The sequence below is a fragment of the Lytechinus pictus genome, chromosome 4, assembly GCF_037042905.1.
Source record: "Lytechinus pictus isolate F3 Inbred chromosome 4, Lp3.0, whole genome shotgun sequence".
NCBI classification, from domain to species: Eukaryota; Metazoa; Echinodermata; class Echinoidea; order Temnopleuroida; family Toxopneustidae; genus Lytechinus; species Lytechinus pictus.
This window is the reverse complement of record NC_087248.1, coordinates 13917021-14061199: the sequence shown is the minus strand read 5'-3', so window position 1 is coordinate 14061199 and position 144179 is coordinate 13917021. Positions and strand designations below refer to the sequence as shown.

Below are 144179 nucleotides of genomic sequence, written 5' to 3'. Positions count from 1 at the left end.
ATAAACAAAAAGTTTTTACGGTGAACCAAATCTCATGTAACACTAAAAGGGATAATTCCTTTGCAAATTCATCAATTTTGAATAGTTCATTAGTTTTGAATAACATTCCATTAAATTGGTAACTATAAGAATCTACATAAAATGTTAAAATTTATGGAAATTATATCAAAATTACATGTTCATGTATATGCAAGAAACACAGAAAATTGGTTTAGGACTGATCAAAAAGCCATTTTGGGTTTTGCCAATGCTTCCTTTTCCAATGAAGCATTAATCCTACATAGGGGAGGGTGCCATAAGCGATAAAATGGCCCTTATTTAAAAAAGCTAATACATAATGAAAGAACAATTTCTGCATGTACGTAATTTCTAGTTAAATCATCAATGGCAAATAGGATTCCATGAAAATAAAAAAGTAACTTGGAAGTAAACTTTTTTCAACACATATTCATGGGATAGCATTTAAAAAAAGACAAGGTCTTCGTCTATCAATCACTTTTGATTAGAACATTACCTTTGGATAGGATTCGATGAAAATGGTGACTGGGACCCAACTTTGAGTTTAAATTTATGCAAATTTCATCAAACTTACATGCACATGTATATTGCAATCATGGAGTATATGAGAATAATGTCACATGTTTCGGCAGCCCACATTGAACCAGTATTTAATGTAACCATTATCTAGGACATCATCATCAAAGTGAGCAAGTGTTCTGGTGTCTGCTTCTATATGACCATGACCAGTTCCCATTTGAAAAAAAAATTTTGGTCGCAGAAATTGTTAATACACTGCAAAAACCCCGGTGTTGATTTAACACCAACCCGGAATCTATATATGTCCACACCAGAGAAGTATTGAAACAACACCAGTTTGGAATCAAACCGATGCTGTTTTAATACTAATTGGTGTTGTATAAACACCTATCTGGTGTTAGACCAAAACAAAACTGGTGTTGTTAAACACTTCTCTGGTGTGGACATATAAAGATTCCGGGCTCGTGTTAAATCAACACCAGAGTTTTTGCAGTGTACATCTTTAACAGGGATGAAATAATTGACAGTTATACTCTATCCTAGCAAGATCCAAAGAGATCTTCAACTCATCCTGCTTATGGGGTAACTTAGAAGTCTTTGTCTCGTTCTACAAAGCTTAACTTGTTATTTCATTCCATTGGAATGCAGGGTAATACAATCATATCCTATTTTTCTGGTCATTTGAATAAATTAAAATAAATTAGCATACCTTTTTTCCGAAAATGTGAGTTTCATTAGTGTGGTCTGTGAAGAAAATGCCGTTCTTGATATTACAAAGATATTGAAAAAGTTTCGCCCTTCTTTAGGCATTGTGATATTTGGTTATCCTATATTGCTTTGTGCATGAATAATAAATTTACAAACTTATTTGGGCATTGAGTTGTGATTTCGATTGTATTTTCTGTTGAGGGAATCAAAATATTTAATCAGATAAAGATATGGGTACTGTATACTTGACAATCCATTTAAATGCTGGTCATAGGCACACAAAACACAAATAAGTCATAACATGAGTAATGGAAAATCAAGGCAAGGCAAGGTGAAATAATAGAGAGGAGTTGTGGTATAATGGCTTGGACTCTCGCGTTGCAATCAGAGGATTGTGTGTTCGAATCCCACCGTGGTCTAGTGTCTTTTCACAAGGCGCCAATCCACACTTTGCATGTCTCTCCCTCTCTACCAAGGTGGAAATGGATACCCGGAAGGATTTGAGCGCCATTGTAGCTGCCCAGTATTTTACGCGCCGTAAATGGTATCTATGACGACTGGCCGGAGTAGTCATATACTCAGGGAGTGGAAGATGTGTATTCGGGAATGACCAATTGAATCTGACCGGGGTAATAATATATATGCAAACGCTTAGATATCTAATGTGCCTTAATATTATTATGAAACGAAGATATTTAACCCACTCTCTAATCCCTTTATACTTCAGAAATGTCCGGTGATATTTTGAATTTATTTTCCGAGGGGGCCACAGTGCCCCTCCTTAAATAATAATTGTTCAACACATCATTCATCAGAGTATACATTACACGTGTCTACGAGAACAAGTGTCCTGAGAAGCAACAGTTGTAGATCATTCTAGTGGGAGGTAACACATAACGATAGCCTGACTATAGCGGCGGAACACGTGGCTATCATGCATCCTATAAGTTCACATCACATGCAGAAAGTACATTCTAGAAGCTCTTCGGGTTTCCCTCAGGAATGTACTAAGTGCTGATGACAGGATCCACCCTGCCTACTAGCGTAGCTAGGAATGTTAAATGGGGGGGGGGGGTAGTCAAGGGAGCAAAGTTTCTGTTGAAGTACCTCCCGTAGAAACTCAGCAAAGCAGCTTTCCGCCGCATCAACGCCAAGCTGATACATTCAATTTCATAGAAAACCTTCATGGCTGATTGATTGATAGTTTTCTATGAAATTGATATATTTTCAACTTGACCTTATAGACCACAAGAATTACTCTCGAGCCATTTGGGTTAAAGTGGAGAAAATGCGGGAGAAAATGGCCGAGCAAGGATCGAACTCACAACCTCACAATCATGAGTCCAATGCTCTAAGAAACGAGACCACACGGCCCCTCAGTAATCGACCAAGGGAAGGGAGCGGAAAACGTACTTAATCCTGTGGTTTTTTCCATCGTACGTAAAGGATTTTTTTTATTTCGCCGTACTTGTTAGAGTTTGGGATATGGTTAATGTTTGGGGCACGACATTGGGAACCAGGATAGACAGCGTCTACTGTGACCCGCAAGACACCATGGCAACTGAGCAAGAGCAGTCTCGCCGGTCATGTCACTTAAAATCAGTAGGTCAATAATGAGATAACCATAAGGTATGCATTGAAATGAAAGGGTGGTATTGTAGTCTGAAAGGGATTGTTCGTGTTTTGGGGACCAAGTTTAAGTATTTTCCGTAGTTCCACCCCCCCCTTGGTTTCTTTTTCTTTTCTTTTTTGTATTTATATGTTTTATTGGGTCAACACAGACCAAATATAAACAAAAATAACAATTATCAAACATAATTAAACTATTTACAAGTTATCATAACAACATTATATTTTTTTCTTTTTTTAATTTATCTTTTTTTTTGTGTGTAAAAGGGGGTGTGGCTCATCTGTGAGCACTCGACCAATAGGCCCATGCAATTCCAATGTCATTAAGTCGTACAATCTAGAAGTGAGTCTATATCCAGAAAAAAAATGAAATTCGCGCTTTCTTCTGCCTCCCTGGTATAATGTATTAAGTTACAACTTCTGGAAGATAGTCAAGTAGAAACAATCTTGCCTAATAAAGTAGTATAGGTTGTGGGTGCAGGGCTGCACCTAAATGTCGATAACTTCATTTCCAATTGCACCAATCTTCATAAACAGATAAAATAATCAAACCTTTATACATTTGTATCCCATTTTGTGAAACCTCAGTCCCAAACTCTTGTCATACACTCCTCAAAATAATATGCATATGTGATATCAGTTACTAGTTTTGAGCGTTTAACAGTGAATACCACGGCTATAGCTCGAGCTGCCTTCCAGCGTTCAGTGCATTCAAAGAGTTTTGGATTCTACCTGTCACCCATTCACCTCACCTGGGTTGAGTACAACACACTGTATTTAAATTTCTTGCTGAACAAAAACATGTTATGCCTGGAATTCGAGCCCATGACCCTCCGATTTTAGAAAAAGAGTTAGAACCAATAGAAAACGACGCCTTCCAAAAAGAAATGGTCGGTACAACAATACCAGCTGTGTAACACTATGTATTGCTACTATAAATTGATATGATTAAGAAAAATGCTATTTATATATTTCTTATCTCCAATTCTCAACGAATGATTCTTAAATATGGAATGTTCTTTATGTGAGATCGGTTACAATGCCAAACCGGATTTGGTACGACTTTCATGATTTGAAACACCAACGTTAAACCCAACACAGTTAAATTTGGAATTGCACTACTCGCATGACTCTACTTCTCGTTTATTTACCTGCGGTGTTGGTTTCGGCTTGCAACAGTCTCTACGGATTAGTAAATACCACTTGGTATGTTTGAAGTGTTTCGTTACCAAAAGGTCGAATAAGTGCAGGAGACTGCAGTATTGCTGAAGAATCAGTATAGGAATTGTGAATATACTCCCAGACTCTCTTTGTTGGGAAAGGGGCTTGACAATTTTAAAGTATGAATGAAAATAAATGAAATGGCAGATAGTATACGAGAGATGCACATTTGAAATTTCAAGTATCACTATTTCCATAATTGAATTACAACATAAAAGCAATAGTTATGTAAATAATCGACCATTATGCCAATGAGGTAAAATCGACTATAGACTAAAACTATTAAATTATTTTCAGTATTGTCTTGTACGGTTTTCGAATCAGCTTTTTTGGTGTGAAGGCAGCATTATAAAGTATATTTATGGCTTAAGAAAATGCCAACATATTCCAATAACACAAATTGGAAATCTTCTGTATGAGTCGGTATAACAAACTCCGTGGGTAATTTGGATAAAGAATGAAGGCTTGGCATCTGGTTCTGAAAGTAAAGATTGCTCTGGCTAGGACCTATGTAGACTTATCCTTGACAGAGTTTAGGAAAGGTGTCAAGCATGTTAAAAGAAGTGGAAATATTTATGAATTAGTTGTCTCATTGACCTTGAAATGGAAGTTAAAAATAAATCTACCATCTAGGTTCGGATATTTGATATTTTCATAAGTTTTAACGTAATCTGATAATGGGTTGGTTGAAAATGGGACCAGCCGTGTCAAGGCGGGGAGGGCTGCATGGGCGTAAGTACAAAAAAGGGGGCATGTCATAAGTTTCTTAGCGGCTCTAGTTATATTTCAAAAACCTGATCCGGGCAAACCTTCTCAATGGCGCCAATTCGCTAGACCAGACTGACATTTGAGAATCCGTTGTGCCTTTGATACGCAAGTAGATATGCAAGAGGGGTAGAGGAAAGATGGTAGGCAAGGGAGGGGACACATAGACAAGAGGATAGAACTACGGCCTGGAAGAATTTCAGAAGAATTCGAATGGTGTGATGTATAGTGACATAAGAAAGAAGTTGCCATTGAATGAGCATCTTGTAGGCCTATCGCATCTCAGTGTGATTAAGCCCTTGCGTGTCCTAGCCATTGAATAGAACGCTGGATGAGATGCCTTTGGGATAAACATGTCTTGCAAATTTCACTTAAGAGTTAGGTCTAGAATCGTAATGTGTATGCACAGAATGTAACTGAAAGGTATAAGTCATGTCCGAGGAAAAGTGGTCAATGATATCAGTGATCATCCCATTGTAGCATCAAGATTAGACAATTCAGCCGGTGGTACTATGGCTACAGCACTAGAAAAAAAAGAGACCAGGAAAGCAATGGGTCTTTCTATATGTTGCAAACACTAGATATCAAGCGAGCCATTTTCATAAGAATTTCGATTAGTAGATTTGAATAATAAGCATTTCTCCGGTCTGCAATGCTGTTCAGAGAAAGGGCCTTGTCTTTAAAAAAAGCATTAGCATATGAAATATTTCAAACCATTGTTACTTCAGGGAAGCGTGCTTCATCAACCATGAGTCAGCATTTGTCGTCCATTTGACAAGTTATCAGAGATGACAACTTCCCAAGCCTGTCACTGGTTGAAAAAGCACAGGTGTTCGACTGTTACTATGATACTGTCGAATAAAACCGACTTTGTCGGATATCGGATGAAACATCCGATAGGTCCTTTCCTTGAATAGCCCCAAGAACAAATAAAATACGATAATGATCTTACTTTAGAAATATAGTACATTAATTAATCCATAATGTGATGAAATATCTAGATGTGAAAAGGCCATGTTCGCGATTGTCACTGTACAAACGGAAATGGGTGGTTAAAATCAATTGGGTGCGATGATCTGATATGAACGATGATGGTTTGGAATTACTCTGATTTTTATTATTTATGATCACTGGCTTACCTTCGCGTGAATCGCCCGCCACATTCCAAGTAGCGGAGCGCGGTTAGCTCTTTGTGTTTGATAAGACATGCTGATAGATAGATGACTAAGAAACGAGGAATGAACCAAATTACGATCTCCAATGTCAAACCTTCCCAGAAATCGCTGCACTTACTAGCCAAGATAAGTCACCACTCTCCCCTTAATACTCAGATGTATATCAAATAATAATGGGTGAATAATCCGTAAAACGTTCTCACCGAAACGTAAAATTCCGTTCGAAATGACAAAACCACGCACGGGATCGTCGAATTTTAACGACAGAAAAATGTTGAGAGATGATGAATATCAGCTGTGACCGATTCGAGGAAAGTTAAATGTGTAGGATCTCCGCTCCTACCCGTCCCCGCCTGGCCAAGACCCGCTACAAATATCACCAGAAGTGTTAATTACACCTCTTCAATTATTAAGTAAACGTCTTCATTACAATTATAATATGATAAGCTCGCACCGGGGAAATGGTGTCTAATATTGTCTCAATGAAATCAACATGTTGATGGTGTGAAATTTTAGTCGTAGGCAAGTTTCCCAAAAGAATTCCACCGGGTTGATTACGTGTTGAACGTGGCACATGCTAAATAGTACAGATAGACTTTAACTCAAAGATGGAATTTAAGTCTAATATCTTTCGAAGAGGACAGTCAGTTTTCAAACAAGATTTCACCTAATCCCTATGTTCACAATTTGGGAATCTTACACGCAAAGAGAAAAGAAACCTTTATCTTAGGAAGATGTTGAACTTCTCAGTGTTAGATATTTCGATAATCATCATAGCAGATTTTTGTATTGTTATTATTTCGTAATACGATGGTTGACGTTGGTGGTGGTGTTTTGTTATACCTTAGTGGTTTATTGCTAAACAAGCAAGAATGCATGTAAACAAACAATAGAAGGCTTAAGTTCCTACCAGAGGGGCCCAGTGACGAAGATAAATGCCTTACCAAAGGGCACTGGCGCACCGAGTGGGGCTCGAACCCGAGTCACCTTAATCGTAAAACCCTCGCTCTCTACCGGCTGAGCTAATGGTGCTGCCTAAAGTCCCGTGCACACTATACGATTCTTTGCGATCCTGATTTCAAAGAAATTGTAATAACATTTGATATGAATAATCCGACCAATGATATCTTAGCGATCAAAGTTCAGAATGGTGGTAGGACTACTGAAGTCGAACTTTAGTCTAGTTTGAGCCGCCCTGTAGGAATAAAAGCAAATTCAATTCCAAATCGTAATGACGTCATCATTGGCTGCGCCTTGAAGCCGATTTGGACTTAACTCCGCCCACAGGGGTTGATGCAAAGCCAAATTACGATTTTGTTATTCCTAATATATGCCGAACTTCAAATAAAATAATTTTACTTCTTAAAACTTTCACATTTAAAGCAAAATGCGATTTATCCAAAAATTGTGTGTAAAAGTTTAGGGCAGTGTGGCTTGGTAGGGATACTTTTCATCCAATTACATAAATTCTGTGTAAACGCGGTAAAACTGAATACAATCCCGCCATGCATGGGTAACAACATTTCTTCCGTCAAAGGTCAGAACAAATGTGGAAGTTGTCTACAGTTGCTTTCTGTTGAATGTAAAAATGGCGTGTTTGTTAATAATATAATGATACTAATATTTATCACTTGGCAGGATATTGAAGTGTCATGTTTTTTGCTCGATGATCTTATTTTGGTTGCAATTACAGTCGTTTCGCTTTCTTAAAGGACAAGTCCACCCCAACAAAAAGTTGATTTGAATAAAAAGAGAAAAATCCAACAAGCATAACACTAAAAATTCATCAAAATCCGATGTAAAATAAGAAAGATATGACATTTTAAAGATTTGCTTAATTTCACAAAACAGTTATATGCACATCCTAGTGGGTTTGCAAATGAGGAGACTGATGACGTCATCCACTCAATATTTATTTTGTATTTTGTTATATGAAATAGAGAATATTCTATTTTTCTCCTCATTGTCAAGTGAAACAACGATTAATTCATTCCTGAACATATGAAATGAGCATTGTTTTATACTACATGATTCATTCAAGTTGTTCCTTATTGTCAAATCTATAAAAAATGAAATATTGTATAATTCAAACAATAAAAAACAAAAGAAATAGTGAGTGAGGGACATCATCGACTTTCCCATTTGAGTTGTGCATATCACTGTTTTGTGAAAAATAAGCAAAATCTTAAAGTGTCATAACTTTTTTACTTTACATCCGATTTTGATGAAATTTTAAGCGTTTTGCTAGTTTGATTTGTCTCTATTTATTCAAATTAACATTTTTCTAGGTTGGACTTGACCTTTAAATTTGAAATTGATATTGCTCTATTATTGATAAATGGAAGTATATTCAGAATTTGCTACAAAGAGGCATTGTTAATTGTTTCCTGAAACACAAAATGATTTTTTATGACATTGTTGAATAAGCACAGATTGAGGTAAACGAAAAGATATGCTTTTTTTTACTGTTATGGTTAAACATATGTAAATTGTGAACTTTGAATAGTGAAAAGATTGGCTATGATGTTAAAACTTGCGGGATCAATTGTAATTTTTACAAAAAGGTCATATTATTTTATTCAAATATCTGTATTCATAATGTCACGCTCTTTTCATTTAAAGTAGAACATTCTTTAGGGGGTTAAATGTTTATATTTGAAATGAATACCTTTAGCTTCTTCGGAAAACATCCAAAAACCTACCTCCAATATGTGTCAGGAATGAATATAAGATCTAAGAATAAAATCTACTGAACGCAAATAATCATTGCGCCGTTGGACATATTGGATACACGTTGATTTTATGGCAACTTTGCAATCATTAGTTAAATATCATGGTAACTATACAAAAATCCCAACAAAAATATATTAACTATACTTACATTCCAACCTGACTGAAGAGTTTTTTTTTTAAAGTTACCATTGGATGGCAACGCTACTATTCATGGGCGGAAATCCCAGGGAGACAGGGGGGACGTGTCTAAGCGTATTTATTCGCTTTATAAATATGAGTATTCGTATTATTTCCAACTTTCTCACAAAGACCATGATAACGTGCTATGTTATTCGAAATGTACAAAGTGAATGCAATCGGATACTTTGATCAACTGCACAGAGCAAGATTATTACCTATTTATTATGTCGATTTATGATTAAGCCAATTAATATCATCACCATACACCGGCTTGATGAATTTGGATCAAAATTGTTTTCCAGCTCCTTATAATTAAATCAACCTGGTTACTCTATATTATTTTCAGTTTTGTATATTCATAACGGATGTACATTAACAGATGAATACAAAGCATGATATGTTGTTTCTGTAGTGTTCTCAGTGACTACTAGCAAACAAGCATCGTGAATTTAATGCAATTAAGAAAACAACAGGTGAACGATTTCGCCATTAATTTCCAACAGATAAAAAAAATCAGGGTTGGTTGAATGTTTTTACAAACTACAATAAAAGGGGGATGTCCTTATTAGCGAATATTCTATCATTTCAAATAGTGTAATCAATATCATTAATATATACCCCCGCACACTTGCGTGTGATCTTCCCATCTACACATGCCTTATTTTTGTTGTTGTTGCGTCCCTTGTCTTCATTTGTTCGCTGTGTTTTACCAATGGCTTTTGTTGTACGGTCATTAGGGGAACAGACCTCGATCGAGGGGTCAATGACCTGTTGTCTTTCCCAGACATCAACCATATGACTTGAAGACCATATTTTCAGTCTTGTTGGTCTTTGAATTAATCATATAAATCTTATATTTTGTTTGAACTTTTAAGATGTGAAATAAAGAAGTTAAGAAAAAAATTATTGGGTGGTACATAATGACATTTTAACTCGTAGGTCTCGTTATTTCGTAATAGGTACAGTTGCGTACAGATGAGGAGCTTAGGGGCGCCCCCCCCCCCCAGTTTTTCACGACCAAGAAAATAAGAGAAAAATAAGAAAGGAAAGAGATAGTTCTGAATAATATGTCGAAAGCTATCGCAAAATTGGAAATTTGAAATAAAAATGTCTAAATATTTGCTCACTCGCTTCGCTCGCTTGCAACTTTTAAATAAATTTTGCCCGATACGCCATATCTAGCCCCCTAAAATATTTTGGCCCATCACGCCTCTGAATAGGAAAGTTAATGGATTACATTGTATAACGTTTAGCCTGGTAAGCTGAGGAGATATTTGGGTCATCTACAATGGCTGCTTACCTCGTGCTTATGACATCATGCGTTAACAATGTGTAGAGTACGTGTGTCTAAACATTCAGTGTGTGGCCATTTCTGTTGCTTACTGAATTAGGGGTTGTAATATCATATTCCGGAAATGTTAAGTCGTTTAACAAACTACTTGTTGAGTACGCTCCTGTCGACAGTAGAATTTTGTCTCTTAGCACAGACTTGTATTTGACACTTTAATCAATTATACCATGTCTAGAGTGAAGACTAGACGCCAAACTCTCTGTCTGTTTCAGATAATAAATATGGTAGAACCAGCAACAGGACATAGTGAAGCTAGACTCACTGCTTCAGACTCTGCGTTATGTACATTGCGAATTGCAAAAACCAAGGTCTGTGTATGCAGACTAATTAGACATTGTAAAGTTGATGCTAAAGTGTGCGCGCAAGGATGTGCTCAGGAGCGGGCGTGAGGGTCTGAGAGTGTGCAATCAATAATCCTAAGCAGAACAACGCGAGATGGGAGAATACTTGTCTGTTGGATAACCTGACCTGGTGGGTGTTTCATAAAGCTGTTACAAGTTACAAGCGACATTAAGAACGACTGGTGACCCTTTTTTGTGGTAAATGGTATATTAATTGACGATGGTTAAGCGCGTAAGAAAGTTTCACCAGTTGTTCTTAACTTACGAACAGCTTTATGAAGTGGCCCCCTGGATATTAAATGTACCTAAGCTTTAATCTGGAGAATATTCCACTCTTAGTTTCAACAGAATAAATGTCATATTAAACCACTGATTCTGTCTCTCTTATTTAACATCAAAATTAATGTTGATTGATGTGTGAACCATCACCAAACATTACTGATATCAATATGCAAATCGTAATTTATAAATCAAAGTTTTATCGTGTGTATATGCGTTACTAGACATAAAGGTATAATGTTAACGTTCTTTGAAAGAATATCTTAATAACTCTTGTATAATTTATTCCGAGATGAATACTCTGGATCTCACAGTCACCGTGACGAGGCTCCTATTGGGATCCATTCTTTCACGTGGGAGGGGGGGGGGGCAAAAGGTTTTGTCTCATTTAATTGCAAAGTACTTTACGATTTTACGCTAGTCTGGGTGCTGAGGCCGCTACATATGTATGGATATCATTCAGTATAAGAAAGGGTCACCAGTCGTTCGTAAAATCGCTCGTAACCTACAAACAGCTTTATGAAACCCACCTGGTTGGTTAACAAGGACCCCACCCCCTTCCCAGGCTCCCTGATGAAGGGGATTGGGTCAAACCATTACATTAACCATATCAACCTTTCTTCCAGGGGGTACGGCCTATGATGTAACACCATTCGCAACACCCGGAGATAAGATCTTGGAGGTGTATCAGCAGAACCAGCACTCCTGCTTCCAAGGACCATGCTTAATTGCTGTACTTGTTTACACGCTTAAAAAAGCCCGACAACACCCGCTAATACCCCTCTCCCCCCCCCCCAAAAAAAAAATGAATAAATAAATAATGACAATAATAGTAATAAAAGGGGAATACGTTACTTCTTTCGGTTTAAAAAGGTGAGGGCGAAAGAGGGTGGACCTACTTATCACTACAAAGACTAATAAGGTAAAGCTTTGACCAGGGGTTGGGTAAAATGTCCCCCACCCTGTGTCCAACTCTCTCCAGTAGTGCCTGCTTCGTCAGACTATGAATTACAAACTCACACTCGAACATAATAATATCGAAAATTCTATCGTGAATATTGTGTGAAAATATCTATATATTTCTGTGAAAATTGAATTTTCATATAAGAGCTATTGTTATTTTTGTGATATAATATAATTAGACTTCGTGGATGTAGGTGTGTGTGGGTGTGTGCATTTTAACGAGTTTTTAATTTACAGATATTTGTTGCTTTCTCATGAAACAAATTACCAAAAACTGTTCTCTTTCATTCAGTAATGTTCCTATCATATATTTCTATCAATTTTATATTATAATTCTTTTCATCCTAATGTTTGATAAGGATTGTTCGCTTTAAACTAGATTGTACACTAAAGATGTTACTTTAATAGTTGGCTTACACGTATTAAAGAATATACATACATATATGTATATATATATATATATATATATATATATATATATATATATATATATATGGTATATTCTTGAAAAGAATGAAAAGAATATAACATAATTACTGTCGCCCCTTAAATATTAGATGATATATTTTACACTCTACTCTTTGTCCTTCTGGTAATTGATTTAACAAAGACTGGCGTGCACTGTGACATTTGCATTGCAGAACCAACAGTACAGGCTCAGTCTGCAAAGGCGTCCAAATATTATGAGGCCTTTTATTAGGATATCAATATTGTTTAAGTTTCGAGACAAATTCCAATCATCCATGTTAAACATTTGTATGAGGGGAAGAATACTAATTACATGATAAAATTCTTGTTTTGCCCAATTTAAAATATTAATATATCACACATAAAATTACAGGCCTATAGAAATATTGTCTGTGTAGTAGCATAATTATTATTTCTATTAGATTCCCTACTGAGATATAGCAAGTACGTGAAAGGTGATCATAAAATAAAGTGGAAGAGTTTTTTTTCCAACGATTTCTCCAAAATATAGTTTTGGTAGTTTCACATCTTCATTAGAAAGCAAAATGAACAGGGTTTGGGAATTCGGGATGCAATGTATGATTTTCAATTGCTGAGAATGCATGTGTGTATCTAATGGTGGGTATCGCTTTGAGGGATGTGTGGAGGTGTGTGCGTGCGTGTGTGTGTGTGTGCTGGTGTGGGGTTGAAACGACATTTGCTCCGTCGACAATTGCTCCGGGCTTCATTTCATCTAAGATATAGGGGTTTATGTTAGGTTTAGGTTTAGGATAGGGTATAGGTTTAAATCCAGGGTTGAAGTTGGTCATTCCATTTGTGTGTGGAATCTATAGCGGAGCAATTGTCGCCGGAGCAAATGTCTTGGAACCCATGTTTGTGCTGGCTGGTGTGAGTCCCGTTGTAGGGTGTTGTAATGCGCCCATCAAAGAAGTGAAATTCGGGGTTCACGCAAGGCATTAATGTTCAGCTTCATTGATCCTTTATCATACATCAGATAAATCATTGGGGCCTATATTATAGAAATCAGTCTGTGATAGTGATGTTCTCTTTGTCAGTGGTTGTATTATATCGCATCATAATTATAGAATGCATCCATAAGTTCTAGTCCATTTGTTTCCACATTTTCAAATTTCTGTGGGACTGACTAGTCTGATAGAAACAAATATTCCAATCCTCAATAAAATCAGGCAAGACTTTATCAACTAATAGAAGGATGGTACAAATTGCTTTGATACTGTATAAATATAATTATAATCATTTAAAGAAAGTCTTAAAAAGCTTCATAGAATAATAAAATAATGTTTATCTTATCGTTGGTATACAATAATGAAGGGTCTATCAGGCACAGTGGTCTTCTTATATCCAGGGTAGCCAATAGATATCGCATGATTGGTATCACATCAAGCATGTCGACCCTGCTCGAGTCGACGATACGTGGTGTGATAAATGAACGTGCCCCAGGCTCTACTGATGTGAATCGGAGCGTGTCCTTATCGGGGTCAAAGAATCATTTTCCAACCATCTTCCAGAAAAAACCTTCCAGATCATTCTAGTTCTCGAGCATTCCATAATTATGACAGCTCGGTGGTGAAAGGCGAGAACGTTTAACGCTGCTGCCCCATGATATAATGATAACTTCCTTTCGGAGCATGCACTTTAGAAAGTATCGTATTGCAAGGGTCTAAAAGAAGTTCTAGATCTTAACAAGACTATCGCTGTCACGGTACACCTCTAAGACGGGTCAAGGGTCAATTAAAAATCTAAAATTGGCACAAATTAAGAGATGATGAACCTACCTTGTATGCAATAGCACGTGAAAGTCCATAGGAGGGGCCCTTGTTTGCCATACACATCGCCATAACTCACTTGGAATGTCGTCTATTTTTGGTAGTGCCCCTCTTGTTCTCGCACTCCCTCCCACACACACCCTATGGAATGTGCTTTTAATTGTTTTCACAACAAAGATGAGATTTTTTTTGAGTGACCGCAATAACACGCACACTTGTGTCTCCTCTGTATACGCGTCCAAGGGTTCGTTGAGGCCCCCGATCAATAGCAAGCTGTGAGTTCTAATTACACCCTCGATGGAGGTCAATGAAAGGTGTTCTCTGATTGGCTAATTAACCCCCTGGGAATTAATATGCAAACAATTATGATTAATGTTGCGTTGTGATTGGCTTATAGAAGACAATCAAACTATTTCAACCACGCGGAACAGTCAACGTGTACTTTTTTGCGCTTGAGATGCAGCACGGCGTGTGTCATCGACCATTTAGGAGTCAGACAATCGCCTCGGTCGGTCAGGAACATTAATTTGCTCTGACTTTTATTGAGAACGATTTGCCAGTCGTCATCAGTGTCTATACCGTGCCCCTACAGTTATTCTAGCCCTGCTGTTGAGGTGAACAGACATGTAGAAGTGATGATTGAAAAGCATGTGTGGTAGTATTACCTAGCTTTTATCTCGGCTGTCCTTACAACGTCGATGTAAAATCTTTTGTTTGAGATGAATCTTCGAATCCTGATAAAAATGAGAGTATTTTGGTTGCAGCCATGCGGTTCCAAGGACTGGCAGACGAATTTGAAATAAAAGATGCGAACATGAACAGATACAGGATTCTTATGAAAATAATGACCTGCAGATTCAGATCGCCTTGGGAATTTGATCTAAACACTCTTGCCACTACAATGAACCAAAATATAGCATTGACATTTTCATCTATACAATTCGGCAGGATACGGCATTGGATTGATTGATTGATTGCATTTATTCTTTTCATTCCAAAATTTAACAAAAGTTACAATGTATAGCAAAACACAAAAAATATAATATACAGAAATGAAAAAGGTTAATTAATAGTTAATTAAAGTATATCTTTGATCAATGAAATTCAATTCGTAAATTAAAAAGGTTTGTACAATGAAAAAGAACACTAGTGGGGTCAAGCTTTTTATGCCTACTCACTGTGTTAAAAAAAAAAATTATATTATACCCCTGCTGTGTAAAAAAAACCCTGAGCAGCCTGTTGCATAAAACCCCCTACCCGAGAAAACTCCGGCAAAAACCGAAAACCAAGGCCAGTCTGACCTCTGCCACCGACTTCAACATAGGGCAAAAACTCAGGTAAAATACTCCTGAATCCTCCCAGGCAAAAAGCCCCATGCAACAGGCCCCAGGAGTGTGTGAACAGACAATCACTTGGACAAGACAGGACGAATACTAAAAACAAAACAAAGACAAAAACAGAAAAGGCACACACACACAAACAAAAACAAAACAGGACAGAACAGGACAAGACAGCAAAAAAAAAAAGGAAAAGAAACAAAACAAAACACACTACAAAACATAGACAAACAGGAAGATTCGAAAAGCAATAGAACTAGACATTAATATGATAGGAAGAGAGAGAGAGAAAAGAAATGTGAGAGGAGAGGGGGAAAGAGAAGAAGGAAGAAAATAAGAAGGGAAGAAAAACAAAAGAAGTGGTAGCTGCTTACACAGAAATGTTTGAGTTCTGGGGTTTATACCCAAGGATAAGAATTTTCTTTAACCCTCGACTGAAACTTAAATGTGTTGGTTTGTTACGTAATGATTCTATAAGGGAGTTCCAAAGTTTGATACCTGTAAAAATAATTGTTTTATTCAAAAGGATGGTTCTAGCTCTTGGTGGATGAAAGAGCCCGGCGGACCTAGTAGGATAATGATGAATATCGACATTTTTAGTAAACATGGAATAAAAAATATTTGGAAGTTCGTTTTTATCTAAACTATACATGAGTTTTCCGAGATTGTATCAAGTCACCAATCTTCAAAATATTATTATAGAAAAGTTCGTCAGTGTGTGAACGAAAATCTGCATGACAAATAATACGAATAGCCTTTTTCTGCAAAGGTAAAATTCTGTTCAGGAGGCAGTCAGCACAATTCCCCCATGCTGTTATACCGTAGTTTAAATGAGGCAGGATCAAAGTTGAATACAAATTAAATAGTATATGAGTGGGAAAGAAAATTTTTATTTTGTTTATGATACCAATATTTCTCGAAATAATTTTACAAATGTGATCTACGTGTTCTTTCCAGGAAAGATTATTATCAATAGTTATCCCAAGAAATTTAGAACTGCCAACTCTTTGTAAATTAGTATTTTCGAAAATTATATTACCTGGAAGTTCATCTATGATATTACTAAAGAGCATATAATTTATTTTTTGGAGATTAAGGGATAGTTTATTAGCTTTGATTCACTCAGATACATGTACTAGTTCGTGATTAATGGTGGCAAGCAAATGGCGTGGATCCTTATGGGAGAAAAAAAATATTGGTATCGTCAGCAAACAGAATAAAAGATAAATTATTGGAGGACTTACAAAAATCATTTATGTATATAAGAAAAAGTAGGGGACCCAAAATAGAGCCTTGCGGAACCCTACAAGTAACAAGTTATGTTTCGGAGTTAAAGTTTTCGACAGAGACAAATTGATGCTATAGATAACTAAAAATATGATATTTTATCACATAAGGATCATCTTTAAAGAGAGGAGAAAGATTTCACGCTTTCTGACTTTTTATAAGCATATCTCTCCAAAAAACAATTTCACTCGATATGATAACAAAATTCCAAATGGCCCCTCCATAAATTCCATCACCTATTTAGTTATGTTTTTTTTTAATATCTGAATTAACAGTAGGCCATAAGGGGGTATTTAATCAGATATTTGTTTCAATGATGTGAGGCACATCAACAAAATTCATAGAAACATGTGAATATAAATTATTTTTCGCTAATTGTTTTGATGCTATTAGGTGTGACATTTTCGTTAGGTCATGAAGAAAAAAAATCTGACTCGATGTCTCAAAATATCAATGAACCGTTTGTTTGGACACGGGTACAAGTTTCCTCATAAAAAAGTGTGAATTTATCAAAATTAAGCATGTGAGGCATTTCAGGGCTCCGTCGCACCAAACTACTCACTTATTTTTTCTTTATAATTGTTTAAAAGAAAAAAATGAGTGCATTTAGTTTTTCAATATCCCTTCCCCATCAAACGATACTGAAATTCACAAATATGGTGCACAGCAAAAACTGCGGTGTTAACCGGTGTACATAGAGGACAACACCAGTTAGTTTACACCGGTGTTAAATTGACAGTGTTAGTCTAGCACCTATAGGTGTTATTGCAACACCTTTGGTTGTTACATGTACACTCTTTGGTGTTATATTCAATCTCTAGGGTGTAATTTTAACACCAGAGGGTGTGGTCCTCTATTAACACCCACTGGTGTCCGTTTTAACATCACAGTTTTTACAGTGTATGTGGGCTATCAGATTAAAGTTTTGTCAATTGACACATTTCTGGATGACGCACATTTTATGTGAAAAGAACAACCCTAGAAAGGTATAACATAAAAATCATTTCGTAAAATTAGAATTTTCCAGAATGCAGTAAACGCAATGGAGTTTTCGTCATACATTGGCATGATCTGCGAGCGATGAAATGAGGCACAGACATTGAAAAAAGACGTGAACAGCCTTTGATTAGCATTGCTGGTATCTTCAGTTATTACTTCCTATTCTTCGCTTACCTTGTATTCTCCATCTCTCTCACACATACACGCAACACCCACACACACACACCCTAACGCAGTCTTGTAATTTGAAATCGCAGACTCGCTAATCATTAATACCCAAAGTGGGTAGGTGTGTCTACGACCTCATACAAATTAAAAGTTTGAATTTAATCCAGTAATCGTCTTCATGTTTGGGAAATGTGTGAGCATAGTTAATAGTTCGCTCACCCGGGAGACTTCCTACCGGCCTAAACACACACACATAAGTTGAGTTTATTTGACCAAAAAAGAACCTTTTTTTACAAATCATTAGCTGATTATATGAGACGATTTGAAATTACACGAGGGATTCATTGACATGGTTATCTTGGCCGGGGATGACTCCGGTTCTAGGACGTCCGCAGTAGATGGGTAGAGTATAAGGAAATGTCCCCAGAAGTAGGACATTATAACTTCACATATGCACATACTGTCTCTCTCACTCCCTTTCTCCCCTCAGTTTCCTATTCATCTCCCCTCTCCCCCCTTCCACTCCCTTCTCTCCCCCTCCATCTATTTCTCTCTTTTTATATCTCTTCATGCTTTTTTCTCTCCTCTTAAACACCCAACAACCATTCTTAATCACCCTCTGTATGATATACATATATTCTTTAATTTCTATCCTAAGACTAAGATTTTGGCTTGATAGCACAGATTTGACCATTTATTATATTTTGCATAAATAAGATTTATCAACATTATATTATGTTGGGTTCATATAGAATTAAATGCTTTACTACAGTAACAAATCAATACGTCACCCTTGTCTCCTTTATTGATGCAGAACTCCATAATCAAATTTACTCAGCGAATGAAGTGTCTGCGATTGAGTAAGACAATGAGGGGTGTGTATTATTAGATAAACTAATTAAGTCGCTCGATATCAATCGAATAACTCATTACGTAACATAACCCCAAATCATCTAGAAATCAAATATAAACTATGGATTTTTTTTCATGAATGGTTGAATCGCCCACTTGTATGGACCATCTGCGATACCATCCGATGATAGAAAACAAACTATAGTAAACATTGTCCCTTTATTGAATCAAAATATTTAAGATGCACTTTCTAAGATGAAATGTTCATCATCTGTCATGCCTGTATTCTTAAGAAAACGCCAATCATCTTAAATTCTCAACAAGAGACCATTCTCTCCATCGAATAGGCCAAAATAAAAGAACAAGAAAGAAATTAAATAACTCTTGGTTCCGACGATCATTTATCATGCTGATTTCAGGAATAGAGAAGAAAGGTTTTGACTTAGAAAGAGGCTATCATTTTCTTACTCAATTATTCACATATGATACACCTGATATCGGGCGAATAAGTGTTCTCGCTTTTTTCGTTCTCAAATCAGATCAGATTTGACCTTGAGTAATAGTCATCAGAAAGTCTATAAATAGTAGAAAACTCTAAAAAATTATCAGGCCTAAAGACTTTTAACAAGAAGCTTACTTCACAAACATGGCGGTACGCATCGGGGTGAATTGGAAGGGGCGAGGACAGCAAGGCAATTGCCCTAATTAATTTACAAACCTTATATTTAGGCTCGATCGCTTCACCTTTTCCCTTCATATTCTACCTAACGAATTATCTCCAATTCGTCTAATGCCAATTCATCCAATTGCCAACTCGTCTACTATAATTTGTTCTACCATCTGTTCTTCCACTATCCAAAAGGTATAACTGCCAACTCGTCCACTCAAATTTTCGTATAATAACCAGTTGGTCCGATAGCCATTTAGTCCATATACCATTTGGTCTAAATTGGACTAAGTGTTAATTGTGCAAAATGAATGAAAATGAATTGGATATCAGACCAACTGGTTATGAGACAAAATGGTCGCAGACGATATGGTGATTAGACGAAGTGATGATTGGACCAAATGGTTATTGGACCAAATGGTTGTTAGACGAAATGTTGATGGACAGAATGGCATAAGACTAAATGAAAGTTGACCATGTGGTGAGTGAACGAGTTGGCAGTAGACGAATTGTCAATTTACCTAATTAAGGACTATTTCCCAGATACGACACTGAACTACCCAGTGACTAAAAGGCTTCGAAGTTTTGTATAATCATTCGTTTGGGCTTTTTATTCTGTTCTCTCTTTTTGTGTGTGTGCGGTTCATTCATTATTATTGATTTACTCACCCTCATTTTTTCATTATGAATTTGGATATTACTTTGTATATTATTTCTTTTCTGTACTTTTCATTTTTGTTTACTTCAAATTTGCTTTTTGCTAATTGTTGCTTCATTTTCATGTTTTGTTGTATTATGTTTTCGTTGTTATTATTTTTGTAAACGCATATTCAGTTTTGTAATATATTGCATTATTCACGGTCTTGCTGAAAAGCAGGCTTTTTAAATGTGAATGAATAAAATACAATACAAATCAGTTCGTATGGGGTTTAGTCTTTTCTGAACTTAATGCGATAATCCTAAGAGTTTGCACTGCACACTCAACCAACACAATACGCAATAACAACATGGTGTATTAGAATGAATAGACATAAATGGCAAAAGTTATCCCGTGTTGGTATTTGGTCAGAGGACCCCCTTCCTTCCTCGGGTAACTAACCGTGTCATGACAGTTTGCCTTCTTTCCACAGAGTCGACAGGAGACAAATTACCACTCACTGTGACAGTAACTATATTATAGTACCACCGACGTTCGAGGTGGCTATTGGTCTATTAATTGTAGGCAGGGTATGGGTGTGTTGCCGATTTACAACCTGTCTTCTCTCCTAGGCTCGGTGGGAAGGAAATGATATGAATACATTTAGATTGATTAACAACAACCATATTAAATTAAAGGCTTTGAACGAATCCAAAAAGATGTCTTAATGCCATGTCTTCTCCACCTTTTGATTAATTTGTCTTTTCACTATTTTCTACAATTTCATTTTAATTTAAAATAATAGAAGTTCCTGCAGCAGAGTCTCGAGAACACCTGTAATCTTACCAGATTGCGTTATCTTACAGGAAATTGGTATTTGGTGTATGGAATCTTACAGATTTTCTTAAATAAAACAGCATTTTCCCCTTTTTAAACAGACCTGTTCTCTTAAATTGCAGAAAATTCCTGTTTTATGAATTTACAGAATGATTCTGTTATTGCTTTTTGCAAAATCTTCTGTTTTTTCTGTAAAATCGGGGTTTTTAACAGTGTATGCGGCATTATTAGGCTTGCTCTGGTAGCCTTGACTTTGGCTCTATGCATTTATTCCATCAACAACCTAATAGATGGCATATTATAGGTGACGAAAGGTATGTGACACTCTTTCAAGAAAACATACAATCGAATAAATGATGACTAAACTAATAACTTATGAGGTAAATGACCGGGTCGGGATGTATGATGTGGTTGGCTCGAGTACTATAGATGTGGGTGTTTCTCGATTGGGACATTTATCAACCCCAGATTTGATATATCACAGTCCCATCCCCTAAACCGATCCCGATACATCGAAATGATTGCGGGATTTTCTATTACTCAGTATCGATATGTCTGATCGGTGTTGCCAGTCTGACTGCGACATGAGGCTTAAGCAGGAATTTGATTCGACACTGATGGTGAAAGGATCATAAATCGATAGACCATAAGGAATGCGTACGGATGATATCGTTCGCTTAAACGACTCAGCAAGGCGGAATGAATCTGTAAAAACTGTGGTGTTAAAACTGACACCAGTGGGTGTTAATAGAGGACCACACCTTCTGGTGTTAAAATTACACCCTAGAGATTGAATATAACACCAAAGAGTGTACATGTAACAACTAAAGGTGTTGCAATAACACCTATAGGTGCTAAACTAACACTGTCTATTTAACACCGGTGTAAAATAACTGGTGTGGTCCTCTATGTACACCGGTTAACACCGCATTTTTTGCTGTGTATACAATGCAGCAAATGCATTGAAAATACAAGTCAAGTCACATGAAATCTTTGTCGAGGGTTGGTGAATCGGAACAGCAGTTTCGTCCGACGTTTCAGAGCTAACGAAAAATTGCAAATATACCGTGTGTCTAGAGTCACAGACGAAATTGCTTTTTCGATTCATCGATGCCCGACAAAGACTTCATTGTCATGAAGGGCATTTGACAATAGATTGTATACGCCCCAGAAAGCGTCTGCGTAGTTGTTGAGAAAACTCCCTATGGTTCAGTCAGGAACATTGATTAAAAGTTCGACATTCCTAAATGTACTTGGTGGAAAATCTAAAATCATTTTGACTATGATGTCCGAGGATAAGATTTTACTTTGGCCTGTATCTAAATCTGAGAGAATGAAAATGCACCATAGCCCGTTAAATTCCGAATATGATACGATCGATGATCAATATCTCAAATAAACCTGAAATCCTGCTGGTTCCTATAATTTTTCTGACTTATCAGATAGATCGATCAAAGCGATCTTATTTACTGGGTTGAAAGCCAAAAATTGTATAACAGTAATGAAACTTCCCCAGCAAGCCTTTAATATTCCAAACCTGAAATGCTTGAATATGCAAAGGGCAGGATGCAAGTTTTAGAAATTCATACAATAAAGATTGAATTATCAGTCTAATCGTTTAAATTAAAATGAATTCACTCTGAGGATTATACATTATACTTTGGAGCTTTCTAGGAATCGGATACTTCATTAGTGTCGTATCTAGCAACAGTCCCCGGTAATCATGGTAATGTCAGTGGAAGACATGGTAGGGCCTAAACGCCATAGTTGCGTTCCTTCCAATATGTCCAACATCTCCAACCGTTTGCTTCTTATAGACTATTTCTTTAAGTTTATTTAGGTTTTTATATATTTTGTACAACTTTCTCCTTTCCCGCTCCTCCCCAAAGTTGCACCCGTCACACAATACCATTGCCCTCAAAGATAAACACGCCTTATGCTTTCTTATTCCATAATTACGAAAATTTGAAGATACCATCTACTCGACGACATAGTGATATTTAAACGAGTCATAATACGCCATGGCGACACATAAAAATTTAGATTTGGCAATGTAAAGTAGGCCTATGTCGCTATGTCGATATAGATACGCTATTAAGTGAACAAAGCAATAATTTTTTCGCCATTTCGTCTAGTAGAAAACTCTTTGAAGGTCCCGTACATAGTAGGCCTATACTTCTAAGTTCATTCTTCTCATCAACATGACATCCTCTTGAATGCAGTCCGCATAACTTATTCCTCGGGGAGTGATCAAATAGAGGTCAAAGAGATAGATGGTGCTGGCAGGAGGGGACGCGATGGCCTTCACACAACATACAACATAGATGACTGGGACAAGATGAGGGGAACATGTGTTGTCCTTAGGAATGGGACGCGAATGGAAATATGGGAAGAATTCTGGAGCATACCACCAGAAGGGTTATATGTGTATAACAATATCACATTAAAGATAGATAGGATGGCCGTTTTGATGTATCCAACACAACATCCCTCGTTCAGCATGAAATGATGTATTGCATTAAAGGCCTGTTGTCATGCATGCTTTGTCAAGATTGTTTGGTTTTCAAAGGAAATTCGAGTATTAGCATGTTAATTTCGTTTTTCTATCGGTGCAAACCAAATATACGTGATCATATAACCAAACAGAACATTTTCCCCAAACTAAGTATTTCAGAGGAGATACTAAACTGGTGGAGCGTTGTGGCCCAGTGGATTAGTCTTCGGACTTTGAAACAGAGGGTCGTGGGTTCGAATCCCAGCCATGGCGTAATTTCCTTCAGCAAGAAACTGATCCGCAGTGTGCTGCACTCAACCCAGGTGAGGTAAATGGGTACCGGTAGGAAGTAATTCCTTAAAAAGCTGTGTGCGCTATGAACGCCTAGCTTAGCCGGGTAATATAGGAGCGCCTTAAGCACCTAACAAGGTGGATATGTGCGCAATATAAATACCCTATATTATTATATTATTATAAACTTATCATCGTGTTTTTTTAAAGGGGCTAGAATATGATCAGCGAGAATATGCTATTCAATTTTTTTTTCTCGATATTTTATTGCAAAATGATTGTGTTTCAAAATTTATATTCAAATTATCTGGTTTTGGTAAAAATTATCATGTATATGCCTACCTTTGGACTAGATATTTGATATAAATTTTATGTTTATGTGCATCAATGAGTTTTAACTGTAACTGAACTGAATTGTTCATTTATTTGGCTAACCATATTCAATGATCATAAGTTGATCTTAAGGTACGATCAGCCGTACGTAACGCCTCAGAGATTTTATTGACTGATATATACCATCACGTCTCTTAACCATGGAACCATGATACCAAAAGTATAAAAGAATAAAAAAGAAACATCTCCACTGGAAAGAACACAGTGTGTTCAGATAGTGGATTATGTGAAAATATTATTCACACTGTTAAAATGCTCAAATTCAACACTGTGAAGATATTTTCACACTGTGGACACCTCGACAGTGTGACTGTTCACAGCGTGTTCACATGGTCGACTATGTGAATGTGTGATTCACACTGTTGGAATGCTCAACTTAACAGTGTGAAGGTGATTTCATATTGTGTTCCACACTGTACACACTGTGGGACACTGTGTTCTTCCCAGTAGAGATATCAGCACGATAAACATACGCCACATTGGCGATAATTTTGGACTGTAGATTTTAACATGAATTTGAAGTAAATATGAATACGACCATTTTCGACAGACGATCGATTGATTCCTCTGATCAGGTACCAGTTGTAGAAAGAGTTGCAATCAAACACAACTCTAACAATCAAACGTAGTCTGATTCTGAGCCAATCTGATGCCCGTATTTAGGATGTCAGTTTAAACGGGCCCCTAGACAGAAGCATTCCTTGGATGTTGATCGTGACCTCTAAGGTCTGATAGATGCGCTCTTCAGCCGGGGGGAAATCCCGTATCATTTCATGAATTGGTATTGGGCGTTACTACTTAAAATTATATGTTAGATTTTTTTTTCAAGAAATAATAAAAATAATAAATGACAAGAAAACAAAATGTGAAAGTGATTTTGGTCGAATTTCTACATTTTAGTATACAAGTATAACCTGATTTCCAGGGGTGCTGCCTATGGTGTACAGCAGACGAAGCACTAGGGGTGTTTCACCTCCGCTTCCCAGGGCCAAGAATATGTGATATTGTAAACGGTATTAAAGATTCATGAAGACACAAAATATTCTTTAGGTCATGTTACAACTAACCTTACACTGTTAAAAATAATTTAAACAACGCTGTTTACTTTGAATCGCACAACAGTTGCTTAAACAGTTCAAATAAGTTTGTAAAAACTTAAGCAACCATGCTTAAATTATTGATAATTAAATATTTGAAATTAAATTGTTGTTTGAGATTTTAAACACTTGTTTAAAATGTTTAAACAACTACTGTGCGATTCACATAGTAAACAGCCTTATTTAAATTATTCTTAACTGTATACACAGGTTCACATTATCCAACGCTATTGCCCTGGACGAGTAATTTAGAAAGAAACATGTTATGCAACGCAATAACAGTATTTCTTAATATATTATCTTTTTTTGGAACAAATCAATTAAATCGATGTAGCTAATTTAGATATCAACGTCTAAAAATCCGATTTTTCTGTTGCTGTTTTGCTTGGAGACATATTTTGAAATGATATTGATGACAGAATAAAGTAAGGGAATGGCGTCAGTATACATTAATGAGACAAGAAGGCAATGTAAATTTATTGTTAATTTGTTCTGTTATTTGAATGAAAACGGGTTATCATATAATTAGTCTTATTTTTATCTTTTTTTCTCTCTTCAATTATTTTTTTCATTTGTTTGAATGGTCTTCACTTGATCAACAATAGGGGTCAGTAGCCCTAATTGCCAACTCCTGTAGCGTCATTCTTTAATAACTGTAAATACCAGATTCCTGCTTATATATTACTCGATGAGAGTGAGCAGACGATAAAAGTATGAAAAACTATGAAAAAAATAATTAAAAATAAAGTCCTTTTTTTAAACGTCAAAAGAAAATTAGAACAAAAATTGCAATTTTTAAACATTTCTGTCTACAGTAGATATGAAAGCATTTTATGTTATCCGACCAAGGACTGTGTATCAATACTAATGCGGTAAGAAGGATGGCTGAGTATAATAAAATATATCACGTGATCATAGTTTATGTGTTGGGCAAGGACATTGTCTAGACGTCTCCACAAAGGAAAGATACTTCCGTGGTTATTTGCCTACGTTGCAATTTATGTCTGTTATGATTAATGTGGAGATATGGATGAGGGCTATTTGGAAACTTAAGGAGGCAGGGGATTGGCTAAGAAGAGAGAGAGAGGGGGGGGGGTGAGAAATGTGTGTATGTGTGTGTGAGAGAGAGAGAGAGACAGAGACAGAGGGGGGGGGGAGATAGAGCTTGGTGATATGTTTGAATATAATTTATCATTGCATGTGACTCATCTAAACATAATTTTCTACCGGTATGCCAACTCTTTAATTACTTGAATGAAAAAAGTGGGTAAAACAATTACTTCATATATTTCTCAAAGGTTAGCGAACCGAAGTTTGCGACATTATATGACTTATTCTTACAAGCTGGCGTTACTTGTCTAGCATTCATTTTTTAAGTACTTCAAACTTTTTTAACTAATGAAATCTCATAAAGAGTTGGATAGGTCAACACTTTTTGATGGGCTCTTCATTTCTCTCCTCACTCTAGACTAAACATGTTTTGTTCCTCTTCATCATCATATCTCTCTTTGCAGCTATCTTGTTACCTCTATCTCTCCTCCACTGCAACCATATGTCTGCCCGAGACAACTATCTAGGTCTAAAGTCCTCCTGCATTTATTGATTGATTGATTGATTTATCTATTTATTCATTAATTAATTTGTTTATTTATTCACTTATTTATTTGTTTATTCACTTATTTTTTTTTTCATTTATTTATTTATTATCTATTTATTTATTTATTTATTTCCAGGCAAGAAAGCGTGACAGCAATAGATACATTACAAAAGAAATGTAAAACTTGAGTACCAGTCAATGCCTGGTGATCACCTAAACGAATTGAAAATCCTTTTAGGTGATCCCCAGGTATTGGCTGGCAGGTTCCCCAGGAATTCTGATTGCATGAGGCAATCAAAAAGCTGGCAGGTTATACACGATCCCTTGTAACCACTTTTTTTTAAATTATTATTAAAGATTTTCAATTTGAAATATTAATACAAAACCGAGGCACATGTGATGTAAAATCGCACAATTGGCGCTGTTGTGTCTATTTTGGTAATTATCAAAATTAATTAGCTATAAAGGAATTATGATAAAATATAGGTAGATTATGTATAGTTTTCCTCTGCCTCCTGGAACCGAGTGGCCCCTGTCCAAAACAAACGCACGATAGGAATTGCAGAGTGGTTGTGTTCAATTTATGAACGTGCCAAGGTGTCACCAAAGACACCATGCCTGCTATGACCCTAGCGAAGAAACAGTAACAGTTCTCTTTAAATGATAACAAGAATTATGAGGATCATTTATCTGAGTGAATCAAAATACTGCAACAAATGAGGGGTGAGGTTACAGGGGCCAGGGGAAGGCACCTCCATTTTCAAGAATAAAAGAAGAGGAGAAAAACGACGGAAAGAGGAAGAAAGGGAAATAATAAGAAAAAAAGAATATGGGCATCAAAAGGGTGGTATGTGTCTTGTAAATTTCATATTTGTATTACCTGTGTACCCCCCCCCTCCTATCAATTTTTTTTTGGAACCGTCATGGTTTGAGATTAAAAAAAAAAAAACTGTTTACCATCCACTCCAATATTCATCTTAAAAACTGTTTTTCTCTGCCTCCACCTGATCTTTCATTTCCCATTTTAATTGCAGTCTTGGTTACCGACCCCAAAACATGATTCTTATTTGGTTTCTTTTACATTTTTTAATTTCATGGATAGATGGGGGAGGGGCCTAGCTTGGGGGCCATGACCAAGAACAATGGAATGACATTAAGGACAGGAAATAGAAAGAGCGAAATAACATATCATCAATTTCTTTTTTTTTTCATTTAAAAGGTCAACATTTTTGCTGGCCTCATTTTTTTTTTATTATTATTTTTTTTTTTGGGGGGGGGGGGCTCTTTATGCCACTGGATTGGATGATGGTGGGGGACAAACTGAAAGAAAAAATTGTGCATGTACAGTAGGCTGTAAGACTGCCTGAAAATATCATTAAATCAAGATGATTTCGCACCAGCCTATTAGTTGGCTATTATACTCGCGCTTAACGTAAACATGATGTATGCTCGGTTCCTAAATTCCTCAGCTCACATTCTCTACGAGACTTTCACATGAGTCGTCCTTCCCTGGGGTAAGTAGCGAGCCAAATGTTTGGGATTCCGTTCATCTTTAAGCTGCACATCGTAATCACACTTCTCCCATGACACAAAAAAATTGAGGGGTCAGACATGGCTTACGGGCCAAATCCTCGACAAAGCTGTGAGCGAGCGATCGAAGCGAGCAAGAATTCGTTGACCTATATAATACAATAATCAAATTTTGTTATAAATTTCGAAATATTATTTCAAAATCAATATCATATTTCACTCTTCTTATTTTGTATTCCTTTTTTATTTCGGTGGGGGGGGGGCGGCTGCATGGTCGTGAATGTTTTGGGGTCATGGCTCTCAAAGTTAGCCCCCACTGCAAAGAAAGCACCCTCTCCCCCTGACATACTCCCGATGATCACCAAGCGATGTATGTGTAACATTCGGGTTTAAGACAAAGGGAACATTGCAAGCATATATTTCAAAAATCAAAGTCAGGATTAAATGCTGAGTGACCTATCTTACACGAGACCACTACAAAATTAACTTATGAGAAGGGATACATGATACGTATTCGAAAATCAGTCAACTTTGTAAAAACTTGCAACATAAACATTACTATTTGTCGTAAATCCTTCAAACTTTCCCTTTCCTTTCACACTAGAACACCCATCCGATGACCCCCCCCCCCTCTCCCTCTGGTTCAATAAATTTGTGCTGTATTACAGCCCCCTCTCTCATTTGTTCATCTTCCAGGGGAGCATTTCATGAAAGGACTTGTCGGACATTTCATCCGACAAGTCCCATTTTATCCGACAGTTACCATAGTAACAATCCCTCTCAGCCAATCAGAATCAAAGAAAAAATTGTCAGGTCTGACAAGATGTCGTACAAAAATGTTAAGGAAAAACGCTCCCCCGGTGACCACTTCCTCTGCCTCTCCAATTTCTCCCCGACCCCCTCTATCAAATACTTTATTTCCCCCCCCCCCTTGTGCACCTTCTGCATAACAACCCTTACGTTTTCCTTCCCATCTACATCTGCTGTTCCAATTACTCATCTCTCTCCCTCTTTAATGTCTTATTAGTTGATAAGCGTATGGCAAACGAGCTTTCAAGCTGAAGCTTTTCTCCCTAATAAAATATCAAGTTTGAGAATCGTATTGTCATCACTCTTTTAAATCTAGATTTTTAAATCTAAGATTTTCAAATCTAGAGGGAAGCACATGCATTATTATTATTGTTTTAATAAAAACCAAATTTCTTGGCACCATGACATTCATCAAAACTCTCTCATTCTTCCAATTCTTCTTGTTGATCCCAGTGACAGATCGAGCTATACAACTGCCGATCGCTATCATTTACTCATCCCCTATTAATAAAACATTGCCCACACTGATAAGCTTATCATAACCAAACGTGTTTGTTGCAGAGGAGGAACCAGGTGTAGCTATAGGGACAGCAACTGGATATTCCTGGGGAAAATGCGGTCAAGGTGGAAGGAAAGAATATCTATAAAGTCGGATGAAGTCATACAGAGGAATGCTAAGAATGATGCGGTGGAGGATGAGGTTGGGAGACGAGATACGAGGGAGTGGAAGGGATAGGGGTGGGAGGGGACAGAGATAGGAAGGAGGGCAGAGAGGAAGATGGAGGGGGAGGGGTCAAAGGAAGAGTAGGCAGGGATTGGGGAATGGGGCTTTAAAGGGGGACGAGAAACAAGGATAGGGATGGGAAGGGGCAAGTCTAGAGGACAGGGAGGAAGATGGAGGGGCAGAGTAAAGGAGGGGTAGGCATGGATTGGGGAAAGGGGTGGAGGAAAGAGAGATGGGGGCAAGATGGGGAATATATGAAATGAGAGGGTGCTTAGACTGATGTGAGGGCGGGGGAACTGGAGGGAAGGGAAATGGATGGAAGAACTGGAGGGAAGAGGATATAGGGAATGAAACAAGAGTTTACTCAAACTGAGATAATAATAATAATAATAATAGCTGGATTTATAAAGCACTTTTTTGCCAGAGGATACAAAGCGCTGCTATTATTATCCCGGCTTTAGCTCGAGCTACCATCCCAGGCACTCAGTGCATGCAAGGAATTACTCCTGCCGGGTACCCATTCACCTCACCTGGGTCTAGTGCAGCACAGTGTGGATAAATTTCTTGCTGAAGATGAGAACGGGGAACTGGAGGGAAGGGGACTGGAGGCAAGATGGGAAATGTATGAAATGAGATGTTGCCAGGTTGATGTAGTGGAAAGGTTAGGGTGGGTCAATGAGGGGAAGTGGAAGGACAGGGGTGAATAGGCAAGATGGGGACACCATAAGAGAAGAGGGGTGGGCTGGGCGGGGATGCTGGGCATTGAAATGTGAGGATGGGGGGAGGTGGTTATGAAAAGAGAGGGGGCTTGGATGCTGCTGTATGGAAAACCAGATGGAGGAGTTGGAACTGGGGTAATAATTAATGATGATTAATAAAAGAATCCATACAGTATGAACACTATACTATAATATAAATGGCTTACAAAGTTTATTGCAATATGCAATGTAAATACATCAAAATTAATATAATTATGTATATATATTACTTAGAAAACGTTGATGCAATAAAGACGCTGGACGGCAGATAATTGGAAGAATGGAATAGAGCTACTCATGACATATAAATGTTTACCAATCATCTTCAACATTTATCTCACTGCCAAAGGGTTCATATATTGGAGATGCTATTATTATACCCTTTAATATAGTGCTAATTTGGATTATTTCTGCAGCCTGGGAAAACATCTTTAGGATTGAGCATTATTTACATATCAATAAATTTCTCAAGATTCTAATAAAAAAGTATATTTGTCATAAATATAGTCTCTCCTGGATGCTTTAAACTTTGGCATGTTTAGATTGTGTATGTTCCTAAATCACTGCTTCCATTATAATTACTGATGTTCATGTAATTCAGAGTCCCTGTTTACAAAGAATTGTGATTGATCACATCTATCTCAGGTATGGAAATCTATCAATGTATCATCCAGGAGATTATGATCTGTTTCTTTGTAAATAAATGAGGAGCAAGGTGATTTGTCAAATGTTGATGCAGGAAAAGGTGTCCATCACTTCATGAAATTCTGAGTGCTTGGGTCAGCAGCAATGCTGTAAGCATTATATATAAAAGTGACTGATTCTTGATTGTATTATGTCAAAAGTAATGCCATTGACGTCATAAAGATAAAAGTTTGGACGGTTAAAGGACAAGTCTACCCCAACAAAAAATTTATTTGAATTTAAAGAGAAAAATCCAACAAGCAAAACACTAAAAATTTCATCAAAATCGAATGTAAAATAAGAAATTTATGGCATTCCAAAGTTTCAATTAATTTCACAAAACAGTTATATGCACATCCTTGTCGTTATGCCAATGAGGAGACTGATGATGTCATTCACTCACTATTTCTTTTACATTTTATTTTATGAAATTCAAAACATTCTAATTTTCTCATTGTCAAGTGAAACAAATTAATTCCCCCTGAACTGTGGAATGAGCATTGTTTGATACTATATGGTTCAGTCAAGTTGGTCCTTATTGTCAAATCTGTAAAAAATGAAATATTGTATAATTCAAACAATAAAAAAACAAAAGAAGTAGTGAGTTCTGGACATCATCAATCAACTGTCTCATTTTAATGTCACTGAGTTGTGAATATCATTGTTTTGTGGAAAAATAAGTGAAACATTAAAAATGTCATAACTCTCTTATTTTACATCCGATTTTGATGAAATTTTCAGTGTTGTGCTTGTTTGATTTTTCTCTATTTATTCAAATCAACACTTTTCTAGGGTGGGCTTGACCTTTAGTGTGTTTTCTCATGGTTCCCCAAGATCACCCTCAAAAGCATATTAGATCAGACAGTCCAGCACCAATGGCCTCTGCCATTGCAATGTCAGACATACTTATAGGTGAACGTTTGATGAAGACTTTTAGAATATACTTTGAATGGGTTTCACTGACTATTGCAGCTGACTGCTAGGTCATTTATTAGAAGGTGTGTTGATGCATTTAGACATAACTAAAGAGGTGAAGCTTGGTGGCTGAGACTGTACCTGTATCTCTGTGCTTACTCCTTCTGAACTGGACAGACTCAATAAGCAACATCCAAAGTGTCAAAAATTGACATTTCCAGGCCATTTTGGCTGTTTCCATGGACAGTAAATGCAAATTGTAGTTGTTTTGGTCTCTCTTCCCCTTTTTTGCAGCATGAAAGTCTTTTCTCTTTCAATCTCAATTAACAATTATGTCTTCCAATTGCAGCGTGAAAGTCTTTTCTCTTTCTATATCAGTTGACAGCTATGTCTTCTATCTGATGTTTTGTTGTTGCGCTTCTTGTCTTGGCCGTGGTGACTCTAGATGGTGAGGGTGGGGAAGGGAGAGATTCTCTCATGGTGAAAGTGAACTCATAAGGATCCTGCTTGCTCGTCTTGAACTGCAGCCTTTCATCTGAGTTGGAAAAAAAAGAGTAAGAAAGTGTCAAATTTAGAAGGTGCAATGACCTCAATATAACAGAACATGAAAAATGGTAATTTAGAAAATTACAATTTTTCATGTTCTTTTAAATCATAACACTAAACAGAAATACCTGTAATGCCCCCCCCCCCCCTCCTCTCTGAAATACTGGTGTCGTATACAGTGCTATGTTTTGATCTTTTGATATAAATGGACTAACGGAGATACGGTTCAATAAATACCTTTGTGTGGAATCTTATAAGTATCTGCTATTAAGATATTTCTCATCTGCAGTATGTATTTCAGATATAATAGTTGTCAACATCCCTTAACCCTAAAAAGACTGGGGGGCTGATTCAGCCCCCCCCCTCGACATTTTTCGCGATAAATCTGTAACGCGAAAAAGCTGGTGCTGCGCCGTTCCATGACTTTTTTCTTTCAAGTCTTGCGCAACTTTTGAGACCAAATTTGCGACGCCCGGGTACGTGGTTCCAAATTACGCAACATTTTGTAAGTGCATGTCGACCCGAAATTGCTCAAAAACATGAATTTGTGTACAAATCCAATGCAAATTGTGTTTTTAGCCAAACTTCATAAATGTATCATTATTTTAAATTTTACTAATCAAACTTAATTAATTTCATCTTGTTTATGGTCAGAATAAAGTAGCTGACGATTCCATTGAAAAAACAATAAAAAACAAAAAGTCAAAAAAACAAAGAAATACATAAGAAATTTAAAAAACAATAAAATACATTAGAAAAGAATTGTGATATTGATTTTTTTTTTAAAGTACATTTGATCAGAATCCTTCAAAGAGTCTGTGAATAGAAAATGAGCAGTTTAGAGGCCTTATTTAGTTAATTAGAGCAAATCTTTGATTTTACGCATAAATTAGCATAATTAATGAATTATGAGATTTTTCGGAAAATTTTATCCTACAGTCTTGGAGATTATGCCATGGGTAATGCACGTGCAAATTTTTGTCGCGATCGCACGGTCGACGGCCGAGATCATAGGGGGGGGGGCTGAATCAGCCCCCCCCCCCAGTCTTCGTAGGCATCAAAATAGCCCAGTCTATTTAGGGTTAAGGCCCTGTCACATCGTTCCGTTCAAGCCTTGCGGGTGAGTTGAGTTGCGGGCAATCAACCGCAACTCATTCGCAACAAAGTTTTGAGCATGTTCAAAACTTTTCTGCGTGCAAAATCAGCCTTGCATGCGCTCACGGGCAACTGCTCGAGAGATGTGTGAAAGATACTGTCAATGCAGGCGACTTGCGGGCGACCTGCGGGTAGCAAAATATAGACACCCGGAAGGCTTGCACAAAATGATGTGACAGGGCCTTTAAATAACAAATCTTATCTAACCAAGATCTTTGCTAACTAACTGTCCACTTTGAATTAAAATTGAAATTTTGTGAACAATGATAAATGTGAAATAAAACAATACAGATTGAATGTGGAGAAGCAAGTCCCTTCAATTTCCAGCCCCAGTTTTCTTCTTTTTTTCACTCTTAACCATACAACAAACATATATAAGACGATCCCTTGAAAGGTAACTGGTATCAGAGCAAGATTTGAAAATATCAACAAATTCTTAAAGAATCAAAGAGCAGAAGTCCATCTAGCTACAAAAATTGAATCACCTTTTTTTTTCTATTCATCGAAAATATGATGACACCATAATATCCTAGGACTCTAAAGTGTAACTTTTACTGAATAGATTATATCTTGAAAATAACTGCCTAGGATCCAGGTATAGAGGTCAAAGGTCAAGACTTACCTATATATGTCTCTGATCCTGCAGAAGTGGCTATCTCCTTCCATGATTTCTGGTAGCTGTAGGAAAGAGAAAAAGAAAAATGTTTCAATTTATAACAGCTTGTTCGTGTCCTTTTTGCACTTCTTCCTCTGTAACCTTTAGAAATCGGCATAAAGATCACATCAGAACCGTTTCGTAATAGGCAACAATGAAATAATGATAAACTATGAAAACTTTCAAAGAAAATCTTTAAGAATTCAAAAGATAAAGTCTAGAGCTACATTAGCCATTTTTCCCCTTAGAATACTGCTAATCCACAACAGTTGGATGGTACTAAATATGTTCTATCCGTTCATACGTGAAGGATCTTTAAAAGCTTCAATGCTTAAACATATGTATGAATGGTATCACTTACTCAAGTCAGAAATCATATGATGCCAACGTAAATGTATCACTAAAATGTAAAAACTTTGTACAGTCTCCCTCTATCACTTGATGATGATGGATGTATCCAATCAAAATGTAACTTGTGACATCAATTTTCATAGTACATTTGAACTTTTAATTCAGAAGTTATCATCATTTGAATTACCTCATGTAACTAAAGACATAATAATAACAATAACAATATGCAACATTATTACAGTATAGCCCTTATTACAAAGCTGATAATTTTGCATATTATTACCCCAGCTTTAGCACGGCGACCCTGATCAGGTGCTCAGGCATTCAATTAATTTCTTCCCACTGAGTACCAATTCATGACATCTCCGTGGAGAGTGGCAAATGTAGATAAATGCCTTACCAAAGGACATCATCACAGAAAATCCCTGGTGGGTGTTTCATAAAGCTGTTCGTAAGTTAAGAGCGACTGGTGATCCTTTCTTGTGGTAAATGGTACATTCATTGGCAATGGTTTAGCGCGTAAGAAAGAATCACCAGTTGTTCTTAAAGTCACTTTTAACTTACGAACAGCTTTATGAAACGGCCCCCGGGAGGGATTCTCATCTACTTACTCATCAAAGTTCAATCCGCTGGTCCACTGTAGGAGTTCATCGACCTCCCAGTCATCCACAGAATCTGGTCCTTTGTTCTCTATCTGAGCCATGAGACCGTCGGTAGCATCCTCAACTAGAGTGTTCAGACCCTCATCGTCGGCCTGGGCTTGGAGCATGCCTTCTTTGTACCTGCAGGTCAGAGGTCAAAGGTTAGAATTAACTTTATTTACACTCACAGTTTGTTTAATGGTTCAATCATATAGCTGTACATGAGCTTATCTTCCTTTGTATGCAGCATTTTGTATCTAACTAAATACCAAAATAACAGGTGTCCTTTGCGTCTTAGTACAGGGGCTTTTTTTAATATTGGGGCAATTAACCCTTGGCCCCATCCCCCCCCCCCCCACATACTACATGAAGTCACATGCAAAAGTGAATATATTGGGTAGATATGCAAATCCAAGATTCAAGAACACTCATATGGACGATTTGACAACATGAATCATGGCTATTACTTCATCGTTCCACCTGAGTTGTCCATTTAGAATTGAATCTAACTTACATCTCGAGTAAGAATACACACCCAAAACCAAACTCCTTTTATATGGATACCTAAATTTACATGCATGCAGGTCAAGTAAAAATTCAAGAATAGGGTACTTTGCAGGAAGTTGTATTTGATTATAAAATTATATACAGTAATTAAACTTTAATCCATTCTTTGGCTTATATTTTGGAGAAATAATATAAACTGCTAGAAAATTTCACAGAATGGTGTTCACCATCTATCACAAACTTACATTTTTTTCATCCATTCTAGTTTTGTCCTCTTCTTTTTCTTCTCAACGTCTTCCTTCCGAAGGAGCTTGGAATGTTGGAAATCTTTTTTGGTCCTGGAACTCTCCCATGTAATTGGGTCCTGGTCTGCTCTCAAGATCAACTACACCAAAAAAAAAAGTGAGTGGGCTTGTAAAGAGTAGAATCAATTCAATATACACCTGTAAAATGGATATCATCAACAATTGCACAAAGGCCAGGACAGATTTTGAAAATAATAAACGATGCATCCCAGAAAATGTCAAATAAAAAAAATGCAGATTTTTTTAAATCATAACTTAAAGATTCCCATGAGATTGTAGAGCCTGGTATTAAATATCACTGATAATACATTGAACGCATAGGTAAAATATTTTTCAATTTTGTTAGAAAAATATTTTTTATGAAATTCATATCACATATTACGTATATGACTGAGAGCTGCTTTCATGCGACGTCTAATAAAGAAAATAATAAATAAAACCTAAAAATTCTATATAGTCTCCTATTCTCTGATGGAACTACATGTATGCCCAACTTTTGATAGATTGTTCTTTCATTTTTCTGCTTGTGCCAAAACCAAAGATTTACGATTGATCCGATCAACCTCATTTCTATGGAAATCCATCATCGTCATAATATTTTCTACAAGTAATTTGAACACTGTCCTTTGTAAACAAAGAGTAGCACACTGAGTTTTCAAGAAAACAATGAATGTATGAATATACATTATAGAAAGTATTTTGAACAAACATGCATAATAAATATTGACATTGCTGGCTTTCCTTAGTTGTGGTCGATTGGAACAATCGCGACTCTTTGACAGACTGGGCCCAGGATTAGATTTGAGATCAGCGACAATGCAACTGAAAAGACAGAAGATCCCATCATTTACAATATATCAACTCACCCTATCAGAAACAAGCCTCCATCCATTATTCTCCTCTCTCTGATACCATCCTGTCTTTTCCACCTCACCACCACCTTGCCCAAGGTTTGGACTGCCCTGCTCTCTACGATTGTGGACATCCCTGGCAGCGAACCGTTTGGTACTGGCCTTGGTGTAGTCTTTAGGGCTGTTGGCACACATGTCGATGATGGTCCGATGGGTGAAGATCTTGTAGTAGATGTTCGGTGGAAACTTGGCCTGCAACATGGAAAAGGACATCAGTTTTATTACAGGTACAGAAATTGGGCAACGAGTATCGTGGATATAATATTTCTTTGATTTGCCGATCATAGGAATCTAATTCTTCCACAAAAGGGAAGTACATTGGCAAGACATTCATCTTTATTTTCCAAATTCAACCAAAATGTAATGTCTATGGATTGGCGGGTGGCAGCATTATTTGAATTAACCAAGTAAAGAAGTTGCCTCAGATGAATTCAGACAAATAAACACCTGAAAGAAATTTGCAAGCACATAGGGGTGACCCATTGAAACAGAATTCATGCATTACCAGAACAAAACATTAATCTCTATTTCCATAGTTTCAGTGCTTTGCCAATATTGTTCTAGTGAACTTCTGAAAATATCAATTAATTCCCTTTTTCAAGTACCCCTCTGCTACTGTGACAAGCAACATGACCACATCTCTGTTGGACAGGTAAAAAAAAAAGAGATAATTAATAAATGAAAACTTCTCTTTTTCATCAGGCAAAAATTGTTTTTTGTGCATAGCGAAAAACAAACACAACAGAGTATGTAATATGATTAAATATAGAAAATAAATCATTCATAAAATTTGAATAATCTAAAGTACCTCATGTAAAATGTTGCCATTACCAAAATAAATGAATATCTAATAATAGTTCAAAATTGGGGTGCTTTATGTAAAAAAAAAAGAGCAATATACAATACATTTTGAGCAAACTAAAAAGAGAAAATAATTTTCATAAAATCATTAGTAAATGTGCATATATTGCTATGTGTATTGATAACAAATGTCCAACAAAAATACAGCCAAGACAGAAAATGAATAAAATAAATAAAAACATCAAACAAACATCAACTTTGCTAATTTCAAACTCACCCCGGCAAGTCTAAACTTGATGTGGATCCCTGCAGCAGCATCCAGCAAACGAGCCTCCTTTGGATTGATGCAACGCAGCATCATCGCTGGGTTACCACGGCAACGGAAGTTGATGAGGTCTCTGTAGTAGCGGTACACCTGCACATCCTGTTAGAAGAGCAGAATGGGTCTGTGCAGTCATATACGCACAGATGATATCCCTTCATACATTTACTCCAAACCATGCAAAGACAATGTCACATAGCAATCAATTAATTGGTGTAATACTTAGCAAATTGCATCATTTCTTGCAGAAAAAGAGAGCAAAATCATTTCAACTCATAAAAAAGATATATAAATATATGTGCTGAACATGAAAACTGTTAATTGCTGTTAATTCCATTTTCATTAAATTCATAAAATGGTACAAATTATTAAAAGTATTCATTTTGTTCATGTTTTTCATTTATTTTAATTTTTGTTGGTTTCATTGAATCTGTACGTTAAAGATTGATGTTACATTTTGAACATCGCTTTCTTTAGAGATATGCTCTAACCAGTCAATAACTCAGTCATCTACTCTGACTCATGTACATAACCTGCTGTGCACAGTAAACTTACAATATGTCTCCTCCATGCTTGTTGAATGATAGCTGCTGCCTCGTTGGGCACCAATGGCTCTGTTCTCTTCTTCTTCTTCTTCTTGATCGGCACCGACTTCCTCGACCTCCTCGACTCTGCCTTGACTGATGGGGGTGGTGCCCCTGGTGTGTGGATCTCACCCCTGACCACACCTGTCTCTGGTGAGAGGACGATGGATACTGACTTGCCAACGGATGAGGCACTCTTCAGAGGTGTGACGGCAGCCATGATGCCTTGGAGCTGACGTCTGGTGTGGACCTTGTGCCACCAGCTCTGAATGAAGTGGGCACAGAAGTCTTCAAATCTGAAGCAAAAACAGAGAATACAGGGGAAAATTATGGTGAATGGACACACTCTTTTCAATCCTAAGTCAACCAGCAGAATCACAGTAACTGAGCTCTATGTGCCAGTAAATGACAATAAATTTAACACACAGTTAACAAAGAAGGTAGTATTTCCCATCTTTTAAGGTTGGACATACTGTACAAGTATGAATTTTACTAATTCCAAACTTTTACTTCTTTGATCTTGAGAAGGAAGGGTAAATGGGGGTGTGGGGAATCACTAGATACAGTAATTCAACAAGTGAGGTTCTCAAAAAATACTACTATCAAAATGAATGAAGCCGTTTTATCATTCCAATGGGAAGGCTTCCCACTGCATTCACAGTTCTGGCTGTCATTTTATTTTACTATCCTGAACATAAACAGCGTTGAGCATTTCTTATCTCTCAATTTTGTTTGTAGTTCCCTGTTTTCTAACCTTGTAATTTTTTAGAAACATACTCAAAACTTCTAGATGCTATTGAAACAAGCAGTCCTGATAATATTTGAGTTCAGACCAAGCTGATACTACGATACAACTCAAATTTCTTGCAATGACAGCATTCAGGCTACAACTATTTGTGTTGTATCAAGGAGAAACTAGGGAAGCGCTTGGAAATCTTGTCACTTCTTCATATGATGATGACAAAACTGTTCAAAAGGTGAGATATAAAGCACCTTGCTATGTCACAAAGTCAGAACCGCCTCTTTCACGCAGGAATCCCTCAAACGGCCAATTCTCACACTTCATCATCTAGACAGAACAATGATGGAGAATGCAGGAAAGCCACTATGGACAGACGCATTATGCCTTGATTGCAGAATTCCTGCTCAAAGACAAGGCAGAGACTTTGACAAGGTACCTAAGCCGAAGCCACTCTCACACAGAAAATCATCTTAATCAACTCCTTTAATACAAACATTTATTTGTGTGGTAAATAATGTGTGATATACTCACGTGATACACTCCTCCCCTCTGTCCTCTGCTTTCCGACAACAGTTCTGATAATATTCCTGCAACCTTGACTCTCGTACCCTGGACTCCTGCTCTTTAGACTAAAAGGAGTAACAATGTTCAAGAAAATTTTGATTAGAGAAGATCCCACAGTTATTCTATAGGGCTTTTCCAGATATTTTGGGGAAAAAAGGGGTGGTCATTTTACCCCATCTGTAACACGAAAATATCTTGCCGCAACGTTTCATGAATTCTGTCCTTAAAGTCTCGTGTAATATATCATTCTTTTTACTCATTCTGATTACAACCTATTGATTTCATATTACAGTGCATGTATTCATGAGTGAAACAGTGTCAATGACGATTTCCATCAGAGGAAACAATGAAAAATATAAAGTAAAACTAAATACATACGTAATTTAAAAAAACTATTAAAAAACATTAAAAAAAAGTTTAAGGAATCTTTTTTAATATACTTTTGATGACAATCCTAGAAAGAGTGTCCAGACCAAAATTTTGCAGTTTTTTTTAGCTATGTTTTTAGCCAAACAACCAATTTATTAGTTTATGCATGAATTAGATTAATTGACTAATCAAATATAAACTTCAATAATTTTGGTACAATGAACTATCCAATTTTGGAGATTACGTCATGGGCAAGGTGCGTGCTGATCTTTGTCGCAGTCGCTTGATCAACACAAATAACCAAGTTTACAAGCTTATAAATACCTCATGATATGACCCCCAGGTCCTAGTACAAAGCATAACATGGAAATTAGACCATCTGGTAGTTAACAGGGAAAGTTGATAATCATCGTTACCTGGTTGACAGCAGCGACTGAACGTTGATACGAGGAAGCCCTTGAGGCAAGAAACGTACTGTAAACACTTGATACAGGTCTGTTTTGCTCAACGCTGGCCCGAGCATTTAGGACATCAAATAAACGACACCTATAAGATTTAGACAGAATAGTAAAAATGATACAGTAGCTGAAATGAAGCTCTACTTAAGTGGCCAAATTAGTATTTTTTATATTGGCATTATTAAGATATTGTTAATGTAATGGTGAGTTATATTATGTGACAACAAGCAATACATACGAAATGAAGTAGTACAAAATTAGTTTTACAAAACATGATTTACTATGACCTGTACACAAATGGGAAAGTTGCAAAAGATTTGCAGTGTATAAAAAGCATGTCACGACATGGATAGCTACAGAACAAGACATAAGAAGATTAACTTAATGAATTAAGATAAGAACTTTTCACCGGTGATCACAAAAAGTTATAACTAGTGCAAATCGAGCAATGTGAAAGGTTTGAAAAGCTGTGCATGCAGTACAAAAATTTGTTCATCTTGCTTCTAAGGGGGCAAGCATCGACTGAGGGTAATTTTTATTCAGGCATCGAAAGTTTAGAAACCAATTTGGATTACATTCAAACAATCTGAAAAGGGGTGCTCAAATCTATTAGGTGATTTCCAGACTGGTGCTAGTGTTGGTTTCATATTCATGTTCAGAGCAAGAATAATGCTGCAGGACTGGGCTACAGTACTGATTGGGGAATAAAAATATAAGTATGAATCATGTTGCAGACAGTTTTAAAATGTTATCAATGACAACACGTGACTCATTTCAATTGGATATTGTGGCTGCCGAACTGTTTTTGTTTATCTTTCTTTCTTTTCTTTCAATCACAATAATCTAAATATTGGTAACAAGGCATTTAGTTCACCAGTCATGTTATTTTGTGCATTTTTTTAAAGGAATAGAGAGCGTCACGTCTGCCAGCTAAATCAGCTATCAATACTGAACTTGAAATCACCCTTAATAAAGATGGCTCTGGAAAGAATGGGTGATTTCAAGCTCCAAAACTTATTCAGAGTTTGTAAAACTGATCCAGATCACATTATTGACATCTCAACAACTAGTGAGTGACTTCTCAGGACCATCTTCATTTCATGTTTGGTCTTATAATCGTGTAAGAATTTACCTAACACCAACACCAAAAGGTCAACACTGAACTTGAAATCACCCAATGAGTGCTACCTGATGCAAAACCCTCTCCACATCCTCTGAAGTTCAATGGTTGCTGCACTCCGCCTGTCCCCGTCCTCTGCATCACCCCCATCATTGAGGATGAGGGCCCTCCGGACAGACTTGGGGGCAGCGGCCAGGTGACGGTCGGCCGGTGGTGGTGGGTCATCTGGACACGACCGGGGTTAGTCATGAAGTGGTATGAAAGGGGCAGGGATTGCGGTGAGGTGCAGGAATGATATAGGATAGTGAGACAAAAGACGAGAAAAGAAAGATGACAAGAGATGATAGCTCAATGCAAGAACATTAGAAAGTAGTGAGAGCAAGACAGTTTTGGCTTTAAAAAAGAGATTATTACAGAAACAAGATAATATTAACATTAATTGCATGAGCAGAAATGGTGTTGTTTAGGAAGGGAACACATTTGATACAAGCTAAAAAAAATTATACACAACAGAAGTGAATATTTTCACAGCACAAACAAGCACACAAATGCTGTACTAGTAGCCTAGTTACTTTTTACCCAAGGCATTGATGATAATGAACAAAGTCAAAGAAATTATATGCAACTACATGTACATGTATCAAAGCATAATCATCTCCCATCTTATAATCTTTATCTTTCATCAGTAAAAAACTAAAATGTGAGATTTCGATGTGAATCACTCTGAATATTAAGTTTTTTATGTGATGTTTTATTGCAGATGAATTAAAAGAACATTTCCACTTTTTTTACAATAGCATTATCTAAATTCATAAGGATGCAAGTAAATGTAAAAATCATATGATGGCACAATTAAGCTTAGTTATAAATGCACAAGCTTTAAATGAAGAACCAAGGCATATCAAAAGTGTAATTTATATTCTGTTCAAAGTCAAGAGGAAATCTTGTTTTATAATTCCTACCTTTAAACTTCACCAGTCTCAATAATTTTGTTGCTTCTTTGCAGGACAACATCATGGCATAAAATCATCAAACTGCAAAAGAACAGAAATGACACTAAATATTTGAGTTTGAACAGGACCATTTGTTTTTGGCAATGCAAACAATCATTTTCATTGTAAAAACAGAAAGAACACATGACCATGTACAGAATTGTACAAACAAAAAGACTGTCCTAACAGTAGGCTAACACTGCAGCAGAAAATACAGGTGGTGTCCTATTAAAGATGAAGATGTCATAACTTTCTTATTTCACATCCGATTTTGATGAAATTTTCAGTGTTATGCTTGTTGGATTTTTCTCTTTTTATCCAAATCAACTTTCGGTTGGGGTGGACTTGTCATTTAAAGGCAAGCATACTGTACTTGTAGATCTACTTAAAAGTTAAACTCCCTATACTAGAGAGCCACTGAGGGCCTAGATCCTCATGGCTTTGTGCCTTCGTCCCCAAAAGTCATTTCAGTTTCTGTCCAGTTTATAACACGGGTTGTATGGTAACTGAGGGGGATGCATCAATCATTGCACACCAATTATAATGGTAATATCACTAGGGAATGTGTTAACTGCAGAGTGACAAATGATTCCTATCAACATTCCCAGCATAGTCGTGAGGCTGCAATAAGAATTGCAAAATGAAGAAAAAAACCTGCAGTTCTCGTGTGTTTCTAATTCGAACTTTCATAAGTGCCAAGTTCTTTTTTTTGAATGGGCCATGGCTGCTTGCTGCAAAAAGAACTTGCCAACAATGACATTTTTTCATGGGCCATGGCTACTTGCTACAAGCAGCAGTGGCATATTCAAATTTACCCATTAAATATTACGTTGCCGTACCTTTCACGAAGTGTGCTGAATATTCATGACATCCTTACAATTTACATGTACTTAAAAATTCAGAAATTTCAGGCGAAAAGAGTTTTTCATATATTCAAATTTGTGGATTTTTTCATCTCATACAAAGACTTGGGTACTGGGAAATATTTTTATTTTGCAAAATTGAAAGTTGAGCTTGAAGTCGACATTGTTTGAAGACCGCCGATTATTGGCTATTGCTGAGCCTACAGAGTCGATGGCAAACAAGTTTGCAAGTTTGTGTATGATGGGGGGACCTAAAGCTACGCACGTTGATTACAAACAAATAAAAAACTATGCCAATTTTGATATTTCAACAAATTGTTTTTCACTAATAATAATATGTAGTAAATATTCTAAAGATCCTTAATACCCAGAAGAAAATATCACAAAACTCACTAGGGCCTAATACGAAAATCCCGACGTTTATTCCGAACCCCGGGGGGGCCACTTACATTGACGAATGGATACCATGCGCGACCAAGAAAACACGTAAAAAGGATGTCTTTTTCAAGATAGGGCACGTTACATACGTAACGTGAAAAGGGTGTCAAAAACACAAAAATAATGAAAAAAGGGTATCTATATTTCGCTAGGAAAGCTACGTGTTTAGGGTCACATTTGCGGGGATGATAAAACAAAATTAAAATGTTGTATAAAGGATGTCCTTTTTGCCCCAACACTACGTGTTTAGAGTCCCGATTTGCGCGAGGTGAGGAAGATGGGGCCGTAGGTACTAAACCAAATGGTGTGTAAATTAGGTAAAACCGACGACCGACGGACCCGTGACACAACAATAAAATATCGCTGTATACTTGTTTAGGGGTTCATTTCAGGGAATATTTGCCAAGATTATAGTTTTGTTTCCAATACTAGAGTTTGAGACGCCAATACTTGTTAAGGGGTGCATTTTCAGAACATGGAAAATACGTGTTTAGGGTGCTTTTCGAGACCCCGTGGTCGCGCATGGTATCCACTCGTCAATGGAAGTGGCCCCCCCCCCCCGGGTTCCGAACACCTCTTGGTTTTTCCGCCCAATGTAGAAGCCCAGGACCAAAATCCAATTGAAACCAGTTGGTTTTAACTGGAATATAACAATTTCCAGTTGAAACCAATTGAAACCAGTTGGGCAACTGGAAATCCTAACTGGAACCCGTTGGGCAACTGGAAATCCTAACTGGAACCAGTTGGGTAACTGGAAATGATTTCTAACTGGAACCAGTTGGGTAACTGGAAATCCTAACTGGAACCAGTTGGGTAACTGGAAATCCTAACTGGAACCAATTGGGTAACTGGAGATGACTTCTAACTGGAAAGGTGATTATAACTGGAAATTAATTCTAATGAACCCGTTGGGTAACTGGAAATCCTAACTGGATCCAGTTGGGTAACTGGAAATGACTTCCAATTGGTTTCCAATTGGAAATTTTCCAGTTACCCAACTGGTTCCAATTGAAACCAGTTGATTTGCATATATCTTGTGCACAGATTAATGTTTTATGTGATTCATCATCATTTAAAATGTATCTATTTAATTCTTTTCTATTTCAAGTACCATACTTGTTTCAGATAAGTGTTTAGAATGCTTAGCAGTGAGAACCATGTTCATAAATGTTATAGATTATAATTAAAACAGATTATAAGATAATTAGTACACCACTAACTGTTACCAAATTACATCAAATACAAATACATATATTTGAAAATCTTTCTTAGGAATATATATACATTATAAAAGTCTATTTTATCAATGCCCTTTACATTGGTATTATAGACATATAGCACTGCTTCTTTTTCGGCATGAGTAATAGTTAGTGCAAAATCTAATTAATTTGTAACTAATGAAGTCATTCCAACTGGAAGTTCCAATTGGATCCAGTTGGAAACCAATTAGTTTCAACTGGTTCCAGTTACCTCCAATTGGTTTCAACTGGAACCAATTGAAACCAGTTACCTCCAATTGGATTCAACTGGTTTTAATAGGGAAATTGGAACAACTGGAACCAATTGAAACCAGTTGCCAACTGGTTCCAGTTGCCCAATTGGTTTTAACTGGAACCAGTTGGCAACTGGTTTCAATTAGTTCCAGTTGTTCCAATTTCCATATTGAAACCAGTTGGCCAACTGGTTTCAATTGGTTTTGCTCTAATTGGTTTCAACTGGATTTTGGTCCTGGGAGGGGTCCTAAAGCTACGCACATGATTTATCATACAAATAAATAGTGTACAAATACACCAGGCTTTGAGTAAGTATAGCGGGAATTATTCATCCGAGATTGGATAGGCATGACTATTTAAAAATACATAGTAATTTTGCCAGTACAACCGAGGATGAATAATTCCCTCTATACTTTCGAAATAAAGGCCTGGTATATTCATTTTATATCCTACTTTAAAGGGATGGTCCGGGCTGAAAGTATTTATAGCTTAATAAATAGAGTAGAATTCACTGAGAAAAATGCCGAAAATCTCATCAAAATCGGATAACAAATAACAAAGTTATTGAATTTTAAGGTTTAGCAATATTTTGTGAAAACAGTCGTTATGAATATTCATTAGGTGGGCTAATGATGTCACATCCCCACTTGTTCTTTTGTATTTTATTATATGAAATTAGGTTTATTCAAATTTTTTCCTCCAAGAACTAGAAAAATTGGATTGATAACTGATTTAGTGTGCATTAGATATTTATTGCTGCAACTTATTTCATTATAAGGGAGACATATTTTTTACACAAGTATGAAATAATGAAAATATTGCTAAATTTTAAACTTCAATAACTTTATTATTTGTTATCCGATTTTGATGAAATTTTTGGCACTTTGCTCAGAGAATTCTACACTATGTATCAAGATATAAATATTTTCAGCCCGGACCATTCCTTTAATAAGTTAGAGCGATAGATCTTGACAATCTAGTTTTTACTCGTAGTTCATCCTTTTTAAATCTGAATCAAGATAACCCCGCTGCGCTGACTGACCTACTTTTCCTGAAACACGTTCATCAGTGCGCGGAACGCGTATTAGTGCTTGCGCCGTCATGATCTGTGACGTCAATGATGGAATAGTCGACTCTTCCATCATTGACGTCATGGAATAGCACATTTTCTTCGGTGGGCGTTTCATTTTCGACATCACCACAAAATAGTGAGAATATGTTTGGTCACATGATCCTATTTAAACCGATCAGCATAGGATTTAATTTATGTTGGATATATTCCTGTGCCTTAATAAGTTAATTTCTAACATATGTTAACATTATTATAGGTAAATATGAAATTAAAGTGAATATACTAATAATACTAGAGTCTAGATCTAGCTTCAAAATTCTGAATAATTGCGAGTTTTCTCTGCATTTAGTGATTTTTTGCAACCTCTCTGTAGAAAAATGCATGCGCAATGTCGATGATGAGGTGGATACTAAATTACTAACGTTAGGACCTGCGAGTTTAGCCTCTAGGACCAGGACCCTACCAAGTCCCACCCATGGGTGCATTACTGGCGCCATGTACAGGAAAATTGAAGGCACGGCGCATGCAAAATTGCAACAAACTCCCGCGAATTTCAGAAGAGGTTTTATGAAATCAGGTCCTTCTACGAAACTTACCGATCAATGTGAAGTCAATTCCCCCTAATAAAGTAATGTGATGAATATCCCTCAAATAGCATCATTTAAGGACGTTCCACAGTTAAAGTGAAATCCATGTCATTTTCACCAAACTTTGCACATAGATACTTTAGAACCTTAATATTCGAAATATGCCAAAATTAACATAGGTCCATGTGCTTGATTTTTTGCTATAGAGCTTCAAAGTTCACCCAAATTGATGTTCTTAAGAATTGCGCATTTAAAAGAATTTGGCATTTTTAGACCGCCCAAGATTACTACATTACAATTAGTTTAAACCTCTATTACTCAGTCAAAATACATGAAAAAGTTATCAAATTTCGCAAGAGAATTAATAATTGTATCGTTAGAATGGAGAATTTATTTAAAGTGCTATTTGTTTGCAATTTTAAGTTTAACAGCACTGTCAGTTCTTCAATATGACGTAAAAGATAACAAAATCCCATTCTAAAAAATGTAAAATTTCAGTAACAAACTACAAACGTACAATAAATGCTGCAGTTTATTCAAAATCCATGTCATTTTCACCAAAATATGCAGAGTTGTAGAGGAAGGTATAACTAAGAGGTACAAGCATTAAAAAATATGGTTTCATGAGCTTGTTTTTAAACTATCAGCATTTTTATTAGAGCCAATGTGCTTTTTAAAACACCAAAAATGCACCGAATGCTTTGTATCTATGTGAAGAAAAAATCAAAACCACTCTACCATTTATTCAAACTCGGGGTAATATTCGTGATTCTTGCCAGCACTGCAGAGTAAAGTATTTTGAAATTGTAGCAATTTTTTTTTAATGGTCCATGGAATAATTCCATTTTTTAGCTTCATGAAATAAAGTATCGAATCTGCAGTTAAAGTGCAGAAGATGACAAAAATCAGCTCATACCCGCAGCTAATTAATCACCTGTTCATCCATTGTGACGTCAGCGCGCAGAGTGTAAACTATGCGCAGATCATAATGCGCACAAACATAACTGTGGAACGTCCTTAAGCGTTGATTTTTCTTCTCGTTGACAAAATACAGAGCTTGCTTCTATTTCCCAAATTTTTCATCTAATTAGCTAAAGAGGGCGCACGATTTATCTTCATATCAAAGACACTACATTCTACAAGGGAAAGACTAGGCACAAAAACTATTTTACACGTAAATCGATGCAAAGCGTTACGCGAAGTCGGCAAAGTGTCCAATCTTTTTACTGTATAAGACTTTGGTGGAATGTTTATTGACAATTGCAAACGAACGGTAGCACTACGGGCTTCGTTCAAGGTACGTAGAATTTTCAATTTTTTTGTTTAATGTGTCATTGCTTTGAATTTTTTCCAATAAGTATTATTGTCAGCAAAAATAATATAAAAGTATGTTTTTTAAGTTATTGCATATATTGGTGTCTATGACTCTATATTTTATCAAACAATCATGGGAATTGCGCATACAATGAATCAAAATTCTAGATTCTAGTTTTTAAAAAATACCGACAAGCTGAATTAAGGTTGTGAATTGTATTAGCGCCACCAACGACCTTCCTTTTATTTCCATGGAAGAGACATGCGAAGCCACTTTCCAGGCCGAGGCTAAGCGATTTTGCTCTTTTTTATGTGCATTTTAATTTATATAAAAAATATTTTAAAATTAAAAATGGAATGCTTAAATTTCACCAGGAAAAGCCCTGGTGAGTAGCAGAATGAGTTCCAGCTAACATTATTCGCATTATGAAGCGATGTTAACCGACAACTGTAAAATCCTTTGCGTAAACACCTTCGTAGTGCGAGGTTAGTATTGCATTCAAATACTAAACTCGCAATTGGCAATGAATACGTGTCGTGTGAGTGACCAAGTCCAACTCCAAGTTCCAACCATGGGCGGAAATCCCAGGGGGGACAGGGGGGACGTGTCCCCCCTACTCAAAATAGTAGGGGGGACACAATATCAAATGTCCCCCCTACTATTTTTTGTCGTTTATGATGGTAAGAAATACATCATTCTAAATCGAAATAAAACATGTATTTTGGGACGAGTTGGGACGGGATGACCGTACTTTTGGGATGATAACCTTTTTTTTGCTTGTCAAATTTCCCCGCCCCTTGTCCCCATAGGCGGATCCAGAGGGCCGAGGCCCCCCCCCCCCCATTGGCGGAGCAAAAAAAGAAAAAAGGGAAAGAAAGAAGGAAGGAAAAAGGAGGGAAAAGAGAGGAGAAAAAGAAGAGAAGGACGACGAGTGCATAAAATAAGATGAGGGGAAGACTTGGAAGATAAAAAGAATCTTTCGTGCCACTATATAAAATTTTCGCTCGCGCTTCGCGCTCGCATTGCCTGTTAGGTGATTTACATATCTTGTTCAATATGGAGCTCAAATATCAAGTTTGGAAGTCAATATACAAAACATATTTCACCTCGGAAATCGAACTTTCATTATTTTGTGTGATTTACAAATTGATTTTTAAAAAGTGCTCTGTAAAAATATCAGTTTTATGGTCTGAATAATTTTATCAACATTTGCTGCTTGCGCTGCGTGCTCGCAAATTTTGATTTATCAGGTACCTATTATTTTTGTGTATTCCATAAAGTTTTCAAAATGTCCCTTTTCAGGTCTTATTTTCAAGAGGTATCAGCTAGCGCTGCGCGCTGGCATTTTGATTGGCGAGTTATGTATGTTTCAATATTGATTATACAACAAACTACTTAAAATCCCATTTCCATGACAGTTTATCAAAAATTTTAGCTCGCGATTTGCGCTCGCATTAATGGATAAATATATATTAACTGATGCATCCTATTCATAATTACAATTTTTAAGTGAAATGTCCAGTTTTTATGCCATATCATCAGATTTCGCGCCCTCATTAGGCATTAATAAATATGATATTAATTTAATACTTAAATTGTCCCTTTTGTTTCATCTCGCACTTAGCAAGAGGAATAGGAAGATAGTCATCATTTTCATGACATGTCGTAGGATGTCCCGGTCCGGTTTATGTCAAAACTCAAAGTAATAATAATGAAAATTTTAGCTCTTTTTTTTAAGTGCGATCCATATCCATCTTACAATTTTCCTACAAAGTGCTTGAAATATAAAGCTGTAATTGATTCTTTTTTCAGATCGGAATATCAAAGTTTCATGATTTTCATGATTAAAGATGTATTTAGAATGCCTAGATTCTTTAGGTTTATATAACTCTATGGTCTAAATATGAAACACGCGCGCACATGTTTATTCAAATACTCAATTTGTTCTCTATTTAAATCATTATCCAGTTTCAGATCACAATATCAAAATTTTTCTGCTCGCGCTTTGTGCTCGCATTATTAATGTAGGAAGACCCCTTATTACTCATCCTTTTCATGATTTACAAAACATTGATTTTGATTGATTTATTTTATCTAAACACGGTAAAAAGCCCTCGATCAGCCTATGGCTGTTTACAAAACATGAACAGAGTGGCCCATTTTTAGGTCTAAATCTCGATTTTTTTTTCTGCTCGCGCTTCGCGCTCGCATCAATTGTTGAATTATATAGCTATCCTGTTCACGATTACAAAAATTGATTAAAATTTTCCATTCTTTCTTTATAAATTTTCAAAAAATTTCAGCTCGCGCTTCACGCTCGCATTTTTTTATTGTTGAAATATGTAACGCCTTCATGGCTAAGTGCAAGCAGTCCTTAACAGGTACCAGTTCAAAACGTATATCAAAAATTTCTGCTCGCGCTTTGCGCTCGCATTATCAATACTCGTCCTCATCAATTGTCTACTTATATACCTATTCTGCTTGAGTTACAAAAAGTGCTAAGAATTTCCATTCTTTAGGTGAAAATGTCCAAAAAAAATCAGCTCGCGCTTCGCGCTCGCATTATTTGATTGTTAAATGCTAACTGCACGCAGTCTTTAACAGGTATCTTTTCCATCAGTTCATTTCTGCTCGCGCTTTGCGTTCGTAGTAATTATTAAGTTGCATACACATTTTTTTTCAGGATAACAAACATTGCCCAGAATGTTCAAATTTTAGGAAAAAATACATAAAATTTCCAAAAAATTAGCTCGCGTTTCGCGCTCGCATCATACATACAAATAATGATTATGATATTATAATTTTTTATATATCAATTTATAAGAATAAAGCTAAGAAGTGACTAATGAGGACTACCCCTTCAAAGAAACAAACACAAATCATCTTCGAGCTGCCGATCGGGGAAAATATGGCTGAAACAAATTTCCGCCCCCCCTATTGGCGAAGGCTGGATCCGCCCGTGTCCCCCCTACCTTTTGGGAGAGATTTCCGCCCCTGGTTCCAACTAGCTTTTTAACTTTATTGGGACAAATTTGCCTCTTGAGACTTGAGTCTTGGCCAAGAGGCAACTTTGTAATTTGTAATTTTTTCAATAAAAAAAAGGAAAGACCAAAAAAGCGTGTAATTTTGCCCCTCCCCATCATACCATTACCATACCACTCTGTCGACTGCCCGTGCGCCATAACCAATTCAATTGTCCTCCAGACATGACCCTGATTTTGCCCCTCAACCCTCGGGGAGAAGTTTTCCAGATTCCGTACAGAACGCACTGAGCGAATCGGCGTCCGTTGTCAAGTCCGTAACCACGGCAGTAAACACTTGCAAAAGCAAACATAACAACATTAATTTGAAGACAAAATAAGATAAACAATATAACTACAATATGTTATACAGAATTATCCACACAGTAATTACCACAAATACAACGATTCGTCAATAAATAAATATATTTACCAGGGTCCAGAGTCAGAGAGACACAAAAAAAAATTTCCTTCTCTTCGGATTCTATCAAATTCATTGTGAGTCGCCCTCTATCGTCAATATATAGATTTGAGTTCTAGAAAGCGCTATAATTTATTTATTTTTTTTTTTTTTTTTATTCCGCGTTGTTTTCCTTCTTGTAATTCTCCTCTTTTGTTTTGATTTTTACAAATCATAGGGGAGTTGTCAATCCTATTCCCGGCGCTATCCCCAGAATTTAAGGAGTTGATATGCATATACCCGACATCCCCACGGATCCTTCCCCCTTACAAAAAAAAAATCCATGCAAGGGGGGGGGGGTAGGACAATAATTTTCTTTTAAAATTGCAAAATTTTCGACTTTTCAGAGAAAACAATTATCCCATGCAGGAGATACAGGTACAATGCTTGGCCCACTCAGTCATTTTGTCCATAACACTACAAATAGTTTATAGGGGCCTAAGCTCCTGCATCCTCAAGTTTGTGATTGGGGATTCCAAAATCACCATTCTTTTTCAACATTAAGACTAGCTGATAAACTTGAGTAGTAGTGGAAATATATCCCATCCTTCGAGGGGAAAAAAATCTGTTTGGCATCAATGAATTGATGCTAAATATTTTTCAGCGTACAAAAAAAACAGATTGTCGACGATCGACCCACTTGAAATAAACGATTGAGCTTAATTTCTTTGGTTGTCCTAATCAAGCCTACATGTATAGGCCTATAAATCCATATTTGTGATTATTGGCAAAACTCAATCAATCAATCAATCGATCAATCAATTATTCAATCAGTAAACTTAATCAGTCTATCTATCTATCCAGTGCGGGATCCAGTGGCGGACCGTGACCCAGAGGAGACAAAGCATTGGGGGGCACAGCATTGTTCACAAACAATACAGTGCCCCTCCAATGCTTTATCTCCTCCGGGTCACGGTCCGCTACTGGATCTATCCAGCCTTCGCCAATAGGGGGGGGGGGGCGGAATTTTTTTCAGCCATATTTTCCCCGATCGGCCGCTCGAAGATGATCTTTTTGGGTTTCTTTAACGGGGCCTTAGTCCTAGTAGTCACTTCTTAACTTTATTCTTATAAATCAACATAATAATGCGTATATATATAATGCGAGCGTGAAACGCCAGCTAATTTTTTTTTAAATTATATGTATTTTTTCACTACAATTTGAACATTATTGGCAATATTTGTTATCCTGAAAAAGATGTTTATGCAACTAAGTAATTACTAAGAACGCGAAGCGTTAGCAGGAATTTTTAATAAACATTTTGAACTGATCGAAAATGTATTGCAGTTAGCCAAGAAGATGTTTAATATTTAAACAATCATATAATATGCGAGCTTGAGCTTAATTTTTTCGACATTTCTACCTAAAGAATGGAAATTCTAAGCACTTTTTGTAATTCAAACAGGATATGTATATAACTAAACAATTGCGGAAAATTTCGAGATTTAGACCTAAAAACGAGACACTGTATTCATAAATCAGGAAAAGAATGAGTAATTGGGGATCTTTCTTACAGTTTATAATAATGCAAACGCAAAACGCGAGCAGAAAATGTTCGTATATGTTTTAAACTGATCGTTATACTTGCACCTAACGATGAAGACGTTACATATTCCAACAATCAAATAATGCGAGCGCGAAGCGCGAACTGAAAACTTTTGACATTTCTACATAAAGAATAAAAAAAAATTTATCAAATTTTTCAATCGTGAACAGGATAGCTATATTGATGCGAGCGCGAAGCGCGAGAGGAAAAAAAATCGAGATTTAGACCTAGAAACGGGACACTCTATTCATGTTTTGTAAATCATGAAAAGGATGAGTAATAGGGGATCTTCCTACATCAATAATGCGAGCACAAAATTTTTTATATTGTGATCTGAAACTGAATAATGATTTAAATAGAAAACAATTTAAACATCAATTTGTAAGTCAAACAAATAATGAAATTTGGATTTACGAGGTAAAATGTTTATATTGACTTCCAAACTTGATATTTAAGCTCCATATTTTACAAATTATGTAAATCACGTAACAGGCAATGCGAGCGCGAAGCGCGAGCGAAAATTTTGTATAGTGACATGAAAGAGTCTTTATTTTCCAAGTCTTCTCCTCATCCTATTTTATTCACTCATCTTCCTCCTTTTTTTTTCCTCCCTTTTCCCTCTTTTTTTTTTATTTCTTTCCCTTTTTCTTGCTCCGCCAATAGGGGGGGGGGGGGGCGGGCCCCTCGGCCCCCTGGATCCGCCTATGCTATCTATCTATCTATCCTCTATCTACATGTATCTTTTTAATATCTATCAGTAGATCAATCTATAATCTCGCATCAGAGGCATACATTCTTTCATTTTCTTTAACCCTGCTTGTTGTTTTGCAGTTGGCATTTTGACAATTTGTTTTGATTATTTTCGCACCCTATAAAATATCTTTATCATAGTATCAATTCATGCACTCGCACTGCAAATATATGTATTGAAACATGCGACATCAATTATTATTAAACAAACAAACATTAAAAAAAAATAACTGCAAAACTCTCTATTGACGAAAAGACAATTACGGAGTACAAATCCGAAAATGCAACCTACAGAAATAAGCAAACAAATTTTGAATGGCGTATGCACAAACTGTGTGTTGAATTGATTTTTAGGATCTTATAACTAATTTGATAAGTAATTTTCTGCTAATGATGGCCCAAACTGTTAAGATATAATTTATCAAGTGAGCACCTGACCCCCCCCCCCCTGATCGGATGTGTTCCCCTCATTCATTAAACATCCCATTAGGTTAATTATTTGAGTCTTCTCCTATATGCAATTTTGATCCCTCGGAATCAATGAGCGTTCTCTTTTTATATTTTGAAATATAAGTCAATAATCCCTTTCCGTTCTCATTACTTTTGATTGCTTCCTTAAAGGTCAAGTCCACCCAAGAAAATTGTTGATTTGAATCGATAGAGAAAAATCAAACAAACATAACGCTGCAAATTTCATCGAAATCGGATGTAAAATAAGAAAGTTATGACATTTTTAAGTTTCGCTTATTTTTCACAAAACAGTTAAATGCACAACTCAGCGATATACAAATGAGAGAGTCGATGATGTCCATCACTCACTATTTCTTTTGTTTTTTATTGTTTGAATAATACAATCTTTCAATTTTTACAGATTTGACAATAAGTACCAACTTAACTTAACCATAAACTGTTAAAATAATTGTAATTCCACATGTCGAGGGAAAAATAAAAGTTTGTTTAACTTGAAAAGGAGGAGAAAATTAGAATATTTCATATTTCATATAATAAAATACAAAAGAAATAGTGAGTGGGTGACGTCATCAGTCTGCTAATTTGCATACTGACAAGGATGTGCATGTAACTGTTTTGTGAAATTAAGCGAAACTTTAAAATGTCATAACTTTCTTATTTTACATCCGATTTTGATGAAATTTTTAGTGTTTTGCTAGTTAGATTTTTCTCCTCTTTTTCAAATCAACTTTTTGTTGAGGTGGACTTGTCCTTTAAGAAATGACGATCCTTTTAGTCTACCGAGTTGTTTCAAGTACCAACTCATTTAGAGTTTCATAATGATTATTAAAAAACGGAAATTTTTACTGTTTAAAATCAAAATCTTGTGATAGGCTATAATGTAACATAATGTTTAGACGACTGTTTTTTAACATTAATCCTCATGGATAAATATATTTCAGCAAATAAATGAAATCATATCACACATCACCTTTCACTTTTTTGAATTTTTTTTTCTCCTCCTTATTTTACTTTTCTTGGTCCTAAACTTTTTTTTTTTTGGGGGGGGGGGCGGCGGCAAGTGTCCCTTAAGTTTTACACACCAGTGGTCAAAATAATATAGGCCTACTAACAAAGCAGGAAAAGTCAACTCTCGTTATGGACATAAGTCAGCTAAAACCAGCTATAGGGGTATGCCTACTCTAAATTTTGTTGGCGTTGAGTTTTTTTTAGTGTAATCAATGATTGCCAAATAAGCTTGAGACAACGCCCTCTATCATTTCAGGAAAGTACAGTTTTGCTGTAAGATGCACTGAAGTGTGTACGTGTTTACGTGTTCGCTCTGTATCTGCTGCGCTGCTGGGGCATCCAGTGTATTGGCGTAGTGATCCCCTGGAGTTCCCGGCGAGAAACTGCCTACGTGTCTGCTGTGCGTGAAAACTTAGCCAAGCAGTAGCAGATCAATTTCCTATTTCCATTTGTTTTGCTACCGGAAGAATTATCATGGCGGCTCTTCACTGGCTGGATCTCCTTGAAAAGGAATTCGACAAGGCATTTGTAGACCTGGATTTGGTGTTAGGAGAAATAGATCCCGAGCAGTGCGATCTGACTTATGAAGGAAGGGCCAAAATGACTGCACTGAGCTCAGCATTTGCTCAGCTGTGCCACAAAGCACAGACAATATTTCAAAATAATGCTAAATTGGAGGTACGGTAGATCTACTGTATGTACAAAAAAAATTATTACTATCATGACTATGTGTGTGAATCTTACATTGTGTACTGAGTGAGATTGCATGTTTCTGTTGCACAGAAAGAATGATTGTCGACTGAGACGTAATAATAATACGGTCAGGATTATTTTTAATTTTAGTTGGATCGGTATATGATGATCCAACTAAAATTGAAAATAATCCTGATTTATTTGAAACCTGATGTTGTCGTTTTCAGGACGTTCCTTTATTTTGATGTCTAATTTTTCTATAAAAAAAAATTCAGTCACATTAACCCAAGAAAGTTTTTAACTAGTCTTTGGGTCAAAGTTGACAATGTGTTAGTACACTTGGTCCTCCTGAGTTATTCTAGTCTTTGACATTTTCTAAGTTAGTTTAGCTTCTTCTTCAGGTTAAATCTGCCTCCTTCAGGATTGAAGATTCTTGCAGATGGTTTATTTGGCATGTGTGTATGGCCAGGTTAAGGTGTGCAGTGCGAAATATATACAGGTGCAAGTAAAAAGTCCCATCTGATTTAGCTCTGGCCTTCCGCCAGTCTCAGGCGGAAGGCTTTTGGAGAAGAGGCATTGATTTTGTAGGGAATGGGAGGAAGAGTATTCCATGCCTTGATCGTCCTCGGAAAGAGGGATTGACGAAGGTGCTCTGTCCTGCAGTGTGGTAGCTGGTAGCCGTTCCCTTGTTGCTGCGATCGAGTTCTTGTTGATCACAGTGAGTGGGGTGATGTATTCTTCCACTGGGAAGCTGACAAGATTGTGGTGCAGCTTGTACATAAGGACCAGTCTAGAATCCTCCCTTCGTTTCTGCAGTGTGGGCCATTCCAGTTCTTCAAGCATAGATGTAACGCTAGAGGTGTTGTGATATCTGTTAAGCACAAATCTAGCTTTCCAAGTTTCTCAGTGAAAGATGGCAGCAACATTCCCTAAATTGTAACACTGACTAAATAACTAGTGAATTTCTCTTGCTCAAGATAAAATAAAAGTGAAATGGGGATGAGATCGAATTGTTAATTGTATTTCATTTTTTCTGAAATATTTCAGGCACATATTTTGAATATGAGAGCAGACCTGTGTGACACCAAAGCAAGCAAAGTGATAATGGAGAAGGAATTACACAATCAGCTTCTTCAACTCCATGCAGTGCAACTCCAGCTTCATTCCAACCTTGGACAGAATGTTGACTCGGAGGCAATCAAGAAGAAATTGGTATGTACTTGGGGAAGTTAAGGAAAATTGAATGGGTGGTCAATGGCAACATTAACAAATGGGAATGTTTTTGAGGAATTAAAAAAAAGTATGTTTCAGAAAAGTTTTGTAACTTTTTTTTTTTTGGGGGGGGGGGGGGACAGAGTACCAAAAAGGACATGTTGGAGGGGATTGATAATTTGTTTGAACATTGTAAACAAATTTCATATTCATTTTTTTTGTTCCTTCATTGATTCATTGGTTCGTTCATAGGTCATTTGTTGGTTAGTTGGTTCGTTCATTCATTCATTCATCCAGCGCCCTCCTTTGTGGGTGGGAGGGGGAGGGGTGGTTAGGGTCCCCTGCTTAGTTTGTTTGTGGTTTGTGCTCAGACCTGACTTGCTTTTCTATTCAACAATGGACTTGAAGTCGGACATACATGTAGATGTAGTGAGCACTACAAAATAATGGTACCAGCATATGTGAATTATTTGTACCGGTAATTCAGTGGGCATGTGCAGCCATTGGTAAAATAGGGTAATTACCCAAACTTCCTTCAGAGGTAAGGTGTAAAAGTAGAATTTCCTGTCTCCGTAATGGATTAAATCTGATCATTTTATAGTACAGTGTAAGAGCATTGTTTCACATAAACTTTGAAGGTCACAGTCAACTGTATTGTTTATACTGTATGATATCCTACATGAGTGAAATCCTGTATGTTGATTGGTCTAAATAGCATCATGCGACCAAACATAGTCTCACTACTTGTACTTTGCGATGATGTTGAAAATGAATCGTCCACTGAAGAAAATTTACTATTCAATGACGTCTATGATGGAATAGTGCACTATTCCATCATTGACGTCACAGTCACAGATCATCGACACAGATCGACATAGATCATGCAATCCCTCGGGCATACCCGGTCAGCGAGGTGGCTCTACCAGACAAGTCCCTTGAAGGGACGGTGCAGTACGAAAGAAATAGTGAATGGGTGAAGCTACTGGTTCTCTTAAATGGTTCCATGTATACCAACCAGGATGAGCATATTGTTGGGGTGGACTTCCCCTTATAGTTCAGAGGAGCCTGTAACAAAGTGAATTGTCAGCGATTTTTTTCTAAACATGAGCAGGGCATGAGTAATAAGTTACACAAGTGATGTTATAAAACAAATCACAGTTTTATTGAACAAAAATATATGTATCAATTGGTTCAACTTGATTGCCCATTATCTACCATTATGCTTGTGCAGTGTGCTAATCTTTTAAGAATTAGAATTATAAGATTAGTAATTCCTTTTTGTTACGATGCTTTGACCATTCCCCCAATTTGTTTTCTAGTTAAGAAAAATCCCCTGAGGGATACAAAACTAGAATAATAAAGATAAAAAAATAAAAAATAAATAAGAGTCTGCACACAGTATAAATTACAATGTAGCAGACTTTGTCATTAGCTCTGTTGCAAGGGTTCATTAAAATAGATGTATGATTTTAAACCCAAGACAAGTTAATAATTACTGCTGGTAGTGACTTCCAAGTGCTTATTGTACATGTACGTGGTCTTTGTAAACATGCTTTGATGTTTAATTTTGTCTCCTTGTCTGTTCAGGAAGGTGAGATGCAGACCTTCAAGGCAGACTCCTTCAAGCAGGTCAGATTAGAAGCCGAGCTCGATGTCATGAGGAAGGAGAACGCTGAACTCCGCCAGCATATCCTGGGGCTCCAGGGGGAGGTGTATGGAGCCAGGCTGGCAGCCAAGTACCTTGATAAGGAGCTAGCTGGCAGGTGAGTACATGCACATCTTTCATTGCATTTTTGTAAGAATGTTAAAACCATTGACCACTGAATGCTTTAAGGTCCCATCTTGCCATTGTCCAATGGATCTAGTCACAACCTACATGTATATAACTTTAAGGGAAAGTCCACCCAACAATATACATCCTGGTTGGTACGGTCTGTTGCACAATAAATATGTGGCATCTTTTATGTAGCAGAAATAGTATAGCAGCTCATCACTGCATTTGGTTCCCTGCAATACCAAATCTGTTTTTGTATGCTGGAATGAGAAGACTTGCAGGGAAATACTGTATGCCCTTGGTTTTGTTGATTATTGTTAACTTTTGATAAATTAGAATGAATAAAATTAGGTGATTTAATCTAAAAAGGTGTTAACTTTAAACAAAGAAGAAAAGATTGTGCTCTGGCCTGGTGGTTGTTTGGTTGATAGCTTTAGGATTATGGATAAATGAGGACAAAAAATAGAACAGTATGTCTAAAATGTATTTCAAATGAAATGAGTAGAGAGCTACCAGGAGGAATGTGAGAAACAAACCTGGGGGCCGTTTCATAAAGCTGTTCGTAAGATAAGAGCGACTTTAAGAACGACTGGTGAACCTTTCTTACGCGCTCAACCATCGCCAATGAATATACCATTTACCACAAGAAAGGATCACCAGTCGTTCTTAAAGTCGCTCTTAACTGTAATACGAACAGCTTTATGAAACACCCACCCGGTGAGTACTAAATTCTGGAATTTCCCATACACATTGCACTTGTAAGTTCCGGTACATGTACATGGTGGTAGTTGGTTTAAAGTGCTTTACATGTAAATTGTAATTATTATTACCCCGGTCATACATGTACATGTAGGATCCATCACTCTTCCACACATTCATCTAAAGTGCACCATCCCCACTCCCTGGGGAGTATCCTGGCCAGGCAACCGCTTAGCGGTGCACGCGTGCCAATCTAATAGCATTGACGTTCACATCCTACATGTATCGGATACCCTGGGTGGAGATGACAAACGTGGATATGTGCCTCACCAAAGGACATGAGGTGGGATTCGAACCCTCAACCCTTGGTTTCAGAGTCGAGTGACTGAGCCACTACACCACGACACCATGACCATGTACATGTATGTGCACTTAATTTGGACGAGTGTTGTCCTACATACATGTCTAGGTCAAGGGCCCCGTTGCATAAAGTTTAACAGGGAACTTTGCCAAACAAAATATGCGACGGGGCCCTGGTCTTGAAATTGTCATGAACATTCTGATGGAAACCTCCTATCAAATTTGTTTCATACAGGTATTCCTGTTTCTTTTTTTATTTTTACTTTTGATACTTTTACTATGACCATCATACATGTACATGTTGATTATGTAAATTCCATTTTTTTTTTCTGGACTTGACTAAAATCAGCTCTCACTCAAGGGCGAGACCCTTGAGTGATAGCTGATTTTAGTCCTTGTCCTGCCATTTTCATTGGTTTTCTTTTTTAACAAAATTCTTTGTTTCTTTGATTTTGTACTCTAATTGTGCAATATTTACTTGTGAATTTTCAAGATTGTTTTTCAATAAAAAAAATAATGAAAAAACTTTTTGTCTACTATGTAATATTACTATTTTGTGAATTGTTGGTCTTTGAGCGTTTGGCGCTCATCAACATTTTGTTTTCATTGTCCTAACACCGTATATTTGTCGTTAAATACTTTCTGTATGTTTTGAATTTTTTTTTTTTTTTTGGGGGGGGGGGGGTGGAGGAACCAACATTCATTTGGTTTTCAAAGACGAGGCCTACCAAGACAAATTTTGTACTGAAAGAAAGATCATCTTGTAATTTTGTACATTTGTAAATTATGTCATTATTGAAGTTTTAGTTGGGTTTTTTAATGTCAAGAGAGCTAGTATGGTCCCCATTTCAGTTCATTCTTGTTGGGGTTTCTTTTGATTCAGATGGTCCTTGTTTTTTGTGGAGGTATTGTCTCTCCATAATTCAACATCACTATTAAATACATGTTTTTTTCCAAGAAACATACATTTGTCTCTCTGAAATATGTCTGTTTGAAATAAATTTGAAATATACATGTATATTGTATGTACATTTGTCTATTTGAAATAGTGGCACCAAAGTTAAACTATGATTCTTGAAGATTCCTAATTGGGTATATGCTTCTTATAATATGACTGGTTCACGATCCAATTTATTTTGGAACAAATCACATTTTGCTCTTTTTCTGAAAAGGTGAATGATAAAGTCTTTTTATTTGAGGTTCAAATCAACGAAAAATATAAATTTGGATGAGTGCAAGCCTTTATTTTGGAGTGAAGGCCAAATTAGTTTCAAATATTAGCCAATCAAAAGATTGCCATGACGACATTAGGACTAGATATTAAATTTGCTTTTAATCTAACAAAGGATGATAGCATATGTAGTCACGGATTTGAACATACTGTACATGCATGTACAACATACAAGTACATACGTATTCATACAATTAATAGAACATTACACAGTATATTCCATGTCTCAATATCAGCTTCAAATTATTCCAAAACCTTGAGGCTGTTTCATAAAGCCGTTCGTAAGTTGAGAGCGACTTTAAGAACGACTGGTGATACTTTCTCGTGCACTAAACCATCGCCAATGAACAATTTGGTGTAAACCATATACCACAAGAAAGGTTCACCAGTCGTTCTTAAAGTCGCTCTTTAATAACAAACAGCTTTATAAAACACCCAAATAAGGTGTACAGTGGCCTTTACAGATATGCCTCCTACTATTAGTACCAAAATTAACCCTTTTTCACATTTTATACAGACATACATGTGCATCATCATGTAGACTGTAAACATTTTTAATAATAATGTTTGAAAGCAATTAAGGAAAATTGAAATATACTGTACTTCCTATCAATTGATATTTTTTGGGTTGCTTTGAATAGTGGATTCATGACAAGTTTAAAATGTCGCCAGACAATGTCAATTGACACTGTGAACTAGAGCTCTGCAAAATGAAGCAGACATTCTAATTTGCTAAAGTATGAGATCCATGTTTTTACAGTAAACAAACAAATACATGTCTATACATGTATCAACACAACAATCACCAAAATCGGATACTGAACACTAGTTACATTTTCTAAAATGCACTGTGATACACCCATATTTGGGCTATTTGGAGCCACGCCTCCTAGATCAGATTTTTGGGCGGCACCTTCTCATTTTTTGGCCAATTTCGCTAAAAATGGCATACATCAAAATGCTCACGAGATGACACTGCATTTTTTAATATAAAGCTGGTGCCCTAAAGCAAAGGAATTTGAAACCCCACCTTTTTTTTGACCCAGATAGCCCATCTCTGCATATATGTGCATCATCATGTGTATGTAGACTGTATATACCGCGGTACATTGTTAATATTGATAATAATGTTTGAAAGCAATTAAGAGAAACTGAAAGATACTGTACTTCCTGTTAATTGATATTTTTTGGGTTGCTTCGAATAGTGGATTCATGACAAGTTTGAAATGTCACCAGACAATGTCAATTGACACTGTGAATTAGCTGCAAAGTGAAGCAGACATACTAATTTGCTAAATGAGGTCCATGTTTTTACAGTAAACAAACTGAACAGGATTGAAATACATGTAGCAGAATCAGCGAAGGAACAAGAGTTTCTGACTCATCACCGCCAAGTATGTTTTTCGAAGTCTGGATATCTCACAAGAGTCAAAAGAGTAAAAATATTTTTATCTGAACCAAAAACAACAGTATCATCAGCAAAGAGTGAAAATTTCAATAGATTAGAAGATTTCATTATATCATTAACATATATATTAAAAATAGGAGGGGCCCGAGCACGGAACCTTGTGGTATACATGTACCTAAATTAACATCTAATTTAACAGATTCGACACCATCGACCACCACAAATTGTTTTCTATTTAATAAGTAACTTTCAAACCATTGTAAAGATAAACCTCTGATTCCATATAAACTTAATTTTTTTTAAAGAATATGATGATCCATAAAAACTCCACAACAAAAGTTGCCTTTCTCTATTTCATTTAAAATATAATCAGAAAAACATATCACACTTGATAAAGAAGTGGAATAATTCTTCTGAAAACCAAACTGTTCCTGTATTAAAATGTCCTTTTTAGTAAGAAAATCAGTTAGTCTGTTAAACATTATTCTTTCAAGTAATTTTAGACGGGTCAATATATGGTTTAACCCGGAACAAATTGCAACAAATGATTTTTCAACGGTATTTTGTACTATTTGACCTCAGGAATAACATACTAAAAATCTACCAAAATCCGCATCCGGGAAAATGGTTATTTCCAAGATGGCGTCCAAGATGGCTGCCGGTTCACTAAAAATGGATATAACTCACTCATTATCCACCCTAGAATCCTATTTGGGTTCATATTCCATGGTCTAATGGGTAAAGGAATTTATTTATACAAGTTAGAGTGAATATTAGCACCCCAGGGTACCAGAAAAATCCAAGATGGCGCCCAAAATGGCTGCCGTAGTCTAAAAAATCGACAATTCATCTATTACTTACTTAAGTTGCTTTAATTTGGTTTCCATTAGATTGTTTTAATGATGAAGTAGTACGTCGGGACAAGTTACAAGGATAGCCAGTGGTCTGGTGTGTCAAAAAATACAAGATGGCTTCCAAAAATTGGGTTTAAAATGGCTATTAAATCTTTAAAATGGACATAGCTCATATCACATCCACTTGAGAGATATGATTTTGGTGTCTAGACCATGGTTTCAATGGTCAAATAATACTTTGGGACAAGTTACAAGGACAGTCAGTGGTCCGGTATTTTCAAAAATCCAAGATGGCTTCCAAAAATGGAGTAAAAAATGCTGTTACTATTAAAAAAAACCAACATAGTTTGTTCAATATCTGGGAATATGATTTTTCTTGCCTATACCATGGTTAAATGGGTCAAATAATAAATCGGGATCAGTTACAAGGACGATTGGTGGTAAAGTATGTCCAAAAGTCCACGGTGGCTTAAAAAATAGTATCAATCAGCCGCGATGGTATTTTAAAATGGACATAGTTCATGTTTTATTCGTCAAGGGCATATGATTTTGTTGCCTATATCATGGTTTCAAAAGGCAGGAAATTAGTTACAAGGACAGTCAGTGGTCCAGTATGTCGAAAATCTAAGAAAGCTTTCAAAAATCGGAGTCTAAAATGACTGTTGTTACTTTAAAAATGGACATAGTTCATTTAAAATCCACCTAGGAGATATGATTTCGGTGTCCACACTATGGTTTCATGGTTAAAATAATACGTTTGGACTGGTTACATTGATATGCAGTTGTCCAGTTTGCCTAAAACACAAGAGGGTTTTTAAAAAAGGAATATAAAACGACGCATATCATTCAATAGTGGTCAGAGTTCTACAATATTCATCTGCAAGAAATAATGTTGGTGTCAAATTGTGGTATGAAGGGTCAAATAATACATTCGGACAAGTAACAAGGATGGTTAGTACTCCATTTTGATCCATGATGGATTCTAAAATTTCATCAAAATGGGTGCTGTTACCAACTCATGAAGCAATATGATAACTTGTCCCCATGCATTTAGGCACCAAGATTATTTCTAACAGGTAGATAATTTATGGAGCAGTAGTCACTTTACATGCTTTAAGCCAACTTGGATTTCAAGGCAAAATGGATAGCTGCATATCATGGTAACCAGTCCCAAAGTATTGTTTGACCCTTGGAACCCTAGTTTAGACACCAAAATAATATCCCCAAGGTGCATATATAATGTTCTACATCCACTTTTACGTACCACCAGTAATTTAAGACCCCAATTTTTAAAGCCATCTTTGATTTTTGGACATACCTGACACCTGACTGTCCTTTCAACTTCACCCAATGTATTGCTTGACCCTGTAAACTCTAGAATAGACAGTAAAATCATACCTCCAAGGTGTATTTATAATAAACTATGCATATTTTTAAGTAGCAACAGTCAATTTACACCCCATTTTTTTGAAGTAATCTTTGATTTTTTAACATACAGACAACTGACTGGTCTTGTAACTTACCCTAGTGTATTACTTGATCCTTTTAAACCATGCTTTTAACACCAAACTCATATTTCCCAGACAGATATTAAACAAACTATGTCCTTTTATAAGTAATATCAGACATTTCTTACTCCATTTTTGGAAGCCATCTTGTAATTTTGGACATACTAGACCACTGACTGCCATTGTCTTGTCCTAATATATAATTTGACCCTTGAAACCATAGTTTAGACACCGAAATCATATCTCACAGGCGGATTTAAAATGAGCTATGCCACTTTTAAGTATTAACAGTCATTTCAGAATCAAGTTTTGGAAGTCATATTGGATTTTTGGTCATACCAGACCATTGACTGGCCTTAAAACCTGTCCTAATGTATTAATTTTGGCCCTTAAACCAGACTGGTTTAGACACCAAAATCGCATCTCCCATGCCGATATGAAATAAGCTATGTCCGCTTTAAAGCGATGGTCCGGGCTGAAAGTATTTGTAACTTAATAAATAGAGTAGAATTCACTGAGCAAAGTGCCGAAAATTTCATCAAAATCGGATAACAAATAACAAAGTTATTGAATTTTAAATTTTAGCAATATTTCGTGAAAACGGTTGTCATGAATATTCATTAGGTGGGCTGATGATGTCATATCCCCACTTGTTCTTATGTATTTTATTATATGAAATTAGGTTTATTCAATTTTTTTCCTCCAAGAACTAGAAAAATTGGATTGACAACTGATTTAGTGCATTAGACATTTATTGATGCAACTTATTTCATTATAAGGGAGACATATTATTCACACAAGTATGAAATAATAACAAAAATATGATTTTATGTAATAACATAAGAAAACGGAAAGTGGAGATGTGACATCATCAGCCCACCTAATGAATATTCATGACGACTGTTTTCACAAAATATTGCTAAACATTAAACTTCAATAACTTTATTATTTGTCATCCGATTTTGATGAAATTTTCGGCATTTTGCTCAGTGAATTATACTCTATGTATTAGGATATAAATATTTTCAGCCCGGACCATCCCTTTAAGTAGCAGCAGTCAATTTAGAATCAATTTTTGGAAGCCAACTTAGATTTTTTGACCGACCAGGCCACTGACTGTCCTTGTAACTTGCCCTAATGTATAAATTGATCCTTGAAACTAGTGGTTTAGACACCAAAATCACATTTCCAGGCCATTATGAAATAATGATAATAATAATAATATTATTATTATTATTATTAATATGAAATGAGATTTGTCCGCTTTAGTTATCAGCAGCATATTTTTAAGACCAATTTTTGGACATCTTCGATTTTTGGACAAACCAGACCGTTGACTGTCCTTTTAACTTATCCTAAGATATTATTTGACCCTTGAAACCAGTGGTTTAGACATAAAATTTACATATCCCAGGCCAAAATGAAATGAGCTATGTCCGCTTTAAGTATAAGCAGACATTTCAGAATCGATTTTTAGAATCCATCGAGGATTTTTGCACATACCAGACCACTGACTTTCCTTGTAACTTATCCCAATGTATTATTTGACCCATGGTATAGGACACAAAAATTATATTTCTGGACATTGAGCAAACTATGTCGGATTTTTTTAAAAAGTAGCAACAACAATTTTCGACTCCATTCTTTGAAGCCATCTTGGATTTTTGAACATACTGGACCACTGACTGTGCTTGTAACTTGTCCCAATGTCTTATTTGACCATTGAAATCATGGTGTAGACACCAAAATCATTATGTCCCATGCCGATATGAAATAAGCTATGTCCGCTTTAAAGCGATGGTCCGGGCTGAAAGTATTTGTAACTTAATAAATAGAGTAGAATTCACTGAGCAAAGTGCCGAAAATTTCATCAAAATCGGATAACAAATAACAAAGTTATTGAATTTTAAATTTTAGCAATATTTCGTGAAAACGGTTGTCATGAATATTCATTAGGTGGGCTGATGATGTCATATCCCCACTTGTTCTTATGTATTTTATTATATGAAATTAGGTTTATTCAATTTTTTTCCTCCAAGAACTAGAAAAATTGGATTGACAACTGATTTAGTGCATTAGACATTTATTGATGCAACTTATTTCATTATAAGGGAGACATATTATTCACACAAGTATGAAATAATAACAAAAATATGATTTTATGTAATAACATAAGAAAACGGAAAGTGGAGATGTGACATCATCAGCCCACCTAATGAATATTCATGACGACTGTTTTCACAAAATATTGCTAAACATTAAACTTCAATAACTTTATTATTTGTCATCCGATTTTGATGAAATTTTCGGCATTTTGCTCAGTGAATTATACTCTATGTATGAGGATATAAATATTTTCAGCCCGGACCATCCCTTTAAGTAGCAGCAGTCAATTTAGAATCAATTTTTGGAAGCCAACTTAGATTTTTTGACCGACCAGGCCACTGACTGTCCTTGTAACTTGCCCTAATGTATAAATTGATCCTTGAAACTAGTGGTTTAGACACCAAAATCACATTTCCAGGCCATTATGAAATAATGATAATAATAATAATATTATTATTATTATTATTAATATGAAATGAGATTTGTCCGCTTTAGTTATCAGCAGCATATTTTTAAGACCAATTTTTGGACATCTTCGATTTTTGGACAAACCAGACCGTTGACTGTCCTTTTAACTTATCCTAAGATATTATTTGACCCTTGAAACCAGTGGTTTAGACATAAAATTTACATATCCCAGGCCAAAATGAAATGAGCTATGTCCGCTTTAAGTATAAGCAGACATTTCAAATAGTACAAAATACCGTTGAAAAATCATTTGTTGCAATTTGTTCCGGGTAAGGCTATTTTTGGTCGTATATTGACCCGTCTATTTGGCGAAAATTGGAAGGAGTGCAACAGGTCTATAATTTTCAATATAATATGGATTTTCCTTTTTAAACAATGGCACAACCTTTGCTATTTTTAGTTTTTCAGGCACTGAACCAGTACTCAGAGACATATTAAAAATATTACATAACGGCAGAGCAATATAATGTATACATTCTTTGATAATTTTTGGTGATATACCATCAGATCCGTTAGCCTTTGAAGATTTAATGAAGGAAGACATTTGAATTAATTCATGAACAGTTGCAGGTTTAATAAAGAACGATTCAGGAGTTCGGAATGAAAAAAATCTTGAGAAGAGTGCGAAGGATTTGATATTGACTTTGATAATTTTTTACCAATAGTAACAAAATAGGAATTGAATTGGTTTGCTATATCGAACTTGGATGAAAATTTCACATTTTCAAAATACATTTGCTTTGGTAATGCATGTTTTTTATTACCTAATATATCATTAATATGTCTCCAAGTTTTCTTCATACATGTATCACCTTGGATTGATGAAAAGATATTGTAATATTTATATTTGGAATAAAGAATAATATTTAACATCATAAGAATTTGTATTTTTTAGACTTATTATATACGATTAATTCTTACGACTTATGGATTTAAGTATGCCCAAGATTAGTAATCCATGGTTTCTTAAATTTAGACAAATTTTGTTTATTACAAACTGTCTGAAGTGGAAAACATGAATCATATGCATTAGAAATTTTCTCAAAAAAATTATTGTACATTTCATTATTAACATTAGCACAGTTTTCAGTACAAGACCAATCAATATTTTTCATTTTTTCTTTAAATGACAGTATATTTGCGTCATTAATTAATCTCTTTTGAAATGATTTTTTCCTTTGGTGGTAGTTATGTTTTATTGTTTTTATTTTTCAAAATAGAAAATATTGGGAAGTGATCGGAAATATCATCATATATGATTCCATTGTGGATCTTTTTGTCAAGTGAGTTAGTATAAATATTATCAATTAAAGAAGCCCTATTTGCTGATTAAATTTATATTGAAGTCACCCATTATGTATATTTCTTTCTTTTCACTTCCCAATATTTCCAGTACATTATTCATTGATATGTAATCAGACATGTCACTATTCGGTGGCCGATAAATGCATGCTACAACAATTGATTTGTTACCATGAGTAATTTCAATAAAAACCATTTCGTAATTATTTGTATACATGAAAGATCGCTACGTAGCGAATAATCAAAGTCATTTTTTATATACAATGCGACTTCACCGCCAACTTTGTTCTGTCTACACAAGTGAACAAGATTATAGTTTGTGATATTATATAAATTTATATTTGTGTTGAGATTAAACCAAGTCTCAGATACTGCCATAACACTAAAATTAAAATCGAGCAATGATAAAAGTGCGTTAAAATGATCGAAATTTCTCTGAAGACTTCTGGCATTAACATGAAAAAGTGAAAAGTTTAAGTAATCTTTTGCATGTTTAGTATAGGAATCTTCGCAAAACATATAATTACACTTTTTAGTAAAACCAGCTTCAGGGAAACTATTATCACTATCATCCGAGTTGCCTTCTAAATAAAATGATTGATCAATTGAAGAATCAATAAAAAATGGATTAATTTTCAAGCTTTGTATTTTGTCAACATTAATATTTTGAGATATGTGAAAGTAATGATAAAGTGTGAAATGAAATTCACTGTCATCGCAAATGTGATTAAATGGCAGAATATCTGAGATACAATCAATACAAATCCATGACTGAGTAGAAGAAGTAATATTGCAATTCATACACACACTCATTCACACTAGAGGCCTTTGCAATACAAAAAAAGTGTTTATATATATATATATATATATATAAAAAATCAAGATCAAGGGTAGAATTCAAACTAAGGTAGATGGAGTAGCTTGGACAATATTTATGTTTATGAGTAGCAAAAAAATGAGGGCAAACAAAATGATTATAGCTCATGAATGTTAAGATAGGAAATTAGAAATTACTCCAGACTCAAAACACTAATTTCCACTTCTCATGTATTAAAGCTATAAAGAAACTGATGAACCTGTGCTTGCCTGGCATACCAATCAGGATGCAGATTGGATTCCAGATAGTTTTCTAGTTCATTCATGTCCCACGTCTCCCAAAGGGAGAACCCCTCCATACGTTGTGCAGAACACTAGACCTACATGTACAATGTATGATGTGCACACCGAGATACATGATCTGTAGGTTTAATTACATGTAGATTTAGAGAACATTCTTTTATTCATTTATCAAAATAAGGAAGTGGAAACTACTAAAAGGACAAGATTCAGAGAAAATCTTTGTATTGTTTTGAAAATCTGCAGTTACCATTAATAATGATACCCTGTACTGCACACACACATTTTCATTCTGTTTTAACCTTCATTATGACAATCATCCACGTACATGTACAATGTACATGGCTATGAAATGAAGCACTTTGGTAGATAAGTAGCGCTTAAATGATAAATTCTACCGAATTGGCAAATCAATGTATAAAAGTAGATTATGAAGCATCCTTGAAGCTCCATTACCTCCGTTCCATCTTACACATTTCACACCCGTTTACAGGTAGGAGGATGTTTCAATTTGAAAAATAAATGCCAGTTGTGGTAACGGTCGCAAAAATGAGTTCAAACAGAATCCAATAAATGACCATCCAAGTGTTTGTATGTAAAATAAAAAATATGTGCCAATGACACTGGGAAAAACTGTAATTGTGCTGAGAAATGGGCAAAGTAAACACAGAATTCCATTATAAAATGTCTGGTAGTTTTCCAAGCAATAATAAACAGTGTCCCATGTCTTTTTGTGTGTAAAACTAGTAATCATCAGATTTATCGTTTTCAGCTAAGATTTCATGATTTCACAAAGATAAGCTAATTTTAATGTACCAAATCTAGATCTATGATAATATGGTGGCAGTAAACCTTGATTTTTAAAGACTTTCTCATGAAATAATTATATGCTGCAACTACATACTTTCTTACTGGCATTAATTCAGTTTCATTCAAATTGGAACATTGGCACCTGTCACCTTCTCTCATGGTTAAATGTAAATATTGAATTGATTGGTAAATGCCTGGTATTGACCCAGCCTTCCCAAGGTGTGTGACGTGTTGGATAGTCTAGGGCTTCCAAACATGGTTGTTAGTCATAAAGACTTTGTCAGGCACAGAGGAGGAAGAGGGGGGGGGGGAGAGGGGTTTACATGGCTTTAACATGACCTGTACACTGTACAAGTAGTGTACATGTACAATGTTCATGTACATGTAGGTGTATGGGATATTCCTGATCATACATCACATACTTTTTGCATACATTGATCTGGATCCATAGACTCACAGATCTACACATGTACATGTGTTCACCTTAAATACACAGGGTCAACTGAATTCTCTGTAAAAGATCTTGCTGGCAACTGATGTTTTGTACAGAATACCCAAGCTCTGATAATCAGTAATTCAGTCCTACTCCAGAAACGAAATGTGCAGTTATCACATCACTGATCACATGTACATTTTGAAATTTTCTTCATTATATCTGTTGGAATATATACCGTCATTCATTGTCAGTTCCTTTTGTTTCAAATCTCATCTAAATCACAATTTTGATGACCTTTAATAATGCCTCCCATGGAAGAAATATCAATATGTGCTTTCAACAAGTACCCCCTACACCCTTCCCAGCTTCAAATTATTATGATTACCGGCAGGTGATAGAGAATTCCTTCCAATTAGCCCTCCTCAGCCACTGAACCTCCCCCATTTTACTGCTCTCTCTTCCATTTGCTATCCTATCCCAAGGTAATTGTGGGTCGTGCTATCCAAATTTGATAAAAAATGAAATTTCAGCGTGACTTGATGTGGAAGTCTGGAATTAAAATATTGACTTTTCTTTTCATTAAATATTTATACCTTTCCATGATAAATGTCAGCACGTGCGACTTTACATGTAGTGTACTCCAACCCTTGATGATTATTCATTTCAGAGCTGGAAACGGCTTCCACTTTGAAATATACATGTAGGGTAATGAATTTGCTGTGGATGGGATTAATTATTAAGGTGTCCACCATCTGTGTATGGTTTTCTTTTCAGGGTTGTTTTGATCTTGATAGTATTTTATTGAATGGACGTACATGTAGTATTTTGTACAAAAATACAGGGCAATGGGATGGGTTGAGATGTGTGTACAAGACACCAATTTCATCACAAGTTTAAAGTGTTTTTGTACACTTCTGCTATTCCCCCCCCCCCCTTATCACAAAATGGCATAGAGGTATTTGACAATGTCTAAAACTACATGTAGTTTTCTGGAAACCTTTTCAGGAAACCAGTTTGGAAGATCACTTTGCCATCTTTGCTAGCTAAGCCTAGCTTTCCCATTTGATCACACAAAAGTGGTTTTCAAAATCACTTAAAGGGGAACGAAACCTGGAAAAAGTAGGCTTGTGTCGAAACAGAAAAATCAAAGAATAAGAACAAAGAAAGTTTGAGAAAAATTGGACAAACAAAAAGAAAGTTATGAGCATTTGAATATTGCAATCACTAATGCCATGGAGATCCTCTCATTGGCAATGCGACAAGGATGAGTGATGTCACATGTGAACAACTTTCCCTTGATGGACTATAAAATACCCTCAAAATGTATCTTTTTTTGCTTTTCTTATGGTGATACAAACTCTTTATCCATGATGTATTCATTTCAAATCTGTATTACATGCCCTCCTATATAGAAAGAACACATGATCTACTGATAGATATGATAAAAGAGGCAGTTTATGTGAAATATATACTAAAGTAATGGGAAGAGTTGTTCACAAGTGACATCACACATCTTTTTCGCATTGCCAATATGATGATCTCCATAGCATTAGTGATCGCAATATTCAAATGCTCATAACTTTCTCATTATTTGTCCGATTTTTCTCAAACTTTCGTTGATCTGTTTCTTTAATTTTTCTGTTTTCACACAAGCTATCTTGTTTGAAAGGTTTCATTCTCCTTTAACTTTATAAAGCGATCTTGTTGCTATGGGAAAGCTCTCAGTGGGATGATACATTTTGCGCAAAATTTGAAACTGCAGTGTAGGCATTCTACACACAGTGTGTGGAGTATTGCGCTCAAAATTCCTTCCTTCCCTTGCGAAGATCACCTCCCGAAGAACGGTTGTGTCCTCACTTACGCTAAAACCAGATGAACGAGGCAAAGCGATCTAAAAAACTACATCACAAGGTGGTTTTATGGACCAGTTTGGAAGATCGCTCCCAAGTCCGCTTTGACCGTTCTCATAACACGTAAACTAGTTTCCACCATTCGTTTTAGGAAGGTAGTGAGAACGGTGTCTAAGCAACAAAATACATTTTCAGTCAGTCTGTGCATTTTAGGATTTTCACATCTACTTTAGATCACAGCCTCAGGGTCCCGTCTCATAAAGACTCATTATAATAACAATGCACTATTTCTATAAAAAGTTAACTATCAGCAAATCAGAATGAAGAATTTCATTTTAGTACCAATAATAACTGTCAACTACTGAAAATCTGTTAGTTTTATGAAACATCACTGTACAACATGTATCATAACTGCACACAAGTACATGCTAATGTTCACATAGCATGCATGTGCCGGTAATGAGAATTACTTGACATCTTTAAACTACTGTGGGTCTTTGGTAGTATTTGCAGTAGGTTCACCTTGCATATTCACACATTTTCATTTCCATTGACGTTTCTTGAGTAGAAGGAAGCTGAAACGTGTGTTCTTTTGCATAAATGTACTCTCAGGACTGATATATTTACATACGTATCATATGAATACTCTACTTTTTTAATGCTCTAATTTTTTATGATGATAATGTGAATAATAAAAGGATAGTAATATGATATTAATAGTAATGATACAATAGTAATAACAAAATCTTAGATTAATTATGACAATGAATCAAATAATTAATGGTTATAGAATTATTGTATTACAATGATGATTGATTTGACAATAACGTATTGTATGTATTATTTACCTCAGGCATGTGATTATTTTTTTCACGTATTTTGGATTGTGTTTCTAATTCCCGTTTTTCATTATGTTGTAATTTTTAAGTATATTTGTGTATTTGCTTTTATGTCTGAAAATCTGTAATTCGGCCTTTGGGCCGCGAATGATTTTTTTTGTTCAAATAAACCATTTCTATTCTATACGTTACGTGTAGTCTTGGTTTACCCATTCAGTCTCCATCCCTCTTCCCAATTGTCTTTTGATTAATTTTATTTTTTGTTACCCATTGGATATATTAGCTTGCATCTGAGCAAGAGTCTTTCTAAAACATGCATTTTAGCTCATAATCCCCAAGACTCCAAAGAATATGCACATGAAGTCCAAAAAAAAACATAACTTTGAACACTCCTTGGTCATAAATAAATAAAGGTGCTTGGTTCAAAAGAGGATGGAATGAAAGGCAAATACATGATAATTTGAAGATTTATTTTGATTTGACTTTCTGTTATTGACATTTTCTCTCTGTGTTTTACTTTTTAGGCAATGATTACATGTGCATGTTTAATGAGTGGCTGGGATATTATTTATGACTTTGCCGCATGCAAGCACTTCACCAAACAGAGATTGGATAAATATTTAGGATTTTTCCATAACAAAACATAAAACTGAAAATACACTTGTAAATTTATGGCTTTTTGATTTATGCTTTAATACCTTCTGGTGATAAAGTAGTGTATGTTTTTATGGATGAATTTGTATGACGTCATACTGGGAGACATCGATTGTGTACTGATACATGGATGGATATTACCAGCAACTCAGAGCTACCAATAGTAGTGGTTTTATGCTCTATTGGATTCTCAAGGGGAATGTGGCACAAAATACGATTTTCCCCTATAAATATGATTAAGAAACTTAAAAAGAATTAGGATTTATTTATTCTAACGTAAAATAGGATTTTAGTCTTGAAAATAGGATAAAAATAAAGAATAAGATTCTTTCACAATTACATGTACATGTATGGTTGGCAGCTCTGACAACTTCATCTGTTTAATTTGGACATGGTTTTCCAGTCTTCCACTGTTAGTAATACTTTACACATGAATAAAAGGAATAAGGAACCCACAAAATATTGTGGGAAATTAAAGAATTGATCTGAAAAATATCCCTTAGATTCGGATTCCATTGAAGTGAAAGATAAGCAGAGTTCCAATGACTGGTACACCCACCATTGGCATTTAATACTAAAAGACAAAGTGTTAAATAAAATGAATGAAATCTTCCTGAAGGCAACTTCTTGGTTTCCTAACTTTCCATACTCCAAATGCTACTGAAATAAACATTACCAGGGGGGTGTTTCACAAAGATTTAATCATTTAAGTATGACTTAAGTCGCACTAAAATGCAGACGCGTACATGATATGCAATGTGCAATCTTATTGATCAATACGCAGTAGTGCGCGTCCTCTTGGCATGAGCTGACCCATGTGGTCATGCCTTTTACAGTATACTGTGCGCAACTAGACATTTATAAAGTGCAACTCTAAGTCATGCTTAAATCTTTGTGGAACACCCCCCAGTTTCACACTTTTCCTAATGAGGAAACCTAAGAAGAAACAGGTAGAAATCAAATTTGACCCAAGATTGGCGACTCTTGAGAGCGAAACAAGAGGTGTAACTGCAATATTCTACCCAAGCTACTGGCTCCTTATTAGTAGGAGTGTTAGGATCGAAGAGATATATTAGACCTCGTTCCCATTACACTTTCTAAAACTAGTTTTACTGGAAACCGGTTTAGGAAACCAGTTTGGAAGATTGATTTGCTAGAATTTCCATTTGATCATTCGAAAGTGGTTTTCAAAATCACCTCAAGTAAAGCAATCTTGTTGCTACGGGAACGCTCTCAGTGGGGTGACACGTTTCGCGCAAAATTTGAAACCGCAGCGTAGGCATTCTACACACAGTGTGTGGAGTAGCGTGCTCAAAATGTGCGAAGATCACTTCCCGAAGAAAGGTTGTATCCTCACTTGCACTAAGACCAGTTTAACAAGGCAAAGCGATCTTGAAAACTACATCGCGAGGTGGTTTTATGAACCGGTTCGGAAGATCACTTCGACCGTTCTCATTACACGTTAAACTAGTTTCCACTTATCTAGTTTTAGGAAGGTAGGTAGTAAGAACGGTGTCTTATAAATGTCATTGAGGAGATGGTGTTCAGCTGTAGTCTGTAAATCCAGACCTAATTTTCCTGTTTAATCTGGTACATGAAAATCTTTTCCGGTTTGCTTGGTCAGTGCTGTATAAAAATAGAAATTTGACAAGATTTTCATGCCATTTTGAAACTTGCACCATTGCACATTATCATGTGTGCATTGTCTGCTCAGTCTACAAATATGGAACCTACATGTAATTTCATAGGGGAAGACCTCTAAAAACATAGCCTGATATAGCAGCAGGCAATAAACCCCAACTTTCTGTTTATTATCCTCATGAAAGAGTTTGCTCGTGCTCAAGCTCACCCAAGCTCTGTTTTTTCTGCACTTTGTTCAGAATTGAATACAAAGTAGCAAGTTCTTTCCTACAGTTAATACATTTCCATGTGTTGCCTTTTGTTGCACTTTTCATATTACAGGCATACATGTACAGTTCATGCCATTACAGGAATATGGTTGTCCAGGGCGTAGAGGCTAGTAAAAGGTTTAAAAAGTATTCCATTCCTTGAAAAATGTACTCAATCTCATATGGAACATCAAGATTTCATGTACTCTAATGGCATTGATGAGAAATCGAGCTGGCACACTCCAATTGTTAAGGCACTGTAGTCTAATGTTACATTCTCACGTTCTCTCTTCCGGGATGGCTCTTTCCTTTCTGAGGCCAGCCAAGAAAGATGGATAAAAAGTTGATTGTGTATGTGTGATAAGTTTCACCCCAGAATCGTGTTTTAGAGATGTTCAGTTTGTTGATCAAGATATTTTATTTTGTTGCTCGTACACAATTGTATGACTCTTTGAAACATAAGGAAATACTTGATAAAAATGTTTTATTTTGCAATGTGATTCTGCAAAAACAAGTGAGCTTTTACCTGACCTTTCTCATTGCTAACTTTCAGTTCATGTCATGTACATTGTGTTCACTCCATGATATCTGGGTTGAACAGTGCATTATACAAATACATGTATGCTACATAGTGGCAGGTCTTTAGACAACCTTGATAAAAATAAAACTCATTTTAAATGAACCCTCCTGTATAAATCATTTGATAGTTTGTCTTGTGATTCAAAGCTTCCGCAACTCGCCTTCATGAACAGTCCCGAAGAGTGCGGAGCTTGCAGCCCTCTTCCACTGATTAGCCATGTGATAGATGCCCTACATAGACCCTTTAGGAGAAAGAGAAGGGATAAATTATCTTTAATCTGGAAGGGTTGCAAGCTGGCCAGATCTGGGACATGATGACAGGGCAATAACATATATATATCAAGAGAATTGGGGTTGGTTCGTGTGCTGCAGATATTGGCATCTGAGAAGCAATCTTCTTGTCAGGTTGTGGAGGGAGGGGGGGGGGGGTAGGAAATGTGAACAAGTGGACAGGAGTGTGGGGATGTGATGGTTGTCTGTAAAAAGTGAGTGGTAAGGAGATGAGAGAACGTTGCTGGGGGGGGGGTGAGTGGGTTGGAGAGATTGTTCTTCATGAAGGGAGAAAGGGAACAAATTACATGATTATGCATGTGCAAACAGCGACATGTTATCTGTTTTTATTGTATAAGGGCTTCTTGTAACCAATAAAACTAGTCTGAGACAGTGAGACAGGCTTCAGATGCATCTTCATGTAAATGTTTGTGTACGTGTTCCAATGTTTTCTCTTCAGACAAAACCCCTTCAGTACAAGAATACATGTACAGTGTACGTTTAAATTTGTTTATGTTATTTAATATATTTCAGGTTAAGATATAATACATGTTGAGAATATTGATCATTTAATTGACTCAGTACAACCTGCAGACATTGACAAGGAGGGGATTATTAAAATGGATTAACTGTATGTACATGGGAGTATTAAACAGGAATAAGTCTGTACATTTAACTAGTAGAACAAGAGAAATTCTGGATCGCCCATATGAATATTAATAGCGAACAGTTCTCGAGTATGAAGTGGTATCTTTCCCCCAGTAACCAAGTATGACAAGGCCTATATTTTTAATAATATCCTCATTGCATGAAGATTTTGGCCTGAAAATTTTCTGCAAGTAACAAAACCCCTTCATTACTCAGCTAAAGAAAACCCCTTTAAAGGCATTACAACTTTATACTGCACAACTTTGATAATAATGGCTGCAAAAAACATTTAATTTGCCTTCCTTTGGTTCATATCAAAGTTTGTCTCCTTTAATAACAAAAAAAGCTTTAGGAAACACCCTGCATGCTATAACACAGCAAGTGTCTTGCATTGTGTCTGATTGTAAATTATGCATGCATCGGAGTGTGATCAAAGAGGCGAATTCTTGCACCTACTCCTGAAGCAACCCAGACATGGCTGGAAAGCTTACAAAGTAGTTCAGTCGTCTCCACTTGTGAAAACAATATTAGACTTTCCTTTGACAGAAAGGCTTTACGGAATGCAAATTGAGTTTCACGGAAGACATACAGATGTATATTGGATCTGTGGACCCAACTTCTTTAAGCCAGGATTAGTTGGAGCTTCAGAACCACTAGGTGTTTGCAAACCTTGTTCTGTTTTCAAAGGTCACAATGTTATTGTTTACCAAGCCATAGTCTTCTTCTTTTCTTGGTCATCTACATGTACTTTGTACAAATTCCTTTGCTATTGTTTTCATTTCTCTTTTTCGTCCCTACCATCTTCTTGTTTACTGGTAGCACGTCCAATAAACGTGTTGTACCTTCCTGTATTCAAAAACAAAAACAAGTCGTGTGTGTTGATGATTATTCCTTGCTCCCCTTAGCTTAAAGTTGAAAATGATATGAAGGGGGTTGACAATTGAATATTTCAGAGGCATGGACTTCACTATTGCTCATTCCCAAACTGACACTGTACACTTGAAACAAGTATTTATTTTGGTTAAATTCCAAATGAAATTGGTGCCATGAATCTTTAGTTTGAAATTGTTCCCCCTGTTACAGCCCCCTTGCTTGAATGCCATTGTACTTTGAATTCAACTCAATTCAAATTAATATTATCATGCCACTACTGGAAATTTTCCCCTGATAATCATGGAAATATATTCCCTGTTATAATTATCCCTAGGAACGTTGATCCAGCATTTTTGAAATTACATGAATCGTTATCCAATCCAGAAACAAACTCAACCGTCCAGGTTCCAGCACTTGCTGCTCCATCTCTTGCACGAAGCAAAGAAAAGCAATGATGCAAAACGCAAATGACATGAATAATAGATGATTAGAACGCCGTTAGAACGTCATTGTGGCCCAAGGCTGTGTTTGTGTTGAAGGCCAATCAATAATGTTATAATGCTGTGATAGTAGTACCTTGATAATGGCTTGTTGTGACAGCCTCTTGTCTCCTCCGCTTTCAGCCCCTGCATGAACTTGATCATGCATTGATCAGATAAACAGTCTCTAGAAACTGGAAAGGTGTTTGAAACGGTTGCCAACGACCTCAGCCGATCATCGTGGAAGATTCGATATGATCTGTTTACATTTCCAGATAATCTATATTTTGTGAGATTGAATACCAAATGAGCACATCTCCAGACCTCTGATCAAATATAAAATAAAAAAAAAGATATTCTACACAGTTCACACATATAGATTTCCATGGATTTCAAACTGCCCAAAACTAGAAGACACAATTTTAAATGCATTTAAAAATCCCCTTGAATAATGTGCTTACATGTGCTGAATTACAGGTAGTTGTAGAATATCAACCGCAATCTCAAAACATTTTCCTGATATTGGGGAATTTATTTTCGGGGACCAGTAAAGGGGGGGGGGGGGGCTGTCAAGAGCTATTGGTTCTTAAACCCAAGAGCAGCATTGACATACATTGTATACGTTTTTTATTTATTGATATTGGCACATTATTCTTGTCCACATACAGTATGCACTATCCACCATCTTGAGATAGATCTTTGCAGTTGTTTGAGTGTGAATACATGTATCATCGAAATTCGATATACATATGATTGTAAGCTTAAAATACATTTTAATACATATGATGTACAGTATGATCTTGAAAATACTGCAAGCGTAGATTCAGTGATGATTCCATTATTTTCTTGAGGGATTTTGCGATGGATGCTTGCCGATTGCTTGCAGTTTAAAACATTAAAGTCCTTCTTGCTTGCATTGTGTTTCAGTAGCTTTTGTTTTTTAAAGGTTAATACAAGTATGTAGCCTGCAAACTAAGGAAGCACTTTTAAGCTCCCAAAGCGATCAAAGCAATCATTTATTCCCTTTTTAGTAGATTTACTTGTGTAATGAATTATCCCACTGTCAAATAAAGTACATTGGAACTCCCTGTGTGTCATGTGACATTTTCCCTTTTGCTGAGACAGCGATAGATCTTCAATTTTGTCTATACTCATAAGCCTCTCAACATGAATTATTGATTGCCCCTGTTTATTTTGGCCAACGGACAAAAAATTACTGTAGGCCTACATGATGCTTTTCATAACTTTCTCTTTACAGTCATTTTGCTGTTTAATAGATGTCCATCTTTTTGCACTTCTAAGACTATATACATGTAGTGCTGCAATACAGCATAGGGTCGATTCTGTGAAATGTTTATTAAAAGTGTTCGATCCAGTGTTGGCTCTTTACAAGACAGTGTGTTCACTCTAAAAAAACCAGTTGGTATAGACTGTGTTCACCAAGATACAGTTAATGGCCACATTACTCATTTTCACCATATTATTGGTTTAAATGTACCATAATTTTGAATAATGTGGACTATTATGTCGGTCAAAGTTTAATATACTGTACAATTTTTACCAACACAACTACTGTACATGTACATGTACGTAATTCACAAATACATAGTGAATAATTCAAAAAGTGTACAAATAGAACTTTATAGAGTGGTGCTCAAAAGTTAGTGAACCCCACCAGAAAATGAACTTGTAATTGTTCAAGTTCTCCCAAGTTATTTAATTGTGAAGTCAGGTGACAAAATACATTCAAGTTTATTTCTTTGGGCAAACCGAACATTGTAGTGTTGTTGTCTACAAGACTTCGTCACTCGGCATGAAGGAGTGCATTTTGTGGTGGGGTTCACTATCTTTAAAAGCACAAATGTACATGTGTATGACTGCATCATTCCATCATGTTTGATCACATACATGTAGCTCTCAAGATAATGGAACCCGGTCATTTAAAGTACTCTACAAGAATGCGATGTTAGATTGGCTTGACGCCATGAATGTTGTACATAATGTATTGACTTTGAGGCACCATCTCTTCACATGTATAGAGAGAAGGGGAAAAAAAACTTGGTCACTTGCGTGCTTCAAAATGTGTGTACATACATGTAAAAAAATATAAAACATATAATAGGCATCTTATAGGAATGTCTATGATTCTATTTCAACTCTAAAGATACAAGGTTTATTTGGTCTCAGAAAATGTTTTCCATAGAAAATTTTGTTCCACTGACCAGATTTTACAAAATATACAAAAGGACATTATCAAGAACATTATAAAATACAGCTGAAAGCACAAATAAAAATTCTAGCAACATTTAACAAAACATTGTATGAAGCAAAAGTGATAATTGGTACATGTATATTTTTCTTTATCTTAATTGGGATATGTTTCTACTCTGGCAAAGCTCCCTTTTCTTCCCTGGTATTATCAATATATAATATTCAAATATAAATTGTTCAATACAGTTTTTTATTCATTTGCTACTGAGAAAAACATGACTATCCAATATTGCAGTCTTCCTTTTGATAAGAAGTTGCCTTTATTTCCTTCAGGTAGAGAGCTGAGATTCCAGAGAAAATACTGCCTGTTCATTAAAAACCAAAGAAAGTGATCTTCCCAAATGTTGAGATATCAGGCTCTTGTTAACCCAGGGTTGATAAGATACAGGTTATGAAATCCTCGCATCTGATTGGTTGAGACTGAATTTGTCAGTGGAATGCACTGATGATTTTCTTCTTAACCCCCCCCCCCCCCCCCGGAAGTTTCTGGAATCCAAGCTTCTGATTGGCTGAGACTAAATTGTCAGTAGAAATCCCTGACGATGTGTTTCCTGAAATGCTCTCTCTCCTCTGTTCATATCTTTGGAAGATTCTGAAATCCTAGCATCTGATTGGCCGAGCCTGAATTTGTCAGTGGAAAGCACCTGATGATTTGCTGCTTGAAATGCTTCCCCTCTGTTCATATCTACGGTAGATTGTGGATGAAATTTAGATGAGCCACAAATTAATTGAAACTTCATAGGAGGGGGGGGGGGGCAAATTTGAGATTTTTTATACACATGTAGAACCTTTATTTGCAATGTTTTGTTTCCTCGTTGTAAGGGGGAGGGGTGAAAAATGCATGTAGGGATTAATGAGATAGTAAAGAATTGGAAACAATATTTTATGCAATGTGTTTTTAATATTTTGTTAATACATGTACTGTTTCTTTTTTGCTAGTCAGTCCTAGCAGATCGATCTGGTGTTTCTTTGCAAAGATATTGACAGACAGCATTTTAATTCCAGTCACGCAGATCTTTGTTTTATCATACCTGTACAGTATTTGCTCTTACAAGTAGATTCCTCATTTTGAGCCATCCAGAGACAGAGCTTGTATCGAGAGCCATGTATATACACTGTGTTTTGTATTAAATTATGCTTGTTTTCTGTGGAAACTTCCTTCTCCCTGTTTATCCTATCATCGTCTTGATGCATTTCTTTGTTTTTACAGAGCCGCTTTCCCAGGCAGCCCATTCTTTCAATTTAGATTCATTAGGTTGCGAGATCTTCAATGCCCAATGTGCTTGATGATGGCTAGATTGGGTTGCTATGGCCGCAGGGGAAACTAATGCGAAATTTTACAAAAGGAGGGAAAGAAGGATGTTGCAGCGAGCCGTGTGTCTGGAGAATCAATCCAGAGGCTCATCATTTCTACCTACATTGTATTAGGGATAAATCTTTGATGTTTGGATAGCTGGTCTTTCTACTTTCTCTTTTATATACATGTACAACAAGTATGCTACATTTTAATGCACAGACAACGTTACATAATTTATGATGTTTCCTTTCCGGTAGCACATTTGTATACACGTGTACATGTATGCTTGTATACAAGGTTCCCTGCCAAATTCCAGGCCAGTCTAATAGCAGAATCAGGGATACCATGTAGCAAACTAGGAATTTTTGAATTTTTCAACATGCTTTTGTCGTCAGAAACCACATTTTTTATGTTTACAAGAATGGGGAATGGGTCCATTCTGATATTGATGATTTAATACTGAGTTTGATTCTTTGATATTAGCACCCCTATAAGATATGAGATCTGTGAATAGAGAGAGTGTACGTGTTATAGTATTTTTTTGTACACGGTTGGTTTCTCACAAAATACAGTTACAGACTTTAATTGTCTGTCATCTGCATCTTTAATGACAAGTTTATATTATGAAAATAATAGTTATTGTGTAAACCTCCTTTGAAGTTTGAACATCATAAACACATATACATTGTACCGTCAGTCCTGTTTTTATTCACATTTCAATTCAACCCTTGTAAATCAAGAATAAATTATTCATTTTCAATGCAAAAGACATAATAGCATTCACATGGAACTTGTATTTGCAGGTTTCTACTAGTTGCATGGGGACAATAGGGATTCATCATGCATGCACATATTGAAATACTTGTTTCGCTTTCTTCTTCTATTTATCAGAAATGAAATAAAATAAATTTAATCTTTCTAGTTCCGCCTGCATGAGTTCTTCAATAGGGTATGACCTGACACAGTGAAGGTCATCAATCATTGTTGCTAGTATCATCTCCATTACAAAATGCAGACTGCTGCTGCAAGATATGACATTGACCATAATTGGAATGTGTCGCTTTCAATACAATTTTGTCATCCATTGAGTCTACTCAGTCTAGGGGTTTAATTAAATGCCGTCAGGTAAACACCCCTCCGTCGGTACTGTTACTGAGGTGGTTGAAGATTTAATGTGCTGTATAATGGGATGATGATGGTGCATTAATGTTGGATAGGAGCTGAAATCGGAGAAGGGAATTTTTTTCCCCCTTTTTCCCCCACACAGTTCTATAATGGCACTGGCAGTGAGCGGGGGAGGAGGTCTGCAATAGTAGTGCTTTGAAAATTATGACAGTCAAAAAGATTATCCAGCACACACCCACTTTCCATCTTAAATCCATGTACATGTTTTAAAGGTGTTCTATAATGGCACTGGCGGTGAGGGGGGGGGGGGGAGGAGGTCTGCAATAGTAGTGCTTTGAAAATTATGATAGTCAAAAAAATTATCCAGCACACTAACCCACTTTCCATCTTGTTTAATTTCATGTACATGTTTTAAAGGTGTTTTAGAGCAAATTGCTGCCGTCAACAACAAAAATACTTCAAGGAGTCACTGATTCCTTTACAATGAATGAATCAGTGGATGTCTGCCAAAAAGCAGTCTTATAGGTACATGTATGTATTCAGGTTGCCCCGCCGAGGGTGTTGGCTGATGGCTAGGATTTAAAACTCTGTATATTATGGCATAACAGTGAATGATTACTATTCTATTCATGGAAGATGCAACATGGCCCGGGAAATGATAAATATTTTGAAAAATGAAAATAGAAATGAAATAGTGGAAAACATTTGTGTGAATCGTCTTGATGCAAATATTCTGTTCTGTTTTTAGTGTGAACTACAGCATTTTTTTGGCTATCAAAATATGACATTACATTCTGACCAAAGGAACATACAGGTGTACTTTTTTATGTGCATGTGTATGACTATAAATTTGAATATCCTACGGAAGTGGAGTCCTGTTTTTTATACTTTAACATTATGTTTCTCATGTTTTGTTCTGCAGGTATACATACATGCATAAAGGATTGTATCAAGGATTGATTTGTTCTAAAGATTATTTGATCATGGTGCTTTAATATGAATATGTCAGTAATCATTTCATCTCACTCCATTTGACAGGATCCAACAGATTCAGCTCTTGGGTCGCGACCTCCGAGGACCAGAACATGATAAGCTGTGGAACCAACTCGAGGCTGAAATCCATCTTCACAGACACAAGACGGTGATACGAGCCTGCCGAGGGCGCCGTGCAACCAGGAGGCACGTGCCACAGCCTGACGGTCATGTGAGTATAGACTTTTATTCAAAACTTTTTGAGTTCAAGTTCATACTTGGCTTAAGAGATTTACATTTACACACAGGAGCAATGATTATCTGATATTACCGTTTGTCTCATTTTTTTTTGGAGGGGGGTGGGGCGAATCTTGTTATAATAAACCTACATGTACATGTAGTCCCTCAACATTCCAAGGGATTGGTACATTTACAAGTTTATAGAATACATATCCCTATCCTCATTGGTTTTATGATTTATTTTGTATTCATTAAAGGTCAAGTCCACCTCAAAAAAATGTTGGTTTGAATCAACAGAGAAAATCAGACAAGCACAACGCTGAAAATTTCATCAAAATCGGATGTAAAATAAGAAAGTTATGACATTTAAAAGTTCGCTTATTTTTAACAAAATAGTTATATGAACGAGCCAGTTTAATACATCCAAATGAGAGAGTTGATGATGTCACTCACTCACTATTTCTTTTGTTTTTTATTGTTTGAATTATACAATATTTCAATTTTTACGAATTTGATGATTAGGACCCCCTTGTCTGAAGCACAAAATGTTAAAATAATGGAATTCCATGTGTTCAGGGAGGAATGAAATTTCATTTCACATGACAATGCCGAGAAAATCAAAATATTTCATATTTCATATAATAAAATACAAAAGAAATAGTGAGTGAGTGATGTCATCAGTTCCCTCATTTGCATACCGACCAAGATGTGCATATAACTGTTTTGTGAAATGAAGCGAAACTTTAAAATGTCATAACTTTCTTATTTTACATCCGATTTTGATGAAATTTTCAGTGTTATGCTTGTTGAATTTTTCTCTTTTTATTCAAATCAAGTTTTTGTTGGGGTAGACTTGTCCTTTAATGAAGAAATTTAAAGACAATCCAGTATGGTTGACTAGTTTAATGCATTGATAATTTCACATTCATCCCCCAAAACGGTTCTTCACAAATGCATGTACTGTATGCTGTCTGAATACATGTATGTGGAAATAAGAAATGAAAGCAGTTTTATGATCAGTTGTCACTTGCATTTGTTACAGCTATTTGACATGCTTATAAATCACTTTGTTTTCATACAGGAAGCTGCTATCAACAATCGAGGTGTTGGTGATATAAGAACGGTCACATTGGCTAAAGAACCTGAGGAAGGCCTAGGGATGTCTATTACGGTATATACAGTTGTTACTAAGATCATCTTTATGTAGCCTAAAGGCCTCCGTACACCTTACGACCCGACTGGTCTCTGACTGGCTTGCGACTGAGTGAGGGGAGATGTGACGGCACAGCTCTTGTCAGCTTGAGAGTCGCAGACCGGCCGGAGACAAATCGTAAGGATTTGGCATGTTGAATCCTTACAACTGGATCACAGCTCAATCCATCTTCCAGCCAATCAGACAGCAGAATACCAATACGTATATGATATGCAACGTGCATATGTAGTAGTAAGCGTCATTTTCTCAGCTCTTATGTCAAAGTGCAAAAGGCGCATGCGTGACAGCATAGTAGTCGGATCGCAAGGTGTGTGGTGCCGAGGCTTATGACTACCTTGCGATTCATCTCCCCTCACTCAGTCGCAGACCAGTTGTAGACCAGTCGGGTCGTAAGGTGTGCAGTGGCCTTAACATAAGTTCTTTCATCATATTGAAATATTCAATTTACAAAGCTATGAGTTTGTCTTTGTTACTACATTCATGGACAGGAATAATTTGGAATAAGCATACAGTCATATGTTGCAAATCTTGCAGGTCAAACTACCCCTTTTAAAAAAGTTTTTTCCCAATGCCCATTTCCCATCGTCATCGGGGGGGGGGGGGGGGGGGGTGTAATCACCTTCAGTGATACTTGTAGTTTGAAACTTGATTTGTATGATGCAAGGTACACCTCTAGGCAGCATAAGTCGGTGCGATGAGTCCCAAGATGTCTAGACACTTTGAAAGCTGTTGCCGATCTTTTGCTCATCATACCTGGGCATCTTACCTGGAAGAGGCTTTATGAAGCAAAAAAAACCCATGTACTTTCATTCCCCTTCCATCTTCTTTCCTTACAGGGTGGTAAGGAACACGGTGTTCCCATCCTGATCTCTGAGATACATCCCAACCTCCCTGCCGACCGGTGCCAAGAGCTGTACGTAGGTGATGCCATCCTATCTGTCAACGGGATCAATCTCCTGGACATGAAGCATGCTGATGCTGTAGACATACTCTCACAACAGGTATATCCAAGACCGGGGTCCCGTTTCATAAAGATTCGTTACAGTAACAAATGTAAAATTTCTATAACAAATTTACCATCAGCCAATCAGATTGAAGGATTTCAGTAGCTTTTGACTTTAATTGCAAATTTGTGATGATAACAAGTTTTATGAAACAGGCCCCTGGTCCCTGTCTCACAAAGAGTTGTGATGAATTCGAATTAATCCAAATTGCTGTTGATCTTAATTTGTGTAGTTGAATGATAGGAATCTTAGATTAATTCAAAATTGAGTTTTACGCAGCCTTTTGAAAGATGGGGTCCTGGGGAGCTCTTCATGGAGCATGCTGTTAATGATCTTCACAGACATGTTTGATCTTTCCTTGATATGATGCCCAATAAATGCAAGGATTTCTTTTGAATGCTCGCTTATGCAAATTTTCACTATATAACCATTATAAAACCCCTGCCATTATTGTCATTTGAAGTCTAGCACCACAAAACTACCAAAACATCATAAGAAACTTTCTGTTAACACAATTTTAGTTAAACATTGAGAGACAATATTTTCTGCTTGTGTATGTACATTCATTACCATTAGATGGTCCTAACCCACTTTGCCTGAAGGAGAATGTTTCAAGGATTTATGCGCTATATCAAATGACTATTGAATTGGATTTAAAGTTTACCAGAGTGTATACCAGCAAACTGATTTTATTTTCATTGTTCAAAGGTGATTCAGAGAAGATTCAACTCAATAGACTACATAAAATGCGGTAAACTATAAATTCCCTGCAAGTTTCGTAATAATTTAAAGCACATCCTATTCATTATTGGGAAACATGGGGTCTTTTCACATGAGAATCTTGAATCATAATTGTGATGATGATTGCAATTCATCTTTAGAATCATTGTACCATTCACACGTTCACTCGAAAACTGATTTGAATTCAAATTCCTGAGCGAAGGCGGTATTGTGTCCTTGGTGACTTGTCAATCAATTTCAATTCGTCATTTCTCTCTGTATATAGATGTATATATGTATAATGATTGGAAATCTATGGAAAATGTATTGATGTACATGTATTACCGGTACTGATTTATACGACATACAGTTATGAATAATTTTGTTTGTTATTGTATATATTTTAAAACAAAATGCCAAATGAATGAAGTTTGTTAATAAATTCAAATTCAAATTCAAACCCAATAAAAGCACTTCATCGCAAAAAATAACTACGATGAGTGCATGACAATTCAATTGTATTATCTACGGAATTGCTTGAAAGGTCACGTATGCTCCGCCCCTCAAAAGATGTTTTGGAAGTCAACCCTTTCAGACGTAAAGTTCGTACCGTAGTTTGAGTGAAACTTAATTGGAATTCACCTACGGAGTAGAATTCAAATTTGTGATTGTGATTAGCGTTTGTGATTCTAGTTTGGTTTCACACGTGCTAAAATTCGTCATTAGAATCATTTTTCACTGGAATCATTCAAATTACGATATCGGTACGGTGTGAAAGGGCGGATGGGTTTGTCAATATATTCAGATGCACACTTTATTCTCCCTTTATTGTCCCAAGGTGTCAAAGAGATGATTAGAACTCGATAGAATTTTCATAGAAGAGGGTCATCAGATTAGACCCAAAGTCGGCATACCAAGTGCATGCTGTTCATTGTTATTGGCAGTATGATAGACAGTATGGACAAATATAAATGCAAAATTGTTTTAGGGACCTGAATAAAAATAAGAAAATATCATTAGTCTCAGAAAGGATAATTGATCAACAAATCATCAAAAGACAAAAAGTAGATCCAATGATAACTGTCCAAACTATCACTTAGTCTTGATTGGTGCATCCAATTGTTACAGTTCGTAGAAATAGAAGAAGACTCTGTCAGAAAATATGTACAAAAAATGAAATTATTATCTTTTTTCGGTGTTAAGGCGTTAGTATAGCTGTATATGAAGCTACTGATCCCGTTGTAAGATTTGTCAAAACCTTAAAATATAATGAGATGCAGATAATTCCATCAGAGCCATAGAGGTAAAAGTTGGATACTTTGTGTACTTTCTGGCATTATAAGTAAATTGCTCTGTTTGCTGCGCTATTCAAATCATGAATTGCTCGTACCATTGCTTAGAGCATTAAGAAAAATACATCTATAGGTATTGCAATTTCATGTTTTACTCTTTCTACTCCATAATTTTTTTTTTATTGTAGGATGGCGAGATCAAGCTCAAGGTCCAGTTTGTGGCTCCGGATTCAGACAGCGACGATGACGAAGATGATGATGATGACGATGAGGAGTATGAAGACGATGAGGAAGCTTTCATGGAGAATGGGTACAGGTATAATCTTTGCTATAAACACTCTCAGGCGTGAAATAATAACCCATTGCCGACGCGAACCGAGTGGTCTTCGTATAAAGCCTATGGGATGCACAGAATTCAGTATCCAACATGTTGATTATTAAGTTGTAAGGGGAAAATAAGACAATTAGTGATACCTCAATCACATTTGCTCTTTGGAGGCTGTACGGCAAGTCGAAAACAGCCGTTTTAACACTTTTTGTACCAGCTACTTTTAGGTTGTTTAAATAAAAATGAATAAAACAGATGATTTCAACTCGCCGTACAGCTGCCGTAGAGCAAATGTGACTGAAGTATAAGTTTTGTATTAGATGCTTACAAGTAGTGCCCTTGTTTTTAATGTCACTCCTTCACGTTAATCCTGAGAGATAGATCAAGAAAAGTGTACTCAACATCAGATATAAATCACTCTATTTCTCTTTAATAGTGATTTCTTTGGATCTCACTTGTATTTGTACTGATTAAAAAGAGGCTGTAGACTTTGAAAGATGCAATTTCGATGGATTAACAATACGACGCGCCATCTATCGGTTGCAGCGGACAGGCCAATTTCTGTCTTCGGGGTCGACATCAGGCGCAGGCAGCAAACAGTGCTATGTGATTGTGATGATGCTTCAAAAATGAAAACCATATACAGCCATTCCGTGTAACCAGGCACCCTAGGCTTCAAATTTCAAGTTAAACTAATGAATGAAATATATCTATTTTTGGCTAGGTACATGTCCAGAAGGGGTAAATCTGATTTTTTACTGCCTTTCACCTACAAATGACCGAGTTACACGATCCTAAAGAGATGACAAATTTGCATTAAAAAGTATAACTTTTTGTGACTTTTTAATTACACTAATGAAAAGGTGTTCTGTTGATTGGAAATACATAATTTTTTGTATTGTGTCTCATCTTATATCCATTTTAACTTTATTATCAATTTGTTTTTTGAATTTTTTTAACCGAGCTTGAAAATATTCAAAGTTAAAAACGCCCTCGTAATGTGTCACACGAGTCACAAAATAAATCTGTATGTTAGTTTACTTAAAAAGAATTAGGTAGTATAATTTGTAGTTGATGAAAAGAAAGGAGCATAAGTTCCTGAATCAAACCAGCAAAGACGTTGCCAACTGTAAACCCCTTCATTATGAAAAAACACCCTAAAGTGCTGTCACGTGAGTCACATTAAAGTTTTATAGGGTATGTCTCGCAAGTCACATATCACAAAATGAGCAACATTTTTGGGAAAAAGGATGATGATTGGGATTTTTTTAGCAGATGTAAATTCTTTAGGCCTGAATGATTACTTTTATTTAGAAAAACATTCTTAAATGCTATTGATAAAACATATGGGACTACAGTATGTAGTCCCACCTGTTAACTTTCCTGTAAGTAGATGTATCAGAGCTTGACTTTAAAATACCTTTGTTTTAAAGATAAATTGGATGCTAATGACCACAAATGTTCTGTTTAAATGAAATTTTGGCCCACTTTGCAGTATAAAATTATGACAATTTGTTCAACCTATTGTCCTAAATTATACTTGTCATGCGAGTCACACTCTTGTGTCATGCGAGTCACATTTTCAAATGGCAATTGACTCAAAACAAAAAGTCAAGACTCAAGAGTAATGGATTTTTAAAATAATATTTCCAGATGTTTCAAAATACTTTCAAAAACTTTTTATCAAAATCTGGTGAGTATCTTCTGAGGAAATTACAGACAAATACAGTAAGGTCAGGAATCATCAATAGTGTCGCGTGATGCTAGTCACAACAAACAAATTTAGATATCTCCTAGAAAAACGACTGTAAATTCAAAATTTTTGTTGGACAATATGTATTATCAATACTTGAAAGAAAATATGTGACTGAAAGAAATAGGAAAAATAAGTCTGCAATATATGATTTTCAAGTAATTAACCAACAAGTTGAAATTTTTTGTAAATGTCATGCGAGTCATAATGGAATGGCTGTAGGAGGAAAAATTCACTGAAAACGGTCTAAATAATGAATATATATGCTGCAAATTTCTCTCCCACCTCCATGACCCTGGTAAACAGCATAATTTTACGCAAACCGGCCGAACCGCGTCGGGCCAGTGCAGCATTTCGCATGCATGCGCAACAGATGTCGACTTTTTCCAAATTTTGGCCCGTCCGCTGCAAATGATTGGGGGCGCACTGAATTGTTAATCCACCGAATTAGGCGATACAGCATCCAAATTTTTGGCCATTGTGATGTCACATGTTATGTTAAAGGGATGGTCCGGGCTGAAAATATTTATATCTAAATAAATAGAGTAAAATTTACAGAGCAAAATGCTGAAAATTTCATCAAAATCGGATAACAAATAAAGAAGTTATTTAATTTTAAAGTTTACCAATATTTTGTGAAATCAGTTATATGCACATCGTCATGAATATTCATTAGGTGGGCTGATGATGTCACATCTCCACTTTCCTTTTTGTTATGTTATTACATGAAATCATAAATGTTTCATTTTTTCATACATGTGTAAATGATGTGTCTCTATTCTGATGAAATAAGTTGCGGCAGTAAATAACTAGTGCACTTTTAATCAGTTGTCAATCCAATTGTTTTAGTTCTTGGTAGAAAAATTTTGAATAAACCTAATTTCATATAATGAAATACAAAAGAACAAGTGGGGATATGACATTATCAGCCAACCTAATGAATATTCATAAAGACATGCCTAGAACTGTTTCACCGGAATAATGCAAATCATTAAAATTCAATAACTTCGTTATGTGTTATCCGATTTTGATCAAATTATCAGCATTTTGCTTTGTGAATATTACTCTATTTATTGAGATAAAATATCTCCAGCCTGGACCATCCCTTTAAGTATCAAGATATGGTGTAGAAAGTGGATTGACCAAGAACTGTTGTTATATATTTGCTCCTGCAACAATTTCTCCGGGCTTGTTTGTCTAAGATTTAGGGTAAGGGTTACAATAGGGTTTTTATGCACGGTTTAGGGTTGGGTTTGGGATAGGGCATAGTGTTAAATCCAGAGTTGGAGTTACATGTACACTGTAGTCATACGATTAGTGTGTGGAATTGATAGCGAAGCAATTGTCATGGAAATGTCAAAATGTCATGGAACCATAAATGCACGGGCTAACATTTGGTTTGTCTAGTACTGAAACTGCATGTAAGATAAATAAATTCTGGAAAATAAAAAATAAAAATTTGTATGGAATTGTACGTTCTGGAGCCACTCCTGTGGCTCCAGGTTTCATGATGCAACCATACTCAATCTGCATTATCGATTTCCTACAAGGATTACTCATCTCCCATTTCCTCAGCAGATACAGATCAGCTTCCGAGGAGACGATACCGAATGGACAAGATGAGAAGCGCCCTCAACAGCAAGGTGCAGTCAACAAGACACCGCAGAGGACACCTCACGCTGGGCCCAGGCAGGATGCTAGCACCAATACCTCCACCTCATCCACAGTAGCCACAAATGCACCAACATCTGATGAACACCAGGACATTGTCCAACAGGATCAAGGTTCATCTCCAGGAAAGCAGCCTCAAGTATCGAGTCCTCCCTCAGGAACTCCTGAAGAGAACGCAAAGGACGTTCCTGTAACGCCACAAAAGCAACCGGAGGTCTCATCACCTTCAACTCCAGTGAGAGCCGCCATGCAGGATGGAGAAAAGGAGATGTCAAGTGCATCAGAAGCAGAACGGGTAAAGTCTCCGGAGGCATCTCCAGCGATGTCTGCACAGTCTGCAGCAAGTGCAGCATCGGAAGGTCCAAATACACCAACCAGTCCTTCAAATGATGGTTCCGGCAAATCCACTGGAACCACTAATTCACCCATGATGAATGTTGGCACCATGGCTGCGCATGCCATCCAGACATTCGGTGGGTATAGCGAAGAGGATGGCAGTGAACATGTCTTCTCTGGCTAGATTCTACTGGCCATTGTTCGGTGGACGTGAAAGACTGAGACATATCTTGTGTGTATTCCTTGAACTGTTATCAACCAGAAGGTCATTCCAGTCATCTACAGTGCAGGGGCTTATGGTCAAACTCATTGTAGCAATTTAGTATGGAGTTTACACCAGAGATCATTGCAAAGCTTTATAAAATATTTAAAATCGTTCTAATAATGCGAGTTTTATCTGTTGAAATATTGTCGACTGAGCCACAAATGAGTGTGTATTTCCTAGTAAGTATTGGCAAGTGTTTTTTCAGCACTGTGTATTAATAGGAGAAAAATAAGAAATATACCTGATTAAAATAATTTATATTTTACTATTCATCAATGTAGTAAGGTAGGGGATGGATTATTAGATTCTATCAAAAAGTCAAAGTACCATGGACATTTTAAGAAAACAAACTGTTCTTTATCAAATTGTAGTATCTCATTTAATGATGCAATATTATGTTTTATTTATTTATTTATTATCTGTTATTCATTATTTGTTACTGCAACTCGGTGTCTAGAGATTTTTTTTTTGCCAAACAAATTATTTTATTTATTACTTTGTTTGAAAAGGTATGATTTTAAAATCATACAGCTCAGAGAGCTACATCATTTCAATTCAAAGTTTTACAAAATTCTTTTTAAAGTTTTACCTCATTTTATGATTATACTGTATGAAAATGAAACTAACTCAAAATACCACTTTAGATTTTTTTTCAACTCTTTTACACATGTATCATTTTGTGCCTTGATTTGAAATATAATTTCTACGCAACAAAGGCCGCAATCTATATTAATCATAATGGAAATAGGAATGCAAAAATGGTCAAGTAAGTGTATTAGTATAAGAATATGTTTATATGCTGCTTCAATGTAGAAATAAGAATGGGCAATATGATGTTTTGGTATTGGTTTCAAAGTGATATTTTGGAGTTGATGTAAGAAAAAAGAAAGAAATAACTTTGTTAAACAATTCCTAGTAGACCTAACCCGCAAATTAAAAAAAGTATGTGTATGTACAGCAAATATACATGTATTATTTGTCAGGAATAATCAATGCATTCATGTCTGAAATCTCATGGATAAAATGTTGCTACATTGAATCGCGTAATGCAGGCGAGACTGCCAGAGGCACTCCACTTGTTAATAATATACTGTACATGTAGGGCTCTGATCAACTAGTGAAGCTCAAAAGTAGGTAATTCTGGAATTTAATTGCTTCAGTTTCTTTCGCATACAGCGCCTTTGAATGTTTTTTTTTATATATATACAGTATATACAAAATGGCGCTATACAAATTCTGTTTATCATCATCTTCATCACCAGCATCATCATCGTCATTAGCATCACCATTATCGTCATATCAATTTTAATACCGTCCATATATCCACTTTTTTAGCATTGCTGTTCTGTCATGCCCATTAAGCCTTGATAACTTTTTCTTCTTTTGGAATAAATATCTTTGATTTGTGTATTCATATGCTTTTTGTATAAGAAATCATTTTCAAGAGGCTTTCTTAGAAATGTACAGCATATTTGATCAAAACACTGCAGTGTTTCATTATTTTTGTAGTAAAAAGTGAATGCATTACAATTGTGAAGTACACTATACGTGTATTGTAAGTGTATCAATCTTTCATTATGATAGTCTTTGGTTATTTCATGTGAAAATGATCAGTAATGGTGAGATTTCATGTTTAAAGTGGCTAATAGATTTTATCTATACTATGCTAGTTAATTGCTAGCATTTCATATGATATCCTAGATATTGACAGCTTTTGTGTGTGATGGTCTTTTTGCTCCCACCTGAAACAAGACATTAAAGGGTGTAACTTTGTGTAAAGCTTGAATGAAGGATTTCTTAAATGGGCGATTCCATGCTAGAAAATTCAGCCATTTTCACATTTTTCAACCTGCTGCCCAAACAAAAAAGGGGACTTCAATTTGTTTTGTGGTAATATTAAAGTACTAATGGGTAGTCATGTAAAAAAAAATGACAATCAACAAAAATATGGTTTCCATTGATGAATTAGGGGTGAAAATGTCGAGTGTCGTACACACAACATTTTCACCTTTAAAGGACAAATCCACCCCAACAAAAAGTTGATTTGAATAAAAAGAGAAAAATCCAACAAGCATAACACTGAAAATTTCATCAAAATCGGATGGAAACTATTAAAAAAGTTGACATTTTAAAGTTTTGCTTAATTTCACAAAACTGTTATATGCACATCCTGGTGGATATGCAAATGAGGAGACTGATGACGTCAACCACTCACTATTTCTTTTGTATTTATTATATGAAATAGGGAATATTCTATTTTTCTACTCATTGTCAAGTGAAACAACGATTAATTCCTCCCTGAACATGTGGAATGAGTATTGTTTAATACTATATGATTCAGTCAAGTTGGTCCTTATTGTCAAATCTATAAAAAATGAAATATTGTATAATTCAAACAATTAAAAAACAAAAGAAATAGTGAGTGAAGGACATCATCGACTGTCTCATTTGAGTTGTGCATATCACTGCTTTGTGAAAAGTAAGGGAAACTTTAAAATGTCATAACTTTCTTAGTTTACATCCGATTTTGATGAAATCTTCAGCGTTTTGCTAGTTTGATTTTTCTCTATTTATTCAAATCAACATTTTTCTGGGGTGGACTTGACCTTTAATTCACCCGTACTCAAATGTTTTTTTTTGGTTATCAGTTTTTCACATCACTACCTGCTTTAACTTAATCATTGACAAAAAAGAAAGTTTTATTGCTCAGGCATTCAGCTAAGAGACCATAAATTGTGGTCAAAATGTCCTGTACGAACACGTATGGAATCGCCCAAATTCTTATGCTTTGGGCATATTATTTTCAGATAGAACAAACCAGAAATATGAAGGTAACAAAATAGTTACAAGGAGCAATGATATGCAGTCGGTCCATGCGATCTGATATTTGGTGATATCATGCATGTCCTGTTTTCCTGTTATAATCGATTTACTGTTTGCAGCAAGATTATATGACGAATCATATATATGCTTTCACCACAGTTTAAAAGATCAATTTATTTGTGCACTTGCAAAACAAACAAAATGATCTGTATCACATGACCAGTTCAGGTTAAAGTTAAAAAACACCCGAAAGTCCTTGGATGGCTCTTTTGATTGCCTGAATAGCAGTTGCATTTGTTATTCCCAATTTGCCCTTAAATGCAAATTTTCTGCAGCATAAAGCTCTCTATTTTATTTATATGAAAACATACGCTGTAGCACAGAAAGTAATCAAGATAATGTAATTTTCTCAAATGAAAGGAACTGGAGCAAAAATACTTGATAAGACAGTTCCTAGACTCATTTTCATACATGAATTAGTAAGTGGAAGGGCACTTCCACTAAGGTATTTAATTTTGTTCAAAACCTATTCATAAGAGTTAAGCATTGTGATTTTATAGTGGAAGCTGACTTTTTTGGTTATGTATAATAGACATGAACTTATGGGCTTTCCTATAAAAGGATTTGTATAAAATTTGTTAAAAATACAAAGCAAAGCTTTTGCTTCATTATGATTCTTTCAAAAAGTATAGAAAAAATGATCCATGTTTAAAAGATTTTCATGATGTCCTGAAGTCCATCCGAATGTCATTCTTCCAGTTTCAGTGACAATGAATATAATTTTGAATAATTTTTTTCTAGATTTGGAATATACTATATTGCATAGAATAGGTAGTGTGTGACATTTTCCATTGTTTGTAAATACATTGTTGCATCGGGCTGTTGTGTCAATTTTACATGTTAATTGTATAATGTGCAGTGTAACACACACCAAATTATTTTCTATGTGTGAGGGAGAATCCTATAGAAATTTTAGAATCTACAGAATAAACCCAGACAAAGTAGCGAATTGAAGTCTCTCACTGAAGTGGAATGATTAGGTGAATATCATTCTTACTCATTAAAAATAATTGGAATATAGATAAGTTTTCTTTTTTATAATAACAGATATATAAAGAGTATTCATATTTGTAAAATATTTATAGTTTAAAAGGAGTGCAAAAAATTAAGAGAAAAAAAGCATTACTGTACATGCATTATACAATAAATGTTGATCTTTTCGTAATCACAATATTTTCAACTATATAAAACCGATGGGTTGAAGAAAACTGATGTACGGTGTGGGAAATAATTTTTTGACCATTTCGTATGGGAACGTAGTAGAAAAGTGATTGAATAATAATCATTTCCGAAACTGTACATGTATAGCCCTACCCAGAATCCTGTGCACGTACATGAATGATGTTTCATGGTATATGGAGGTTGTGAAATGTGCATGTTTGCCCACAGTGCAATACATTGGTAAAATACATATATTCCATAAATAGCATGTTTATATTAGAATGCGTTTTGTATGAATATTCAATGTAGTTGTCTGTATTTATGGTGGGAGTATCCATTAAACCTGTGTTTCTAACCGTTAGAAACATGAACAACAACGTTAATTATACTGCATTCTTTTTCCTTGCATGAAACAAAATTGTCGGAATATACCCAATTTATATATTTCACAATACAAGTTTTCTGGAAAATAGTGTGCTGTCATTGAAGTCTGCCAACAAGACTGTCTGAAAAAGTTATGAGTTCCAAAAGCATGAACCATCAAGGTGATATATATTGGTGCCTTCCTGTCGTTCAGTTTTTTATTTTACACTAAGCCAGTGGCTTTGTGACATCACACCACTTGTTGGAGAGGTAAATTGCCAATTCGTCGACTGCCAACTCGTCCACTCATCGCATGGTCCACCTTCATTTAGTCTAATGCCATTCCGTCCATCAACACTTTGTCTAACAACCATTTGGTCCGATTATCACTTTGTCTTCATTCATCTCATTACCAGTTGGTCTAATACCTATTTTATTTTCATTCATTTTGACGAAATGACAACTAGACCATGTGGATAGTGGATGAACTGAATAGTCAAAGTGATAGTAGACGAGTTGGTAATTGGATGAATCAGCATTGAAAATACACTGCTGGAGACTGGGTCTGTATATATAAACATGGTCTAGAGACTATGCATTATCAAATTAAGATCTCAACATGTCAAAGAGAAAAACTTCATAGTGAGCAATGAATGAATATATTCAAGATTCCTTACATATATTTTTACCATTATTAAAATAAATGAGAACAATATAAATATTAACAAGATTATATAAAATTAGGGAAAGTCCAAATTCATTTTTTTTAATGGAAGAAAATAAACAGAAACAGATGTGACGCAATCTCATATCACATTATGAGAATTATTAAAGGGGAATCCAACCCAAATAAAAACTTGTTTTTATAAGGAAACTAAAAATCAGACAAGCTGATAGGTGAAAGTTTGAACAATATTGGACAAACAACAAGAAAGTTATGAATTTTTAAAAGTTGTAAATATTGGTAATCACTATACCCATGGAGACTTCATATTGACCGCATATGGGATGTCATAGTGATGTAAGGCAAGGACTACTCTTCCATGTACTCAAATACACATTATGGTTAATATGTCATTTTTCCCAAAAGTTTTATTTCAAATTATATTCTTATTTCATGAGGACAAAACGATATACTACCTGAGTTGTATTTTAGATTACTGCCCCAGGGGAATGGGTACTTAAGGAGAAAACCACAAATCCCTGATAATAAAGTACATGTACATGGCCTATAGGAAAGTTGTCCTTGCCCCTTGTCATAATTTACTTACTCAGTTGCCAATTGAATTCTACATCGTATTAGTGATCTCAATTTTAAAGCAGCTATAACTTTCTTATTGCTTGTCCGTTTTCTTTCAGACTTTCACCATTCTGTTTACCCGGTAATTCATTTTTCTTCTTTTCCAACACAACATTTTATGGCCAAGGCTGGATTCCCCTTTAAACACTGACAATACACCACACCCCCCCCCCTGAAACAAGGGGGGCATTATGCATTAACAAGATCATCTAGCCCTAAATACCCATACAAACCACCCTCCCCGATACTAACCTCAATCATTGGATAGATTACGCTTTAATGATAATGGTTCGAAATTAATAAACTACGCCCAACTTAATATTAATGAGAAATAAATAAATCTGTGGCATCAAACTCACACACATATCACTTGAAAAATCCTGTGCAAATGCTAGAAATATTGAAAGACTGAATTAATAATAAGCACACAATTCATATCACTTCAAAGTACAAAATAGCATTTAACAGATATTGCACAAGTTATTATACTTCAGTTGCTTTTTTCGTATTTAGGTAAAAAAATAAACAGAAAGTACACCCTCGAAATGTGATATATAAAAAAAAGAAAAATCAAACAAACTGCAAACTGTGACTTAATCAAATGTCTCATTTGCATAGTTGTACATACAACTGTTACATGGAAATCTTTCAATTTATTGGAATTTATTGAATGTGTTCGCTGTATCTTTAAATATATTTTGACATTGAAATCGTACTAACTTCTGTGTTCTTCCGAAATCATTCTTTTTTTCTGTTTTCAATATCACAGAAAGTGGGGACTTATTGTTACCCCAAACACGTTCATGAATTACATGTATAAACTTGTTTCCACATAAAATGCCATTAAAAGCTGATCACAAGCAAGTAGAATGTTTTACACTCTCTATAATCTTGAAACATTGCAATATAATGATACCATGGTTGAAGTTTCTATGTTTACCAAGCTTCTCTAAAATTGAGCACGGCTGTTACCAGAAACAAATATTAAAATATAGCAATTAGTGTTATTACATACAGAACCAATTAATATCTATTCATTGATTCATTTCTTTAAGTACTGTATAACCTGCAGTTCACCTTTCACTTAAAAAAAAAAAAATATGTGATGTTGATGGGTTCTTGTATAGCTCCGGTTTCCGCCTCAGCTGGGCGCTCATGGCGCTTGCTCAAAAATAGGAATATCTCACAAATTTCAATGTCTTCAAACAGTGCTTAGAATCTTCATTCAGTTCAAATACTGTCCTAGTAATGTATGCTGTGATAATATATTAGAATATGATACACATTTTTTTAAGTACCTTTTGATACAAAGTATAAATGTATAGATATTTTCTTTGTGCATAGTAAATATAAATATATTCTTTGTGCATTAAAAATATAGTAATATACTTTGTGTTGTGCATAGTGTTAGTAAATAACCTAAATTCCCACTTGATGAAAATACTGTTGTTAATTGGCATTACTTTGGTTGAATCTTCACAATCAATAAGCATAATAATTCTTACATGTATATACATTACACCCTTTAATTAATACATGCACCTGTTTTCATTTCCTTCAGTAATTCAACTATTTGTAAGGTCATCTATACACCAATAAAATTTGAGAAATTAATTATTTATTGGCTCATTCAAAATTGAACATTTGACCAAAGCTTGATAGTCATTATTTGATATTGCCCCTTTTCCCTAAATTGCTGTCCTCTGCAATTGGAATTAAATGAACATGTATAATAACCAGCATTTAGTACACTCCATAGTAAAACTATATCACTGCACTTAAATCAATAGGAAAAGTGTGGGCCTGAATGTTTCTCCTCTTCTCAATACATTTCAAGGTGTGGGCCATGGTTTTTGGCCTCATTACACTTATGGACACATCCTGTACATCATCATCATCTTCATTGTGATCCTGCAATATTACTTCCCCCCCCCCCCCCCCACTCAGGAGTCTGGAGATATTTATGGGGAAGCAGGAGTTGGGATCTTGGAAACAGTTGGGCAAGAGGGGACCGAAGAAATGCCGGGAATGAGTGGGGCCATGGAAGGGACAACCAAAAGTGATTGCCCCCTGCTTAAGCACTTCTTTCTCGGTTGTAACTAGCTGAATGAGCTTTAAGGAATTGAACCCATTCTCATCACCACGTGGGTATTTCATAAAGCTGTTCATAAGTCAGAGCGGAGCGTGATCGGTTCATCACGGACGGACATTTGATAGATTTTGAAAACTTTGAAGGCTTGTAACAAATTAGGAATAAGATGAACATGATTCCTTTGTGTTTTATAGTGAAGGGTACGACAAAGTATGCTGAATGATGAAAAAAAATTGTTGTCATGGTTACCTACAAACATAGGTAGCCACTAAATGTGCCATATCACGGACGGACATGATAGAAATGTGGTTTTCAGAATTTTTGAACATTTTTATCGTTTCTATCTAAATAGCTTAACTTTGACCAATAATTGTTAATGCAACTAATACACTCAGGTATGTTAGCTTCTATGTTTAGCATATTGAATTCTTAACCAATATCAAACTTCTGAGAGAATTGCAAATATTTTCCATCACGGACGGACATCTCGGACGGACATCACGGACGGACACAATTAAAATACATTGGAAGTACCTTGTAAGAAGTTCTTATTACTTGTTTGGGGGAACAAATGCTATTGCATTGATGATTTGTACATTTTTTTATATGATTAAACAATATTAGTTGCACAATCAAGCTGCTACAACTTGATTTAAGTTGTAGCAACATGATTTCTATGCTAGACACACAAAATAATCTAGCCATATGATTGCTTTTAAACACAGTTCTTTTCAAAATCAAATATCCTAATGCACATTGTCTTCTTTTCAATAGAGAATACTGTAGTTGGTACCAAATCAACATCCAGTGGATCAATGATCATGTTGATACTTTTTATATCATGATGATACATGTTCATACATTTTTAGGCATTAATTTTCGAAGAGCACATATTTTTTTATGTCCATTAACTAAATCCAAAAGATTCACAGATTGCTGATCATTATGCTTGTTTGGTGGATCAAGTATGACCACAACACTTGTCTAGGCTCTCTTCAAATTCATCTTTTGTCCATATTAAAGTGGAGACACCCCTTCACATCAACAGCCCCCATGTATTTAGGCCCTGACTGAATCCAAAATTGAAATCATATACCAATTAAACTTCTAAACACTGCAGTGCAAGCTTTATATGAATTGTATGCATTTTCACAGATTTCCAGATCAGCAATTTGCTCAAAATTAGTTCCAAAATGGACTTAAAAAAAAAGGAATTCTTGTACTTTTCACAAGCCTCAAGGACGTGATGTGTTCTGTTATAGGCATTGTGAATCCATAGGTTTGTACATGGAAAAATTATGATTTTTTTTCTGGTTATCAGAATATGCATTCTCCTTTCTTCTTTTCCATCACTTTCTGCAAGCTTCAATTGATGAAATATACAGCTTTTGACTTATTCTTGCTCTATTTCATTTCCTGCTTTTAGGCATACATGTAGCTTCCAACTCTATCTGCATTCCAATTATGTTTTTAAAAAATTCCTGACAACAATTAAGCCCCAATAACAGCCAAAGAAAGATTTCACCAAAAAATTGTTAAGAGTTGTAGGTTTCCATCCATTTGAGTTCTGAATAATTCTCAGTGCCATTTTTCACTGCAAATTGGAACTAAAATTAAATTCATAATCTGCTATTAAAGTATTTGCTCAATTAATGTCCGTCTGCGATTGTTTTGATTGATTTATGATATGGATAAAATGTATGGATTTTAGCTATATTCAAATGGAATGATGTACAGTGTCTAGTGAGATGCTTCTACACACTTTTATTTTTGTTTCTATTCTGATAAGGAATAAAAAGCTGAATCCATACATATTATCCATATCATAAACTCAATGAAAATTATCACGGACGGACATTAAGCTCATCACGGAAGGAAATTTCAAAATGGAATGTTAACATCTACCAGAAAAATTTACTTCCCATATTTTTTCTACTAATTTATGTTTGATGATAGATTAATGTTCAGAGTACAAGAAAATCCAAACCAATTTGGAGTAACTTTGAAAACGATAAAACTAGAGTGAATTAAATTTGAGTGAATTTACATTGTCCGTCCGTGATGAAATTAATGTCCGTCCGTGATCATTTTTGATTGAGTTTATGATATGGATAAAATGTATGGATTTCAGCTATGTTCAAATAAAATGATGTACAGTGTTTAGTGAGATACCTCTACACCATTTTATTTTTTACTTCTATTCTGATAAAAAATATAAAAACTTTTTATATTTTGTTTCATCACGGACGGAAATTTCAAAATGGAAATGTTCACACCTACACAAAAAAATTACTTCCCAATATTTTTTTTCTACTAATTTATGTTTGATAATAGATTAATATTCAGAGTGCAAGAACATCCAAACCAAATTAGAATAACTTTAAAAACAATAAAACTAGAGAGAATTTAATTTGAGTAAAAATGTCCGTCCGTGATGAGAGGTAATAGCACCCCCACGAATAAAATGGACTATTCCAGTACTTTCGGATTTATCAATCTTCATGAAAGTGAGTTCTTTGAAACCTGAGATATCAAAGATTATCTTAAAAGCAATTTTGATAGAAATATCTATAAAAAAAAATTTCACATCAATGCTAACCCTTAACCGATCATGCTCAGCGACTTTACAGGTGACTTTACGAACAACTGGTGATCCTTTCTTGTGGTAAACGATATCCACCACATTTTCATTGATTATAATTTAGCACCTCAGAATGGATCACCGGTCGTTGGTGAAAACGCTTGTAACTTAGGAACAGCTTTATGAAAGACCTATAAGGTTTGAGTGCAACACAGTGTCCATGAATTACTTGCTGAAGGGAATAAATACCCTGCCTATCACGTCAAATAGTTTTTACATACGTACACTGCAGGTATCACCTTCCCAACCCCTGAAACACCTACAAGAGCAGGTATTCTCTCCATGACCTTGATCTACACCCACTTTCATCGGGTCCCTTGGTCTATCAGCACTCCTACACGCTAGTATGTCCCCGACACATCTTCCGTTTCCACTGCATATCCTCATGCTGCAAGACTCCGCCCCCTTTCGAGACATCACCACCGTAGGACCCAAGGCATTGATGATGTAGCTCCGCAGCTGTGAACACTCCTCTACAGTCGAGACATCCAGAGTTTCACCCCAGAGTATGACGCCATTAGTGCCAAACTCGGCCGACTGCAGGATGGTGTTGTTCAAATCTTCCTGAAAGTGAATTGTGGGTGATATTATGATTTGTCAATTCAACTCATGAAATTCATATACCAGCTGATTTGGGGGTTAACATTAAATCCTGAAACATATTACTTCATTTTATTGTACATACCAGTACTACAGGTATTGATAATTCTATTCTTTTTCTTATTCTTCTTTTCCTTGTTCACAATTGAGCTTACAATTACCATTTTAAATTTTATTCCCCTTTTATTACTATCATTATAACCATCATTCATCATCATCACAAATATTATTGTCTGTCATTGACATTATCATTATATTATTTTTTAATTACTTGGATCATACTGCATGGATAAAAGTGATGCATTTACAATCATTGAAATGAGTTCATACAAATATCACTAGTCTGCTTGCAAGTGACATTAATGATTCTTAATGTTAACACTATAATTGCAAAATACGAATTTCATTTTTTATAATAATAACAGTAATAGCCAATTTTTTATAAAGCGCTTTTCCCAGAATGGCTCAAAGAGCGTTACAGCATATTATTACCCCGGTAATTGGATTCATTTCAATCCCGCACAAAAAGTGCACAATTTCCACTCCCTGGGGGGCATTCCTTGCATTCATCGCAGCCTCATTATGGCGCTGGCTAAATCAAACATACAAAATCTTTCGCACCCTACCGGGTACCCATTTAGCACCTGGGTCGAGAGTGGCAAAGTGTTGATTAACGCCTTGCCAAAGGACGCTAGACCGCAGTGGGATTCGAACACACGACCCTCTTTTTACAAGGCGAGAGTCAGAACCACTACACCACGGCTCTTCCACATAAATCAACTGTTCCTACCAGACTATAGAAGAGACCTGTATCAGAGTAGTTGAATCTTGTGTAGCTCATGATAACCCCTTGAGGATCATCGGACCTCTGCCTGACCCTCAAAGCCTCCTGCAACTTACTTCTAACCCACAACTTCTGATAGAAATGGAAAGGTCTGAGATAAATTGATGGATAAAGTGCTGTTCTCTCGTTGAAAAGCCACATGACGTTGTTGTTATTCGTCACTGTTGCAGCTGTGCAACTCATATTGGCTGTATCTCCGTGGATTAGACAGAGCGGGTACATATAGAAACCCCAGTTGGTGTTTGGTCGCAGTGTCTTTGCCAACTCCAGAGTGCTTTCCATGAAAAGCTTGGCACCTTGTTCCCACTCTAGCCTAGCAACAGACTCAACCATGGCAGTGTCCCATTCAGGATGCAGCTCTTTCACATGAGCGATCGACTTTTCCTGATAGATGCGTAGCAGGTCAAAGTTCTCTTTCCATTGGGGACGCCAAGCTTCCCAGTCAATGACGGCGACACCATCAAACTTTGGATCTGGAATGGTACTCGTAATGTCCTCTGCAGCCTTCTCGAGATGTTGGGTTATGTTTGCTAGCTGTGAAGTTAGAAAGAATATAAAAAACCCGATGAATCTTATAAAATGGATTGAGATATTCACAGAAAAAGATAAATATCAGTATTTAATAAAAACAAGAGTGTCGCTAGGGGGAGCACATAATACGCCCGCCTGTAACATGGAAAATGGAGTTATTGATCAAGCAAGAGAATTGAAAGGTGGCGACTTGACCTTTTGACCTAAAAATCAATAGGCTTCCTGGGATCCATCATCCATGCTAGTATCATACACACCAAATTATATGAGCCTAGGTTAGGTTAAACTAAAGTTATCGCGTTTACAAGGACTTCAGAAGGGTACGATGAAAACATGTCAGTGTGACCTTGACCTTTGCACCTCAAATTTGATAGGCTTCCTGGGATCCATGCTAGCATCATACACACCAAATTATATGAGCCTAGATTAAGTTATTATCGCGTTAACAAGGACTGCAGAAGGGCAAGATGAAAACATGTCACTGTGACCTTGACCTTTGGACCTCAAAATCAAAAGGCTTCCTGGGATCCAAGCTCGTATTACACACACTAAATTATATGAGCCTAGGTTAAGTCAAACTGAAGTTAGTGCATTTACAAGGAAAAGTTAAGAGACGGATAGACAGACGGACAGACACCGAGCATAAATTGAATTGGTATGTTTTATTGAAAGAAAAAATCAAACAGGCAGCTATGATACCATGATATGTTCCGTCTAGTAATGAATGTCTTGAAACTCTGATAAGACCAACAGAAAAGCGACCTGAAATTTCCCAGAATAGTAATTTCCTCTAAGATAAAATCTCTATTTGTGAAAATATTGGCAAAACATCGGCAAATTTGTTATCTTTTGCGTCTGTTCCGAGAAAATCCAAACTTAAATCTCAACATGCATCAAGTAATCACCATTTTGAAACAATTGTGCGCAAAATTAATGTCAATATGTCATACTATTTGACATTTTTTAACCTAGGAAAAAGCCAATGTCCAAGGCCAAGGACTTTGGATCTCTGATGCCATCTTGAAGTCCAAGGCTAAGGACTAATAAACATCAGACTCAGAGGCAAAGGACACGGCCAATAATGGTCATCAAGGCCGACCTGGACCTTGGGAATGGTCTCAAGGAACACACCATTTCACAAATGGATTGCCACTAGAATAATTGTCATAACTTTACTCTTCGAGCAGGGCAAGACAATCTGTGATTTAATGTTACATGTATGTGTATGCTTTATGACATAAAATACTTAAACTGGGACTGTCCATTAGTGATATAGGGATGTTGTTACCAATGAAATAATTAAATACCTGAAATCACATTTCCCAGCATTGCTTGAGGATAGTCATTTTGCTTGGTTTAAGTTGCTTTTCAACTTCTTTTTGGGGGTTGACTGCAAGTAATTATAACTTATTTGGCAGTTGGCACCAGTTACAGGATCCCCGTTTCACCTTTTTCTTAAAAAGTGTCATTTTTATTTTTAAGCAGCTGCTGATAAAAAGGCAAAAGACACTCCACGAATTTGAAACTTGTAATTGTTTATATACAGCCATGAATATTGTCAAATTTGGCATTTTCCCCCTTTATGAAAAATGCAAAAAAATGGCATCACCCCTATTCCAAAAAAGCTTCCCAGCCTAAGTTGTTTTAAGTTTTGTTTACATTTCAGAAAATGGAAGATGTGAAATCTTAAACCCTAAAAATTTCATTTTAATCATATCATTTTAAATACTGTTTACAGAGTCAGGAAATTTACTATAAATTGACGATTTCAAGGCGTCTTACACGTACCCCAAAAAGGCTAATTTTAGGGGGGTGGGGTAACTATGAATAGAATAATGATCAGAAAATTTTAACCTCATTTTCATAGTTACCCTCTATGTACTTAAACCTCAGAACATATGAATGAAATCCACCGACCCCCATATCTTCCGACTTTTTTTAAATTCTGCCTGATTCTCTCAGACAGTATAGCTCTTAAAAAATATATCAAATATAGATTATGAAGAAAAGGTGATGTTTTTCTTGCTCACTTTGATCGCTCGCTCGGGACTTATAATAAGCAGTCTTATTAATTACTTTCCAAAACTTTAAAAGTTAAAAAGAGTACAAACAATCCCGGGCATGCCGGGAGACGGGAGTACAAGTAGAAGTACAACAATCAACACTGACCTGTGGTATTCCTCCATTAACTGGAACTGGTTGCGTTTCATTGCCAGGCCCAGGTACATATTCGTAACGTGGAAACAGTCCCATCTGATTTCTATGGAACAAATTGATCACATTTCCACCAGTACATTTGTCATTTCTGTTAAATTCAATCCCGTAATCCGACAATGGCAATTCTATACCGAAACGGTCTCCGCAATGGTTGCGTAGATTCCAAATCGCCCGGAAAATTTTGTCGCTATTTATGACTTTACCACCGTGATGTTTCGGCGCGTGACGAGGGTTGATCGCCGCTCGAGGTTGATGAATGGTTATTGCGGATTTTCTTGAATCCTGCGACGTGGAGTGAAGGTTTTTCAACCAATCGCGATCAGATTTCGAATAAGCAAGCGTCTGTAAAGACCACCAACACAATATAGTCAGGATAGAAATACAATTATTTTGAAAATGTATCAAATTCATGATGAAACTACATGTAGCCAGAGATGATGCAAAAAAGCTGTTGTCAACAAACTTCATACACATGTGCCCTGATGACCACGCCCTTTCTAGCTTAGGTGAAGGTTGATTGGTGCATGCAGTCGGTGAAGCGGAGCGCGGCTGGAGCTCGAGTGCAGCGTACACGCCCCCAAAGGCGACCCGATATCAGAATAACATTTTGTAGAATGTGATTGTAATATTGAGACTTGGAATATCTTACTGTGCAATGTTCCGGGGCAATGTTCTAAATCGTCGAACGAATCCCTATACAGGGGCCGCGGAACGGTTTTCAAAGTGGGGGGCTGACCATGCAAAAAATCACAATCGTATGGTCATTCTTGCGTTTTTGTACATGGTTTTGGAAAAAAGTGGGGGGGGGGGGGGGGGGCTGAAGCCCCCCCCGCTTCCGCGGCCCCTGCTATATATGTTCAAATCTGTGACAATGCTATCATCCTTAGAATAAAAGCGAATTTAATATTTAGGTTTAATGAAACAGAAACAGAAAAAAAAAAACGTACGTCCATGGGCGGAAATCTGTCCCAAAAGGTAGGGGGGGGGACAACAGGGGCGGATCCAGCTAGCCTTCGCCAATGGGGGGGGGGGGCGAATTTTTTTTCAGCCATAGATATGTTAATCCCCGATCGGCCGCTCGAAGATGATTTTTGTTTGTTTCATTGAAGGAGTAGTCCTCATGGCCACTTTTTAGCTTTATTCTTATAATTCAACATAAATATATAATATAATGCGAGCGCGAAGCGCGAGCAATTTTTTTTTTTTTTTTTTTTGGGGGGGAATTTTATGTATTTTTTCCTAAAATTTGAACATTCTGGGCAATGTTTGTTATCCTGAAAAAGATGTATATGCAACTACATATTTACTTCGAACGCGAAGTGCGAGCAGATGTTAACCGATGGAAAATGTTAGCCATGAATACGTTACATATTTCAACAATCAAATAATGCGAGCGCGAAGCGCGAGCTAAAATTTTTTTTGAAATTTTTGCCTTAAGAATGGAAATTCTAAGCACTTTTTGTAACTGAAACATATATAATAGGTATATAACTAAAACAATTGATGCGAACGCGAAGCGCGACCGGAAAATTTTGAGATTTAGACATAAGAACGAGACACTCTATTCATGTTTTGTAAATCATGAAAAGGATGAGTAATTGATGGGGGCCTTCCTTACACCCGGTCCTTACATTAATAATGCGAGTGCATAGTGCAGCCTGAAATGTTTTTTTTTATTTGAACTGATCGAAAAGGTACTTGTTAAGGACTGCTTGCACTCAGCCATGAAGACGTTACATATTTCAACAATCAAATAATGCTAGCGCGAATCGCGAGCTGAAAATTGTTGACATTTCTACAAAAAGAATCGAAAATTTTAATCAATTTTCGTAATCGTGAACAGAGTAGCTATATAACTAACCAATTGATGCAAGCGAAGCGCGAGCAGAAAAATTCGAGATTTAGCCCTAACAAGTGGAATGCCTCTGGCCGTCTCACCTGCATCACGCGATTCAATATAGCAGCAGTGCTGATTCTGAAAACTACTATAACTCGCACAAGATGTTCAGTGATACTTGGTTACTCTTATTTCCACGTTTTATGAACTAGACCAATACACTTATAGAGATATGATGGCAATTCAACAAATACCCCCAACGTGGCCAAAGTTCTTTGACCTTACATGACCTTTGACCTTGATCATGTGACCTGAAACTCGCACAGGATGTTCAGTGATACTTGATTACTATTATGTCCAAGTTTTATGAACTAGACCAACACACTTTCAAATTTATGGCTGTAATTCAACAAATACCCCAATTTGGCCAAAGTTCATTGACCCTAAATGACCTTTGACCTTGATCATGTGACCTGAAACTTGCACAGGATGTTCAGTAATACTTGATTACTATTATGTCCAAGTTTCATGAATCAGATCCATAAACTATCAAAGTTATGATGGTAATTCAACAGATACCCCCAATTCGGCCAAAGTTCATTGACCCTAAATGACCTTTGACCTTGGTCATGTGACGTGAAACTCATGCAGGATGTTCAGTGATACTTGATTAACCTTATGTATAAGTTTCATGAACTAGGTCCATATATTTTCTAAGTTATGATGACATTTCAAAAACTTAACCTTAGGTTAAGATTTTGATGTTGATTCCCCCAACATGGTCTAAGTTCATTGACCCTAAATGACCTTTGACCTTGGTCATGTGACATGAAACTCAGGCAGGATGTTCAGTAATACTTGATTAACCTTATGGCCAAGTTTCATGAACTAGGTCCATATATTTTCTAAGTTATGATGACATTTCAAAAACTTAACCTTAGGTTAAGATTTTGATGTTGATTCCCCCAACATGGTCTAAGTTCATTGGCCCTAAATGACCTTTGACCTTGGTCATGTGACATGAAACTCAGGCAGGATGTTCAGTAATACTTGATTAACCTTATGGCCAAGTTTCATGAACTAGGTCTATATACTTTCTAAGTTATACTGTCATTTCAAAAACTTAACCTAAGGTTAAGATTTGGTGTTGACGCCGCCGTCGCCGTCGCCGTCGGAAAAGCGGCGCCTATAGTCTCACTCTGCTATGCAGGTGAGACAAAAACGGGACACTCTATTTCATGTTTTGTAAATCATGAAAAGGATGAGTAATAGGAGATTTTTCTACATTAATAATGCGAGCACAAAGCGCGAGCAGAACATTTTTGATATTGTGATCTGAAACTGGATAATGATTTAAATAGAGCACAAGTTGAATATCTGAATAAACATGCGAGTGTTTCAGATTTAGACCTAGAATCTAGGCATTCTACACCTCTTTTATCATGAAAAATCTGAAAAAAGAGTCAATTTCAGCTATATATTTCAAGCACTTTGTAGGAAAATTGTGAGGTGGATATGGATCGCACTTAATAAAGAGCTGATATTTTTCATTGTTATTTGAGTTTTGACATAGGACCGGGACATCCTTGGGACATGTCATATGAAAATGATGACTATCTTCCTATTCCTCTTGCTAATTAAGCGCGAGATGAAACAAAAAATGAGGGACAGTTTAATCGTTAAATTATTAATATCTTATTTATCAATGCCTATAATTACAAAATTGCTTGAAATGTCAAGTTTTCAGGCCATAATATCATCAGATATCATCGAGAAATCTGATGATATTATGGCCTGAAAAGTGGACATTTCAAGCAATTTTGTAATTATGAATAGAATGCATCAGTCAAAATATTTTTTAACCATTAATGCGAGCGCAAAATCTTTGATAAACTGTCATGAAAATCAATATTGAGACATACATAAATGGCCAATTAAAATGCGAGCGAGTAGCCAGCGCTATCTGATACGTTTTGACAATCAGACTTGATTTTTTCCAAACTAAATGGAATACACAAAAATAATAGGTACTTAATAAATCGAAATTTGCGAGCGCTCAGTGCGAGCAAAAAATGTCAATATTCAGACCATGAAGCGTCACTTTTACAGAGCACTTTTTAAAAATCAGTTTGTAAATCACACAAAATAATGAAAGTTTGATTTCCGAGGTGAAATGTGTAATGTATATTGACTTCCAAACTTGATATTTAAGCTCCATATTGAAAAATCACCTGACAGGCAATGCGAGCGCGAGCGAAAATTTCATATAGTGACATGAAAGATTCTTTTTATTTTCCAGTCTTCCCCTCATCTTATTTTAGTCACTCTGGAAAATTTGACAAGCCCCCCCCCCCAAAAAAAAAGAAGGTTTTCACCCAAAATCTAAGGTCATTTAGTCCAAAATACATGTATTATTTCGAATGTGAATGATGCATTTTTCTCCATCATAAAAGACCAAAAATAGTAGGGGGGACATTTGATATTGTGTCCCCCCTTCTATTTTTGGTAGGGGGGACACGTCCCCCCTGGGATTTCCGCCCATGCGTACGTCATAGCAGCTAGTCCTACTGGCTACGATTTGAAACTGGTTTGGCCTTTACTCCAAAATAAACGCTTGCAATCTTTCAAAATGGTTATATTAGTATTCTTTCAATTAATTTTAACCTCAAATAAAATGATATGGTCCATTCACATTTTTACAAAATGAGCAAAATGCGATTTGTTCCAAAATCGGTTCGCGAACAGTCGTACATGTAGGTGTGCGGTGGCCTTAACCAGCCGGGGCCTTAACATGCCTAATCGAATCGTGGAATATCCGAAGACCAAAGAGATCTGAGTAAAATTATTATACAATTTTCATAATATTCACTATCTACAGCACCTCCTTATGTAAAACTAAAATAAAAAATATAAATATATTTTTCATAATTATGCAGACACTTTTGCAGGAATAATCGAGTTGCAAATGAATTGGTATAAATGATAAAAGTACTGTGAATTTTATTAGTATTCTTGTTTCAATTTCATGCAAAAAATACAATATCCAACACATGCAACTTTAGAAAAAAATACATGTATAACCCAAGCACTTACCAAAATAATTTTACGAAAAATGTTCTATGTTACCTTGTCATGAATAGTTTAAGATAATATGTTTTAAGGTGTAAGTTTACCCCACCCCTATACCAACCAAATAATAAAAACAGACACACCATGGAATATAAAACAAAGGATTAAAGCACAGTATTAGTGCATTACAGATGTAGAATTACAAGAGGGAAAGGCAAAGGCCCTACAGTGAGCTAGTCTGCTGTGCAAACCCTTGACTCGAATTGCATAGCCTTGTGTACTGAAGGCCCTGAAACAGTATTTGAATGTGCTAGTCTTTGCATGGAGACCCACTTGTTGATCAAAGTTTCAATCAGGGTCTGTGCCTGCAGACTAACAATGAGCTCTACCTAACTCTTCCCATTCTATACAGGAATGACATTTTTTTTTACACTTGTCACTTAAAATCTTACAAGAAAACCGTGCAAGTTTAGTTTAGATGAAAGAAACTTGATTTCCTCTGGCAGATTGTACAGTACCTTGTTACCTTGGCCCGAGGAAGCACAATTCGACTACATCCAAACCTTCCAACTTCCAAAAGACATCCGCAATATTTCTAGTCTCACCATTTTCAAAAGTTCTCACAATTCGACTACATCCAAACCTTCCAACTTCCAAAAGACATCCGCAATATTTCTAGTCTCACCATTTTCAAAAGTTCTCACAATTCGACTAAATCCAAACCTTCCAACTTCCAAAAGACATCCGCAATATTTCTAGTCTCACCACTTTCAAAAGTTCTCTGAAAACCTGGTTATTCACACAAGCTTTACTTCCCCCTTATTTAGAGGTTTTCAATTTTCTTTTTCTTCTCGTATTGCACCATGAGCATCTTTTTATGATGGATACCTGGCGGCGCATTACAAATGTTTGTATTATTATTAATATCATTATTATTACTACAGGTAGGGAGCGCTGTGTATGTTATACATCATAGGCAGCACCCCCTGAAAATGGGTGTAAAATTTAAAATAGGACTTTTTCAATTCACTTTTGGTACAGATTTCTTAAGAATGTGAATTAATATTCATACCAAACAAAAAGGATGTTGTTAATGCACTTTTCCCCAACTAGAATATATACACTCATATCAAATACCACACCTTGATTACATTTTTAGTCTCACTTTTCAACCTTCTGTGTAAGAAATAATAATAAAAAGTGTTCATAAGACATATACATAGCTTCGCCTGATTTAGGCAACTTCTAATTAATTGATACATCTTACACTCTACAGACTTGCCTAAAAGTGAATTTTTATGTTAACTCTGTATGGGTGCCTGAGGATTAAACCCCTGTTCCACTATCAGATCTGAAATCCCGATCATTAGATTAGCGGAGAGCAGGATAGGAATCAGTTGAAATCGAGAGCAGCTCAAAATCAAGTCTTCCTATTTCAAATATGGAACAGAGAATTTATACAACATTGGCTTCAAAACACTGGGCCCTGAATCACAAAAGATGTGCATTCAATATATAAAGTAGCCATATTTAAGTCTAAAACAAACCATGTTCAAAACCTTACAATCAACTGCGAATATTGATTGTGTTACAACCCTTTGGCCCGTATTCTGAAGTCGGGTTTCATTAGACCCTGGTCTATAAACTATGTGCTAAAATTATGGGAAGCCAAAATGTCCGAAGTTGTTTACATTGTATCTTTCTTATGTTCACTGTTTTTTTCTTTCTAATTCTTGAATGTAGACTATCTTATTTACCCTTCCCAGGCAGTTAAGAATGATTTGAGAGCCAAATGAGCTGATACATCGAACCTTTTAACATTAAAGATTTATGCCACAATTGGCTATCCATAGTAAACCACAACTTAAAACCAGAGTTTAATTTAAACCTAACTTCAGAATATGGGCCTTTGTGTTTGCTAGTAGGTCCATGGTGTTACAACCCTCTGTTCTGATGAAAATACTATCACTTGCATACATTGTGACACCTACCTCTGGGAGTAACAGTATAAAGGTGATATGGTAGCAATATTTAGCATTACAAGAGCAAATAAATAATCATTATATCATCCAAGTCTGCTGCTAATGATACTTCCAATCAAAATCGAGTACCAGCAGCCACTGGCCCGAATTCTGAAGTCCAGTTTAACTTAGGCTACGGTCTACCTCGAGTGTAGATTCTTGATGCTCCACTACACTTTACCACTGCTACACCTACCAGAACCCTCAAAATGAATAACTTGCTCTGATACTCCAAGTGACAAAGGTGTCATTTTATATGGGGAAAACATAAAACTCATGTAACAAAATGACCTTACAATTGGTACACAACAAATATTCTTACATTTCATTAGGCCTACATTTCATTCTAATTTCACTCCGTGTCCATCCTCCGATCACTCTCAAAATTGGTGATTTAGAGACAGTAGCAATTTCCTCACACATATCAATTCACTGCCGATTTCAAAACATCGTAAACGCAAAATTGTGCATATGCTGGGATTGCAGCTCAAGATCTTGAATATTTATGAGTATTCCTATAGATCAGGATCTGATAAATGAATATGCAATAGCAAAACAGAGCCTCCACGAACCATCACTTTAGTTAGCTATGGTCCAACTTTGTGCCAAGATTATGGGAAGCTGAGAATGTTAACATGTTGTTCACATTGCATTCTTATTTTTCTTATTTCTTTGCTTTTCCTGAATGCTCTTAGTGGTGAAAAAACACCCTATTTTACTTGTCTAGAAATTTTGAATGAATTGAGTGTCAAATGAGCTGATATTAAAATTGAACCTTTACTGTTTAAATTTTTGCATCTCAATTGGCTATCCATAGTTAAACCACAACATGAGATCAAAGTTTTAATTAGGCTTGAGTTCAGAATACGGGCCAATACATGTATGTTTAATTTAGAGTACCACAGCCTCATTAAATGACATTAACTGGAGTCTAAAATTACTCAAACAGTCCCTGCTTCATTTATTCTAGAATGCAACATTTTTATGTCCAATACATGTCCATGTACCAGCTATTATGACATTAAATTCATTCCACTGCCAATGGAAGTACTTGAACAGAGAACAATTAACTACATGTAGAGTATGACTAAGGTTAAAGTATTTTCTTCATTTGGTAATCATACGCTATCTTTCAAAAAGCTCACTTTCTGTCTTTGGTTCAAAGCTTATAAACATGTTTTACATGCAGTGATATATATGCAACATCATTATGATTTTCTCTGTCAGTTTGTAACTAGATCAAACTTCCTCTGCGTATAGCCTGTCCACATGCATAGCATTGCTTGTTTCCATGCATGAAACTCTTATTTCTGCGCATTTGCTTTCAATAAAATGCCATCTTTAAATCAGAAAATTTCATGTTTTGCTCTTGCTTTGTGTCAAACTACAGTGATGCATCCATCTTCACTGCTCTCTTAAAAGCAAAGCAAGGATCTTTGTCCTCGAAGCAATAGCCCCACATGACCTTGGTTAAGAGGTGATGCCCTTCATGCCATCTGACTTCCTGAGACGTGCGCACATCGTAAGTCTGCAGTCAGAAATTTGATCTTCAGGACCTCACTCGTTTCTACTACCTTTCTCTCTTTCAAAGCAAAGGACGATGAAATACTGACCCTGAAATTCTGATACATGTAGACTGGCAAAGTATGATTAAATGCTTTAGTTCAAAAGTCTGATACATGTAGTCTAGCATTTCAGCATTTTTGCATGCACATGAGCGTCAGTATGACCGCTGTTGTACAATTTTCATCTCATTTCTTCCAGAAGTTTGGATCTTGCGTGAGTCTTCTCTGGAAGGTTTCATACCACTTGGTAAGGACATCAGCGGGAAGGTACTGGATGCCTGGTTGAGGGGTCATCTGATCTTGGCTGATGGCGAAAGAAGAGGCGTAGTTGTAGAAGTTCTCCAGCATCTTCTGGGTGAATTGTACAAAGGATTCTACATTTGATGCCTGTTTGAAAAAAAAAAATGAGACTAAGTTTGCATAAAAATCCATACTGTCAATATCATTATAAACAGAAACACCAGGGGCCCGTTCCATAAAGAGTTACAACTGTTGTAACTTTGCCATCGTGGCAACTACCATGGTAACATTGATTATGATTGGCTACTGAGCCATGTTACCATGGTAGTTGCCATAATTACAAAGTTACAACAGTTGTAAGTCCTCTATAAAACAGGCTCCAGATGTCCGCAAGAATACACTGGGCAAAGGGAGATTCACCTTCAAAATGTAACAACAAAAAAAAGCCTTTTAAGTTACAAAAGAGCACCTGTAAATTTTAAAATTGGCTTCAGAGCACGATGTACTTTTGAATGCAAAAAAGTGGGTAAAATAGTTCCTGTGCAATAAATATCAATGAGGGCCTAATCAATCTCAAAGATATATGCGGATGCTCAGCCAATTGTGCTTTAACCCTAAAAGGACTGGGGGGGGGGGGGCCATGAGGCCCCCCCTCGACGCTTCGCGCGATATTTCCGAAACAAAAAAAAGATAGCGCCGTATAATTTTATGACTTTTTTTCTTTGAAGTCTCGCACAACTATTGAGACCAAATACGCGACATACGGATATAGCATCGCAACGTCCCGTGACTTTTTACGAGACGATGTCATGCCGAAAATGGCTCATTTTTATACTTTGTGTACAAAGTCTATGGGAGATGAAATTCATAAGACAGTGATTATTTATCGTTCTAATTGGTCTGCTTAATGAATTTAGGGTTTAATTTAGTTGTTAAATGGTCTGTAATAATTTCCATTGAAAAAAAAGAAGAAAATTTGAAGTGAAACTGGGTGTTAGATAGGCAAATGATGTTTTTCATGAATAAATTTGCATATTTTATTCATAATAAATAAAAAATAATTATTTCCAGCATTTTTTTTTATACTCGCTTGTAGTTTATGTGGTAAAGATTTCAGCACGATCGCGCGAACGACGGCCGAGATCATCATGGACCCCCCCCCCCCCCCCCCAGTCCTCAATACATCTCAAACAGCCCAGTCCTTTTAGGGTTAATCAAATATTGCAAACCCTAAACAGTATCAGAATTGGAGATCAATACTGAATGAGATCATCGCTACTCAGGATTATGAACTGAAAGTTGTGTTTTAAACCTCACCTTGTGATTCAATACATTATTAATGTATTGAAACAAAAAACAAATCTGACCATGATTGCTTCATGGAGGGCTGCCAATATTTCACTCATAAAGATCTGGTAAGTGTTTCACAAAAGGACATGTCTGATGTTTTATCCAACAAGTGCCATTTTATCTAATAGTAATACCATAGTAACAGTGCCTATAAGCCAATCAAAACCAAGGAAAGTTTTCAGAGCTGACAACTTGTCGGATGACAAATGTTGATGAAACCCTTCCCAGGAATACATACTTGTGTATTTGCTGCAGGTGTTTGCTGCTTCAACTCTGTCAGAGGCTCAACAGCAATCCCTATATGGGCTGAAGTGGAGGGGAGCAGTGCATTGGCCTGTTGTGCTTGTGTAAAGAAGTTGTTTGGTGTTGATTGCACTAGGGATGAGAAGAGCACAAAGTTACTTGTTGGTTATAAAAACAGCACCCCATAACGATTAACATGCTATTAAAACAGTCTATCATCACTATGAAAAAGGTCTGATAAACTTGGAGATTTGCAATTGAATAGAGAGCGGCTAAGCTGCTAATACCCATTTATTTATTTTTCATTAATGTATTTTTATTTCATTTATTCATTCATTCATTCATTCATTTTTTAAAATTTATTTATTTATTTATTCATTTTGTTTTTATTGGGGGGGGGGGGGGGTGGGGCTGAAAAATTATTTATTAGGAGATACTACATGTAACTGTATTTATAATTGAAATTCTATTATTTCATTATTTCAAAATATGTATTACCTCTTTCTAGTCAAGATTAGATTAAATGTATTTGTGAGAAATCTCTTTTATTCCCTCCTATTGCAATAGTTCAAAAATTTGATTGTGATAATTTTCAAAGAGGAAATATCTGAATGGCTTTAGAGAGAAACAGTGCTCTGTATTTGTTTATCTTCAAATTTATACACAATGCCTAAATGTATGTTCAGGAAACTTGCTTTACATTGTGCCCTTTATTTCAAGACAATCAATCAGTACTGATTCAAAAGCAAAGCGAGAATCTTGAATACTCACTATTTTTTAGTCCCGATATCTTAAAGATAACACTGGGTTTCTCATTGGAGATGTAACCCAGGTTGTGCCACGTCATTCCGGTGGGGCTGGGCTGGCCGAAGTGGACCGCCGCTCCTGTACCCTCCGGGAAAGCTGCAGCACCTGTGAGGAAGACAATGACATGATTGATGGAGGCAGCGTTGTCAATGTTGAAGATGAAGTGGGTGGGATCAACTTGCTGTGGCTCACCTTGCACCTATATGGAAATAAAAGTTATTCAATATGTAAAATTATAACAAATATTGATTTCAATCAGAAGTCTCAGATATACAAGAAAACCTTAATATCTTGAGAAAATACATTGTACATGTAAATGACTACATGTATCTTCACCAGAACAAAATATTTAGAAAATAGAAAAGATAAGTCTTTTGCATCTACTGATTAAAAAGTTTTCTATATATCTTAAAGCACCCCCCCCCCCACAGTGCATCTACAGTATACCAAAATATTACTATATTCCATCAAATGAAAAAGTATAATCTATAACATGACATTCACAATATTGTTTTTTTTTCTCAAATTCTCCCTCCAGCGAATTCCCACGACCTGTACTGCAGTTAAAATCTACATGTAAAATTGTAATTTGTTTACCTCCATTCACTTGTGTACCCTTCTCAACTTCCAAATGTGGTTTTTGGGTACCCGGTAATGAAATAAATTATTCATAGTTTTCACTTGTTTAAATGCTCTAGTCTTCATTATTTAACTAGATGAATGATGATACATATTTTGCCTCCACTTCTATTTCTATCAGGCATAATTCCCAATTCATCACAATAATTGCAGTTTTATCAGTTTGGCTTTGTGAAAATAAATAAAGGCTTTGTCTTGTCTGCTCTTTAGAACTGCTGGTAGTATCAGTATGAAGAGATTCTAGTTAGGAAGCCTTTCATCAGTAGAGGTGTCAGTCACAAAGTGAGAATTGTCCCAGGAAGTCAGGATATCATCATACATGTAGTCCACATGACAAATCATGTTAATGATAAAATGAGATTGTCCTTGTTTATGAGGACAGTTTTTTTTCCACTTCCCCCTGGGGGAACTAGATGGCAATTACAAGGGATCGATGAGTGCTAAAAACAGATTATGTGACCTCAAAGCCCCCCCAGTTAACCTGTCTACTTCTTATGACTTGCCGTCTTCCTATTGTCTGTTATGAGACCTGATAGGTTTACATTGACTAGCACGCTCGATTGGTGTCGGCCACCTGTCCGCAAACTTTCCTCGATTTCTTGTGTGGAAAAGTCATTTATAAACAAAGACAATCCCTGTAATTAAAACAGGGACGATCCTCATTTTCAGACCAGCGCCTCTCCTGATCATGAAACAGGTTTAAGATGAACCAACTCCATGCATGGTCATGGTGGTAGAAAATGGATAGATATGTTTTCCTTATCATTGGTTTCCAGAAACGGGCCCATGGCCCGTATTCTGAAGTCAGGTTTAAAGTTGTGGTTTAAGTATGGACAGCCAATTGTTACATAATCACTAACAGTAGAGATATCATACTTTAGCTCATTCGGCTCTCAAATTATTCATAATTGTGTAGGAAGTATAAATAGATGATTGTCTTCACCATCGATGAATCAGGAAAGAGCACAGTAAACATAAGAAACATACAACTTAATAAAAAATTTGATACTTTTGGCTTCCCATACTTTAACCACAACTTTAAACCTGAGTTTAAGTTAAACCCGACTTCAGAATACGGGCCCATGTGTCTGCGGAACAGAGACTGAAGCTTGGACCAGCCTTGGTCTAACATGTAATGAACTGCACAGTAAGCTGAACTTCCTAGCATACATGTACATTGTAGATCTAGATATTGAAGTGAAGTTAGCACTTCAAGGTGCAATATAAGCTCTTGACCGATTGCCCAGGGCTCAAAAACTTGAATTTTGGGTATACATTTGTGCATGCCCTCTATTGGTGGAAAGTTAAATATGGCATGAAAAATTTCCATTTTTCAATCTGTATTTTTGATTTAGAAAAAATAATTAATATGATGATCAGCTGTAATGGAATCTGACAGTGTCAAACAATCAAGCATTTGTTCCACAGAAAAAGAGAAAATCAGTCAAACATTTCATTGCCAACCTAACTAAGTTATTTGCCAAACTGGAGCACTTGCTCACTGCAACTACCCGGCCTGTGGGGAAGCTACAGGTAGGACTATGGTATACCAATGCAGTACACGACAACACACACTTTAAAAAATCATTAAAATAACACTTTTGTGACCAAAAACACTAATTTCCATTAATAGCAATTTAATTTTCATTAGTAACTGGGAAAACAATTTTACTCACCAGGGGCCGATTGCACGAAAGGGTCATGTCACCCATCTTTTATGATGTGCTATAAGCGGGGAGTTTTTAAAATTTGAAATAAAAATGGGGGACACAAAAGACAGTCCTTGCAAAGACCCTTTCATGCAATCGGCCCCAGAGTGCTCAAAAACTTGAATTTGGGGCATATTTTTGTGAAAGCCCTCTATTGGTGGAAAGTAATATGGCAACAAAATTTTCATTTTTCAATCTCTATTTTTAAAAGAATCAAATTTAAAGGTATAGTGTATGATTGGTTGTTCTCAGAAAAGGGCAATGAATCAATTTCAAAATTATTACATTAATTAAATACCTATATTATTGCTCGATTTTATCACGGAAAAAAAACTTGCATAACTTTTCTATTTTCATGATATTGAGGGGTGAAACATGTATTATATATTTATCGGTTAACCGTTTATACTTAGGACCTTTCTATTGACGCCCTCTCGGGTTAAAAAATAAATTGATCTTAGAACACTGTTCGAATAATGCATATTCATTACGACGTCATGCATATTGATGAATACGTCATCGCGCATGCGCAGTATCTAGAAATCCCCGTATGTGTGTAGCTGAGAAAGCAAACGTCGAACCAGGGAAGTGTTCGAACGGTGCGTGCAAGCTCAAAGCGCCGATGCCAGCCGGCTAGCGACTTGTTTACGCTTTGCACACAAGCTACCGGTTCACATCACAGTCACAGGACATTATCATCGCATGCAAAGTACGTGAGTATAGTCTACACATATAGACCGAATAGTGCGTGTATGCGAGTATCGAAGCACGTTTTGGAATTTTAATTCACAAGCAGATGATGAGCAGAGAAAATTGAGGGATGGGGCAGACATGACGTACTCGGCAAGATTTCAACAACAACAAAAAACAGTGACAAAATAGCTATTAATTTTGCAGCCCTGCAAGGAAACTTGCATCTCGATTTTTAATAATGAGAAGTTCAGTATTGCTCAGCAGTAAAAGTGTGATTTTTATCTGGGGATATATATATACAGGACCGAACTCTGTGCTATAGACCCAGAGTTATTAATTCTTCTTTATTTGCTTGTTTAAAAAGCACAGTCACATGCAATCATAAAAATATACACACAGTACAAATAATAACATGAGTACAGGCAAGATACAATGTGTATTTGGGTCTCTAAGACGGTATTTACAATGAACGCGTGGGGAATCCGGGAAGCAAGGTACGTGAAGAAGACTACGCAAACTTGGAGAAGCAGAAGAGAACAGACCAACGTAATGTGTAAGCATGGAGCTATTTATAGCCCCATGGTGTATGATTTGTGTATCAATTTCGAGGAGATCAACTCGCTCACACACACTCATGCGAGCCCATGAGCCGGAAAGTTGGGGGCGGCAGAAGAGAGGGTGGTAGCCTTATTACCAATGGACAGATCTAAAGCTATATTCTATGGACGGATGGAGCAATCTCCTTGGATGGAGAAATGACTGAAGATCGAGTGAAGAGAATGAATGATGGATTGATAGCTGGGCCTGGGTATGGGTGTATTGTATCATCCGCCCGATCATCCGATGGATAGGCCTACTGATAACCCCCCAGGAGGGACGGATTGAATGGATGAACGAATGGATACCAATGATAAAATGATGAAATAAAATGAATTGGTGGCTGGACAGATGAGCTGGTCATGTAGAAAAAATAGCAAAAAATACGCATTCGCTCTATGTTTATTTGAGAAAAAATGTAAATGACTGCTTGTACGTGCTTGGCGGTGAAAATGACAATTACACGGCTCACACTTTGTTTGGGGGCATGAGAGGAACCACTTGCTACGGTCATCGCAAATAGATTCTCTGCCTCTTTACAAAATGAAATGGAAGTTACAGCACTGTTAGGTATATATGGGTTTCGGGATGGGTTTACCCAACTTGTGCGTACATGATATGATCTTGGTACAGGTAGAGGCAGCTGCATGCATTGGCCTTCAGTTTTTTTCATAGTCTTACGGATTAGACGTAGGCCTATAGCTACCGTTTCGTGTTCTACCAGTGGTATGGGGTAATAGGTACGGCAATATGGGTCGCGGAACAGTTTTCAAAGTGGGGGGGGGGGGGGGCTGACCATTCAAAATATCACAATCCTAATGTCATTTTTACGTTTTTTGTACACTGTTTTGGAAATAAGTGAGGGGGCCGGGGGGCTGAATTCCCCCAGCCCCCCCCCCCCGGACCCGCTTCCGCGGCCCCTGAGGCATGGGTTGTAGGGGAGTTGCACCATGGTCGCACCAAGGAGATATCACTCTAACTCCTTGGTCGCACACAAAGTGGTCGCTAGCTACTTCCACATGCTCGTCCCAGCCTCTGCCAAGATTGAAACTTCATAGAGCAAGGAAATTCTGAGATTTGCTATGTAAACAATACCGTAGATTCTGTTTCGGCACGACCAGTGGCGTAACAGGCGGGGGGGGGGGGGGGGCAAGCTGCCCCCTAACGGATTTCACTGAAGAAAAAAAAAAAAAAAAACGGGGAAAAGGGAGGGATATTTTAACAAACATAAGGGTGAAAGGGGAAGGGGAAAGAAAAGGAAAGGAGGAAAAGGGAAGGGCAAGAGAAAAGTGAAAGAAAACGAATATTTTTTTTAATGGAAAAGGACGGATATCGGACGGAAAAGGAATGAAAGAAGAACATTTGAGAAAGAAAAAATCATTCCGAAATAGGCCTATATTTAATGCAATAGAAAACATAGCGGTAAATGAAGGTCGGAATGGAAATAGTCAAAAGCTACATTGGAAATCAAAGAAAAAAGACAAGAAAAAAAATTAATGACACAACCGGGCTGCCGAGGAATGAAAATAAAGAGTGGGGAAAAAGAAGGACTGCTTACAACATAGTGCTATAAACTTGCTAAATTTTATTCAAATAAGCTACCGGGGCAGTTGCCCCAGACCCCACGCGGTAGGAGCTCTTCATCTATAACCTTCAAATGGCTCTGTAACGCTCCTTGTAGGGACCATTCCTTTAAGTTCAATCACTGGCCTACAAGTGGTTCTACACCCAAGAAGTAATAAAATAAATTATAGGAGACAACGTATGATGAAATGAATGGAAACAATGAAATGTCAATTTCGTTGGGCAATTTTTTCTAGCTCGATTTGCTCGCGTGCTGGCGACTTTTTACAAATTTTCCCACATTGCTATGTTTGGCCACCTCAAAATATTCGGTTCAACTGGGTTGAATAAATGTAATGTGTAAAAGCTATATTCTGTATATACCTGCGATTTGATTAAAAAACCGGCAATCTGCGAGGTTTAAATGGCTTTGATATCAAGAAGGGGAAAGGGGCGTCACATAAATAGAGTACATGCAATGTCACTGCATGGCGTACATGTTGGGGGCGGGGGCTTGGGGACCATCCGCCCTCAAGAAAGAAGATCTGTGACCAAGATATAGAAATAGAAAAGATGTAGAAATAGAAATTGAGAAAACAATGACATGAAAGAAGGAATAATTTTCTGGATTCCCTCGCTTAGTTCACTCGCACAAAAAATAATGTTGTTTGCGTCGAGTTGTTGGGTCATTTAACGCTAAGGCAGTGGCAGCATGGAGTTGAAAGTGTGGGGGCTGAGCAGAAAGGGTGAAGGGGGCTGGCCATAAAAAAATCACATGGCATTTTTTTGCGTTTTATCTTGCTATATGTTTAAAAGATGTAGAGTAACCCGAACCCCTCAATTCATAGGTTCCAAAATATGATATGCTGCCGTCGTGAAATAGGGGAAAGAGAATGAAAGAAGTATCTGGACTATTGAATACACAACCAAAGAATACGAGGTCGAGACGGTCCGAAGTGATAGCTGGGTGTAAATAAACAAAATAAAATACCAACGAAAGTTACACAAAAACAACAACAAAAAACAATCAAAATGGTAGAATACATGAAAAAGTGGGTGTTATCATTAAAGGGCATAATTATCCTGTAACGCATTTTTAGAGTATATATAGAAAGACGAATTAAATGTTGTATTATATCCGACGCCTTTAGCTCCACGGCGTCATCAACATTTTACAACTCAGGCGGAAAATAATGTTGAAATCATTATTGATGATAAAGTAAATTTACTCATCTATATATGGCTTGTAAGAATAGTTTGGGGCGGGAAAAGCCTACCTTTGGAAGTAAAGATGACATTCTTGTTTGAAAATGATGGGCAGGTCCCGAGGTTTAACGGATATGAGATGCACATTTTTCATGTTGCCGATGAAAATATTCTTGCCTATTATGTTTTCATAAACTCCAGGAGAAAAATGATAATTATACTTGTGAATCCTCACTGAGCGGTAATTCGATATGTAGAAGTATATGAATGCACAGCGGCCACGGGGCAATAACTCACAAGTGATATATTTCTTTGAATCTAGGCATATACCAAAATAAAGCTCACACTTCACTTTTGGATTCCTACTTTTTTCCCTTTCTCAAGGGCCGCGAAACGGATTGGAAAGTGTGATGGGGTGGGGGCTGCCCATGCAAATAATCATAATCCGATGGTAACTTTTACGTTTTTTTGCAGTGCGTGGGCCGCAGCCCCTCCCCCCGTTTCCGTGGCCCCTGTAATACTTTGATTATTTGTGACATTAATTTTTTCTTACGGACCAATTTAATTCATAAGTTTCCGTGTAGCCCTTCTCCCCCTTTTTGGCTGATACGTTTCAAGCATTTCTTTGCTTTTGGAGTTTTACTCTGCATTTTCTGCATTGTTCATGATAGTTATATGCTTTTACATTCTTTATGTCTAAGTCCTATCTTCATACAGTTAAAACATTGTCAATTGTATTTCAGGCCGTATTATGATTATGCTACATGCATTGTAAATTTATTTTGTTTATCCAATCAAGAAATCGAAAAAAAAACTTCCAAAAAAGAGTTGGAGAACAATATTGAAATAAAAGAAAGTCCCTTTGAAAATGTGAACATGAAGACTATAGACACAACCGGATATAGGAATTGTATAGCAACGAAAATACAGAAAGATAAAAACAATACTGAATTAATCAAGAACTCATTAATTCCAAATTGACAATGATAAGTGACCAATAGCGTAAAATGGGCAAAAATTGAGTTGGACAGAATGGCGTATCGGGCAAATGTCTTGACATTCCTCATAACAAAACACTGATTGTGATAGATTTTGACCTATTATTGAGATGATAATTTATTTCCTATTGTCTCTCAGTTCTTTCCTATTCTCTTCTGTTTTCTTAACGGGGATTTTTTTATGGGCCGGGGGAGGTGTCCATGGCCCTCACCCCATCTGTAATCCAGCGATTTCAACAGAATATAATTGAAACAAAATATCTACATGGTAGACAAAAATTTTAGTCATGATAGTTCATATCATTGATAAATGATAAAATAATGACGAAATACCATGTGTGGTGAGCGGAAACAATGATGGAACGTTCTGTTATTTGACTATAACAGATATAGGTTTCCATCCCGGGGGTGGGTGGGGTATATATCCCCCAATATAATAATAATGATAACGATGGTGTATTAATAATAGTAATAATAATGTACGTAATTATCATGACGTTGGAAGTGATGGATATCGGATTTACGCACTAATGACCATTTATATTGTTTTTCTCATTATTTTTCTCGAAATCAATTTTTCTTCTAATGTATTGCTATTGAATGAAAACATTCCTTTCGGGAAGTGATACTAACTGCGAATTTTTTTTTTTTTTAATCCAAGATGAAATGAAATAATATCCTCATGTTTATATTTTTATACATGATATTATCATTTTGAGATGTACACATCCACGCAAGTAAGCGCATTGCATGGCCTGCTTTTTGTGTTCCGTTTATTTCACCACCCTTTTAAATTTTCTCGAAGTTTCCTTTATTCAGGTTCATGTTGTAAAAGGGTGGAGAATATATAAAAAAGAAATGAGAAGTGAAATTTAAAAGAGTGCATGAAAGGTTTTTTTTTCATCCATGAATACCGATGACAGTTCATGCAGGGCTGTCGCGCTCGACGTATCATCCATTACATGTACGTGAAAATTAAATGCTCGGGTTTGTATAAAAACTATTATCTTATGCTTTATCTTATGCGCTGTCATTGATTACTCATCGACATACATAGATTGTGATTAAAATCTACAATTTTCATGTCAGACTGAATATAAAAAAATAAGATAGCGCTTCGCGCTCGCATTATTTGAAGAGTTTAGTTGCAAAAGGGGTTAGGTCCACTTTTTACCATTCCGAGAAAAACCATGTTTTTTATTCTCACTTACTGCAATACTCTTATGAGGAACTAAATTGTCATGATGTACTACCCTATCATGTGAACATAAAATTAGGTATGAAGTAAATCTACCTGTCTTCAATTTTTTTCTATATATTCTTTTAAAAATTATCATTGTGGACCTAACCCCTTTTGCTACTAAACTGGAATGAATCCAATCTATTTTGATTAAAAAGGTGATTTATTTTTGCCACTTTTATTCACGTTTTCATATGATTCGAATTTCAAAATTTCGTTGTTTTCATCAGAACGACTAAAATTTTAGAGGATTCGAGACAGAAAACAAAATAAATAATGAACAATGGACCTAACCCCTTTTGACAAATGAGCTCTTCAGAATAGTTTGTTTGCAAAAGGGGTTATAGGTCAACTCCAAGAAATTTATTATTTTTTTTAATTCTCCCCTATTGCAATATTCTTATGCGAAATTTAATGTTTGTGATACCCTGCCATGAGAACATAAAATTGGATATAAAAGAAATCAACCAGTCTTCATATCTTTAAAAAAATTCTGTGTGGACCTAACCCCTTTTGCAACTAAACTGAAATGGACCTAACCCCTTAAAAAAAAGTGATTTTTCTTTGCCATTAGATCAATTTTTAATGGAAATTTCAACTTTTTTTGGAATCACCTTATAGAGCTACTACAAATCTATACATTGAGACAAAAAAAAAATCATATTTGATGAAAAATGGACCTAACCCCTTTTGCAAGTGGGTTCTTCATTTATTGAGCATGATACTCTTCCTAATCATATTATGGTTATAAATAGTGGCTAGAATGTCCCTGTTTTATGTCTAAATCTTTAACAAAAGTCAGTTTGCGCTCCGAACAATATTCGAGATATTTTGTTCTTGGTCTGCCCGTATATTGACGAAAGAAGTAAAGATGAGGAACACTAAAGCCTAATGACTCATATCTGTCGGCAACCAATTACCTCACCCTCCGCCACAACCTGCCCCTTCCCGGAGACGGCGCGAATAAGCATGCACCTACTAAACATTAGCACTATTGTCAGTCAGTTTTTTTTTTTTTATTGCAGCTCACGCGCTCGTAGGACTAAATTTAGTTTACTCAAGTATATACTCGACCCCCTATACATGGGCGTACAGAAAGGGCTCAGGACTCACGGTCCCCTCTAAAAGCTGTACCTCCAAGAAAGAAGGATGGGGGGGGGGCACTCAGTATATAATGCATAGTGGGTATGTGCCGCGAAGGGGACCCCCATTTTTTGACACTCAAATTTCCGTTCCAAAGCATAGCATTTTTGTGTTATTGAGAAAAGAACAAAGAAAGCCGCTCCAAAGCATAGCATTTTTCTTCTTATCTAGAAAAAAAGAAGAAAGAAATCCGCTCGAAAACTTCGCATATTTTTCGTTACGCCGTTCCGGTCGCATTGATCTGCTACAATAAGCTGCAATTTTGGTAAAAAGCGGCCGCAGAGCGCTGTCCGACCACCTCTACGCGAGCGCACTCGGCGCCCGCCGGACTCGCTGCATCATGCACGCATGCCCGCTCCATAGGGATACATACGCACCATAAAAGCGGGGGGGGAGGACAGGGGGGACTTGAGGTGGGGGGGGGGACGGTTCCCCAAAATTTTTTTGTTTCAGATAACCTTTTTTTTTTTTGCTTGTCAATTTTGTTTCGTGCGTCCCCCCCCCTAAATTCACGTGGACCCCCCTGAAATGTTTGTGGTCCCCCCTAAAATGTAGGCTGATTACCTTTTTTTCATTTTCCTTGTCAAACAATTTGGGTGATCCACTTTCCTAAAATTTAGGTTGATAACCTTTTTTTTGGGAGGGGGAGGGGGCTTGTCAAATTGTACCTGTGTCCATCCCAAAATTTCAGGTGGACCTCCCCTAATTTTTTTTGCTTCCACCGCCAATGATACGCACTCACACGCTGGCGATCCGTTCCAAGGACCCCCATTTTCACAAACATTTGTAGTTCCAAAAGCCCGTTCCGAGGGCCCTCCTCTTTACAATAAGCCCGCTCCAAGACCCCGTTTTTAGTCTCGCCAGCGGCACACCCCTACCACTTTTTTTGGTCGAGTGCCCCCCCCCCCCCGGGGAGAAAATAAAGACAGAAAAAAGAAAAAGGGTGAGGTATAATAATAATCATGAATATACTTTCAAAAAATTACATTTATGCTCGCCCGCGAGCAGATTTTTTAAATCGTAAAGCCATACACCCCATTGGAACGAAAGATGAAATGAAATCCCCAAAATATAACAATATTCGTGATGTTCTTCGACCCAAGCACGTAGGCAGCTTGACATGTCATTGATTGACTCGTAACCTTTATTATAGCTGGCCTCAAAATAAAAGAAACGGAATAGTAGGCTATATATATAACAAACAAGATGAATGCCTCTGGCCGTCTCACCTGCATCACGCGATTCAATATAGCAGCAGTGCTGATTTTGAAAACTACTATAACTCGCACAAGATGTTCAGTGATACTTGGTTACTCTTATTTCTACGTTTTATGAACTAGACCCATACACTTATAGAGATATGATGGTAATTCAACAAATACCCCCAACGTGGCCAAAGTTCATTGACCTTACATGACCTTTGACCTTGATCATGTGACCTGAAACTCGTACAGGATGTTCAGTGATACTTGATTACTCTTATGTCCAAGTTTCAAGAGAAAGATCCATCAACTTTCCAAGTTATGATGGTAATTCAACAGATACCCCCATTAAGCCAAAGTTCATTGACCTTTGACCTTGGTCATGTGACCTAAAATGCGCAAAGGATGTTCAGTGATACTTGATTACTCTTATGTCCAAGTTTTATGAACTAGACCAACACACTTTCAAAGTTATGGCAGTAATTCAACAAATACCCCAATTTGACCAAAGTTCATTGACCCTAAATGACCTTTGACCTTGATCATGTGACCTGAAACTTGCACAGGATGTTCAGTAATACTTGATTACTATTATGTCCAAGTTTCATGAATCAGATCCATAAACTTTTAAAGTTATGATGGTAAATCTACAGATACCCCCAATTCGGCCAAAGTTCATTGACCCTAAATGACCATTGACCTTGGTCATGTGACGTGAAACTCATGCAGGATGTTCAGTGATACTTGATTAACCTTATGTATAAGTTTCATGAACTAGGTCCATATATTTTCTAAGTTATGATGACATTTCAAAAACTTAACCTTAGGTTAAGATTTTGATGTTGATTCCCCCAACATGGTCTAAGTTCATTGACCCTAAATGACCATTGACCTTGGTCATGTGACGTGAAACTCATGCAGGATGTTCAGTAATACTTGATTAACCTTATGGCCAAGTTTCATGAACTAGGTCCATATACATATTAAGTTATGCTGTCATTTCAAAAACTTAACCTCAGGTTAAGATTTGGTGTTGACGCCGCCGCCGCCGCCGTCGGAAAAGCGGCGCCTATAGTCTCACTCTGCTATGCAGGTGAGACAAAAACAGAGCACGCGGTATTGTAGGTGGAGGCTGTACATTTACTGATAGAGGTAGTCTATATAGGACGCACAGTTATTATTTTTCCTTCTTTTTTTCAAGAGTATCATAAATAAAGACATCATACAACACGTGATATGAATCATAATGAGCAAATCAAAAAACGTGATAACAGTTTAGTGAACGGAATTAGAAAAGGAAAAGTTGTGTATAATAAAATGTAACTAAACAGGAAGAAAGAAAGAAAGAAAATAAGAAAGAAAGAAAAAAAAGAAAGGAATTAGGAAGGAAGAAAGAAATACGAATAGCCATTTTCTTTCCCTTTCACAAGCATCCTTACACGCCTCCGGTCCTGCTTGCCTAGCCTTCCATACACTGAGGAAGTAATAAAGAGAGAAACGAAATATATGAGAGAAAGGAAAAAATCTCTCATATACACACACACACACAAACCCAAATCACCGCAATTTGAAAGAAGTGGGGGTAGCCGGGCTGAACATGCATAACGTCATTGTCGTGATGGTCACTGCACGAAGCACGTTTGACCAAGGATTTGACATGTCCGCGGTATCTGATTCTTTGAAAGTGTGCATTACAGGGGCCTGCACGTCCAAGGCATCTTCCGTATTTACACACGCTTTCTACGAAATTGAAGGAAATATAGGAACAGAACAACCCTGATTTCAGTCTGCGCGGTCAACGTGCAGCAAAGCGGGACTTTCCCCGTATTGTTGACAATGTGATCAAGGTCGATCGTACGTTTCAAAGTAAATGTTGTGCACACGGCACGAATCTGGGCGGTGTTGTCTTGCACTGATCGGAAGTTATCGAATCATTTGGTCTCAAGGTGGCGCTCTTCATATTTCCTTCCTTCGATTAACCATACTTCCAAATAAAGCAGACAATTCGGGACTTCTCATCTATTTTATTTTTTTGGAAAAACAAAACAGTACATTCTGGCCAATCCAGGCATTGTTAGGAATCAGAACTTGTATATCAATATTGCGGAAAGCAAAGCGCGAAATATGTTTTAAAAAATTGAATTAAACCAATGTCACAATTTACCTTTAATAAGAGCCAAGTTGTATGATTTAGCTGTAATGAAATCTGATAGTGCCACACATGGAGAACAGAGAATAAGGTTACCGGTATATCAAAACCTTCTTGTTCATTGAATGAGTGCACTGCCACTGCACTGGAACAACGTTAGATCCGGGGGGGGGGGGGGGGGGTGGGGGGGCCACTTCCATTGACGAGTGGATACCATGCGCGACCATGGGGTCCTGAAAAGCACCCTAAACATGTATTTTCCTTGACCCCCTAAACAAGTAGTGATATTTTTATTGCTATGTCACGGACGTCGGTAGTCAGCCTACCTTTACCCACATCATTGGGTTTAGTACAGCCCCACATCTCGCCCAAATCGTACTCTAAACACGTAGTGTTGACTCTTGCCTTGGGGCAAAAGTACATCCTTTAATTTTTACACCCTCGCAAATTTGACCCTATACACGTACTACGGTCTACGTAGCTTTCCTAGCGAAAATAGATACCCTTTTTTCATTAATTATTTTAGTGTTTTTGACACCCTTAATCACGTTACGTACGTAACGTGCCCTATCTTGAAAAAGACATCCTTTTTACGTGTTTTTTTGGTCGCGCATGGTATCCACTCGTCAATGTAAGTGGCCCCCCGGGCGTATGGTAAGTGCCCCCATGTCTGCGCGCGCGCGGTCTCCCAAGTCTGCGCACCCGCGTATCTGCGCGATTCTAGTAAAAGAGGATACGCAACGAGCATGAAATTTACACATGCAATACATAGACAGGTATTCATAAAAAAATCCGACTCAAAATGGTGGAAAAATAATGAATTCAGGGAATTTCATGTGACGGCCTCAAAATGCAGCCTTTGTCATCAAAATCCCTGAATCGTGTGCAAAGTGAATGAGTGCGCAGACATGGGGTACCATTTTTTTTTCAATCTGAAAATGACTGCCCAAAGGTTTTTTCAAGAAAATCTTATATTTTCTTTCATTTTTTAATGAGAAATTTGGTACACTCACTCTTTATAATGTAAGGAATACTATTAACCAAAAGATTTTGTGAAATAAGAAAAAATTCATGATAAATCTTAACTCAAACTGTTAGGTGCGCAGACTTGGGGCCCACCATCATACTTAGTCTTAGATACCGGTGTAAGAGTAAGACTAAGACTAAGTCTTTTTACAGAAAACAAGGTTATATCATTCATAACCTTGTTTATTGAATAAGTGAAAAAATAGAAATGATTTTGACCCCAGCATCGCCCCGAGAGTTTTGCCATTTGATTCACTTTAGGCCTACGTGCACTTGAGCAGCTCCGCCCGAGCTTCCCGTCGAGCTCGAGCCCCCGCCTAGACCAAAAGCTTCAGTCTCTGTATTTTGGTTGTTCCGCTGAACTGCGTTGGCTCACTCACCATACATAGACTGAAGCGGAGGGGGCCCCTACCTACAGCCAACGTATAGTGAACTAGCGTTTTATAGATCGCGATTTAAAACTTTTTTTAGGCAAAATTGACATTTTCATGGTTTCCATTATCAGTGTAATATAGATAACTTAAGCTAATTGCATACCTTGGGCCGGAGTTATTGAAAAAAATCCTCTGGATGATTGAGAAATCTGTCATCTAAGACATTTTCACCTGACCTGACGGTTTTTCTTGCAAGTTGCCATCTTGAATGACGTCATTATCGTTATTAACTTTTTCATGTCTCGATTTATCGCGATTATAACTAGTATCGTTTATCTTCGTGTAGTGTATCGTATCGTATTATTTTATTCGTATATTGCCATGTATAACGTTAGGTGTGCTGATTGCTGGTGGTAATTTTATTTGATTCATTAATTCATTTTAGTAATTATGGCTGACTACTGGTGTTGTAATTGTGACCGTAATTTGAATAATCATCCTAATAAAAGAAGATCTTTGAATGCAAAATTGGATCACCGTGATTACACCACTGCTGACGCTGTCGAATCATTGGGAATTAAAGTGACACCAGATCAAAAATCAAAAAAATTCATTTGCGACAGATGTTGCAGAATAATTTCAAAATTATCTGAAAGCAATTCAAATGTAATTGAAAATAAATCCAAATTAAAGAAAATTAGTAGAATCAATGTTTACCTGGGGAGGAAAGTGAAAGTGACCAGCTATGCTTCGCCATTTCTTCGGAAGAAACGAAGAAGACTGAGCCTATATTTTGGTGAAAAATTCCTGCGCTTCCACAGAGATTCCAAGTTATGACAGCCCCTCCCCCATATTCACGAAAGTGTATATTTAAAGGATGTTTGATTCGTTTAAGGTCCATAGTTATCATCATATTTAAAAGTCATTGGAATCTTATATTAAAAAATTGAATTATTATAAACATATTCCCATTACGCAGTGGATATAAATTAACCTCTGCAATAAGCTAAACGTAGTGATTGTCAAGGCCAAATTAGATTAAGCGCGGGGCAGAGCGGCCGAGTGAGAAATTTTTCATCTTTAAAATGGAAAAACTTGGCCAATTTAAGCACCTTGACTGCATTTAAAGATAAATCCACATACTAAAAGTTATTGACCATTTGATAATTAAAGAATATTTTTTTTCTGTGTTGAAAAGTGTGGGGGGAGGGGATGCATACCCCCACCCCCCTCTGGATTTACGCTCGTGTCATGAAGAGTAGACATATCTCACCAATCAGTGGAGTGACTACGGGGGACATGGGGGCACCCCCCCCCCCCCTCGGCTGGCAAAAATATTTAAAAAACGGGAAAAGGAGAAAAAGAGGGAGAAGGGAAGAGAAACGTAGCTTTTGAGATATGTACATGGATATGGATTCCTAAAATAGGCCTATTGTCCTTAAAATGTCCCTGTTTGGGGTCAATAAATACAAACATTTCAGCAGTTTTGCATTGTTTAGCGAGACGGGCACGTATCATAATTACAAAAAAATGCTTGTGTCCCTTTTTAGGTCTGAATATCAAAGATTTTCAGCTCGCGCTTGGCGCTCGCATTATTTTTTATCAGTAACATACATATCCGTTTAATGGCACTGCCCTTAAAATGCCTCTATTAGTATACTCATTTTGTTTTGCTGGTCCCCCCATGCCGTGACACACGGTACGCCACTGTATGGCCAATGCACTAATGTCAACGTAAGCACGGACTGGAAATGTTTTATATTTAGACCTTAAATGCGGCAAATGTAGTAGTCATTAAAAAAAATCAATGTCACTACATACAATAATTTTGAAAAATCCGAATACAAGGAAATATATTTGGTGTATATTTATGGACTTGGAAACGGGATGATTTAGAACCATTTAATCTCCTTAAACAGGATTATTTATCTCATCAAACAGACAACGCAAGCACCAGTAGGGACTAACATTTAAGCAAATTATGTTTCATAAATAGTTCTGAAATAAAAATACACGTAATATAATTTCATATATTATAACATACTTTGTATTTTTCTCTCTGTGTTTTTCTTTCTTTCACTGCGCCTCGGGCACCCTGCCGAGTGGATTTGGCGCATTACACATCCATTATTATTATCATTATAACATAGGTCGACAATAATTCTTCTTTAACCCCACTTTCTTTCTTCCTTTCTCTTTCTCTCCTTTTTTTTCTTGCCAGCCGATTGGGTGGATCTGAATTGGCGTTCACTCTGTGTAGCATTAATTGGTCTGATTGTCTTTAAAGTTTTGCGTTTTTAGAATAGTTAGACCTAAAGGTCCTACATGAGAGTATAAAGGTCAATATGGATCTAATATTACGAGTCGTCTTAAACAAGCAGTATAGCCTCTATTGTGGTGATAATAGCGACGCAAAGGAGACACTCCCCTTTCCTTCAAATTTGAATGGTTCGATGATAAAGCCTATAATTGGAGCCCTCAAATAACACTTTGAATAGATAGCTATTGCAGAATTTTAACATCATTTCTTAGAGTTTGTTCCCCCTTTTTTTTTGGGGGGGGGGGGTGTTTGAAGGTTTCTTAATCAGACATTTAAATATGATAGGTATAAAGATGTTGGAAATGTCTTTTCAAAATTGACTCATATCCCCCTGAGACGACAATCATAGCAACTCTGTACAGCGATTTGAACGTATAGGCCTATACGAGAAGATCCAGGACTTGACTGTGTGGATTGCAATAATCGACGTTATACTTAATTTCAGTCAGTGTTCACATAGAAAAGATTTAAAAACATTGAAATAAACAAATGCATTCAATGTGGCCAGTCATCAGAATAGCCCAACACAAAATAAATAGTGTAAAATGAAAGAAGAATAGAAAGAATAAGGTGTAAATAAACGTAATAAATTGTGTATTTGATTTAACTGGGACTGTATGTCTGGTCAGTTGGAGTAGTGGTCTATGGGAACTTCTAACCTATAAAAATATTTTCTGTTAAAATCATTTTTTCACTCATTTTATGTTCAGTGTTAGACTAGTATGCAGATATAGCATCATATAAGTGTTTTAGTGCCATTTGATATTCAATTGAAACGATTATGTAGTATAAATAGGCCATATGTTTATACTGCTTGAATTTAAGTGATCCACAAACCTAGATCTGGGTCTAAACGATGAAAGCTGCATTTTGAATGTCAAAGTTAATACTACGGTAGTTATCATTTTCCCAATATTTTATAATAAAGTAGGCCTATTAAAAAATTAATAACCTTTGATTTCCATATCGGAAAGACGGTGAAAATCGCCGACTTTCCATGTCCAGTGGGGAGCTGGACCCACAGGTCTCTCCCGTCCTCCAAACACTGTAGCGCTTCCCGCTGGTCAGGCTTGAGAGTGAAGTGTTCCCCGAATATCCCCTTGGCTACAGCATCCATCATGCAGGCCTTTCGTTTATGCTGCTTGAACTAAAGTGATCGTTTGATTGTCGTCTGCTACTTGTGATCGTAGCGGTTTCGCTCGCATAAGGAGCAGATCGTATAATATCGAAAGCAATATCGATATCACATTCGTGATTGTTGACGCCCTCTCCGTTCGTTTGTAAATATTTCACAGTTTGGCTGCCATATTGACTATTTTGATCGTGTTCAACCCAATTAAACATCGGTAAAGTATAATTTTTCATGCCTTTTATTAATCTATATCGTTTAAAATATTGTCTTCACTAAATATCATGGTTTAAAAGTTTGATGGCTATAGCCTATACATCCTTAGATTGTAAATTCGATGTGTAAAATTACATCAAACTTTGGACTGTGAATTGACAAAAGGGTGGGAATGAGAAAACATGCGAGCCCACACGTATACCCTACCGTCGGTTAATGGGGATTACAGTAAAATGTCAGAAATTGTTGAATAAATCCCCAGAAACGACGGTTATTCCTGTCTAGCCCCCGCCTTGCCCTTTGCTTTGGCTTAATATAATACCGTAGGCCTATACGGTATAGGCCTAGTGCGACTTGAACATGCGCCCACATATTAAGATTCGTGTTTACTGCGACAGATTTCGATCTAACTCAAACTGTTAGAACTTAGCTAAATAAATGTAGAATTCTGAGTAATATTCCACTTACCAACCTCCCAGCAACTAGACAAGCAAACATTCTTGCGCACTTGCTTTGCTGACAAATAGAAAATATGAAAGGGGACAAAAAAGCAGAACGATCGAGAACTTCCTGGCAGTGGCGGGCACGATGCGGTGCAGTTCACGCAGCGCAGCCCCAGCTACGCGCCGGGCCGGAGCTCGGAGCTAACTAGCGCTAGCTGTAGCTCAGCTAGAACTTCGTGTATCGTGTTGGCGAATCAGGGGCGGCCGGCGGATCAGGGGCAACAAAACGGGGGGGGGGGGGGGGGGGGGGGGTGCTTACGTATACGTTATATCGTATTTTAAACAAAAAACATATACCGTAATTTGCATCTGATTGTTATTTTTTTTTATTATTATTATTATTATTATTATTATTTTTTTTTTTTTTTTTGGGGGGGGGGGGCATGGTCACCCTCCGCTTTCGGCTCGATCAGCCCCCCTATATATACCCAATTTTTTTGGGATAGGCCATATGACATCAATTTTTGCATTAAAAAAATATTGGCGATTCATGCAAGTCCGTAGGCCGATCGAAGCCAGGGAGGGGGAGGGGTTCAATTTTTTTATAGCAAGAAAAAAAAAAACAGGGAGGAAAATTAACAGCCTTTCCGGGACGAAATGGCCATTAACAGTTTTTGCCGATGACCCTTTTCTTTGTTCATTTGTTTTATTTATTTGTTTTTAATTTTTTTGTTTTCCTAATTTTTCATGGCCAACAGTTTGGACTGATGACCCAACATTCGCTCTCCGCATCCCCTAATTATTCATGTAGGTCTATATATTTTTTGAGTCTCTTGTTGTCGTGATGAAATTCAGCAGCATATTGTCCTACAACAAAACTAAAGTCCGATTTACTGCAGTCCATATCATGTACTAGATACCTATTACCTCTTTAATTCTGTCTCACTCACCCCTCGATCTCTCTTCCTCAACTTTTTAGTTGCTTAACTCGTTCTATCTTCCTTTGATCCCTCTCTTTCTTTCGCCGGCCATCACTTTAAACAAACAGCTCTTTCAATTTTCTCTCACCCCGAATCAGTTTCTCTCTCCTTACCCTTTCTCATCTTAAAATCCTGGGGAGCATTTAATAGGGGGATGTAGGACTTGTCAGACATTTTATCCGACAAGTCCAATTTTATCTGACAGTTACCACAGTAACAGTGCTTCTAGCTCAGCCAATTAACATCAAGGAAAGTTGTGAGATCTGACAACTTGTCGGACAAAATGTGATGGATATGAGCTTTACAAAATGAAGGGATTTTCCTAAAAGTAAACCTCGCCAAAAATGGCTTTATACTGTTTTTATTCACTTAAATACTCAGCCAATCACCCGGTTTTGTGATAAAATAAGGAATCAACCAAAAGCGGCCGTGATCTTGATGTTCATTTAAGTTTTATTAATATGTTTTAGAATTATGATGACACTATACAATAACAGAAATCACCGTGGTAAATGCGTTCCGAGCAGTGAACGGCGGGAGGGGGTGGGATGAAAGCAATAATTATTGACCTATTAAAAATTTGGGGGACACCCCCACACCTAAGGATATGTATACGGGAAATATAACCATGTGCATAAAGTCTTTTTATGTTTAAGTTAAAGGCCTCTAAGGACTTTTGTCAATGGCTATAATAATGAACCTGTTGTGTTATACTAAGCTATATATAGTCCCTATAGTTAATATATGCAAACGCGAGAGAGCGAAGCGACCGAGCACATTTAATGAAGTTGGGAGACATTCTAACAAAACATAAATAAATAATCTCATGTAAGCCCTAATTGAAAAATGAGCGCGAAGCGCGAGCAAATATTTTTTGTTGGAAATTTCATGTATTTTGTCCTGAAAATTGAACATTCTGAGCAATGTTTTATCGTGAACAAGATGTATGTGTAACTAAATAATTACGGCGAGCGCGAATCGCGAGTAGAAATTTTTAATATATGTTCTGGCCTGATCGAAATTGGACTTGTTAAAAAATCAAACAATGCGAGAGCAAAGCGCGAGCTGAAATTGTTTCTCTCTCCTTACCCTTTCTCATCTTAAAATCCTGGGGAGCATTTAATAGGGGGATGTAGGACTTGTCAGACATTTTATCCGACAAGTCCAATTTTATCTGACAGTTACCACAGTAACAGTGCTTCTAGCTCAGCCAATTAACATCAAGGAAAGTTGTGAGATCTGACAACTTGTCGGACAAAATGTGATGGATATGAGCTTTACAAAATGAAGGGATTTTCCTAAAAGTAAACCTCGCCAAAAATGGCTTTATACTGTTTTTATTCACTTGAATACTCAGCCAATCACCCGGTTTTGTGATAAAATAAGGAATCAACCAAAAGCGGCCGTGATCTTGATGTTCATTTAAGTTTTATTAATATGTTTTAGAATTATGATGACACTATACAATAACAGAAATCACCGTGGTAAATGCGTTCCGAGCAGTGAACGGCGGGAGGGGGTGGGATGAAAGCAATAATTATTGACCTATTAAAAATTTGGGGGACACCCCCACACCTAAGGATATGTATACGGGAAATATAACCATGTGCATAAAGTCTTTTTATGTTTAAGTTAAAGGCCTCTAAGGACTTTTGTCAATGGCTATAATAATGAACCTGTTGTGTTATACTAAGCTATATATAGTCCCTATAGTTAATATATGCAAACGCGAGAGAGCGAAGCGACCGAGCACATTTAATGAAGTTGGGAGACATTCTAACAAAACATAAATAAATAATCTCATGTAAGCCCTAATTGAAAAATGAGCGCGAAGCGCGAGCAAATATTTTTTGTTGGAAATTTCATGTATTTTGTCCTGAAAATTGAACATTCTGAGCAATGTTTTATCGTGAACAAGATGTATGTAACTAAATAATTACGGCGAGCGCGAATCGCGAGTAGAAATTTTTAATATATGTTCTGGCCTGATCGAAATTGGACTTGTTAAAAAATCAAACAATGCGAGAGCAAAGCGCGAGCTGAAATTGTTTCTCTCTCCTTACCCTTTCTCATCTTAAAATCCTGGGGAGCATTTAATAGGGGGATGTAGGACTTGTCAGACATTTTATCCGACAAGTCCAATTTTATCTGACAGTTACCACAGTAACAGTGCTTCTAGCTCAGCCAATTAACATCAAGGAAAGTTGTGAGATCTGACAACTTGTCGGACAAAATGTGATGGATATGAGCTTTACAAAATGAAGGGATTTTCCTAAAAGTAAACCTCGCCAAAAATGGCTTTATACTGTTTTTATTCACTTGAATACTCAGCCAATCACCCGGTTTTGTGATAAAATAAGGAATCAACCAAAAGCGGCCGTGATCTTGATGTTCATTTAAGTTTTATTAATATGTTTTAGAATTATGATGACACTATACAATAACAGAAATCACCGTGGTAAATGCGTTCCGAGCAGTGAACGGCGGGAGGGGGTGGGATGAAAGCAATAATTATTGACCTATTAAAAATTTGGGGGACACCCCCACACCTAAGGATATGTATACGGGAAATATAACCATGTGCATAAAGTCTTTTTATGTTTAAGTTAAAGGCCTCTAAGGACTTTTGTCAATGGCTATAATAATGAACCTGTTGTGTTATACTAAGCTATATATAGTCCCTATAGTTAATATATGCAAACGCGAGAGAGCGAAGCGACCGAGCACATTTAATGAAGTTGGGAGACATTCTAACAAAACATAAATAAATAATCTCATGTAAGCCCTAATTGAAAAATGAGCGCGAAGCGCGAGCAAATATTTTTTGTTGGAAATTTCATGTATTTTGTCCTGAAAATTGAACATTCTGAGCAATGTTTTATCGTGAACAAGATGTATGTAACTAAATAATTACGGCGAGCGCGAATCGCGAGTAGAAATTTTTAATATATGTTCTGGCCTGATCGAAATTGGACTTGTTAAAAAATCAAACAATGCGAGAGCAAAGCGCGAGCTGAAATTGTTTCTCTCTCCTTACCCTTTCTCATCTTAAAATCCTGGGGAGCATTTAATAGGGGGATGTAGGACTTGTCAGACATTTTATCCGACAAGTCCAATTTTATCTGACAGTTACCACAGTAACAGTGCTTCTAGCTCAGCCAATTAACATCAAGGAAAGTTGTGAGATCTGACAACTTGTCGGACAAAATGTGATGGATATGAGCTTTACAAAATGAAGGGATTTTCCTAAAAGTAAACCTCGCCAAAAATGGCTTTATACTGTTTTTATTCACTTGAATACTCAGCCAATCACCCGGTTTTGTGATAAAATAAGGAATCAACCAAAAGCGGCCGTGATCTTGATGTTCATTTAAGTTTTATTAATATGTTTTAGAATTATGATGACACTATACAATAACAGAAATCACCGTGGTAAATGCGTTCCGAGCAGTGAACGGCGGGAGGGGGTGGGATGAAAGCAATAATTATTGACCTATTAAAAATTTGGGGGACACCCCCACACCTAAGGATATGTATACGGGAAATATAACCATGTGCATAAAGTCTTTTTATGTTTAAGTTAAAGGCCTCTAAGGACTTTTGTCAATGGCTATAATAATGAACCTGTTGTGTTATACTAAGCTATATATAGTCCCTATAGTTAATATATGCAAACGCGAGAGAGCGAAGCGACCGAGCACATTTAATGAAGTTGGGAGACATTCTAACAAAACATAAATAAATAATCTCATGTAAGCCCTAATTGAAAAATGAGCGCGAAGCGCGAGCAAATATTTTTTGTTGGAAATTTCATGTATTTTGTCCTGAAAATTGAACATTCTGAGCAATGTTTTATCGTGAACAAGATGTATGTAACTAAATAATTACGGCGAGCGCGAATCGCGAGTAGAAATTTTTAATATATGTTCTGGCCTGATCGAAATTGGACTTGTTAAAAAATCAAACAATGCGAGAGCAAAGCG

General features: G+C 36.5%; 5 protein-coding genes across 7 annotated transcripts; 2 read left to right on the top strand and 3 right to left on the bottom strand.

Annotated features, from left to right (window-relative positions):
- Positions 1-30763: 30763 nt before the first annotated feature.
- Positions 30764-52528, bottom strand: LOC129259494 (protein MFI-like). 3 transcript variants are annotated; one of them, XM_064098444.1, is made up of 11 exons: positions 52459-52528; positions 43208-43279; positions 41084-41213; positions 40266-40363; positions 38964-39288; positions 38364-38510; positions 37241-37477; positions 36315-36454; positions 35533-35703; positions 34538-34593; positions 30764-32749 (listed from the first exon to the last, which is right to left on the bottom strand). In XM_064098444.1, the coding sequence occupies exons 5-11, from the start codon at positions 39210-39212 to the stop codon at positions 32589-32591; spliced, it is 1161 nt and encodes a 386-aa protein (XP_063954514.1). In that variant the 5' UTR covers positions 39213-39288; positions 40266-40363; positions 41084-41213; positions 43208-43279; positions 52459-52528; the 3' UTR covers positions 30764-32588. The 3 variants fall into 3 exon arrangements, with proteins under 3 accessions (XP_063954514.1, XP_063954515.1, XP_063954516.1); XM_064098445.1 differs by having other exon boundaries at positions 52420-52527; XM_064098446.1 differs by lacking the exon at positions 52459-52528 and adding an exon at positions 52162-52322.
- A 4014-nt stretch (positions 52529-56542) lies between these two features.
- LOC129258411 (Golgi-associated PDZ and coiled-coil motif-containing protein-like) lies at positions 56543-60305 on the top strand. The gene is made up of 3 exons (XM_054896689.2): positions 56543-56938; positions 58001-58165; positions 59753-60305. The coding sequence occupies exons 1-3, from the start codon at positions 56735-56737 to the stop codon at positions 59930-59932; spliced, it is 549 nt and encodes a 182-aa protein (XP_054752664.1). The 5' UTR covers positions 56543-56734; the 3' UTR covers positions 59933-60305.
- A 24513-nt stretch (positions 60306-84818) lies between these two features.
- On the top strand, positions 84819-99232 carry LOC129259495 (Golgi-associated PDZ and coiled-coil motif-containing protein-like). The gene is made up of 6 exons (XM_054897776.2): positions 84819-84835; positions 86050-86215; positions 87305-87394; positions 88273-88437; positions 90641-90768; positions 94109-99232. The coding sequence occupies exons 1-6, from the start codon at positions 84819-84821 to the stop codon at positions 94722-94724; spliced, it is 1182 nt and encodes a 393-aa protein (XP_054753751.2). The 3' UTR covers positions 94725-99232.
- A 1718-nt stretch (positions 99233-100950) lies between these two features.
- Positions 100951-110053, bottom strand: LOC129258974 (hyaluronidase-like). The gene is made up of 3 exons (XM_054897232.2): positions 109390-110053; positions 106636-107223; positions 100951-105809 (listed from the first exon to the last, which is right to left on the bottom strand). The coding sequence occupies exons 1-3, from the start codon at positions 109909-109911 to the stop codon at positions 105459-105461; spliced, it is 1461 nt and encodes a 486-aa protein (XP_054753207.2). The 5' UTR covers positions 109912-110053; the 3' UTR covers positions 100951-105458.
- Positions 110054-114250: 4197 nt separating this feature from the next.
- LOC129258975 (protein Hikeshi-like) lies at positions 114251-138545 on the bottom strand. Its single transcript, XM_064098994.1, has 4 exons — positions 138381-138545; positions 120534-120768; positions 119758-119894; positions 114251-118316 (listed from the first exon to the last, which is right to left on the bottom strand). The coding sequence occupies exons 1-4, from the start codon at positions 138543-138545 to the stop codon at positions 118116-118118; spliced, it is 738 nt and encodes a 245-aa protein (XP_063955064.1). The 3' UTR covers positions 114251-118115.
- Positions 138546-144179: the final 5634 nt, after the last annotated feature.

Excerpts from the sequence above, each read along its gene's own strand:
- LOC129259494 (XM_064098444.1), bottom strand. The coding sequence starts at position 39,212 with ATGGCTGCCGTCACACCTCTGAAGAGTGCCTCATCCGTTGGCAAGTCA. Across the intron at positions 35,704-36,314 it reads CTAGAATGGATGAAAAAAAT|GTACAAAGAAGGCATGCTCC; the intron begins GTAAGTTTGTGA and ends TCTGACCTGCAG. Across the intron at positions 34,594-35,532 it reads AGCGGATTGAACTTTGATGA|CTACCAGAAATCATGGAAGG; the intron begins GTAAGTAGATGA and ends TCTTTCCTACAG.
- LOC129258411 (XM_054896689.2), top strand. The coding sequence starts at position 56,735 with ATGGCGGCTCTTCACTGGCTGGATCTCCTTGAAAAGGAATTCGACAAG. Across the intron at positions 56,939-58,000 it reads AAAATAATGCTAAATTGGAG|GCACATATTTTGAATATGAG; the intron begins GTACGGTAGATC and ends GAAATATTTCAG. Across the intron at positions 58,166-59,752 it reads AGGCAATCAAGAAGAAATTG|GAAGGTGAGATGCAGACCTT; the intron begins GTATGTACTTGG and ends TTGTCTGTTCAG.
- LOC129259495 (XM_054897776.2), top strand. Across the intron at positions 87,395-88,272 it reads GCCTAGGGATGTCTATTACG|GGTGGTAAGGAACACGGTGT; the intron begins GTATATACAGTT and ends CTTTCCTTACAG. Across the intron at positions 88,438-90,640 it reads TAGACATACTCTCACAACAG|GATGGCGAGATCAAGCTCAA; the intron begins GTATATCCAAGA and ends TTTTTATTGTAG.
- LOC129258974 (XM_054897232.2), bottom strand. The coding sequence starts at position 109,911 with ATGTGTATGAAGTTTGTTGACAACAGCTTTTTTGCATCATCTCTGGCT. Across the intron at positions 107,224-109,389 it reads TTAATGGAGGAATACCACAG|CTAGCAAACATAACCCAACA; the intron begins GTCAGTGTTGAT and ends CTAACTTCACAG. Across the intron at positions 105,810-106,635 it reads CAGGTCTCTTCTATAGTCTG|GAAGATTTGAACAACACCAT; the intron begins GTAGGAACAGTT and ends ATTCACTTTCAG.
- LOC129258975 (XM_064098994.1), bottom strand. The coding sequence starts at position 138,545 with ATGGATGCTGTAGCCAAGGGGATATTCGGGGAACACTTCACTCTCAAG. Across the intron at positions 120,769-138,380 it reads TTCCGATATGGAAATCAAAG|GTGCAAGGTGAGCCACAGCA; the intron begins GTTATTAATTTT and ends ATTTCCATATAG. Across the intron at positions 119,895-120,533 it reads GATATCGGGACTAAAAAATA|TGCAATCAACACCAAACAAC; the intron begins GTGAGTATTCAA and ends TCTCATCCCTAG.